This window comes from Calypte anna, chromosome 3, assembly GCF_003957555.1.
Source record: "Calypte anna isolate BGI_N300 chromosome 3, bCalAnn1_v1.p, whole genome shotgun sequence".
Taxonomy (NCBI): Eukaryota; Metazoa; Chordata; class Aves; order Apodiformes; family Trochilidae; genus Calypte; species Calypte anna.
The window spans coordinates 51,523,103-51,667,281 of record NC_044246.1 but is presented as its reverse complement, the minus strand read 5'-3'; the positions used below and the strand labels follow the sequence as shown (position 1 = coordinate 51,667,281).

The window sequence follows — 144,179 nt, the reverse complement described above, 5'->3', positions numbered from 1 at the left end:
TTCTTTCTTTTTTAAACTTGGCAGCCTTTGAAAAGAAATAATTATCACAGTGTAGTTTTATATTTCAAGTCATCCCGAAGCTCTTATTTTAAAAGCTGGAAAAAAACATACAGAACTTAAACATACTTAAATATAATTTCCTAGTAGTCTATGACTTTCTCAAATTCTAGACAGATTCAACGTTTCATCTTTAAAGCTATTCATTACAATCATGTTTTTTACATAGAAAAGTAATGAAATAATAAGCATAGAAAAGACTGTAGTAGTTAACCTTACAGTGTTACTAATATGTACAAACTTAACCACGGATTTTGAATACTTTTTATCAGATCTTGTTGTTGGATTTTGGGTGTTTTGTGGTGTTTTTTCAATGGCAAAAAAATAGAAAGTCTAGTAGTTTCACAGGAAGTTCATAACAGAATAATGCCACAGCCTTAAAGCACATGCTTTCAGTAAGATGTCACCACTCTGCATCTCCAATGGCTTTTGCAAAAACATGGTCTTTACCCTGGAAGGACATTACTCCATCTTTTAAGTAAAACTTCCATTTGTTCTTACTTCGATGTATCTGATGAAAAAAATAAATCAATCAATGCCCCCAAATACATATTAGACCAACAAATACTTGGTTCACAAAACTTGTTTTCCTTTTAAAATCCAAAACATGAGCAAAGAACAATTAAAAAGGAAAAAAAGGAAAAGAAAAAAAAAAGCCAAACTTAGCTGTGTGATAGTAGGTAGGAAAACAATAATGTTGCAAGACAATCAAGACAATAATATAGCAATTTCATTAGTGTATCAGTCCCAAAATATACTGCACCTGGCAAGCAGGTATGCAAACCACAGAAATGCAGTGGTTTCCTTTTCCCATGCATATTGCAAAGCAGTTTTGTGTGCAAAGGGGCATTAAGATAAGGCTACAAGCAGGAAAACTTTGCTCAAAAGCATATACTGTCATTCAAGCAATTGGAATTTGCATATTCTGTTTCTTTTTAAAGGCCTGCAAAATTACCTGTATTCCAGAAAGTTTTTGCTTAATACTAAAAGACAACATTTTAAGCATCTTTAGAAAATTCCTTGGATATCAAGCATCATACAGTCTAATTTCAAGACCAGAAAGAAAAGGGAGGGGAAAAGAAGTCAAAAGAAACAGCACAGTCATTTTTCATAGGTAACAAGCTAATTAAAAAGGTAACTATTTCCCTCTACTTTCTACGAGAGATACATATTTTATTAAAGGAAGCTATCAACAACTTCCACAAACTTCTGTCAGTGGTAATTTTTGACCTTAGATTTCTTATAGAGGTGTCCAATACTGAACTTCCCAGCAGTTTTTAAAAATTTTCAAAGATTTTCTCAGCTTATTATAGAAAAAATTTCTGTACAGAACAATATCCACTAACTATAGCACCTGTAACATCAAACTGAGTTACAAAGCTTCAAAACTTTGTGTACCTTTTCAATACAATACAGGCACAATAGTTAAATTTCAGATGGATTTTCTACACTCACCCATATAACTGCATTTTCTAAAATAACTAGTTTCAGAAACTCTTAATCAGTTACACTTTACTAAAGACAATTTTCTTAGCAGCTCACCATTTCCTAAAACACTGGCTGTTAAGTAAGGCCTAGTTGAACACACACATAAGAAAATGATCACTCATCACTTTGGGAAAACTAAAAGCTAAAGCACATTCTTAAACAAACTACCGACATATTTTTCCAGATTTGTTTTAAACTATGATATGCACTTTTATTTGTCAACTTTTAAACTATTCACATAGGTGTCCGAAGCTATACCAGGGCTAGAAGAACTTAATTTGATCTTTTATAGTTCAAAATAAGGTTGAATTTTAAACATTAAAATGAAGAAAGACAAAATGTCCCTTAACATCTGTTGTCCTTTGAAGACAAAACAGAATTCTGGTAGGAAAATGCACTTCAGGAAGCACTTCAAAGACAGCAAATATGAAAGTACAATAGACTCCTCTTTCTGTTACCGATTTCAAGAGTCTTATTTCATAGCTGAAAATGCACCCATACATCCATGGACCATTGATGTTAGTTACAAGTTATGGAAATGCATATGTTTTTGTAGCTTTATAACTCAATTTTGCAAGATTTGGTGCCCTTCCCTTTTCATTTAATAGGACATTGTGAACCACTGATTCTATTCATTTCAGAAAACAGCAGGTAATGCCTTCTGACTATTGTCAACTAAACACATAATTTTTAAATATTCAATTATTACAGCATCAGACTTTCTTTAAAAGACACTAACATTAGGCCAGACCCAGATTGACTGAAGATTATTTAGAATGATTAGGGGACAAAGATAAAACTATATACCGTACCTTGTCATACTGACAAACTATCACATTGTCAGTGTCAAACAAGTCTGGAGCATCCTGTTCACTGACATCATCACCAGAATTTAAGGGGTCCTAGAGATAAAAATTGTATTTTATACTTCTTTCAGGATAGCATCGAATATACTTCACATTAAACACACCTAGAACAATAAAGGTTACAAGGTCAAAAGGAAAGACTTCCAACTGACAAAGCTGACCCCAGTAACTGGAATACTAATCAACTGCTATTTATGTGAAGTCCAGGTGCTACAAGTTGATTCTGTCCTGAATCTCTGAGATAAAAAATTGCACATCCTTAAGAAAAGCTTGTCCTAGGAAACACGGGTACTTGTAACTTGTATTGTTTTCTTCTCTAATTCCTTGTCCTTCAGCAGGAAAAGAAACCTAACGTTGATTCCCAGTCTTACCTAAACAAAAAGCAGAACTCCAGTTCAGTGAGACCAGGCTTTTACTAGAGAAACTTAATTCTGGCGATTAAGGGTTTTAATTCATCCAATTATCAGATCACTTCTCAACATCTTTCATTTATCCATGCTCTTCATAATGAACTCTCAAATAATTTCTCAGTAATCTCTCCTGTGCCAAGGGGTATGTAACTGAACTATACATTCTCTGCAATAAACTTACCAAGAACTGTTCTCAGTCCAACAGTTCAACAGGCAAGATAAACTATCGTACTGTGCTTCACAAGGCTTAAAAGTAAATTACCTCCTCAACTATATCTATTTGGGGGTCTTCTTTAACACCACCACTGCTACTAGACTCTGTGTTTGAAATACTGTCACATTCTTCATCATCTTCCTCATCCTCCAGAACTTTTAGATCCTCTGATTCAATAATGCCAATGAATTCATTCTCTTCCTTATCTTCTTCTGTATGTGGTATTTCTTCCTTGGGAGAAACATCACCAGTTCCATCTAGCTGAATTATGTCTTCAATATCACGGCAGAAACCCTTCTCTGATTGTAAATTAGATTCCATCTGCTCAGTAGGTTCCATCTGACAGGAAATAAAAGAGACCAGAGACAGCTTGTGAATTAACACCATATCACTTTCATTGTTCAGTACAAATGCCTGAAATTTTTGTTTAATAAAACAACAAGATTGCAGCACTGAAATAAGTTGAGCTCTGCCCTACTTGTAAACCCTGAGTCCGTTTGCAAATCTTGTTCTTATATCTAACCTTAAATGGAATCCATGCCAAATATTCCTCAGCAACATAAAATGGCATCCTCCTAGACTTTTCTTTAACCACTACTGTATTCAAACAACTTAAGAAACAGACATTCTAAAGCCCAGCTTGATCTTCTATTGCAAAGAAATCTACAAAAACAAAAACACAAAAAAAGAAAAGGAAATTTACCTATTTCCTCACTCCCGTTTTTCATTTTTTAAATAAGACTCATGATTAACTCATCCCTTTCCTTCACGTCAATCAAAATGCTTTGTTGAAATAAGATCTAAAAGATAGTATATAAGATAATAAGTATATAAAAGATAAGACAGTATATATTCCAGTACTTCAAGTTACCATTTATGAAAGGGATAGAGCTCTTAGACTGAGCATTCACAGGAGCATAAAAGGGCTTTAAGCTTTCAGCCATCTTCAGCTTCTCATTAAAAATTTATTGTAGCACTTACTTCACATCCACATACACTTTCTAGTTCAAGAAAAGAACACTTTGTTTTGACCTTACATACTTACAAGACAGTCTTCACCATCCTGCCACCAAAGCTGTGATAAACAATATAACATGCTTTCTATTTACAGTAATTTGTCATTACTGTCATTAAATTTGCATTTGTTACATTTATCTCAATCACATAAAAGCAATACAACTCAAAGTCAGCAAGCCAGCCTGAACTTAAGACATCTGCAATTCATTTCTGGAGCAAAAATTAGATGAGGTCAAGAAAGTGGCTTGTTAATTAAAATCATTCAAATTTTCCACACAGCTCTAGCTGAATTCTAGTTTTTCCCAAGAAAATGCATTTCCTTCCAGCAGATTTTCACATATCTAATCTGACTTTTCATACTTAGCATGCATTCTCAATGCAAGTTAAATGCTCTTCACAAATTACAAGTTAAAACTAATCCCAGCCAACACTACAAAAGCAATTTGCCAACAACTGGCCAGTACCCACATGCAAATTCAGCCTCAGAATGACACTGAATTTGTCAATATGTCTAAGAATACATTGCAGCTATCCATTATGCTTCTAGCATTTTTAGACTGAGGTTTTTAGTCCAGGCATTTCAGCAACGTTTGTAACAAATTCTTACTGTAAAAATAAGCAGTTACTGCTATTCAAAACAAGCTCAAAAATGAACTAAAAATTATAATAATTCCTGTTATTATAAATTAGGTGTGCTATTTGTCACTTGGAGATGTGTTTGATCACACCTCTGGTGATACTTCAACCAACCACCTCCAACAGATGTGTTTTCACCAGCCGAGAAACAAATGGTCTTACTTTGTTAGAGGTAGCAGTGCTGTCCTGATCTTTGTGAACAGTGTTCTCCTCCATGCTCTTGCCCATGATAATCAGGTCAATGATATCATCAGACACCTGCTGTTGCACTGACTCCAGAGGCTCAATGTCTATCACCCCCTCCACATCCAGCAGTACACTGCTGGAGTTGCTTGCCAAGGATTCCGGAGGAGAAAACCCTTCAGGGGATTCTGGAGTAAACACAGCTGTGTGAAGATTGCCCTGATGGGGGGTTTCTGTTGAGTCTGCATGCTGATTAAACACTGTGCTAGTTGCAAGCTGCTGCTGACACACAGAAGGCTGCTGGACAAATGTAGTATTGACAGAGTTCTCATGGTGGTTTTTTTCCACGACATTTGGTTGATTTACTATGGTCTGTTGGGCAGCAGTCTCCTGGGCATGCAGTGTTTCAGCAGCTGCCTGGGCAGAAGATGCATTCACCTGGGCAACACTGGCTTGCAGAACTGGAGGTTGCCCAGCTGGGTGAAATATCTGCTGAACAGGCTGATGTAGAGTACTTGGATCACCTGAGGCCTGTGTAACCACAATAGGCACATTTACCTTATAAAGCTGCCCTGAAAACAAAAAAGAGTTTAAACTCCTTCAACAGGTTAAACGACAGGTTCATTCAAGCCACTGTCCCCTTACCACTAATAACCAATTCCAAATACTCAGGCAAACTATGACAAACAGGACATTTATAAAGCAGCACCTTCCCCAAGCACAGTATCAGCCTTTGAAAATTAAGCATTCAGAAGCTTTTTGAGTCAGAGCTTCTAGCTTGTTTAATACCCGTTTTGGGGACTAGATTAAAAAAAGAAAGAAAAAATAAAGAAAAATGAAAGTCTTGTTTAAATTTGTTTCCATGTAATTTCAAAATTAAGGAAAGCAAAATGAAACAGTAAACTATCCCATATCTATAGGGATAGTTCACTCCTTTAAGAACATTTAGGTATCCCTTCTAAAAAAATCCCCATGATTTAGTTTAAAAAAAAAAAAAAAAACAAACAACAACAAAAAAACCTGTTTATCTGTCCTCTCACTGTATGAAAACCACTTTAAATACTGAAACTTTGAATTTATTATTTTCACTATTAGAATTAAGATTCCAGAGCTAAGTTCCCAGTTTTATTTAGTAATTCTTTTCTCCACACACATGCTCCTCACAGAGCAGAGTCACTGATACCAGCCTATATGTCTCAAAAGCTTAGGTATACCTGAAGTGGGTGTCTCAAAGACGACAGCTGTTTTGAGAAAAGTCAAGGTATGACTAAAATAAGCCTTCCACTCATCATATCCTGAGCAGTACAAGTACAGTTTGGTACAAGCAGTATAGGCAGTTTTGTCAGCGAAAGAGTGTGAGTAAAAAGGTTTATGAATGGTTGGATTTTACTTGAATAGGAAATCAGTTTGATTCTGAAGCACCACAATGTCTTTGCCTTTTTAAAACATAGAAGACTGTCCCTCATAAACAAGGAGGAGATACCCATATGTCAACTGACAAACAAACATATTTGCAAAGAGTTGTAAAACAAAATGGCATCACCTGGCAGCCCATGTTAACTGATCTTGCAAATGTACACAGCTGACACACTAATCAATGTAATTACTTCCCCCATGCAGCAATTTTAAAGGAAGAGGAGGTTAGCTGGCTCTACCCATCTACACTTTAATTTCACATTTGTTTTATCTGCTGTACTTGGGACCATCTTTCAGTATCGACACACAGTTTATGCACTGTAACATTTTACATCTCCTCTTCAATCTTACCAGATGCTGTCTGTAGTGTCACTCCAGCTGGTACATGGACAGGATAAGTAATAGTTGAAGGAAGAGTAAGAGTTGCATCCACTGGCAAAGCACCCTAGATACACAAGAATTTTATTAAGAAAGAGTGCATGCTTTTTATCCTAGGTCCCTTAATGTCACACATAACAGATATAGGTGAAACATGAATGAAGGCCTTTTTGTCTTACTTGAAGCAGAGCTGCTTCAGACTTTAGAGATTCAGATAAAGAATATTCTGTATTGACAGGCTAATGACTTGCCCCAAGTGTTTCAGATTTTCCAGTTACCACATTCCCTTTTTCTTAACAGAACAATGACAATTAGTAACACCTCTCCTTGCCAAACAAATTCTGCCATGCCTAGAGTTCAGAACTCGTCAACTCCAGAAACGCTTTATTGGGGATTATTTCTATGCCTTGCAGATAACACTTCTCTCAGCTTCAGCAGTGCTAGCATTTCCCAGCCATGCATTATTTTAACACCCAGTAATAATAACAAAGAAGAAAAGATCCATGGATGTGCATTTCCCCTACATTTCCATCCTATGGGCTAAATACACACAGTCACGTCTCCCAACATTCTTCTGGCAGCACTGGTGACAAAACCAATCAGTAGGTTCCCATTCTTTTCCACTGCTCAACCAAAGCAGCAGTTACAGCTCCCCCTCTGCAGACTCTTAACTTGTGTAAAAAAAAAAAAAAAAAAAAAAAAGAGAGAGAGAAGTAACAAAACTTAATTAAAACCCATTACTGGAAAGTACTTAAGACTTGCATCCCTTTAAGCCTGTTAACAATTGATGAATGTAATCATTTAGAATTCACAATCATCAAAATTGAAATAAGATGTCATTAGACCTACATACCAGGTCTGGTGTCATGAAATGGGGAAAACCTCTGCCAGCTGGGATGACTAAAGAAGCTATTAGAAAAAGAAAAAAAAAGCCACTTTATGAACAACAATTTTTTGGACTGAAAGACAAACCAAAACAACACCCAAAAAATTCCCACTCTTCTGTTTGAGCAAGGGATTACATTTTAACAAGTGCAAAACCAGATTAAATGCTAGCATGACAGCTGAGCTGCATGGCACAAGCTTGCCATATAACTTCAGTGCACACCATGCTGCATATTAAAAGAAGTGAAAGCTTATCCGTAATGGTAAATTTGCAATTGAAGGGCTACACTTCTGGACTGCAGACAAAAAGGCTAAAACTCACTTCCCATTTTGCTAATGGAAACAAGCAGCAGATGAAGAGCACCCAAGCATGATTGTATTACTTTATAAAGTTTAATTTATTGGTCAAATAATTACATTCCCCATCATGCTAGGTATACTCATAAATATCACGAAGCAAGACTATTACAGCACTTTTAAATCTTCCAAAAAGATTCCTGAATCACTGAGCTATTCTTAAATTGAATCTGTTACGTTCAAAAACATCTGACCTGCTGAAGCCTGCAGAACGTGTTGAAAGTTGTGTGGCAGCTGCAGGGTAAGCTGTGGACAAGGGTGGCTATGTCTGAAGAAGCCTTCTGTAGCTTTAGACTGCATCACCTTGGTTTCCCAAAGCTGCAGAAAGATTATTATTACGGTCAACATATGTCAGCTTCAAAAATAAACCACAGCTAATATGATAATCAGGTCTTTCTTGGTTTTTTTCCTTGACTGATTCCACCCAACAAACACTGTAACAATCACTAATGAATTTTGACTTCCAGCAGCCAAATACCTCATTTGCAGGATATTTGTAAATCTAAGTTAGGGCAAACAGACATTTACGTCATCTCAAAAGAAAAAACATACACAACTTCTATTGATACAGAGGAATCCAACAAACCTGCTTCAAGTCTTTCAGAACCTGTTCCTCTACACCCTCTTCTGCAAAGAGTTCCCACAGACCTTCAATCACATCTTCAATAATAGACTTGTATAACTTATGCTATATTAAAAAAAAAAGAAAAAAACCAAAACCATCAAACAAAAAAACCACACACACAAAAAAACACACCCAAGCAATCACAAAATATTTTCAAGTTAAGATGAACATCAAGTAATTTCAAATGATAGCATAAAGCCTAATCTTGCTGCCTAAACTACTGTTACAAAATGAGCAGTGAATAAACTGAATACTGTGTCAGGTGCACTCATTCTTTTAAACTGACATCTCTGTGAACAGACATCACTGTAAAAATACTGGATTTGAGCCTAAAATTGTTGGATTCTGTGGACTACAGAAATGCTTAAGAAAATCATAAAAACATTACACAAAAAACCCTCTTGCAGCACTACACTAAAATATGTTGTCTAGGCTGTTAATCAGATGCTTTAACTGTTAATCCAGAAGAGAAACTGAGTTTCAGCCTTTCAACAGGCCTCTGCCTCTCCCCAAGATTACACAAAAACTGTACACAGCAACTGTAAAATTCAATACATATTGGCTTCCCAATAGGAGCCAAATGGTTACAGAGCAAACACCACAGTACTCCAGTTCCCTTCCTTTGCACCCTGGCAGTCCTTTGCCAGAACCAGGCCATCCATGTCAAAACCTCTGAGCCTCAGGAGCAAACGAACTTCAGTTTTCATTGCAGGTGGCAGGGATTATCAACACCCCATGGCACGGATTATCAACACCCCATGGCAGCGAAGCCCAAAGCGCGCCTTAAAACGCAGCCCCCGAGGCTTCCCTGGGATCCCTATCACCTGGAGGATCCGCTGCATTCCCGAGAAGGAGAGGCAGCAGAGGCAGCAGAAGATGAACGCCAGAGAGAAGGGGAGGCCGCCCCTCCCTCCCCGGCACCATTAAACCTGCACCCTGGAGCCACCCGGTGGCTCGCACCAATTCCGGCCGTAATGCTTTTACGCATAAAATGATTTTTTAAACAACCCTAGCCCTAAAATACACTCTTTTGAAGTCTCCCCTGGGCCTCCCGCGCCAGGGAAGGGCCAGCAGCTGTCTGTCAGACCCCGCTAAGGCCCGCGGAGTGGTCGGGAGCAGGCCTGGCGCCGCGGTCCCTCACCATGGGGCTGCCGTGCGCCATGGCGGCTGCCACCATCGGGCCGCTTCTCCCGCCTTAAGGCGCCGTTGCCATGGCGACCGGGCTTGCCCGCCGCCGGCACCGCCTGCGCCTCCCTCCGCCCCGCTGGTTGATTTCCTCTCTGAACCTGGAGAACTGCGGGTAACAGGTCTCTGGTTACTAACTACGGGCATTTTCAGCTTCCGAGACGAAAAAGAGGGACCGCAAAGCAGCCGAGGGGTCCGCGTTGCAGCTGGGACCCTGAGCTGTAGGTGGAAGCTTCTGTGCGTGAAGGAGAGGAGGCTTTGTCTGGTGGTCAGGGGGTACGAGAACCACTGTTAGTCTCCATTGCGAAAATACAGCTCGGAAAGCTGGCCATAAAAGCGTATTATTTTGCTCTAATAAACTCTGGAGTCATTATTGCTTCATAAACAGACATCTGAAACTACCACTTAGGTAGCAGCAATTAAAACTCCAGATAGAATTACTGAAACTGATTTACATTTGCAGCGATCTGTTTGTATGTTAATAACAAAATCTACCAGTTTAGCAGTTACTTGTCATAAAAATTGTTCATTGATCGAATATATGTAGGAGAATATATATTTTTGCCTTTATACACCTTCTGTTTGTAAATGGGGTAGTGTTAGCCTGATGATTGTGAGAACATAGAACATCCTTTTCCTTCTGCTTTACTATTCCTTCCCATTCCCTTTACAACATAGTTCCAGTGATATCTGGCTTGTAAAGAGAAGACTTGCCCGTTAAGCTTTAATTTTTAATTCTGTCTCACATATCCTGAAGAATTAAAAGATTGTTAATGAACTGACAAAATGGAATTGCATAGCAGACTAACATGATTTAAAAAAAAAAAGCAACATCTATAATAATATTGTAAGTTGCATTTTCACTAGTGAGACAAAAGTGATTTGCAATTGAAGTAATTTTGCTCTGCAGAAAAATATGTTCAATGATACTGTCTAGGTCCCAAAGAGCAACTGCAGATTAAACAGCAATTGCAGATTCACCTGTTCTGCATGCCCCACATTATCATGAGGAAAACCAAGACATGTTGCTCTGCTTACAGAATAATTTAAACAATAAAACACTTTCTTTAAAGCGCAGGTCATTCGAAACTGTCCGGGAGAGTGCATAACAAGAGCATCATTATTCTTCTGTCTGGTGGGACCTGTCATGGTTGTAGAGATATCAGGAATATCTCACCAGGCCCTGAATGAAGGTGGAGAATCTGCAGCTGGCTGGAATTTATGAGAGAGAAAAACTTTATGCTGAGCCATCTATCTGCCAGCATACTCCACAACTCCTTTTAGAAAGGTTCCACCTTTCTGTGCAGAAAGAAGTTTTATAAATGAGTTCACAGCTTTCTGCCATTGTTTGTCTAGAGATTACAAAGTGCCTTGAAACTGGAACAATTTGTATGCTTAACTTCAAAAAGAGAGGGAGGTTGGAGAGCTTGATAAAAACAAATTTCTCAGCTGTTTCAGATAGTGGTCAGGACATTTCCTATGTCCACATGAAAATTTGCAGATCAAAGCAAATGTTCTTCACCTGCACTTCTGGTATTTGCACATACTTAGCACATCCCACCAGCACAAGGCACTGTGGGCATACCATGTGTTGTAAAATGATAATGAATGTGTTGCCAGTGAATACCAAAACTCCATCAGCAAGGTCAGTGTGCCAGCTCCCTTCATGCAAGGAACAGCAGACTAAGCCTACTGATAACACACTGGGGAGAAAACTTTCCATGATGAACAGGGATGTGCAGAGGGTGCTTCTAGCTAACAATTTGATCTGAGGTCTAGCAACACACTTTAGATCATTTATTTTACAAATTATCTGTGAAGGTGTCTTTTCATCCAAGCACTGTGTAGTGTCAGGATGAGATAGCCTGGTATATACTGAATATATTCAACTTCATTTGAACAAGAAAAAGATATTAAAATATCTGTGGGCAGCATCACACATACTAACTGGCAAGCTTTGATACTGGTGATCTTAACCCAGTATCAGTGTCCCGCAGTATAAAGTGCAAGACTTTCATGTTTTTCATGCTTATGGATTTTCTAACATTTAACTCTTCTTTGAGGAGAAGAAAGCATAGGCACAGATGCACCAGAGATCTTGCTCAAGCTCACAAATGGCTGGCAGGAACAGCATCCAGATTTTGTCAGTCTTAGCTCAGCTTCTAAACCAGCTCTCCCTGATCTGGTGTCTTTAATAGCTTAAAAGATTTTTTAGAAATCTGGCTATCAAAAGGATTAGCATGCTGTTCAAACCCTCCTGGTTTTTCAGGGTTTTGTCAGCATTTGAGATAGAGCTGCTTAAGGGCATTTCAAATATTCGTTTGTGGGACAGGTTTTAATTTTCTAATTATTTATATTTCTCTTGGTACATGATGTTTAGAAAAGATTTATTTTTTTATTATGAACCTTTATTAATCAGTAAAAATTTCCATTTTCAAATGCCTTCCCTCTAGAAACAGAGGGCCCTCAGCAAGCTCAGATGCTTGGTAATGAATGCCCTCTTCTGTTTAAATCCAGCATTGCTGGTGTGGGTTGCAGAATTCTTTCTCAAGCCACATTTTACAAATACCATCTTGCCTTTCTTTACGAGGAAGAATAGTTATTCTTAGTTATTCTGGTTGCAGAATCTGGGCAGTCCTCATGGAGATGCCTTTACACAGGCAAAATTTCATTGTAAGAATATTCTCTAACAAGGTGCCTTTGTTTTCAGCTGTTGACTCCTGGAGATACAGCACTCTCATAATTAATTTTACTAACAGTGTGATTTTGTTATAGGTTACAGCATTTCTGTTGAAGCTCTGAAACAGATAACACTGGGGCCTCTGATTTGTTCCTCTTTATTCCTGTTTTTTCAAAGGCCTTTCTCCTTTTTTTTTTTCTTTTTTTTTTTAACTTGATCTAAACCATTTTATCAGAGCAGCCATAGAAAGAGCTGTCCCTTAATTCAATTTAATGACAATTCTTCAGGATACTGGGTAGCATAAGAAGAGCTCTGACCTGTACAAACTGCTTTATAAAAATGGTAACCCCCATTGATTGAATAGACTGAATTGTGCTGTATCTCTTAGCTCCTCTATAACCCCAGAGACTTGTGTGCTATGAGTAAGCCCAGTTAAGGATGAAATAAGCCTTGCCTCGCCTAAATACTCACCCTGATACATATGCCTTATATGAAGAGAAAGCCTGGAAGGAAACTAGGAGCAACCAGCTCCTTCACTATCCTTACTCTTGTCCCTGCTTTCTACCACCCTCCTGCAGGTGCCCAGCTCAGTGCTCATCTCCTGTTCCCTCACCTTATTTGCTGCCTGCCTTGTTTCCCCGTCTGTTCCCTGCCACAGTCCAGCTCCCTCCCTCCTTATCTACTGCCTTTGCCCTTATTACTTTCTTAAGACCTTTCCCTGCCATCTTGTTTTACCCCCCTTCCTCAGTGGTTGAAACCCCAGCCCCTTCCTTGCCTGTCTGTGATTGCCACTTACCTGCTCCTGTGGAGAGGGAATAGTACCAGGAGGATGCAGAACTGCACAGAAGTGGGGTGCAGCAGGGTGGTAAATGCCAGCATCATCCTTCCTCCTTAGCTGAATTAGCTGCTGGAAGCTCACAGCTGAGCACACAAATTGCCGAAGTCCAGCAGTTTTAGTGCAAAGTTAAATAAGAGTAAAGCTGCGTGTTCTGGTCAAGGCCCATTTGCCCTGTGTAGCTTTGCAGTGGTGATCTGGAGAGGACTCAAGCTGAGAAACCACAGCAGCCCCTTTCACCAGCAGTGGGTTTTGCAGCACCAGCCATACCACTAGCAAAGGACTCTCAGAGACGGGTTGAAGCACAGCTTTTCAGTAAGGTTCTCCTTTTTACTGCCTAATTGGTAACAGTTTACTAAAGAATAATTCAGACGTATGGGAACTAACAAGCATGGAAGACTAATCAGCATTGGAAGCATTTATGTGAGGAGCCAAATATGACCCCAATATTTGCTCAAGGTCATTTTTCTGAGCTTCCCTTCCTGAGCAAACATGATTGTGCTCCTACTGCCTTAAAGGGCTGAACACACCTTTTTTGTTTTTGTTTTTTTGTCTGTTTGTTGGTTGGTTTGGGGTTTTTTTTCAGCTATACCTGAAGCAGATCTTCTGCACACCCCTTTTGGCATTAAAGCCACACAAATAGCAAAGATAGTAATGGCTTTCCATGAAAGGGGCTAAAACATCCTTTTCTCTCCAGGCAGTGGATGGCTCCTTCCCTTTCAGACAAACTGTTTTCTAAATCCTGCTGTCAGCATTTACTTTTAGGCAGTAAAATCTACTTAACCTTACAGATGACTGGAGAGGTAAAGGTCCCTCCCTACAGAGAAGTCCAACAAGGTTACAGCAGCAGCATACCTGTGGGCACCATCAGACTAATGCCTATGTTCTTGGTCTAAAGCCTTCCTGTTTCACTGCTGGGGTTTATATAACTATTTCATTGCATCTCCTGTAGCACAACTGTGCCATTGGTTCCTTGCATGAGAAAGATCTTCCTGCCCAGTAAGGTAGGTTACTGACAGCTGCACAGATGTGATGCAGGGATGTTCAGGAGAGACTGAGAGAGTCCTTCTGCTTGGAATGTAATGGCACCTGTGTAAGCAGGGATAGCTGCCTGGCACATCACTGACCTGAGCTGCAGCATGCTGTGAGCAGGCATCATCTCAGCTTCTAAGGGCACCTCTCACTGTGCCCTCCAGTCCCACAGACAACTTGCTTGTGCCTGGTGGCTCTGCCCATGTACTCCCTTCAGCCGCTCCCAGCTCCTTCTGCACCTCAGGAGAGCATGCAGTTGGTTTCCCCCTGCAGCTACTTGCAACTTTGTTCTCAAAGCTTTCCTCAAAGATACTTAGAATCATAGAATGGCTAAAGGTTGGAGGGGACTTTAAAGATCTAGATCCACCAACCCTTCTGCCATGGGCAGGGACACAGCCTGCCTTTGAATACTGCCAGGGATGAGGCTTCCACTGCTTCCCTGAGCAACCTGTTCCAGTGTCTTGCCACCCTCATACTAAAGAATTTCCTTGTAATAGCTAATCTAAAATCTCCCCTCTTGAAGTTTTAAACTATTGCCCCTTATTGTCTTGCTACACATCCGTGCAATAAGTCCTATCCCAGCTTTCTTGTAGGGCCCCTTCAGGAAAGCTGCCATAAGGTCACCTTGAAGCCTCCTCTTCTCCAGGCTGAACAATCCCAATTTCCTCAGCCTGTCTTCATGGGGGAGGTGCTCCAGCCCTCTGATCATTTCTGTGTCCCTCCGGAACTGGACACATTACTCCAGATGGGGTCTCACAAGAGCAGAGCAGAGGGGGAGAATCACCTCCCTTGACCAGTGGTTGTCTGTGCTTCTTTTGATGCAGCCCAGGACACAGTTGGCTTTCTGAGCTGCAAGCACACATTGATGGTTCATGTTGAGCTTCTTGCCCAGCAGCATCCCCAAGTCCTTCTCCACAGAGCTGTCCTTCAGCCTTTCTCCTCCCAACCTGTACTTGGCCTTGTTGAACTCACGCACTTTGCATGAACCCACTTCTCCAGCCTGTTAGTGGGCCTCTGGGAAACAGCCCTTCCCTCCAGTATGCCAACCACACCACACAGCTTTGTGTTGTCAGCAAACTTGCTGAGGGTGCACTTGATGCCACTGTCCATGTTGCTGACAGAGATGTTAAATAGCACTGGCCTGAGTGTCAGCCCTGGAGGAACACCACTCATCACAGGTCTTCATTTCGACACTGAGCCACTGATCACAACTCTTTGGGTTTGAACATACAACCAGTTCCTTATCCAATGAGTGGTCCATCCATTGAATCCATATTGTTCCAGTTTAGAGTCCAGAAGGTTGCGCGTAAACTTCTCTGCATGAGTTCCTCACCACTTTTCTGTTTCAGTCTCTTTTATAAGTAAGCTTTCCCCCTTGACTTAAGCAGCTGCTCTTAGCACTTCCAGACAAGCTCTGCTCACTGCTCTTCTGCCAGCTCCCTACTCACTCCCTGCCCCCTACCTCTTTCTTCCACCACCAGCCCACACAGATGTGTGTCCCTTCCACTCTCAATGTCCCCACTTCAGATGTTTTCCCTTGGGCTTTTATTGTTGAATATGGGAATGGAAATGAAATTTATTCTACATTAAACTAAAAATGCCATCACACTGCAATGTAATCATAGAATCATAGAATCGGCTGGGTTGGAAGGGACCTCAGAGATCATCAAGTCCAACCCTTGATCCACTACCGCTGCAGTTACCAGACCATGGCACTGAGTGCCACATCCAGTCTCTTTTTAAATATCTCCAGGGATGGAGAATCCACTACTTCCCTGGGCAGCCCATTCCAATGTCTGACCACCCTCTCCGTAAAGAAATTCTTTCTAATGTCCAACCTAAACCTCCCCTGGCACAACTTAAGACCGTGCCCTCTTGTCTTGCTGAGAGTTGCCTGGCAAAAGAGACCAACCCCCACCTGGCTACACCCTCCTTTCAGGTAGTTGTAGACAGCGATGAGGTCTCCCCTGAGCCTCCTCTTCTCCAGGCTGAACACCCCCAGCTCCCTCAGCCTCTCCTCACAGGGTCTGTGCTCGAGTCCCTTCACCAGCTTGGGTGCCCTCCTCTGGACCCGGTCCAAGACTTCAATCTCCTTCCTGAACTGAGGGGCCCAGAACTGGACACAGTACTCGAGGTGTGGCCTCACCAGCGCTGAGTAATGTTAGACTGTACCTACCTACAACCAGAAACATCTAATCAATCACACTGGGTTTTGTGGGATGGAAAAGCAGAATTTGAGCTGCTGCTTTTTTTTAATTCTATCAGCTTCAGTTTGAACCTGACTTACAACGCATCATGATTGTTATTGTAAAAAAATACAGGTTGTTTTCACTAAGGAAATTGCATGGCTGTAAAATAGCACATGCTAGACATAGCACATACTAGGAAACTGCCCCCAAAATAAATGTTTTCATGTTTTCACTTCTGGTCTAGCAATTTACACCTCACTTTTTCATGAATCTGATTAGTATTTTTCACTGATACTTTTACAAATTGCTATCTGCTTACGCTTTGGAAAAGGACTATACTTCTGCTACACCTGCTCTCCATTTGCAGGTGCTCACTGAAGGACAGAACACCAGTGAGGAGAAAATGGATGCTAACTGTATTTCCCAGTGTTTCCAAAAAATACCGACTGGTTTGCTACAGAGACAGCAGCATAGGACAAGCTGAGTGGCTATTTTATACTTTATGCTGATTCTTTGAATGCTGCCCCACAAAGCTCTGCATTATTCTCACACTTCTCCACAGAGGCTTCACTGTTTTCCTAGCAGGAGTTCATTTCAAGAACAGACTTTGAAGTCTATGAAAGCCTTAAGCAGTTGTCGCTACATTATATTGAAATATTCCAGAGAGATGGGAGGTAGTACTCAATAGGAAAATCCACTGTATTCTTTCCCTTGCTATTGTTATGCAAATAAGGCAGGAAAAGGGCCTGCCAAAGTAACATTGATGTAATATAGGGCTCTGTTCAGCTTTCTGCAACCAGCTGTATCTAAGATGAGGAGTGATGTCCCCCGCTCACACACAGATTAGAACTGCCCTTTCTGGTGAGGCAAGACCAAAGTTAACTACAGTATGTGTAAAACAAGCTTGATAGATTTCTAGTGAGGGGATGAAAAAATGCTAGTTTGAAATACAACTTTATTTTTTAATCACTATGCAATCTACAAAATGTTATTACAAGATTATCAGCATGATCTGTTTATACTTACACTGACAAAAGACACAAATAACATTACATTTTCCATTAAGAATTACAGCTAGGAAATCTAACTGCAGCAGTCAGTTACTGTGTTTAGTCAACAAAAAGACAAATAAATGTAAAATAGAGGTGTGGGCATCAATACTGCACCTAAGAAGTTTGTCAAGTAAAATAAATGCAACGGAAAGCAACATGTGAAAACATGTTTTCAGATGTAAACTACTTTTGGACAATTATTATGGAATCAGGGGGTATAAAGTAAGCATAAAGACGACAGTGGCTTGGCATCATGTTCAATGGAATACAACATCATCCTCATTTCTTGAGAGCTGCTACACAGGGGCAGCCAGACCCATTGTCCCCAGTCACTGCAAACAGCTTTGACACTCAAAAACACATTTTCCTCTTTCGTGCTTTTTTTCTGGTTGGAATAAGCAAGCATTGCAGGTTGCTTACTTACTAACATCAAGAATCTTCTACGGTGTTGGTTTTTGTGGGTTTTGGGTTTTTTTCTGCCCGTTACCACTATTCCTTTTTTTTTTTTCCTTTATTCTTAGCTACCTTGATGCAGATCCCATTTTGTCAGTTAAAAAGACTTCCATTGACTTCAATGGGTGTTTGAATACAAAATTACATCAAGTACCATTTACCTACAGTAATACAATTAGTAAGAGAAAGATGAAGATAAACTTTGTCAGTTTCAAAAAATACAGCACTTTGTAAATAAGGCAAACACACTACAAAAATAGCTGTTCTCATTGATTTCCTGTTAAAATATAAAATATCCCTCCTTTGTGAAGGAAACATAGACAATATCTAAATACTGCCCTGTATTAAATGTTAGTGAAGGAAGTATCAGCATCTTATGTGACCCAATCAGTTGGAAGCATTTCAGGGACTGCAGGCATCAGCTCTGGGTAGGCAGAGGTGAGATGGAACCTGGTTTCTTGCACAATGCTGATGCCAACTCAGGGGTTATTTAAAGCTCACAGTCCTGCTAGCTGGACACTGAGCATCACAACAGCTTATACCAAGTGCTCCTCAGCTCCATTCCCCTCCACAATTACAGTTAGAATACTTACAGCCCTCATTTCTAAAGAATCAGAGCCAGTATGTTTCCTCACTACCACCTGCTGCATCCTTCACAGAAAACAGAGTATTTGCTCAGTAGGTTGTACTCAAAGGACACCAGAGATTGCAGAAGAAATACTAGAAAGGGAAAACCAGGGTGTTTCTGATTTAGCACACTGCAACAGACTAATGTGATAGGGAAAAAATAGTCAGACAACCTACGCTTTCTTTAATTAAACTTCAGTCTATTTTTAAATATTCTGAGACCAATGAATATATACATCAGTTTGAGACTGAATAGCCTTAGGCTGCACTAATTGTCGGGTCTAGTAACTTCCTGTCTGTATGGCAATATTTCTGTGGAATTAATTCCCTGTGATACGGATCCAATTCCAACTAAAGTTAATGGCAAATCTTGCAGGCCTCAGATGGAAATCCAAGAGTCTGCAACATAGATAAAGCTGTAGCTTGACCTTTTTAAGTTAACGAGTTCAGTAAGGCTGAATGATCATTTGCACCATACCATATATAACACAGATTCACTGGCAGGAAAGAAGACTTGTAATGTGGCTGTTCATCACTTAGGCCATTCCGAACAGTATCCTGTATCTTGAGCGGTCAGGATAAAACACTTTAACACTACATGGGCTTCTCAAACACATCCTGAGATACAGCAGATGCCTGACAGAAGAAAAGCTTCCTTTGCTTCTGCAGGACCTGTAACACCACCAGGTGCCAAATGCCCAAGACAAAAGAGTACCAACATGTTTCGCTTCCTCTACCTTACCAAGTAGAGAAGTTAATAGATACCATAGCTGTAACTATGGACTTCAGGAAAGTGCAGAGCTCTGCCATAATGCTGGGTATAAATACTTTGCCATAGCATACACTGCACCCCTTGGTTCAGCTGAAGTACATAAACCAAAATTAAATATGAATAAAATAAACCAAACATGGCTCGAAGGTGCTGAAGGCTTCTTCAAGTCAAAACGTCAATGGAGGATGCAACAGCTGAGACATACTTGGATCACTGCTATGCTCAAATGCTTCCATAGATTTATAATAATAAAATCCACTAATAAAAAGCAATATATAGAGAAGCCAAAATGCCATAATAGTCTTGCTGGGGCTTTGGCAATGCTATACGCATAAAAAAACCTGCCCTCAGGACTTATTATATAATCTATTACCCATTTCATTCTCAGCTTCCAAATGGAAGGAAAAGTTTATTGTGATGAAGTAGGTTCATTTTATGGCCTTCTGTTTCCTCAGAATAGTGACTTTCTCAGTGCATGTCCCCTATATTTCTACTTCCAGGGAATAACATTTATCTGTATTTTTACACAATGTTCACATAAACACAAGCTGTGACAAAATATAAAGTGAGGCAGTGCATTACTATATTTTCCTCCTCCACTAATTTCAGTTTGAATTAAGGATAATTTTAAGAAAACTGCAGAAAAAAAAATAATAACTAAGTATCAGAAGCATTTTTTTCAAATTTATCAGATTTTTTTCAGACCTGGAATTACAGCCTGCAGAAAATTACAGAGGGGATAATGGCTGAGGGGAAGCATTAAAACCTTTCCCTAAATGCCAGTAATTTCTTCAAAACACTGCTAACACATTAATAGAGACCTAGTAGCTTCAGCTGTCTGCTGAAGTGTCACTACTTCGCTTCTCTTGCAACAGCTAATTCCTGCATTGTTTCTCCACAGAGAACGCCCTCAGAGCCAGCAGCATAAAAATATCTCCCTTTGCATGCATGGAAAGACCATCTTAAAAGTTATTCAAAGCAACAGCTCCTGCAGTTTCCAAACTCACATCTGGAACTTGCATCCTAAAGGAAACACAGAGCAAATGGTAGCGACAAGCTATTTCTTCAGTTTCTGGGGAAAACACTCCATTGATGCAAACTCTCAAAGCTTTATTAAATGAAATGGGCCTGGACTGATTCATGCTTGCTGACAACCTGCCCTTTATCTCACTTGCTGCAGTACTGAAAAAGATTTGTCTAATGCTGGCACAGAAATTTCAGTCACATTTGCCATATGTTTTTTTGCTGAAGAGATTACCGTCAGTGAACCTATAAAGTGTTGGGGAGGGAACAGGAAGTTTACTTGAAGACAGGCCAGTCAAATCAGTACTGATCTGCAGAATCAAACCTAAAAGCACTAAAAAAGTTTATCCTAAAGTAGGTCACTGCTGTTCTTCTAAAAATAGAATTTCTTACGTAGATTGATTCCTACTAATACCCTATGAGAATGCCTCCTGTTCTCTTTTACTGCATTAAGCAGTTGCCAGCCTTATCTGGATCTTCTCCATCAAGTCTAATCCACTTCTTTTCAATTTCAACCTGTAGTCAGAAAACAAAACAAAAAACAAAACAGAACAGGTAGAATTAACAAATAATTGGGCACTGACAGTGTGAAATGCAGCAACAATCCAAATTAAAGCCTTGACACAGAATCAAAACATTTACAGACCAAACAGATCTCAAAACCACTACTCCCAAAAACAGCTCAGCTGAAGAAAAACAATGATGCATTTGCAGTTCTATTTTTCAGAACCATCTTCCATCAGAAAAGGAATTATTTTTTAATGATTCTTTTGCTCAAAGCCACTACCACAAGTGTATGCAAGTTATGGCAAGAATACAAAGCAAATTAGCTTTGCAAATACAGTATGGGGAGTGGAGAGGAAGAAAATGAAAACACTGAAAGAATAGCCCTAAAAATACCTGGCAATTGTAAAAAGCTTTCTGAACCACGTGTTTCTGGGGCTGCAGATCACTCTCTATGCCCAGTGACTTGACTTCTGTTCCTGAGGCACAGGTATCATGAACGACAAACTGGACAGTAGCAAATGGGTACCAATCAGATGGGATTTCCTGGTCTGATCCAAGTTCCAGTTTGTAAGAGAGGCTGTGTGGATGGTCTGAACCTTGGAAAACCAAAAGAAAAAAGAAGAAAACCACCATCAGTTAATTATATTTCCTTTGTTTACAGGGCAAGGTTAACATGCTAGCAAGAGAGCACAGCACTATCTTTTATTACTGTATTGCAGTTATTATGATAGATTATTCTATCTATAACATTTTACTACCTGGGCAGTAGGCAGCCCCTTACTCTCTGTTTCTCTGGTTCTACATACTTTTCACAATCACTGAATTGTTAATTTTGCAAATAAATTTGCAAAAGATTTACCAGATCCTCTCAGCTTCTGATTAAGAGAAGAGTATTACACACTTTGTGATTGGTTGTTAAATTTAGATTATTAGGGAAGAATATCAGTCTTCATTTAAAAATGCATTTCTAAATCTAGTAGGAAAATAAAAATTGGAAGACCCCACTGGAGCCAAGGCAGAGATGCTTCCCTGTGTCCAACAACCACTCTTTCCAGATCTCTGTCCTGCAGGAATTTTACTGTGTTTATTTCAAGTACTACAGCTATCTTGTGTAACATCTTTATTACTGTATGTCTATGGCAGGAAGATAATGATGCAGCTCAACCAACATATATCCCAGCTGCTAGCATAAGGGCTACCCCCAGTCCATTTCTGGATTGGTTTGTTATGGGAAAAGAATATACCCCATTTCTTCCAAACAAAAGTATTACTGAAATAACTGCCATGTTGTAAAGCAGTCATGAAAGGCTCCCATACAGTGCAGCATACTCTAAATTACTTCAATACAACCTTAAAAACTAGAAACCACTTGCTTAAGCATTTCTTCTGCGTGGCAGTGCTAAGGGAAAGCATTTGTCTTTCTCCTAGCACACAAGAACATGAGGGGGAAAGCCTGATTTACAAAGAAACCCAGGTCTGCAGGCTCACTAAATGCATGAAAGCAGGATATATATATACATGATACATATAACATGTGGCTTGTGATGTAATAGCATAATATAATGTAATATAATAAAACTAATCCATTATATTGCAGCCTCCTCCCCAAATTCTTTAGGGCAAAAAGTTGTAATTGCGTTCTTTTCCTCCTCTCTGGGATTTTAAGAATCACCACAGGCAACTAACTTCCATTAGGCTGCTGACAGAAAAAAAGCAGAAAAAGGATTGGCCATATTTTGTCAAAGACAAGCCTGGCAGTGTATATTTAGCTTTCATCCATTATACTGAACAGCACCTCAAAGTTCAAGCAAAAATGTCCCATTCTTTATGCACCCACTTCCTCTGGTGGCATGAATCAATTTTGTACTGAAATGAAGGAAATACTGAAGATGGAGTTGACATACACTGAGCTTTATACATCCCACAGGAAAAATGTATATACCTAAAACCCTCCACATCCACAGGCTCACAGGCATTTCATAAGGCAAAAATAAAAGAAACAAGCTAGGTCTCCATTGCTCTTGGAAGCCTTGGGCTGGGTCCATCCTCTGGTCTGTGCTGCAGGTTTTTCCTGCAACCTGCCTCACAGCCTGCCTGAGAAAGGTCTGACTTTAGGAGACAATTTATATTTGAGCAGTCTGATGGGCAGACTTGTGTCAAACACACTTCTCTGACTTCACAGGAAAAGTCTAGTACATTGAAAAGTCCTCCAGATTTTATTCCAAGATGAGCACAGTCAGTGGGTCTCCAAAACTCAATGCTTAAAGAGCACAAGTCATGCTTGTCTTAATCATACTCACTAAAACATTTCACAGTTTATTGTTTATTACTAATTATATTACTAAATTGTTTATTACTAAATTATTGTTTTACTAAATTATTGTGTTACTAAATTATTGTATTACTAAATAAATATTGTTTATTACTAAATATATTACTAATCAATTAGTAATTACTTCCCTTTTCCTTGCTGTTACACTCAGCAGTACAGTTAAAACTTGACTGTCTGGAATATGAGATGAGGGAAGGAAGATGAAGAGGAGAAAGAAAGTGTCCTTTGGATTATCACCACTAAACTTAAGACAGGCTAGGTCTCCTATCCTTTTTGTTACTCCTTTTTTCCATGTTTACAATGTAACAACAACAATCAGTAGCTTAAAAAGCTGATTGCTGACTGCAAGTGTTTTCTCTGTTTGGTTGACGCGAAAGGCGTGCAGACAAAAATACTGCAGCATTTACAGCCACTGCTTTGGACAAGGGGCATGTCACTGGACAAGTGCATTCCTTCACCATCTGGACTTTTCAAGTGGCTGATTAACCTGCCACCCTTGCAGGCTTGCTTCCAGCAGTACATTACATTCAATCCTTATCCCAAATGCTGCCTTTTCACATAGCTACTTGTAACGTTCAGCAAAAACTGAACTGGGTTTCTGACAAAAATCTTGTGAGCACAGCAACCAGAGTCCTGCACCATGGAAGAGTATTAGCCACAGGCCACAAAATCTACCAGAAGTCTTTAAATAAATGTGTATTGTGATGGAGAGCCAGCAACCATTCCCCAGATGGGACTAGCTGTTTCTGTCTACAAAAACACAACTCAAATACATGCTTATAAGGAACTGGTTACAGAAACTGTAGGAAGAGGTAATACAACTTGCACACTTACATGCAAAGGCAGAAACATGACAGTGATTGGTAGGGAACACTGCAACAAAATATGTGTAGGTCCTGGTCTGGGGAATGAAGCTCCCCTAAATAGATTGACTACGATAGCACCTCTAAGGTGAGTAGGGAGAACGGGGTGCCCAGAAATGGCCATCACCAAGACTTGCAGAAGGAAGGAAACCTAACCAAGCAGGACAGGACAAAGATCAGATAGAAAAACCTCTTTGAAAACCCTCACCCTTCTTGAAGACTTTGCAACCTACCTGCCTCTCCAGTAAAGCATAATGCTTTACAACCCACAAACAGTTAAAAAATTACAACCACCACCCAAATCATTCTGTGAAATCATGGCCCATGAGGAAAACAACAGTAACATCACCTCCTTTTTATGGAAAAGACTACCTCTTACTTCATTTGCACATGATTCAGCGTCAGAGTCAAGCTATACGGCAAAGCTGCCTACGGGGGTGGAGCAGGACATACTGACTGCAATTTGTGTTAAATCAGTGCTACCAGCATGTGCAAAACACCAATCACACCTTAAAACACACCACAGGGCACTACAGCACCAAGATACTCAGCCTGCAAACACATAAAGGTCTTAAGCAAAGCAGTGTAATTTCAGGGGCACACAGCATGTGACAAAAGTCTCAGGATGCATACAATACACAGAGAAAGGTACAACTATACCACTGGGCACTTTACTGAAAGAGGAGGGAACACAGTCAGAAACAAGTATTACAACCACCTGCCAGCTCTTTGAGAAGGAAGTTGGAGGAGATATCAATTTGACACGTACAGTGACAGGCAGATCTCTACAACTCTGTAAAAACCCTTGGGGTGTTCAGTCTGGAGAAGAGGAGGCTCAGGGGAGACCTCATCACTCTCTACAACTCCCTGAAAGGAGGGTGTAGCCAGGGGGGGGTCAGTCTCTTCTCCCAGGCAGCTATCAGTAGGACAAGAGGGCATGGACTTAAGCTCTGCCAGGGGAGGTTTAGGTGAGATATTAGGAAGAAATTCTTTACAGAGAGGGTGATCAGGCATTGGAATGGACTGCCCAGGGAGGTGGTGGATTCTCCATCCCTGGAGGTTTTTAAGAGACTGATGTGGCACTCAGTGCCATGGTCTGGTAACCACAGTGGCAGTGGATCAGGGGTTGGACTTGATGATCTCAGAGGTCCTTTCCAACATGGATGATTCTGTGATTCTGTGACACAGGACTGCTCCCCGATTTTCTGCTGGTCCAACCCCATTTCTCCTGCACTAATATTCTTTTGGTTCATGGTTCCTCTTCAAGACTTCCTGGACACAGTGGAACAAGCTCCCTGTTGGGATGGGCCTCTCCACACCCTTGAATCTGCCATCATTCCAGCAACGGTTGTGGTGACAGCAACACCAGTGGGTGAAGGGGACCAGAAGCAACACTTCATTCCACAGCCAAACTGTGAAATGTCACCCCCTCTGTGGTACCACAGCCCGCCCAAGCTGTGCTCCTCGTGGCTCCCAAGGCCTGCTCCGCATTCTAGTGGTGGTGCTTGGCAACACACATACTTGACTTGGTCTTTGTGCTGTTTGCTGGGCTGGGATGCAGAGACTGGACAATGTCAGACACAAGTGAAGGGTCCTTCATTGCAGAAGTTGAAATATTAAGATGGCACATGATGCCCTGGCCAGGAAACTGGCACGCTGTACCTCTGAGGCTGACCAAGGATCTGAGGTGAAAGGGTTTGTCCAAGTGCAGTAGCACTTTGTCTGGAGTCTGGAGGAAAAGGGTATTAATCTAAAGGTTTTAGAGATCAAATACAGCATCTTCCTGTTGTGGGAGAGAGGGTAGTGGAGAAACAAGTAGCAACGGGAATTGTCTGGAAAATTATTTTGTCTTCTGAGAAAGGGAAGCCAGGAATAACCACTGCTTGGATTTTTTCTGGAATGGTATGGTAAATGTTGCCTGGCAGATATCCACTTGAGCCCAGGTATAAATGGGCCATGTGCTTTGGCTAAAGGTTCCCGCATTAGACGTGGCAATGTTGTGGTTCAGAACGATACAACACTTGAAAAAAATCTGAGTTTATATTCCAGCTAACCCACTGATGTATATACGTGGAATTGAAAATACATGTCTCTTGAAAATATGTCTCTTGAATCACTTTTTTTCCCTTCTCTCTTCCTGCTTGCAATTAACGTATTTTTACCTCACCGTATGCCTGACAGACACCTAAAAGATAAGATTGCTTATCAGGTCGCCTCCTGGTGCATGGTGGAGACCAAAAACAATGAAAGTCGCAAGACATCAAAAGACAAAAAGATAAGGATGACTCAACTCCGGGAAGTCTGGAAATCTGTATGTATCAGGGACTTATGCAATAAAGGGATCCCTCTTTCTTTTTGGGGTATAAAAAACCCTAGGAAAAAAGGAAAAAGCAGCAGCTTTTCTTCTAGACGCCCCCTTCTCTCGATACTTCGACTTCAACTACGAGACACCTCCAGCTGAGGAACAGAAAAGCGACGGATCCTTCACAAACGAATACAGCCTGAGGCCAGGGCCGGCAGACGGTGATAACATCTTGATTACTCCCTTTGTCTCCTTTCTCTTCTTAACGACCCTTCTCTCCAAAGTAGCTAATCGTATAAATCTTAAAACAAATCCTTGTAACTTGTTTAAATACTAAAGCCTTGTTATTTTTGTTAATTCACACGTCGTCTATAAGTAGTGGCTGATTTTTTCTCACAATCAAAATACAAATAACTCGGATCGTAACACCCACACCCATGACGTGGTCTTCGTGTTGAGACCTGATGAGTTCTGGGGTCCTTTCTTTCTCCCAGGTGGTAACCTGCAAAGGCAGAGATTTTAGCTTTGGGATCTGGGTAAGACTAATGCACTGGGTCCTCTGGAGCAGCCTCCACCAGACCCTTTTGCTTACTCCAAAAACACAGGGTTCCCCCCAGCCCATCTGCCTGCTGTACCAACATCAATGTCAGAAGGAGGGACTCACCACTTGCAGAGAAGTTCCTCTGTCCACTCCTGGGCAGTGACAGAATCATGAAGCAACTTCCCGTTGGCTGTCAGATGCTGGAAGTGTTCATCCAGCTCTTTGGAAGACAATAAGCATTGCCTTAGTTTTCACCTAAAAACTTGCCAGTCCTTGACACCTCTGCAGTGTGAAACAGTTGTTCCCCAGGCCTTGTATTACACTGGATTTGGAAGAAAGAATGCATGTACAAGAGCCTTTTGCAAAAAAACCCCTACAATGCTGAATAAGCAAGATGTCAGCCAGAAAAGAGAAAAGGCAGTGTGGTGTGGGAAGACAAGAAGGATGAGGCAGGCATGGTCTGAGTCTGTGCTGGTGCACAGTAACACGACACAGTAACAAAATGACATATTCAGATGTGAGCCCAGCTGTCAAAAATGTGGCCCATCAGGCATCATGGAGACATGACAATCTGGCCTGATGGAACTGAATCCCACCTCGAGGGCAACCAGGTAATTCTGGGAGATAACTGAGCTTTTGCTAGCTAACATAGGAGACCTGGGGTTAAGGTATCTATGCAACTTGTTATGACTGTGAATTCAGAGACCTAAGCTTTTCCTGTTTTACATCTGAAAATTTGGCTCTCCTAAAAATGTTCCAAGTTCTTACTCTCTTTCTCTGAAAAATAACATCCAAAAAAGACAAAATAAAAAAGTAAAACTATGAAACTGGATTCAAAGTATCATTCAACATTCATATAGTACTTCACACACAGACATTAATAATCTAATTTTGCTGTGTTTTCTCACACTATTTATCCCTTATTCTCCTCCATGGGTAGCATGCAAGCAACCTTGATCTGAGAAAGACTCATGAAGCCAAGAAACTTAGGCCAAAAAAGTGTGCTAGTTATTTTAGTTAAGCAGTTAACTAGTAATCTATCTGTGTCAAAATAGGTTCAGTTTTGAAAGTCTTATTTTGAACATGAAAAAATCAGCAATCTCTAAGAATGGATTTATCCCTGCAGCTATGTTTAAATGGGAGTATTTTACCCTACCTTCTGGGAGAAATGCATAGGAAATAGGGGAGTGGGTACCACCATCAACAGGCAGCTTGCAGTGGTGCTGATGCCAGAAGGAGGGGGCTGGGCAGAGGTGAAGCCCACCTGACAAAGTGATGGCTTGGAGTTTCCACCTGGGCAGTTTAGAAAACAAAAAAAGAGGCTGCTGAAGAGGGGGGCTCGATCTCATAAATGTAGATTTGCAGAAATTTCATTGGATCAACCCTTCAAAGTCTACTTTTTTTTTTTTTTTTTTTTTTTTCTTTTTTTTTAATAATGCTAACACTCAGTCTACAAATTATCCACTTCTATATCTGAATTATACCAGGCACCTTTTAAAAATCTGGGATATCTTGCCACTCTCAGAGACTTTACTTGCTCAGCATTCTTCCAAGGAACCCTAAGCCGGACCCAGTGGATACTAACATATTTTGAGGTCTATAAATAGTCACAACATAACTCTTTTTGTTTAAAAAGCCTTGGACAAAGGCTTTTTGAAAGTAAAAGCCTTGGCATATTTTTCTCCCTGGGGTAAACATATTATGAAAGTTTACATATTTCTATTAGTTTGACTGCCTCCAGATTTTTGGCATACCTTGGGACAACTCTATTTTTAAACTCTTAACTGTGTACAGAAAATCTGATAGGCTTAAATTTGGCCAGGCAGTATTTCTACCAAACTGTTTTTAGAAGTGTATGAACATTTCAGGGATACAAATGATTTTTCAGATGTCAGCCAGAGGAATTATTCAAGTGACAAAAGCTTAAGGTCCTGGTAAAAAATAATGTAAAGCTCTAGAATGCTACAAAAAATGGTTCTTACTTTTAGATAACATAATCTGAAGTTAATTGTGCACATCAAATCTTCAAGGTGAACAAACTGCAGGGAATTAAAGACTCTGGAAGATTTATAATCTTTAAAATTGCCTGACTAAAATGCTAACTTAATTTTGCAGAAGTAAACAAACATTAAGTAGAAAAGACTATTAAAATCTACCCAAACACTCAGTCCTGTTAAGCACTGGGAAAACAAATGGGTCACAGCAGCACAGTGCAAATCCCTGAAGCCCAGAGTGCATGACACACATATTTACAGATGTTAGAATCACAGAATTATTTAGGTTGGAAAAGACCTTTAAGATCACAAAGTCCAACAATTAATCCAGCACTGGATTACAGAAACATTTAGGTTGGAAAAGATCTTTAAGATCATCAGGTCCAACCATTAACCCAGCACTGCCAAGTCCACCACTAAACCATGTCCCCAAGCACAACATCTACAGATTCTTTAAATATCTCTGAGGATGGTGACTGCACCAGTTCTGTGGACAGCCTGTTTCAGTGGCCTGACAACCCTTTCAGGGATTAATTTTTTCCTGATATCCAATCCTTGGCACACCTGACACAGCTGGAGAAGAGACCCACACCCCCCTCACAACAACCTTCTTTCAAGTAGTGGTAGAGACCCCTTTTTTCTTCAGTCTACACAATCTCAGTTTCCTCAACAGCTCTTTCTAAGACTTGTTCTCCAGACCCTTCACCAGCTTTGCTGCCCTTCTCTGGACTCACTCCAGTACTCCCACGTCCTTCTTGTAGTAATGGGTCCAGAAATTAACACTGAGGTGAGGAAGACCTCGATTTTGAAGATCTGAAGAATCTGAAGATTCTTCTGCTCGCTCATTCTCCCATGTCTACCCATGAACATCTCAGCCTGCCCTGTCCGTTTTCCAGTCACTTCTACCCTTCCCATACTCCCTTAATGCCTACCTTATCTTCCCTCTCTGTTGTCTCTCTGCCCTACCCATTAGTTCTAGCTTAGCTCCCTGTCTTGTGTCAATCTGGCAGCTAATGCTGCATCTCCTGCTGCCCATCGCTTGGCATCCTCTCCCAGCAGAGGGTGAGATACCCAGGTTACAAGCAGCAAGCAAAAGGGAGAGCTCAGCCAATTCAGGAGGAACCATATGGCATTAGCCATAGGTCCAAGCTGACCACAGCTTTTTTCCAAAGCAGAAAAAAAAGGGGGAATAACAGATACAGCACTCACGAAATGTCATTTCTGAATCTGACCACAGCAGTGTTTGTGCTGCTCCTCCCACAGTGTGCCATCAATAGAAACTGGAAAGCAAAACTGCTCAAGGGTTGAGAGACCTCAATGCCTAAGCAAGGCCCAGTCTGTGCAGAAAAGGGGACAGTATTTCCATGCACCATCATTAGTAAAAATACCAGCCCTAGGCTGCCAGTAGCCACACAATAATTCATACTTTTACAGCTGCCACAAAATGCTTTTGTGCAAAGGGATGCTTTTAAATCATAGAATCATAGAATCATAGAATAGGCTGGGTTGGAAGGGACCTCAGAGATCGAGTCCAACCCTTGATCAGCTACCGCCACAGTCACTAGACTATGGCACTGAGTGCCATATCGAGTCGCTTTTTAAATGTCTCCAGGGACGAAGAGTCCACCACCTCCCCAGGCAGCCCGTTCCAATGTCTGATCACCCTTTATGCTGTTTTAATACCAAAAGCAATCTATTCCACATACAGGCTCAGGATAATATACTCTTTTTCTTTTCTCCTGCCTCAATATTTCTGTCAATCTCTTACCGCTATCACTGAAATATCAATCAGAATTCACGTATCAAATACGAAAGTGTAAAAAAGAAAAAGTCACAATTATCTAAACAGCAGATCAGATTAAATATAATTTACAATCAGTTAAAAATTAGGAAAATATATCCTCAGGGGTCTTTTTTGCCTTTGCTCTTTTTTCTAATAGTTTTGAATGATAGTTTTGAATAGGTGTAAGCAGATAAGTCAACTTAGTACTAACATACCTGGAGTCAGGACTGAAGAAGATTAAATCTTTTCTGGGCTTTTTAAAGAGGGAAGTAGTTCAGACTTCTTAAAAGTACAGATTTTACAGATATTTTAGGCAAATTGCTTTAAAAGATCCCCTTATCTTACACAGATCCCTGAAGTCTCAAACATACATAATGCACAGCCAGCAAGAGAAATAGGAGACAACAACAGCCTTTGCAAAAGCACAGTCACCTTGCTACAGCAAGTTTGGCTGGAATACCATGTAGTTATGTACCCTGCCTACCAATTCTTAACTTACACTAAAAAGCCAATATGCAAAAGTTACACCACTACCTTTTCTACTAACTGCATGATACTGGGTGAGCAAAGCATTTTCCTTGCCAGTGTTTGCTTCCCATCCTACCACAGCTTGGTTGGTATACATGAAGCATATACCTTTCCCTCTTATTACAGATTTGAGGTTTACTCAGAATTATGAGATCCTCTCCCATGACACCACAGCCTTACAACTACTGCCAATAATACATCCGCTTCCATCAAATAAGTTAGGAAAACATGCTTTAAAAACAGATAAATAAGGCTGTATTATCTTTTTCCCAAAAGGTAAAATTCCACAGATAAAAATCCAAGCCACCGAAGTCGATGGAGCTACACAAGCATTAAATCAGTGAAAATGTGCACCCAAACCCATCATTTCATAGTGCAGATTATTTACTTGAGTTTTTATCTGGAAGCCTGTCTATCTTCCACACAACAGCCCTGTAAGCACTCTCATATTTTGCCGTTCCAACCGAGACTTGTATTATGGGATCAGATTCAACCTCATGTGAAGAGCCAAGGCAGGCTCTCCTGTTCATTTTTGCTTTTAGGGACTTCTGCCGTTGGAGGTTCATGGTCCAAAGTGCTTTGACCCACTGCGTGGGAACGGGAAAGTGTATCATTACATTTTCACAGTATTTCACAGGCAGCAAATGGGCTGGGACCAGAGCAGCTGAAGACATGTTTATAAATGCCTGAAGTTCAACGTATGCCCCCTGAACTACTACTGCAGCCTTCAAAGAAAAGGGAAGTTCTTGCCCATGATACTGTGTCCTGAAACGCATCAGTTCCAGCCTGTAGGCATCTGGGGGTGTAAACTTAATAATTCGCAATTTTTCAAACTCCTGCACTTTGACACAGTTGTGGAAATGGCAATCCAGAATATCGATCCATTTTTTCTCCTCCTCCTTCTCAAAGTAACGCTCATCCCTCCTCTGGAGCTCCAGGTCATTCAAGGTGAGAAAGCAGTCAGTACTTCCATTCACAAAACACAAGCAGTAAATGTGTGTGATGACAGCACTTTCTACCAGTTTTCCTTCTGCCTTAGTGACCTTCCCCCAAAAGTTATCCACTATTTCCAGAGTAATTTCTTGCTCTTCATAATTCCTCTTTTGTCTAGAAACAGTAGGAAGCTTCATAAGCTCTTCCTCAACTGTTACAAGGAAATCAGTGAAGTCATTATAATCTGTGGTGCCCAGCTTTAACATCTGCTCAACCTCCGGCTCATGGATCACTTCAACTTTGGGATGATACCTCCTTTTCTCTGTGTAAGACACGCATTCAATCTTCACGGTATGTATTTTTCCTGAGACATTATAGCTCTCTAATTTAGGTTCGGACAGCTTGCAGTGTGGCTGCAGCTGGAATTCCTTGAAAGGTTTCTCCAGGCCCTTTTCATAATACATCTGCAGCACACCTCCAGCTAGGACACTAAGGTAAATAGGGCCCCATTGCCGAGATGACATCATGTTCTTTTTTTCAGGAATCCTCAGCATGAACGGCCATCCATCTGCTTTCTGGCTCTTGAAGAGGCTGCGTGGGACAGCAGAGGAGACCTTGTGCCACGAGTGAGCATTGGAGGTGGGTGAGCTTCCCACAGCATTGCAGCCATCAGCTTGCAGGTGTTCAAGCCTCTCACAGATGTAGCTGTAGGAGCCCTGGTTAAGGCTTTTCTGATCATGGCAAGTCTCTTTGTCTTTAGGATGACAGATGCTCCTGTTAAGAGCTTTGTCCTTCCTATACATGCTAACATTAGCTGGTGATGTGCTGAGCGAGCATCCTTGTGTCCAAAAGGGACTGGAAAAAACACAGTCACTCTGGAAGTATGGGAAGCGCCCCAGTGCCGATGACAGCTCTCCTAACTCTTCACAGCTTCCTGGTGGATTAGGGCTTCCTTCCTCTCTTGATTCGGAGATTGCAACCTTAACCAGATGGTCATTAGGTGAGGTGTTCAAAGAAAGGCTGCTGGGTTTCTGAGCAGTCAGGGATGGACAAATCCCATGTGATGGAAGAAGGTTAATGTTAGATGGCCATTCAGGGATGGGACAAAGGATGTGAATCCCAGGCTTTGGGATGCATGGACTTACTGGGTAGTCTCTGGTAGGTGTAGTAAGTGGAGAGTTACTGGGGGGTCCAGGACTCAGGTAGAAGTCAACTACAGGAGAGGATAGTGGAGTGCTACCTGTAGAAGATGACCTACTTGAAGACTCATGCACACTAGAGAGGTTGAGTTTAAGGCCATTTGCTTTACAACTAGTCTGATTATCAACTGATTTCTGAGGTGACTGGAAGAGTGGCTCATCATCAAAGGTGACCCAATTTGCTGGATTTGTGGAACACATCTTGTAGGAGAAACTTGAGGCACTTTCACATGTATCGCCCACAAAACATCTACAAAGAAACAACAGACATGAGGAGAAATAAATTCTCTTGATAGTCAAAATGAAGAAACCCAACCCTTTTAACATTCAAACAATGAAAATTTTAAAATGTGCATGCAGTTCACAAATCCAGTGCACTTTTTGTTTTACCTATACAATCTGAGACAGCCATGTAGAAAGAGATGAACTGTCCATTAATCCCCACTGTTTGCCTGGACTGAGGATATAAGGGAGACCTAAGCTCTATGAGCTGTTCAGAGCATCTGATGTATGCAGCCCCTAGATGAGAGAAAGCAGTAAGTCCCACGGCCATACAGGATGGCTTACATAACACTTCAAACTATGCACCTCGTGTACCTTGTGATATGGGCAGAGATTTTCCTCATGTGAAGGCCCCTGCTTCAAATGAGGTTTCCCCTCCTTCCCCCTGCTGAAGAAAACACTATTTTACTGAGAGTTGTGCAGCTGTTTCCAAAAAGAAAAAAAAAAATAATTAGGAGGGTATAAGGGGATTATTTTATTTTGGCTGAAAAGCTTTGGCATCACAGTGCAGACGGCAAAGGTACATGTACTACAGCCATCAGCACAAAACCAGCCCTACAAGAGAACGTGTGCAATGAGTGGCCACATCCTGAGGTCTCTCCAAGACAGACATTCTCCTCCTCCAAGGGCCACAGGTGACATGGCAACTGCATGAACATCCCCAGGCGAGAGGCAGTGAGAAGTGTGTTGTAGACACCAGAACTGACCTGCAACTCATCGCCTGCTCCATGCTGCTATCTGAGATGCCTCCTGCCAGGAGCAGGATGCACAGATTAGTCACAGATGTTTTCCAGACCTTGGCAGGAATTGCTTCATTTCAGTTCCTTCAACCCTGATTTACACTCTTAGAGACTGCACATGTTAGAGATGGAGAAAAGAAGTAGGACTTATAAACAAGAAAGTTAGCCCTGAAGATGAACAGTGCATCCCTGAGGGAGAGACTGCAAGCATTTACCCAAGATAAAACACTGATGAAACAACAGTAAAGTTCTTTAAACCAATTAATAAGCTACACTTCATGAAAGTACCTTTGGTAAAGGGCTAAGTTAGATGTCCTCAGAGCAGGACTGCACTCAGTGAAGAATTAATCTTGCCTTGGTGGTTTTAAACCATGCACAGTAATGTAAATGCTCACTGTATCCTTATGCAGGGTATGTTGTCCACAAAGTTTTTCCCACCACTGCTCCTGACTGATGAAGTAGTCAGCAATAAGCTGCTAATGACTGAGGAGGAATCAGGTACAATGAAGCACCACACAACACATATAAGCATCATTCATTTGATAAAAATTTATTCCTGTTATGAACTCAGGTTTGCCTGAAAGCACAAGGAAGGCTGAGTTCATACAGAGAAAGCCACCTGTATGTATGGTACTCTGCTAATTAAGATTAGATAACAATGACTTGAAGCAGCCAGCCACAGTGAGACTGTTTATTAATTGCACAGCACTACAGTATATAATCATGTCACCCCAAAAGCCATTCTTTATCTATGTTTAGAGAACAGTTCATTTCTAGTGATGCCAGAGTTCAGTCAAGTGAAATCTTATGCTACAAATCATCATTTTTAACATGTCCCTATTATTTCTTGGCCAGTTTATAGCCATTAAGAAAGCACCATAAACCGTGGCATGGCACTCTGCAGCAGAACAAACAACAGCTTGCAATGGAGGAGGACTCTGGTCCTTCATTATTTTTTGAACTCTCAACCCTTTTGTTCAGTGAAAATATTTGGACTGAGCTAGTTATTTTATAAGGACCCTCCTCTCCACTTACAGACAGACAGAAAGGAACAAACAACTTCTAAATTACTGCCACAGCTCAGACACACACAGCTACCAGTGTGTGGTATACTACACAACTTCACCCACACAATCATTTCATCAAAACACTGTAGCAATGGAAAGGAAAATCACAGCTATTTGTCTCTGACTTGCTCATAATTTTTTCCTCCTGTTCCACACCCTTCTCCTCCTTTCCCTCTGGTTGCTGGCACCACTCTTTCAGCAATATATAATGAATATTTCTAGATTGGGAGTTGGGAGATTTTAGTTCTAGATTGGGAGGCTGCCATTAAGAACTCCTCAGGAGTTTACAAGAAATAAGCAACTGCCAGGGAGAGAGAAAACCAGGCTGAGAAAGGGGAGAGGATGCCCTCCTCTCCAGAGAGGTGCTGGGGTGGTGCAAGGGGATGGGCGAAGCTCAGCAGAAGTGACAGCAAATGCAGCAGCCTCCCACTGCACCTCTGCCCCGTGGGATGGGGCCAACCACAAAACACTGAGATGCATGAGTGAAGGAGAAAACACAAAATGCGAATATAAGTAAATGCCAATGTTGTTTACAGTAAAGAAGACTTTCTGAAACTTGCATGTATTCCTCATCAGCCATGAAGTTACTCAATGACCTTTATTTGATTTATTTCCCCCCAATGTCTGCTGCTATTCCCTTTTTAAAATGGGATCTTACAGATTACACCGCAGGGGTTTTTTTCTGGTTACAAACCCAAAAGATGTTTGAAATACACTTGCCAAATATTTAACTTCAGTACATAAATTAAGCTCTCCTCTGCAGTTATACAACCCTTCACATACCCATCAGCGACCATAGATTTCACCTTTCATTACTTTTTCAGAAATAGGTTTTGCAAAAAAAATAAAATAAAAAATGTATGCTGATGTTAACAAAAGCATACATGAAAAAAGTAAGTGTAGAAACATTTAGCAGTTAGCCTGCTATTGCTCACTGATCCCCAAAACCCACTACTAGGAATGGAGGGGAAAATCCAAATGGATTTTTAAAGCTGCTTTTATAATGTCAGGCTAATAAAAGGAAATGCAACGTCTCATGTGTCATGGGCAGAATCATTCATACAGTATTTAAAAGGAAAAAACATTTATAGCCTTATGCTACTTCATGTAGCTTTCTTTGATGCTTTTCTATTTGCACAACACCATAAATTAATCTTTTCTCTCAAGTTTTTTTTTCTAAAAAGTGTTCCAAATTCCTTCTGAAGAATGAGGATATTCTTCCTCCAAATGGCAGTAACCTCAGGCTTTAGGGGAGATGTGTTTTGACTCCCAAAAGCTCCCATGGGACCCACGTAAATGTAACCCAAATGCTTTGGGAAAGAAAAACGATACAAGATGCTATTGACATCTATTACTACATATGTTATGCAGCCCATAACATTTAAATTACAAACATGTGTGGTATCTCATTCAGATATGTGACAGGAAATACCCTTTTTAGAAAACGGAAACTGCAAACAAAATAGTTGGCTGAAATAAATGCATAATAAATGCATAAATATTCCAGTGAACCAAAAAACTGCAACTCAGTTTATCCTCTTCTGCCTGAAAACAATCTTCCTGTTTATCAGATTAACTCAGTCCCTCAGCTTTTAAATAATGGTACTTCTAGCTTAATTTCTTCATTTTAACACCTCAAGGATGTAAGGAAGAGAAATCCTATGCTATTATTGAGAGATTGTAGCTTTTACTGGGTCCTTTGTTCATCTGAAAATCACAGATCAAACCTGCAGCAAAAATACAGCTCAACTTTCATGCCTTGCTGTGGAATATTGTTAGCTCCTCCTACAGTCAAACAACTTCCTATTCACTCCAAGGTGCCATGCAAGCTATTGACTTCAGTACTTTTAATCCAGGTATGGCTTGGTCCTCTGCTAGCTGAGAGTGCTGGCTTGTCCTCCACCTATGTCCCCCAGTATCCTGATGGAGTTGCCTTGCATCACCTCCTATACAGCAGGGACAAAGCAGCATCCGCATCAGTACAGTCCATGAGTGAACCTCCTGAGCATCTATCTCACTCTCTGGATCTTCCCTGACATTTGGCAGCAGCTAAAGCCCCTAAAGCACATCCCCCTGTATTTCACAGAATCATATAGAATGGTTTGGGTAGGAAGGTACCTTTTAAAGCTCATCTACTTCCAAACCCCCTTCCACAGACAGGGACACCTCCCACTAGACCAAGTTCTCCAAGCCCCATCCAACCTGCCCTTGAAGGCTTCCAGGAATGGGACTCCACAGCTTCTGTGGGCAACCTGTTCCAGTGTCTTGCCACCCTCACAGTATAGAATCTCTTACACTGTCAAACCTAAATCTACTCTTTCACTTTTAAACTGTTTTCCTTCATCCTATCACTGCATGCCCTTGCAAAAAGTCCCTTCCCAGCTTTCCTGTAGCCTCTTTGGATACTGGAAGGCTGCTATGAGGTCTCCCTGGAACCTTTTCTTCTCCAAGCTCTCAGCCTGAATTCACAGGAGATGAGCTCCAGCCATTGGATTATCTTTATGGCCCTCCTCTGGACTCGCTCCAACACTTTTATGTCTTTCTTTAAATACTGGAGGAGGATGGGGCCATCCAAAGAGACACTGCAGGAAAACACCCCCCTTCTGCAAAGCATAGGGCAAGTAAATGAGATATTTAATAGACAGTACTGCATTCCAAAATACACAGAAAAGCGTAATTTTACAAGTATGTTCCTTACTGCTTCTAGCTCCAGATGCCACTGTGGCTTCAAGATATTAAACTATACATCCTCTAAATAAATTTCCCTTGTAACACCCACATAAAATCCACAATGGGGGCTTACTGGGCAAATAGCAACCTTGCAGATTGCTTCAAGCTCAAAAAACCCATATTTACCTACATGAAGTGTATCATAATAGTTAAGTAAAGCCTTCAAAATAAGCTGATCCCTTCATATGAGCTACTCCATTTGTGGACAATGTGTAGTCACCATAGTATTTCCACTCTTCCAGAAAAACTGTGGATCCCACACACAACTATCCATCAATTATATTTCCAGGAACAACATCATCTGTTGTACACACGCTATGGAGAAATTTAATGCAAAACTTTGCATACTGTGCACACTGTGGTGAAGCTGTCCCATAACTTTATCAGTTACTATTTCATGTACAAATATGTAGACAATTCTTCAAGCATTTTGTCATGAAGTGTAATAGTCTCACAAGAAAGTACAAATCCTTTGCAGTTTAAGCAATAAAGCACATATGGTATATAAAAACCCTAAACATTTATAAGCCCTCGAGATATCCAAGTAAAATATGACAGATTTATTTCTGTATATTTATTTCAGCCATATTGTTTGTACCCCTGGTTTATTACTTAACTATGAAAAAAACCTTGAAGAATACCTTCTCTACAAATTAGTGCTTGATATATGCTCATTTGCCTCAAATTTCTTTTCGAGTCTACATATGGCTGCACTTTTATTTAAGTCTGCTCAATGTCTCCTAGAAGAAAATAAAATTTCTCCAAGCTGCACCACTGAAATAAACATAAGCAAAAGGCACAACTGACAGGAAGTAGGAATGTCTTGGCTTTCACTTTAATTTGGGATATATACATGGCCGAAGTCTCCCACTGCATTATTCATTTCATTACTTTTGGAAAATAACTGGTGGTGTAAGAGTCAAAAATATACACTGACTTCAAAGTGTAATGTGAACTTGTATTTACATTGCTTGCTCTCTGGGGCACAGGCACAGCTGGGAGAAGTTTGGATCTCGCATCTAATCTGTTTAATTTGGAATTCTATACTCTTGGCCCCGAGGGCTGGAGGAATTCAAGATTTCAACTCTTGACAGCATGCACATCCCCAGACCAAAGTCAGGCGTAACTCATGCATATGCCTCTTGCCATTACTTGTTTCTGCTGGGAATCACAGGGGAGTTAACAAATAAAGTGATTGGTACTCACATGCACAAGCATGAAAACATTCCTATTTTTAAGGGTTATCAACACAGCACATCACACCATGTTCCCAAGCAGAGACAGTGCTTACTTTCCTCACTGGGGAAAAGGATAGGCAGAGGCTGAAACAGTCTCTAGAGAGGATGGTGTCACACAGTTTGGGACAGGGGGGGACCCACCACCACAAAGGTGGATACTGATGACTACATGAGAGCATCCAGCACTCAGAAAGGATGCTACCCAAAGGGACCTGACAAAAAAATCCTGAAGAAATGTCTGTCCTTTTGCCTCTCAGAGTCACATCTCATGCTTTAAAAGCTGCAGCACATATGAGACTCACACAGGAAAGAAAGCCTATGTGGAAGTCTCAAAAGATAATAAAAGCAGCAGTACTGCCAGGTTCGTACCCTTGATCACTATTCTAGCCTGGTGGACAGTTGTTGAAATGGTTCTTCCTCAACAAAGTAGCTCTTATTGCTCACAACAGATTTAGGTTACACAGTGAGGACCTTCCAGGTTATATGAAAATTCAGCGTGGCTCTTCTTAATTCCCATCTTTCCCATGGAATAATCACCCAGACCTCAGCAGCTACACACAGTAAAGAAACTCCATTTCATGTCTAGATCCATTCTAGGAGAGCTTCCCAAACACTCAGATGTGAAGTCATTTCAAAGCTGCCTCAAAAAAAAACCCAACAGAGCAGCATGCATGACCAGTCTTGTGTGTAACATGAGCGGGTTCAACTCATCTCCCATACAACTGTAAGCTCCAACTCCAACCTCTCCCTCACCCTGCTCCAGTGGTCACACCACCACAGGTAAGTCAGCCCAGCTTGTTCCTTCAGTATTTTCTTGGTTGGGAATACAGATCAAGGTAGGAAAACCCAGAGACAGCATTTCATGGGAAGTTCCTGTAGGTCTTATGGGCTAAAAATGCTTCCTATGGGAACTGAGAGATATTAATAAATTACTGCAACACAGTCGCCTGGGATCTGCACCACTATTCCTCTCCAGGCTTTTCCGCAGAGTTTATTATCACTAACCTAACTTTCAGAATGAGATAAAATAAACACATAGAAAGCTAATTAAAGTTTCATGGGGAAAGATACAAGAACAGAGACCTGAAGCCACGTGAGGAAGTTACAGAGGAGCCCCTCTCCCAGTGCACACAGCCAAGCACTGAGCAGCAAAAAGCAATGGAAGTCCTTGTACCTAGAGCCACCTCGCTCACCTGAAGGGAACCATGAAGTTACTATACTATAGGAATTCATATGCTGCTTGCTGTGCCTTAGCCAGTATGCAGACACACTACAAAATACATGAATCAATTAAAGCAACAGCACAGAGAAGTCAGTCAAAAACTAATCTCCAGCCACAGAACATTTCAGGATTGCAGGCTTGCAACGAGTATTTTCTAACATCTGAAAAAAATTAAACATTTTCTTAATCCACAAGTGCATGTAACTATTTTGCTTCATGAAGATGAAATCACATCCTGTCATCACACCACCAATTCTGGATAATAATGATGGTACCAGGTACTTGTAACCTGCTTTTTTTTTTTTTTTTTAATGTAAAAATGTGAAAATAGTGACAACAAAAGGCCCTTGCCTCTGGCATACCATCAGGTGTAACTACAAGAATGGTAAACAGCAATACTCAACGCAAGCACTTTTCTTGGGTCCATCAATTCTAACTTCTCAGTCAGTTCCTCCAGAAGAGACCCAGAAGACTCCCGTCTCAATGTCAACTACTTTTCTGCTCACTGGATGGACTTCCTCTCTGGGAAGGTGAAGGACCGTGCCATGTCTCAGTAAGATACATGTGGTAGCACGTGTTTCTGTCCTTCTTTGGATTCCAGGTTGGTAAATGAGATGGCAGGACAGGGTGTACCCATGCTCAGGCCTCATTTGCTGGCAGTGATCAGCCAGGAAGAACCTCAGGGGACAGAATTCAGTATCAAAGGCAGTAGGAGCATTTTTACTGACTTTAATGGACCACAAAAAAGTTCTCAATGTTGTACTCAACATCTTTAACAGAAGAAAAAGTCTCTTTTCCTAGAATTAATAATAATAAAGCCTGTTCAAGTCAATATAAACTATTCAGTGTTTTTTTTTCCTCTTCCTTCCTAGGTATCACAGTGCTTGCTAACACACTTGTGTGCAAGATGTGACTGGATCTTCTCAAAGCAGAACAGTTACATGTAGCTGCAGACTGGGAAAACTTTTTTTTTTCTTTTTTAATGTTAGAAAGTGCTCCTTACAAGCCTATGATCCTTAAATGCTTTATGGCTGGAGACTGGCTTTTGATTCAGTACTCTCTGCCATGACACTTAATTTCTTCCTATTATCTAGTTAGACAAGATATGTGAATAATTTTAAATTCAGTTCTGCATACACACCCCTATGTACACATGCATGTTTCTTTCATAAATACCACACATCTCTCCACAGGGCCTTTCTTCTTCCTACAAATGAAACCCTTCAGTTAGAAGATGGAGGAGGAAGAGGCAGAGGATGCTGGGCTGTTGATCTGCAGGGAGCAGGGCTGCCACTGCACCCCTGAATGGTGCTTATGTTCCCACTCCCATTCAGTTTACTCAGCCAGTCCTGCTTTATCCTCTCTGAATCACACTCCTCTTCAGTATCACCATAGTGACTGCATAACTCACACTCCGTAGGCAGATTTCAGAGAGCCAACAGACAGATGCAGAATAGTCTCATATAAAGCGTTCATGGACACTGGCTGACATTATACTGTTCAGAATGTTGGCTCGTTTCTGAAAAAAATTACAAACAAAACAAAACAAAAAAATAAGCCAACAAGCTTTTAGCATTGTGCTCTGACCTGGAAGAGACAAGAAGATAAATCTATTTTTATTTACAGTACTTCTGCAGGTCACTAAGTTAATGGAATGTTACTGCATCTTCTGAAGCAATTATTAACTGTGGTTAGGAAACGTTACTATTAGTAGGACACAAACATCATAGAAAAGTACTCTGGTCATGGCAGCACTGGAGAGGGCTCTGGCAACCAGTGTAACATCCCATACCCCTCCATCCTCCCTCCTCTGAGCACAGGCAGAGATTTATAGTATGACACCAAGCAGCAGAAATGCAGTCACGGGTGGCTGTCCTGCTTCTGTAAAATCAACAGGGGGTTTTTTGGTTTTGTTTTGTTTTTTTAAGGACTAAGCAGACCTCATGGAAAAAAAAACCCAACCAAACAAAAAAGGCCTGAATGCTTTGGCACACAGATCACATGTCAAAATACTAAACAAGTCACAGTCAGGAACAAATTTAAACCTGGTGGTGTTTGCAGTGTTCAAAGGAAGTGATGGATGAAATGCCATGAAGAACACATATTGCGAAAGTACACTTCAAAAACTCTTGCAAACTCTTGCCCACTCATCTCATCAGTGAACAATAAAAAGCAGGAAAGCTAATGAAGATGTTATATTTAGCATATTCACTGAGCAACATAATGCTCTCCTTAACATTTTATATTAGGTTCAGAGTCTGTTTTTAAATCCACATTTAAAACTACCTCATGCTTTATTGCCCAGTAAGCAGACACAGACACTCTTCTAAACCAAAAAGCACTGCCTGACAGCTAGCAATAACACTTTCTGACAGAATAATTCTCTCCTTAGCTGTGGGTTACTTTCCTTCTCACAGCCTTAAAGCCTTGTAAGAATACCAGCATTAATGAGAAGGATGGTCACAATTAAATCCTTCTTTTTTCTTTAGATAGAGGTATTTTTAATAGTAAATGATGACAGTTATGTCAGAAAGTATAATTCATAACGCAGTCACCCAAAAAAAAGCATCATTTGGGTTCCTCTCCAAAAGATAATGCGAGGGCAGCCTGGCTTTCTGAACCCAAAGACTTCAGCTTGTATTTATTACTGGTCAAAAACATAAACAGTAGACTAGAGGAATCCTGACTATCAAAACATGAAGTAAAACACTGTGCATCATAGTGTGTCACTATTGATGTAACCAGGATCGCTTGAGTTAGAGTTTACATCCACACACTAGAATACATAAAAGTTTACATTTGTTTTCTACTTGGAGATCTGGATTTGTGCAGCAGTATCAAAAAGTTAACAGAATCATAGGGGTTGGAAGGGACCTCTAGAGATCATGTAGTCCAACCCCTCTGCCAAAGCAGAATCACCTAGGGCAGGTCACACAAACACATCCAGGCAGGTTTGGAAAGTCTCCAAAGAAGGAGACTCCACGACCTCTCTGAGCAGCCTGTGCCAGCACTCCTTCACCCCCACAGTAAAGAAGTTTCTTCTCATGTTGAGGTGGAACTTCCTATGCTCTAGTTTAAACTCATGATTCCTTGTCCTGTTACTGAGCACCACCAAAAAGAGATTGACCCCTTCCTCGTGACACCCACCCCTCAGGTATTTATAAACATTAATAAGATCCCCTCCTAGCCTTCTTTTCTCAAGGCTAAACAGTTCTCTCAGTTCTCCATTGGACTCTCTCCAGTAGATCCCTGCCACCCTCAACTGGGGAGCCCAAAACTGGATACAGTATTCCAGGTGTGGTCTCCCCAGAGCAGAGGGAAACCTCCCTAGATCTGCTGAACACACTTTTCCTGATGCACCCTAGGGTACCACTGGCCCTGTATGACCACAAGGGCACATTGTTGATCCATGGAAAATTTACTGTCCACTAGGACTCCAAGATCTTTCTCCCTGGAGCTGCTTTTCAGCACGTCAGATTCTCTAATCTGTACTGGTGCCTGGTGTTATTCCTAGATGCAGGACTCTACATTGTCCTTATTGAACTTCATAAGGTTCACCTTTTCCCAGCTCTCCAGCCTGTTTGGATCTCATTGGATAGCAGCCTTCTGCTTGGGCCATTCAGCTTATAAATCCCAATAACTTTTAAAGTGACAGAATATAACATTATTTACCTGTGCAAAAGGAGATGGGGAGAAAGAGAATAATGAAATCTGAGCATGAAACAAGGACCTGTCTCTGAGCACAATTTCTCAGTGGTGCAATTTACAGCTCCAACATTAATGAAGTTTAATGCCCAGCCATGCTCTCTCTTGTATAAACTACTTCTGTGACCAACTGAAACTTGTTACCAAATGCAGCTCTAAGCTCTCCTCTGCTCATACAGAGTCAAGAAAGCAGCTAATCTCATCTTTTCTCCTAAAATTTACTCATGGCAGGTGTGCTTTCAGTGCACTAAACCAGGCAGCTCAGCGTTTTGCCTTCAGCTCTCTTTTTCTCCTCTTCTCTGACTGAGCCTCGAAGAGTTTCAGCCTCCAGATCCAGAAAAGTGAGTTAACAGCAAAACAAACACTTCACATTTAAGAGCTCCACAAGAGCTCAGGCTCCAGTACTTCTGTTCCCTCCCCCTTCCTTCCCAGAAAGTCGCTAGCACTCTCCCCCCCAAAAAAACCCACCAAAAAAAATTGTGAGCCCTATTTGCAGAGAAACTTGTGAGGGTTTCAAGAACGCTCCACCTCAGAGAAAAAAAAAAACAAAACATCCTTGTCAGGGAAGGTAAGTGCAGACTCATGTAACTTCTGCTGGGCTCCTACAAAATACCATAGTCAGCATTTTCCCTAGAGTATTTCAGAACTGCTCTTACTTGCCAGCAGTATCAGAAAACCTGCTTTTTGAAAAAAAAAAAAAAAAACAACCAAAAAACAACCACCAACTCGCTCAAAGTCACCCCTTCAGGGAGTACTTGTTTAAAAAAAAAAAAACCAACAACAAAAAACATAAAGCGAAAACTTTCAATATTCTTTCTCAGCTACAGCGCTGAAAATACTACCTCTAGAATTTGCACAAAGGGTATATATATGGTAAGTGCAGACTAAGAATTCCAGCCCTGGGGGGAGACATCTCTCGGCATCTACTCCGGTTGTTTTCCCAAAGCCCTGAGCCCCACCGCACGTACGGGAGGGGTTTCTGCAGCAATGACTGCAGACGCTGTGAGCCTACGTGCATACTTTAACACCACCAGCTGAACCACTAGAAAATACGAGAAAGGCTCCAGGACTTCATTTCACGACAAGTATTAAAAAACAACAACAAAAAAAAACCTTCTTGCTCTCTCCGGTCTCCTCCCTAACAGAGCAAAAGTCATGGGAACTTCATCTTAGGGGATGCTCGTCACCCAAATTCCACCGATTTCCGCAAGGGTTCAAAGCTGTGTCTACCCCGAGTAAAGCCATCCCTCTTTAACTATTTCGACTTTGGAAAAAAAAAAAAAAAAAAAAGGAAGAAAGGAAGAGGGAGAAAGCGAGAAGAAAGTAAAGAGGGAAAGGAACGAACAAAAGAGAATTTAAAAAAAAAAAAGGGGGGGGGGGAGAAAAATAAGAAATAAGAAGGAGCCAGGTATTTTTTTTTTTAAAAAATCACATTATCCATCGAAAACAAAGCAGTCCCATCCACCGGCCCCTTTCAAGCCGGGACTTGTGTTAAAGCCTCAACCATCTCAACTCCCCTTCTCTCCACTTCCCGCTCCATTCCGCACCCCAAAGACCCCGCTCCACCGCTCCGCTCCCCGGGAGCAGCCTCCCCAGGCGGGGGCAGAACCGCCCGAACTCCACTCCGGGCCCGCAGCTCCTTACCCGCCTGTCACCGTCCCGCCGCCGCCATCTGGGACCGCCAGAGGCAGCACCGGACACCGGCGGGGCGGGGCGCCCCGGCCCCCCTCCCTTCTCCGCCCCCTTCCTGGCCACCCGCCGGAGCCAGGCGCGGGGAGCATGCCCCTTCGAGAACTGGGAAAGAGAAGGAAAGGCTGTGGGGAAAAAAAAAAAAAAAAAGGAGACGAGGATTTCTTGGTGTCCAAATGTTCGTGTTCCAAGGAAAGGGACACGACAGAGAAAAAAAATAATAAAAAAACTAAGTGCTTTAATGAAGGCAAGACTCGCAGTGAATGACTCAAAACACTGTGTGTTCAGCCTGGAGAGAAGGGGAGACCGTATTACAGTCGTCCTGTACTTAAAGAGTGGTTACCAAGATGGAGAGTCCCAAATTACACAGAGTCACATGGAAAGACCGGGGTAAAATGGGCACAAGTCACCACTGAGAAGATCAAGACTGGGCACCAGAAGGAAATTGTTCTCTATGAGAAACAGCCAGAGACAGGAATAAGGTCCCTAGGAAAGTGGTGGATTCTCCAACAATGGGCCCTTTGAAGGATCAGCTTGACAAGGTGATGGGCTGTCTCATCTAAACTGTGTTCCTACCTAGAGGATGCACCGGATGATCCTTGAGGTCCCTTCCAACCTGGCATTCTGTGATTCTGTGAGGCTCAACTCTAGAGAAAAACATTTCTGACCAAGCCTTCTTAAAAACTAGAAGGGCTATGGAAAAAAAGAAGCTGCAGTTTTGGAAGACCAAGTCTACGCCAGGTCTTGCACCCTCTGTTCACCCAGAGTTCTGAAGAGTTCTCTCCCTCTCAGACAGTTCCCAGCTCCAAGAGAGGACAAGTTACCTTGCCCTTTAAAGTTCCTCTGGACAGACAAATTCCTTCGAAGAAACACAGCATGAGACTTGGCAAATGGCTCAATTACCAATAGCATAATGCCGTCGTGTTATCCAATTGCCTCTTATCCCTTTAAAGGGGTCTCTAAAGTGCACCTAACAAGGTACCATGTGGGAAGTCTGCTCCAAGAAGGCCACAACACATAAATAGAACAGGTAGGATGAAGAGGAAGACCTCTCTAAGTTTTCCCAGGAGCATGGAGCGAAGTTGCCAGAGACTGCAGATACTCCAATTGCCCATATGAGAAGCTATCAGTAACAGTGACAGCTCACTTAGAGCCATGAGCTCCTGTCTCCTGTTTAATACATCCAAAATTCTTTGTAAACACCATCTGTTCATTTCAGCTCCATTGCTTTTTGTGTTGTTAAACCTGTATTTTGAAGAGAACAAGAAAGGATGTGCTTTTGTAAATTGCTTTCATTTGTCCTACTTCTCTGAAAATTAAGCAATCCTACTAATTAAATGTTTTTCAGGCTCTGTCTCTCTGCATTTGCAATAGAAGTATTCAATACAGTTTGCCCAGAAATAAATTCCTCTGCAAGCTTAATGCCGTCACAAGAATTGCACTAGGAAAAGAAATGGCCATTCTTGGTTTAAAAAAAACCCAGATCTGTTTTTATTATCTTAATTTTTTAAAAAATCTCGTGCCCAATATAGTTAGCCAACACATAATTTCACCTGAGGCCTTGCTGCCAACCAGTTTCTGACAGAACATTGCTTTTGGTCACATTTTCATCTCTGTGTCATGTAAGGGACATCAACAGTTCACACAAGAAAGATTCGAGGATCTCCTATAAAGAGAAAACGGAGAGAAAGCACAGCAGGGTGGTATTCTGATAGCCTGGAATTTTTTCACCATAATTTAATCTGGAACTCAGATAGCAAGGCCCCAGCCCTGGCAGGCATGGCTGTTGGATGGCTTAGCGTGTCACCATCGTCCCAGCATCTAGCCCTGGAGGTACCAGAACCCAATCCCAACCTTTTCCCTATGGAATTCCATCCTAGTGAATCTTCTGCCTTCTCCAACGACACAACCAACTTCTTGGCAAAGAGAACAAGAGGGTTAATACCTGCTCTTCTGCCCAAAATCCAGGCAACTAGGAATACTTTCTAATACTGTCTACATACTCCAACATGTATGGCTTTTTTCAGGCTTTTGTGTACTGCTGCACTCAATAAATCTTTCTGCCTGTTAGCTTCCACATTATCCCTTTTTAATGGTTTTCAAGTTAAGTGGGAAGGCTATAAATTTCTCTTATCTCTTTATCAAAGTCAGCAGTTGTTTAAAAAAGATCAGGTATTTTACTTTGCTGAGAAAAGTGTTTGCAGTTTCAACTCAAGATTATTGTTCTCCAGTAAATTCTGCTATCATTTTCTCTCCCCCAAAATAATTCAGTACAATATTAACTCAAGTAGCAGGGGGAAATAAAAAAAAAATAAAATAACTAATTCAATCCTGAGATTTTCAATTCCTTAATATAATTTTGCTGTAATGAATAGCATTTGGAAAACAAATTACAACTATTATTTCTTCTGTAAATACAGTTTGAAGAGTTTTTCACATTAAGTATTACATATTGCTACAGGCAACTATTAAACAATATTTATAATGCTAACAAAGTCTGTTTACACTGCTGATTCTATTTATGCTGATCTTAACATGATTTGTAGTATATTACTCTTTTTATAAAAGGTTTAGTTTATTACTGTGTTGTCAAAAATGAAAACTGAGTTCACATCTTATCAAAACTAAATATTCTTAGTTGGAGACAGAAGAGAACTTATTTCTAGACTTATTTTGATACTTTGTCTTTTATTTTAGCCACAAATTTCTGCCAAAGTCCATCTTAACTGCGAATTCAAACCAAAAATTCAAAAGAACTCTTCCTCTCAGTTTTTCACTTAGTGCTATTGCTACTTAGAAAACCTCATAAGTTCAGTATATTCACTATTTCAGTGCTGCATATTCACTAAATGTCAATTGGTTATAAAAATTTAGCAGTCACATTCTATTGTTTGCGAGACTGCTTGTTGGCCTCAAATGATCTTCACCTTCTGAGCTAGATCAATAATCAAAGAAAAAATTACTCAATTGTTGCAACTGAAAATAAACCAGATTTTCGAGGTCTCAGAAGAAACTTTTCATAAAATGTATTCCCCTCTTCCCTAAGGTAAATAATTGCTATATGCAATTTGAAAGTCACCGAGCAGAAGGCAGGTAAGGGGTGAAGCACTAATTCTAGTATTAGAGTGGTTCCTTGTGCCAAAGGCTGGAGTTAATGAAACCGCACTGAAGCTCTCAGTTCAGACTTTTTCAGGCTTTTATCTTCATTAAAATGATCTCTCTTGAATAAAGTACTCTGCATTTACTACTCAAGCACACCTTAAGTCCAAGAGGAAGGAAATTAGAAGCTGTGCTGGGAGAGCAAAGATGAAGGCTCTTTTTGTAGTAAAAAGTGTGTTTGGAGAGTGAAGATTGCTGTAGTGAAATGAGGCAACCAGGTGCCACTAATTGCCAGGCAGTGAGCATGAGCTTGTGTCAAGCCCACCTGTGCCTGGTTAGGGTGGGCCCCCACTGCGCATGAGCAGGACCAGGGGCCCACCCTAATTAGGCACAGGTGGGCTTGACACAAGCTCATGCTCACTCCCTGGCAATTAGTGGCACCTGGTTGCCTCGTTTCACTACAGGTTGCCCCATACTCACTGCAGAAGCCATGAACTTGATAAAGTTTGCAAGAAACTACATGCCACCCCAGACTAGCTTCCAATTTAATTCATGAAAGAATCCATGGTGCTTAAACTTACTAAAAACTACCTGGACTCTTCAATTTTGTGGTTTTAATCCATCTCATGACTAAGCTGTGTTGTTTATGGGAGACTAGAAATACAATTTTGGCACCAGGCCTGGATTTCAAGGGCTACTTGAGTTAAGATCTCATCTCTGTATGAAGTTTTGGACTTAAAGGATACATTAGCCTTAAAACCAAGAGAAATCACGACTGCTGCTATAATCTTTGTAATTTTACCTCTAAAAAGTTTACAACTAAAATTCTTAAAGGCCTATTAGCGTGTTAGCTTGACCTGCAAATTGAGCCCAACAAGAATCATAGGATTCTACTTTAGCAGTTTAACTATACAGCCTCAGTGTTGCAGCAATGCAAGTATTTGCACTTGAGTGATTTTGAATTAGCCTTGACACGTCTAAAGCTGCCTACACAGAGCAGAGGCAGAGGATGAGAACTGCCCCCAGGCAAGTTTCCATTTGGTCGATTTCATAGCCCCAGTCAGACCTTGGTTTATATAGGTCCCTGAAAGCATTCTCTCTCACCATCGGCAACGAAGCTACCAGTTCTGCAGACACAATTATACTTAAACCAAGTTTGACTCTCTGATTTTAAAGGAATATTCAGGAATTGGTACAAACATGGCCTCTCCTAAACAAACACAGCTTTAATTCCCTGGTGAGTAACACTGCAAGTAGTAACAGCAACAACAAATGCAGAGTAAGGCAGAACAAGCACTCCCAATAGAAAGGCATCGAGCCTCTGTGGGAGGAAATAATCAGGTCTCTGGTAGCAATTACAATTTTTACTGTACCGAGCTTTATTTTTATTTTGACCCTGCTGTTGCTAAAATAGTGCTCTCAAATTACCTTACATACATATCGGATTAAAAAGCAACAGCTTTGCCCAGCCTAGATGGAGAACCTGGATGGTTCTCCAAAACTTAACATAGTGTTGGATTTAGGGGGAAGAAGGGGGAGATGGAAAAAGGGAGGGGAGAAAAAAAAAAAGGGGGGGGGAAAAAGTGAGGGGGGGGAAAAAGTGAGGGGGGGGGAAAAAAGTGAGGGGGGGGGAAAAAGTGAGGGGGGGGGGAAAAAGTGAGGGGGGGAAAAAAGTGAGGGGGGAGGGAAAAAAGTGAGGGGGGAGGGAAAAAAGTGAGGGGGGGGGAAAAGTGAGGGGGGGGAAGAAGGTGAGGGGGGGGGAAAAGTGAGGGGGGGGAAAAGTGAGGGGGGGAAAAGTGAGGGGGGGGAAAAGTGAGGGGGGGAAAAGTGAGGGGGGGAAAAGTGAGGGGGGGGAAAAGTGAGGGGGGGGAAAAGTGAGGGGGGGGAAAGGGAGGGGGGGGAAAGTGAGGGGGGGGAAAGTGAGGGGGGAGGGAAAAAAGTGAGGGGGGGGAAAAAGTGAGGGGGGGAGAAGGTGAGGGGGGGAAAAGTGAGGGGGGGGGGAAAAGTGAGGGGGGAAGAGTGGGGGGGGAAAAGTGAGGGGGGGGAAAAGTGAGGGGGGGGGAAAAGTGAGGGGGGGGAAAAGTGAGGGGGGGGAAAAGTGAGGGGGGGGAAAAAAGTGAGGGGGAGGGAAAGGTGAGGGGGGGGAAAAAGTGAGGGGGGGGAAAAAGTGAGGGGGGGGAAAAGTGAGGGGGGGGAAAAAGTGAGGGGGGGAAAAGTGAGGGGGGGGGAAAGTGAGGGGGGGAAAGTGAGTGGGCGGAAAGTGAAGCGGCGGAAAGTGAGGGGGGCGGAAAGTGAGGGGGCGGAAAGTGAGGGGGCGGAAAGTGAGGGGGGAAAAAAAGGGAGGGGGGGAAAAAGTGAGGGGGGAAAAAAAGGGAGGGGGGGGAAAAAGTGAGGGGGGGAAAAGTGAGGGGGGGAAAAGTGAGGGGGGGGAAAAAGGGAGGGGGGGGGAAAAAGGGAGGGGGGGGGGGAAAAAAGGGAAGGGAGGGAAAAAGGGAGGGGGGGAAAAAGTGAGGGGGGGAAAAAAGTGAGGGGGGGAAAAAAGTGAGGGGGGGAAAAAAGTGAGGGGGGGAAAAAGTGAGGGGGGGAAAAAAGTGAGGGGGGGAAAAGTGAGGGGGGGAAAAAGTGAGGGGGGGAAAAAGTGAGGGGGGGGAAAAAGGGAGCACTCACATTGCTCATACAAGTCAGTAAACAACTTCTCTAGTCTCATGATAGGTGACATGTGAATAAAAAGTTTATTTCCTTTCCTGTTTGCAGTTGATGCCTTGGATGTTGGAATAAATCTGTTATTTGGAGGTGTAGTGAGCACTGTTTATTTGACAGGCCCCTGCTGCTGTGCTGAAAGTTGGCATTCAACAAAACATGCTGGGCCAAAGACCCTTTGCCACCAAAACCTAAAATCATCTGTCAGTGATGGAAGCTAGAGCAGAAATAGCAACAGGTTTACAAGTTAAAAGTGAAGCTGGCTTGGTAAAAAAGAAAAATGACCTGTAAAAATAACATATTTCAAGAAAGACAGGAAAGCAAAGTTTTAGTCTTGATACTGATGCTGCTTGGAGTGTTACTAGATCATATGGAGTGTGAAGAGCCTCGCACCACTATTATTGAAATGTTGAGCTGGTTAAGACTTAATCTGAAGGAATTAGTAGAAGACACTACAAACGTGGCCATTTAAAAATCAACACTTAAGATTTTAAGTATTTAAATCTCAGAGGTATAGTTATGTATGTAACAGTAATCACATTATTTAAACACCAGTGAGATACCACCCTTGCACAGCTTATGACAATGTCAGTTTCAGATGCCTGTATCAGAAGTTAATCTTTCAGGCAGGGAAATGTCAGATCTGTAAGGGCTTAGGGCCTTATAAAAGAGCCAGAGTATTTCGTGCTTCTCCAGTACTTTCAAAACTTAGGAAGCAGTAATTCTTAAAAGGGCAGACTTGAAGTTCAGTTCATTTTTGGTTAAAGCTTATTTAAAATAAACAGAAAAGCTACTGGGGATGTATTTTCAGAAATCTAAGAAAGCTACACATTTTGAAATCTTTGACAGTGCTAATACTGTTTTAATGCAAAGTTCAGAAAGAACTTTTGAAGAACCAGTTACTAGAACCATCAACAGGAAATAGTGCTGTAATCTGAACTGGTCACTTGAGAGATTATTTATGAGGTGCTCAACATTATGATAAAATTAAGTATTCCTTTAAAGCATTTTAAAAATGCTTTAGTAACTTGTGCTACGACAAACTGTCCATTAAAAAAAATTAAATAACATTAGGATTTTACTTTAACCCTGATTTTACACTGCAAAAACACTTGTTCTAAGGATTTTCTTAATATACAACAAGTTTGTCATCAGTTTCCTGATTATAATCAACTAAGAAGTCAAGGATTCACACTGCAAATTTTTGTAAATTCCAGTATTAGTACAATTTATTTGCCCAAGTTTTATGCATTCCATAATAATCCGTACAGACTATTTTATATAGACAGAGCAGTTAAAATTCATACTTACGGAAGAGTTTCTCTCAAAGATTAATTTTTCACTGCAATCCTGAACACAGCTTTCAGCTTTATAATAGCACAGCATTGTTCAGTAACAATTTATCTATTTGAGATAGTTTGAGGCATTTAGAAACTGACTTGGAGCCACCTGGTCAGCAGATAAAACACAACCTAGTTGGGCATAACTACTTGTTCCAATTTCTATGACCACACAGTTAAATGTCATGTACTATGTCCATCTCACAGCATTACAGCATACAACAGTATGCAAAATACCATTTTAATTTTTTTTCAAGGATTCTACTTCTGTGTATCAATACTTTATAACTGTCTGGAACTTACTTGAAAGTACATCCTTGAAAAACTGAAGGCAGCAGGAGTGATTAAATTTTTCTCTTCCTGAACACGTCCACTGCTGACTGGTGAGGGGGACACCTAAATGCATTTCCATATAGATCTTGCAAGCAAGAAGTGCTGATAAACTAAGACATACTTGGAATTGTATCCAAGTGCCTATACATTCTATATTAATTCCAGTTTTGATGTTGAGGCTATACTCTGTTGTAACAATAATCTGAGATAAACAGATCCATTTAACTTCTTTAATGCACATTTTTAAGCAGTCTTCAAAGCACAAGCAAAACCATTTTATGAATGCAGCCACCTATGAGAAGTAGCACTAGTAAGAAGTTCAGCAACTTGATTGATAGAAGTAAAATAAATGAATTGATACCTTCACTGCAAAATGAAAGTTCTCAGAAAAGGCAGTTTCAAAAGAATTGGAAGAAAGCAATGAGCTTCCAACCCTAAAAGAAACAGAAGCTCTAGCTTCTCCAGTAACACTGTTACAAAGTAAATGCTTCCCAACTCTCATCAGTGCCACCTTGGAAAAAAAGAAATTAAGAATGTAGGCTCTCCCCATCTTCTCTCCAGTTTCATCATCACCTCCATTTTGTCACTAACAGGAAAAATGGTAACAGACCAGTGCCACAGTTATGATCAGTACAGATCAGATGCTTGTTTGCTTTTGAGCAGGCAAGAATGTGAGACATGCTAACGTGACTCTGTACTTTGCAACACTGCAGCATTAGGTACAGAAATGCAACCTGTCTCAAACAAAAAGCAGCACTACTAAATAAGTAACTAGACTGGTTTAATTACCAAAGCTCACCTCACCAGGATGTTAACATCTCACTGCAATACCACATCATGCAACTTGGATGTAACCAGAATCAAGAAGAAAGTCAAGCTGGTTTCATGTAGTTGATTTTATTATTACATACTAGTAATACATATCAACACAGATGTTATCAGAGTAAACCCTTAGGAGACAAGTAAGTGTCACAATTCAAATTATGGAACAGAGATCAGTGGAAAGTGTGGAGCAACACAGCATTGGATTAAGAAAAATTTAAAAATCAATGCTGTGAACTCATGGTATCAAACTTCACTTAAAAAAAATTCTCAGGAAAGGCCTTATGTTCAAAAACTTTCCAAAACATAGTAGAAGCCATGAGCATACTCTCGGTGAATGTCAGGACTTAATTCCATCAAGACTTTTTGCAAATTTAGTGTTGACATCTTCTAAATATTTCATATTCTCTTTAACCATAAGAGAGCACAGTAAGCTGATCTATTCTACCCACATATATATATAGCTTCACTCTTTTGGGGCAAACTACCATCACAATTTCCTCCAGTTTCAACCAACATACATACATATATGTGTAAACAAAATGCCTAAGTAAAGGCTTAAAGCAATTTCACAGAAGTATTGCAGTTCAGCTATTTGTGCTCTTTACTTGAAAATCCAAAGTGCCAAATACATTCAGCAAAAGTTTCCACTATTGCAATCTACAATGAAATAGTGATCCCATTTATTGTGTGAATTTATAGAAAAAATTTAAAGCCACAATTCCAATTAATTCAGAAGTTCGGAGAACAGGATAAAGATATTCACATTAACAGCACAACTTTCACAGCCAAAAAAGTCCCAAAATTAATTTTTAAGCTGTTACAAGTAAAGGAATGTAGACATGTTGACAGTTTAACAGGTAACTCAAACATAGACAACTACATCACTGATCCAAACTTGTTAATGCAGATCATATTTGAAAATATACAAAATCTGAAGTTATTACATGAAATTAAAACCTAGTTTTGAAAAGTGCACAGTAAAAACGGAAGGTAATTACTATATAAATTATCCACAGAGTGTGTATTTCCTGGTTTACAGACAACATTAAGTTCTGGTTTATCTGTTACAAGTTCTAAATATTTTAAAGCCATTTACAGCACCAAAGCAGTTTGTACTATACCAAATACCACCTCTCCTTCCTGTAACAAACAGGAATTGGACAATGTATGTTCATTAACTGCATCCTGTGCAGCAGCAGCTTCTGAAGACAGCTGATTAGCTGTAAGCTATCGATTTTTGTTCTTTTTAGAGTTTCCCTGCAACAAGAAACAAGTGAACAGAACATAATTCAGATGAGAAAGTCTATAAAAACAACAAAAATCCTGATGTCTGATAATTTCTGCCAGCAGCAAACAAAGAACAGTCAAACTGAAAATAAACTTTCCCTAAGTTTTTAATAATGGAAGCTTGTAGCTGCTTGCTCTGAAAACCCCTCTACCTTTGCAGCCATACCAGAGGAAACTAACAAATATTTCAAATAAGTACAACAGTACCTTTCTGCAAGCAAGCACAAAAGTACCTTACTGCAGTTGAAACTTGAGGAAAAAAAAGACATTTGAATTATGTTCCAAGACACCCAATTGTATTAACACTATTAATAGCATAAGCACAGTGAAGACAAAATCAAAATTCACCCCACCCCTCAAGTAGTATTTCAAATATAAATCTCATAGAATAATTGCCTCAAATTGAAATCAACCCCCTACTCTATCATTTTTTTCCAAAACAAATTTAACTTCCTCTATACAGAATATTCATAGTTTAGGTAACATTTGAAAATTGCTGTGAAAATGCCATTGTGAGATTCTGAACTACCTTCTTAGAGACAGCGGATCACTTCAAAACTTAGAAGTATGGCAACTGAAAAATACCACAGAATGTTTTCTAAAAAACACAAAGTGCTATGATCAGTATGCAGCCAACAGCTTCCCTCTAAAAACACAAGAGCTTATACTTCAGAAAGTAATTGTAAAGATTACAATGCCAAGTCAAAACATTCAGACAGCTGAAGAAAAACAGCTCGATACCTGGGAGGAGGAAAGCTAGCTCTAATGGAACCCTTAATCAAAATGTGGATTTTTTTTCTTTTTTAACCCTTCAGTGAAACCCACTTCCATATATTCCACAACTAAGGACAATAATGCTAGTTTATTAGTTTCACAGCCAGAAAAGTGAAGGGCAAAGGCCTCTGCAAGATCTCTTTCTCCCTATAACTGTCAGAGTAAGATATACAATGGTTTAATCACTGACTGCTCAAAATACTTCTGTAGTTTTAATAAATAAGATTATAAGTTAAAAACTTGTTTCTGGTAAATGAGTAGACTAATTTCTTGGCAAATAATTCAAGCTACCATTTTAGGTTGACAGAAAAATGTAAGCAGTAACTTTTTCATTCTTACATATGAAAGACATGAATGAATATGGAAATAGAGTAAATGTACAGATGCCAAAAACTAAGGAGCACAGTAAGGAGACTCTTACTAATAAGTTAATCATAAGTATGCAGCATCAGTAGCTGGATTTGCAAATAGTTCCATTTCCACCATATATAAAACAAAAAAAAAAAAGGTGCTTATCTTCCATTAGAGGGTACACTTTGAAAGCCCACTTTGAAGCAGTGACACTAAGTGTTCTTTCCCACACATATGTTTTGCAAGAATTTCTTCTTTACTGAAACATGCTGGTCTAGCTTCTTAAAATGGTTTTGATTGGAAGGGACCTTAAAGATCATTAAAGATCCAGCCCCCTGAATCAGCAGGGACACATTCCACTAGATCTGGATGCTCAAAGCCCCACCCATCCTGGTCAGGAGTCTTCTTTCCAGTTGTGCAAGGATAAGTACAACAGCTTGTGGACTGGTTTGTTAAAGAGTAGTACTGCAGCAGTACCAAATGCAACCCCACAGACCCCAGATTGCAAAGAATGCCTGATGTGAACACCCAGCAGCTTACCTTACTAGTCATCTTTAGTGTATCAATTTCTTCCCTTTGTTTAGTTAAAGTTTCATTCATACTGCAGAGATGGTCACTCATCATACTTAACTGATCCTCATAACTTCTCTTTGTAGTCATCAGCTCATCCTAAGGTAAGAAAAAAATGACCAGAAGCTTCTGTTCAATATTAGTGGCAACTGGCAAAGCAGCCAACTTCTTTCTCCACATACTAAGCTATACCTCTGATGAGGAATTAAGCTATTAAGCTTAAATTAAGATAAACCATTGAAAAAAACCAACTTTCTGAAACAAAGTAGATATTTTCTTTCACTTTAAGTTCCACACATGGTCTGTTCCTTTTTGCTGTTTCCTTTATAAACTTTTCCCTCCATTTCTACGGCTTACACAGAAGAGTAATGGGTAAGTATCCCAGCACTGCTTCCAGCCATGAACCAAGTAAATTTTATAGGGTTAAAGCATGGACTGAACATTACAATTAATGGCACACAGAGTTGAAGGAATCAGAAACCCACATGCAGTTGCAGAGCTACAATCTCCGTGGGATTAGAGAGATATGGTAGGATAATGTGTATGACTACAATGCAGCTATTAAGGGATACAGACACTTTAGGAACAACAGGATAAAGGGTGAGAAATTATGTTTTATGAGAAGGAGTGGTTTGAAGACAATTAAGAATTCATAGGTAGGGATCAGAGGAGAAAAAGGGCAGGCATCTGCTGTAAGTATCAATCACAGATGCTGATCCTGATGAATGATTTTAACTACTCAGACATCTCCCGGAGGGCAACAACATGGAATGCAAACAGTTCATGAGTTCTCTTTGACAAAGAACTTCTTAATACTGCTGAACAATAGGTCTAAGAGAGGCTTTCTGATGGACCCATTACTCACAAATAAGGAAAAGATGGTCAGGGATGTGAAAGCCAGTGATAGCCTTAGTTGAAGCTAGCATGAGTTAGTGGAATTTAAGATGCTGAGGGAAGCAAGCAAAAGGAACTGTACAATTACAACAACCCTATATTTAAGAAGAGTAGATTCAGGCTTTTTCAACATCTGCTTTGCAAGATCCCAAGTAAAAAGTGCCCTGGAATTTAAAGGGGCACAGGCAAGTTGAAGGATCAAGGACAGAGCAAAGAACAGTCCAATGTCTAGGATTACATAAGCAGTAAGTGATTGTGGCAGAGGGCCAGCATGGCTGGACAGGAAATTCCATATTCAACAGCTTGACCTGAAATCTTTGCTCTGACGTAAGGAGAGGACCAAATTACCCTAAAGGTACCCTAAAAGAGAGGACCCTAAAAAATTATATAACTCAATATTATGCAGACTACTAAACATATTAAAGGCATGACTGCTATCTTTTCTTAAGAAGTTTAATATGTAATTAGAGTTTAACATTAATAATGATTGTGAAATTTGTTAAACAAGGAACAAATCAAAAGAGCATTTTGTGTTTATAAACAATTCTTTGAAGTGTGCACCATTACATTCACTGCCCGTATGGAACATTTAAGGTATCTCAGACGGGTAAGGAATAAAGATATGAACTAATTATGAATAAAACACAAAGCCATTTAAGCACTGAATATTTCTATATACTTTATTTTACTATTGGTTCCTTCCTGAGGTGGACGTAGGAGAAGAACAAAGGGGCAGGACAGTCACTGGATGTCTAGCATAAGAGTTTATTATCTACTGTTAATCATAGAATCACAGAATCATAGAATTAGCCGGGTTGGAAGGGACCTCAGAGATCATCTAGTCCAACCCTTGACCCACCGGAGCAGTTGCTAGACCATGGCACTGAGTGCCACATCCAGTCTCTTTTTAAATGTCTCCAGGGACGGAGAATCTACCACCTCTCCGGGCAGTCCATTCCATAGCCTAATCACCCTCTCCATGAAGAAATTCTTACTAATATCTAACCTAAACCTCCCCTGGCACAACTTAAGACTGTGTCCTCTTGTCTTGTTGAAGGTCGTCTGTGAAAAGAGTCCAGTTCCCACCTCGCTACAGCCTCCTTTCAGGTAGTTGTAGACAGCAAAAAAAAAAAATTTTTTTTTTTAAAAAAAAACCATTTCAGTCTCATTGAAGGAGGATTATATATATATATATATATAATTATTATTATTATTATTTTGTTTTCAATTAATCAATCTAAATGCCAAATCCTCTGGCTGCAAAGGAGGGGGGGGGGAGGCACCTTCCCCCTGAGAAGCAGAGCCTGGGGAGGGGGTGGGGGGCACCCTGGGTCACCCCCATGGCTCTGCCCACCCCTTCCCCCCAAAAAAACCAAAAGTCCCTTTCTGCCCCAGCTCAGCCCTGGGGATAAGGACACCCCGGTTGCAGCATCCCCCCCCCCGTTTTCCAGATTAATTTCTCCCCCTCCCACCCCAAAAAAAAAAAAAAAATAGAATGAACTCTGAGGACCACGGGGGGGGAGGGGAGGGGACCCCATCTATCTAATGATGGATTTTAAAAGATTATTCCAACTTAATTTTGCTTAATATTAAGCTATCCATCACAAAAAAACCACCCTAGCATTTCTATGACTTTCAATCCCAGGTGCTCGAAAGGATTAAGAATTCAATGTACCACTTAGGAAACTATTTTCATCACTTTCCTAGTCCTGTTAAAAGTTCAATGGACTGATGAGTAGTCAGCCTTGCCAGTACCACACCTAACTTTGAGGAGCAAATGAAAGCACTGGCTGTACACAAAGCAATCCTTCCCTTGCAGAGGGAAATACGCCACACAGGAAAGCAGGAAAAGCTACACCTTTTGGCATAAAAAAAAAAAAAATAAAAAATAAAAAAATCATAAAATGCCTTGACATCAAGTGTGCTAAAACAAAGGCTTGACTGCTACAATCTTTTCCTTTCAAGCACATTCTGCTTCAATTTAATACCAAGAATATGAAGTGTACTGTTTAGATCTCTTCTCTACATACCAAAGTTTTTACATCACATAACTAAGGGATCACATACCCTTTACCTGTTAAAGGCATGACCACGCACGATGCTCATAATTTCTCTCCTCCAGCTTCCTCTTATACACAGTTACAAAATGCATGCATGTATTAAATTATCTAACATTATACTTGCCTGTAATCTGCTGATGTTTTGACTGGCTAGTTTCAGCTCTTCCGTAAGTGATTCCTTAGATTTTTCTGCTAAAGACAGTCTTTTGGCAAGTGCTCGACACTGACAACCAGAACAGGATAGGAAGGGCAGAAGGGAGGCAAGTTAGTTTCAGAATACTGCCTTGTGATACCTTTCTATACTTCAGTGAAAACTGATTGCTTTGTATCTTCCCATCTTTCTGCAATCCTTAGATTTCAAGAAACACAATGCTGTGCATACTTTTAAATGCAAAGTTCATGGAACAGTTAATTACATTTCATTTCATTTTACAACATTATCATATTACCAATCCTTTAAATCTTGTAAATCTTTATCATTACTGGTAGAAAATACTGATAAGTAAAAAGCAACACAAACAACTCACTTCACACATTGCCCAAATATCAGAAAAAGATGGTTCCTCCATACTATGTAATCTACTATTTAAGAAGTATTTAAGAGTATTAGCTCTGTCAGCCTGGAGCTCAGTATATTCCGTATCAGTTAACAGCACAAATCAAAATGGTCACTACTTTAAAGAAAAATTACCTCATCATTTGCAATGAAAACAGGAACTTATAGATACAATGAACTATTTTGTTATTGAAGTTAAGTATAGTTTACACCCAGGAATTAAATTCTTAGAGGGGAGCTGTTTTCCCCACTTCATGATACAAATTATAGCAGCATCACTTTAAGATGAAGTCAAAACTAGTTTGGCAACTAAAGTCAGCTGCCTGTGCTTATATGAGCAAATCTAAAAAAGGTTTGTTCAAACAAACATTGCACTTCTTGCTGCAGTCAGGAAAAGGCTACAAAACCACTCATTAAAAAAATAAAATAAATGCAGCCTTTATACATGATTCATTTTCATGTATACATAACCAAAAAAACATAATGCAGGAACTAATTTTTACAAAACAGTACATTCCATATATTTAAGCTTACTATCATACCAGTTGCCTGTGAGAAGTTCAAAAAGAGATTTACTGTTTGCAGTATAGACACTTCCTGCATGCTCACCTCAGCATGGAAGTGTACTGATTTGCTGTCAGCAAGCTGCAGGTGAGATGTAAGCTCTGCTATCCTCGCCATATAGTGATTTTTTATCAGATCTTCACGAGACTCACCATCTGGAGCCTAACAAAGCAAAAAATTAAGCAGACAGATATTTATGTTTAATAGACTTAATACCTGCTTCAGAGTACTGCCCTCTATACTTACTTACCTTCTTCCCTCCCAAGCTGCTCTACCCAAAAGCATTAAATTCCCCAAATACAACAAATTACAACACGTCACTGTGGTGGTGCAGATTCCCAATTCACTGAGCCACTTGGCAACATCAACATCAGCCAACATTGTTCTTGCTTTAGTTACCAGGGCAGTGGACCTGGTAACACTGCTCTTGTTTCAATAGCAAGTGCAGTATGGTGGTACCATCCAGCATGTTCTGATCTTGCCTGCTGAAGCACCAAATCTAGATGATTTGGTTCCTTTTTGTCCTAATGCAAACACAGCAACATGGAGCAATCAGGCACTCCCTAATCCTATCCTGAAAATGTTTTCTGAACATCTTTCTGCTCAGAACACGGGCCCACTCTGAAAGTTGCCAAAGATTACCAAATCATAGCTATCATGGAAAAGTACTAAACAAAGTCTTGGGATCTTGGGATCCTATAAATATTGGTCTTAAAGAAGAAGTCTCTTTGGAGTTCCCTAGCATTGCACCAAGATGTGGCCAGCATCACACGTCTCACAAAGGAAGCTGGGTCAGCTGACTGAAAGAGTAAGTAGCTGGCCACTTCTCCTAAGTATGGGGGGGAAAAAAATCCCTCTTTATAGGGCTGATATGATTTGACTCTACTGGACAATCAGGGGGAGGAATGCAATTTCTTCCATGAGATTAGATACCAAAATTTGACCTGTTAACACATTATCATAGAATGATAGAATTATAGAATTGGCTGGGTTGGAAGGGACCTCAGAGATCATCAAGTCCAACCCTTGATCCACTACCGCCGTGGTTTCTAGGCCATGGCACTGAGTGCCACATCCAGTCTCTTTTTAAATATCTCCAGGGACAGAGAATCCACTACTTCCCTGGGAAGCCCATTCCAATGCTTGATCACTCTCTCGGTAAAGAAATTTTTTCTAATGTCCAACCTAAACCTCCCCGGGCACAACTTAAGACCATGCCCTCTTGTCTTGTTGATCCTTTGTATCTGTATGTATGTGTTTGTATACAATTTAGTTTAGAAACTGTTAGATTTTTATTTGAACCTCTGTATTGATTGTAACTGATTCTTTAGTCAGGTGCTGGAACAGGCTGCCCAGGAAGGTGGTGAAGTCACCATCCCTGGAGGTGTTTAAAAATCATGCAGATGAGGCACTTCAGGACAGGCTCTAGAGGGATGGTGGGGTTTTTTTTGAGTTTTTTCCTGTTCTTTGGTTTTGGGGATTTTTTGTTGTTTTGGTTTGTTTTGGTTTGTTTTTGGTTTTTTGGGTTGACAGTTAGATGTGATGGTCTTGGAGGCCTTTCTCAACCATGACAATTTTGAGACTGATTATTGATTAAGCTATTAGAAATTCAAATAATTTAATTTGTGATTTCTTTATAATATTGTTGAGGAATCTTAATTTACTGCTATTCCAAATCACACAAGCCCCCTAAATTTGTACTACACACTACACTGAAATTCCTACACTTAAACTCCTTAGTTGTAAATCATTGACCAAGTCTTGTACTGGGAGTGGATTCAGCTGCACTCAGACTCCTGTGAGGGGTTTAGAAAGCAAGGCAGTCCACTCTGAACCTCATGATTCAATGAAAGGGCCTTCCTCATTTTTTTCCCTAATGCTTTGCAAATCACTCCAATCTGTCCTTGACTCAGTCTCTTGTATCCCTGTATTAATCATTTCCCTTGATACCTGTATAAATCACCCCCATCCATTTCCAACCCCTATATGCCCCTTCCAGATAGTAATACAGTGAACCTTGCCATCACATTCTGTTATGTCACTCTTTAACAAATTTTCCACTCATCTCCAACAGTCACTTTGCAATTCATCACCCTGATGGTGACTCTTAAGAGTCAGATGTCCTTAAAGGACAAAGAGGTGACTGAAGATGTAAGAACTTCACTTGATTTAACAAAGTCTCTGACAAAGAGCCACTGCAGGAACAGACTGCTACCACCTACATAAAAACTTACTGAATTTTCCCATCAAGGAAGAAATCCTTTGCGTAACTGAATTTCAGAAAATTACAACACTCAGTACTATTTATTTTATTGCATAAAAGAAACCAACTCACCGGTTTACTGCAAGTTACAGAGTAGCCTACTGGAGGCAGCTTTCCCCATCACTTTTCACTACCTTCAAGTTCAGCACTATGCAGTAGATTTTAAGAACATGTATCAGTTATTATCTGGCTCCCACTCTCTTTTTAATCATACTTTTAGAAGTAAAGAGGGAGTAAACTAAAGCATACATCAGTGCCACGCAGCAGCAGAAAAGAGAAAGCACTGATCTTATTTTGCTAAGTTCCTTCTGGGGCAAGTGTTGCACTATAGCAGTGCTACACGAGGAGCTGACATTTAGTCTGAGAGCTAGTCCCAAGTTTCTTTCAGGGTGACCTCTAGTTTGCAATAGCCTGTACTTAAATGCTAAACTGCAGTCACTACAGTCAGTGACTTTTTTGCATCTTGAGCTGTTCCTCAGAAATTAAGAATTGAGACGTGGAATGCAGTTAGGTTTACTTAAGTAAAAACAAACCAAGGTTCTCCTCAAATTGCAGCAAGCAGTCCTAAACCACAGCTCATACTGCTCCAAACTGCTTATGTAAATAAAACAGAACAGTTCACTAAACAGAAGAAAATTAAGAAATCCATGTATTTCTTGAAACTTTAAAACATGGTGTACAGACTGCACGGGTGACTCACTCCAAATTACCAAGACTACTATAGGATAATGGCATAAGTTTAACAGAATTAGAATTACCAGATGTACTTTGATAGTGTTTGAAACAGATTACCTTTTCATTATCAGTAGTTATACTCAACATTCCAACCTAGAACAAGGAAAAAAACACACTTAAGCAAATACTGCAAAAAATAAATACAACAGCTGCAAGTCATCTCTGCTTCAGTTATGGAAGGACTTCATTTAAAATATATTATATATATCTTGCAACAATTAACTCTAAAACCAAATTTAAGTATTTCCACTTCTAACATAAGCAATGGTAGTAATATATATGAATGATCTGAAAAGAATTAAAGTTGACACCATCTCTGCAAATATTAAATATCCTTTGCTTTATGATGTACACAGGGAAAAAGCCATAAAGGCAAAAAGATGCAGTGAGCTTCTACAATTATGCGACTTCTTGATTACATGAAGTTAATTCAGAAGCTAATTCAGAAGGATGTTAGTACACTGAAACACTATTCATGTTCAAGAATAAAGAAACCCATTTTGGATTTCATGAGTAACTTCCAAAATTGTTTCTTTCCAGTTTGACTAGTAAATTATATTGAGAGTTTAGTGAAGCACTAACACAACTCTAGCAGAGGGATGTGTGTCAATAACTAGCTTCACAGAAGAATATCTTCCTAGTGAATCAAGAGGTTTTTTGTGACCTCAGCAGGACTAGAGACTTAAGTTTATGGGAAATATTTACACAATGTGTTCACCTTTTAGTTAAATTTAGCACTATGGCTAGAAAAAGACACCCTCCTCAAACTCCTAGCAGACCACACACAGAGCCAAAATCTTAAGGTGCCAGTTTACTTCAAAACTGAGGATTTCAAAGTAATCCACATGTCATTTTATCTTGGAGCATGAAAGCAGGGAGGGGAAAGAGAAGAACTCTATTGAGTGCTGAGCTAAGAGGATTATTTCTTACATATGACATCCCTGTTAATACCACTTCAGAAGTGGCAATTAAGGGGAAAGGCCAACTTCATGTACATCAGCAATAAAAAGTAACAATATTTACCCAACAGAGAGTATGCATACCATATCCAAATAGAATTTTTGAGCCTAGAGTTGTACATGCCTATGAAGGTTGCGTAAAAATTGCTGCTACTGAGAGCACTGAGAATTTGAATGCATTCTTCAAGTTAAAATCAAGTTAATACTGCACTGATTTTACTAAGTTTTTAAGCCAAATTAAAAATGTTCATTACCTACTTCCATTTGCTTTAACATACCTACAGATGTCAAAAGTACTGGAAAGCCACAGTCAACCTGAAGTATGCACTTGCAAGCCTCCCTTACTACAGACTCAGAAAAATCTATTAGTTAAGCATCTGTTTGTTCCTCCTCAGTCATACAAGTACAGAACTATAACAATGTCTCAGTGATACCGAAGAAACCAAAGTCTACAGAGCCAAGATGGTTCCAGACTTTGCAGAACATATTTAGCAAGCAGCTTTGCAAATACAATTGTGAATGCATTTCAAAACAGTCAAAAGCTTTAATTATTACTATTCCACTGATCAAGCAGCACTGCTACTAAAGAAAGTGGATTTTTCTCTATTGGAGGAAAGAGGGTACTTACCAGACTAGTACTTTTAATAGGTTCCCTTGGACTCTTTTCTGTCGTTTCCTTCTTTTGTTCAGCTATATGTGGCAAAATAGAGTGCTCTTGTGTATTTTCAGTTAAATGTCCACTAAAAGAATTCTTTGGTTTTTGGTTTTCTTTCTCTAGCTTTATTTTAGCTAGCTGAGCCTCTAACATCCAGTGTTCTTTCTCTTGTTCAAGTTTTGCAATTTTCTCCAGACTTTGCTGGACCTTTAGAAGAGAAAGTTTATAATACAGTTATTGAACACAAGGACTGGGGGAGATCCACACAGAACAGTATCTGAAGATAGTATTATTTTAAACCATTAAAAATAGCTATGAATAATGCAGCAGGTTAACAACTATTGATTCAAACTGTATGTTTAATTGTGGTCGTGTCAAAAATAACCATGTTATTTAATTAATCTGAAACATACATCACAAATTTACAGCTCATACGCTATTGCATGAAAACCAAAGCAGGGAAGAATTTAATGAAAACCTGAAATGTGTGTGCCTGGAACTAGTTTTGTCTTGTTCTATGCTATCAAAAGAAACCATCAGTCCCTTCCCAGCTACCCTCCCCTCACACAGACAGAAGAGCCCACTCGTCCAGATAAGAAATCAACTAGGGAACAGTACACACCACATTTCTGTTGAAATTCATCTCATCCTTATTAATATAGTTGGAATATTGGCTGCTACCATTAAAAAAAAGGAATAAACCTATAATTAAGACTTTTTCTTCTACAGAATTTCAATGACTGTGACTAAAGCACAGTCAGAACATCCAAGCAACTGAAGTTTTAGCATAAGGCAGTCTTTTCATATGAGATGGGCATATGCTTTCTAAATACCACTTAATTCCCCTCTTCCTCACCTTCAGAAAAAAACTATATGCATACATCAATAATTATATATTGTAATCAATTAACTACCTTAAAAGACTATAACTGAAAAATTTTTCTTGGTCTTAACTATCCTAATAAATAGCGCAAAGTCCAAAAAAGCACTCAAAACAGTACATAACATTAGAAATTGGAATTAAAGATTGCCTGATTTCTGATATTTATAAATTAAGACATCAGTAGCATAATACTGTCTCTTATAACTACATGTACATTCTACAGATTCAGAAGAACAAGTCTAGCATAACCCAGCCTAACAAGGTTAAGTTTTAGCTTTCAAAACTCTACAAATAAAACACCTATAGTCTCATTTTAAGCTTCAGTATATGCATGCATATGTATAAATATTCACACACGCAAACGTGGAGACTATTTGCTACTGCTTTGCCTTTATAAAATACACTGTCATGTATGTTAGTAAAATTTATACCATACCTGTTGTGCAAGACCTTCTCTACTTTCTGTGGAACTCAGAAGAACTCTGCGATTGGCCAAAGCCTCTTCATAAGGCACAGAATCTGCACAAGGCTGCAGAAGGATACAAGAAACATCAAAATATGTCTACATTTATTTTCTTATTGCCCTCCTTCCATTATCTTTGAAGCATTTGCCACAGCAGAAAAAATGGTTTGAGTACGCAGAAAATAACAATCCAAAATGCTCATGATTAGAAAGTGCTCAGAAAACTCCAGGTGTCAAATGCTTTTTAAGGTCTTCCAGTGAATGCAAGTATAAAAATAAAATTCATTACATATTCCTAGTGAATAAGGGAGGAAATTTAAATGGCCAGCTACCTTCTCCTCCTTGGAGTCTTAGCACAGAAATAATTAGTGGAAATGGGTAATGGCAGAATTGGCTCAGCTGTGAAAGTGACTAAGCTCTCTGAATTTTTCAATAGCATTATCACTCTAAGGGTTCCATTTGCTCTGCCAAAGATTCTCATTCAAACTATCTCATCCATTCCAACTACTGAAAATCCTTAGTTTGTACTCTCTTTAGCATAACCAGCTATCAAACAGAACTGTGTTTGTTTCTCTGTGCAAGCATACTAAATGAACAAACCTTCTTTAAAGACTTCATGTAAGCAACTGCCTTTTTCTTGTACTGCAGCATACACTCAGCTGAAAGAGGGTTGATGAACTCTGCTCCTCCTTTAGGGCCATAGCTGAGGGAAGCAGTGAAGTGATCCAAGTTGTTGCTAAAGAAGGAGGCAATCTAGACACATCAAGAAAAGTAATTTTTAAAATTAAGTTGACCAGAAAGATTCATGAGAGCAATTACTCTTCTGAGACAAAACCAAGTATATAGTGCAACTGGACTTAACAAGAAATTCAAAAAAGCAGAGGTTCTTCCACATAACTTTGACCTCATTAATGCAAAGCATTCTCTTCACAGTATCTGCTTTTATCACCCGTGATACTATGAATTATCAGAGCCACACCTAGATTTTTCCAAAGAATTCAACTAAGATGTTCTTTTTTAAAATTTTTTTTTAGAAAAAGAAGAAAAGAAACCTGGACAAGTTAAGGCATTGTACTGAAACAAAAAGATCCATTACCTTGCCCACTCCATTTATTAAAGCCACAAGAGAGGATAAAATACAGTCATTTGTAGTTATGAGTTTCTGTGTGGCAGTTGGAAGGTCTTGTTCTAAAGTAGCTTTCTGACTGTAGTGCTTGGAAATCTCTAGAAATAAAAAACATACATCTTTGTCAAATTATTTTTTTGTCTAGTTAAGCAACCTTTTTCAAATTCACCTTATGACCTCAGGTTTCAAACATCCCCTTTTCAAGTTAGATCTATTAAAGTTCATTCTGGATACTCAACAGTTCTTTGATATAACTGCTTTAGACAACTGGTTGTGATCATCAGCACAGAATCATAAGGAACAGACATTGTCTGTCACACAAAGCAGAATAAACATATATATTTAAGAGTACTCTGTATCCCTGAAATCTTAGCTATATGTCATCCAAAGCTACATTGCATTACCACCTTATTTCATAAGTATACTTTCCATTTCTTCACATCAGGTTACTACAGGCAGAAATTTAAATGATGTTTAATACCCGAGTCTTAAGCTTACAAGACTCAGAAGGAAAAAATATTTTTAATTGTGAGTGCAAATCTAAAAGACAACCAGAATTTATAATGCCACTTCATATATTCTAAAATCCTCTCAGGCACATTTAACAGTCTTCAGTGACAAAAAAACCTACAAAACTTTTTAAAAGTAATTCCCCAAAATATCTTAGATTAAATACTCTAATTAATACTAGCAGCACCAAAATGTATTTGCATTTATCTCTGTACTTGTAGCTCAAGTATTATCACCTAAGAACAAATATGTCCACTTGGACTAGTTTAAAAAAATTATTTGACAAGTGAACCTTTTGCACATATTTTGCAATAAAGTACTAGTGCTACAGAAAAGAGACAACCCACACCATCACCACCAGAAATTGCAGGGTGGGAAGGAAGGGAGGGCAAAAGTTACATAGCGAACATTCTCAAGTATAGGAGTGCAAGGTGCTAAGTACAAGATTTCTTTTGCTGGCTAATGAATCATTGACAGTTTTCTTCAGTATTTTGCTTCTACTTATTTTTTTCATAAGTATATGTTGGGTTGGTTTTACATCATAGTATCTATATTAAGAGATAGAAGGTATTTATCAATAAACTTACCTATGTTACACAACACTTGATTTGGTGTCCCATTTTGTTTGTGATACAATAAGTTGGGTTTTTTTAAAGGGACACTGCAAAATAGGGCAGTGCTACTGATACTGCTAAAGTACTAGAAGAAATAAAAGCATTTAGCTTAAAATTACAGAAGTCTGACTAGTATCAAATTAATTTACCTATGTGGATGATATTCTCCCTGGAAACAGTAACATGTTACAGAAATTCTAGGCTATACAGAAATATCGAGGCTTGGGAAATATCTGTGCTCCCAAGTTTAAATCAAACAGCACTTCAGTGAAAATGTACCATATCCATGTCCTTTCAATAAAAGGAAGGTAATCTGTTTTCAAGGATGAAGTAAAGTTTCAAAAGGAAATCAGACTTCTATGTAAGCTTTGGCTATGTATTCAACCAACTTAAAAACTGTAAAGGAAAAGTCCACTTTAAAGGCAAATAGTAGGTCAACAGTACAGAAGTAGACAAAAATATGTGTCTTCAATAGTATTCCATTCTGTATGCTTGTTCCACTAGAGCAATGAAGTTCTGTAACTACGGTGGTATTGCTCAGGAATATTTAATGCCACAAATACATATTCCAGTAACTTCAAGAAACAGAAGTAACACAATGGAGGAACGCCAAAATATGCATGCGTGTCCAAAAGAAGTAGTTAGCAGTTTAGTTTCTTATTTTAGTTTGTAAAGGCAAAGCAAAGCAGATTTTTCACATAGTACACCTCTAGCACTGTTGCAGAGAGAGTGCATGCATGCTATGTTAAACAGAAAAAGCAGTGCTGAAACATACCACTGTACTCTCACCTTTTAAAATGTCATGAAATCCATGAAGACTCGTGGCAATGTTTGCAAACACCAAGTTGTAATTTGTCCTAAGAAGTCCTTCTGGTTTTGTACCTAAAAATAACATGAAGAAAGAAGAAAATTAAGATTTAACCATGAATTTAAAAAAATCTTTGAAAAAATCATCCCATTTCCACCTAGTAGAAATATTTGCATGGGACATAATCTTTAGAACTAGAGAATTGTATCATATTCATTTCCTTCAACTTCCCCCTCCTTTGATATTAGGTGTATATATACACACCAAATTTTGACAGAGTAGGCAAGTAAAGATTTCCAGGCTCCCTGAATTTTATTCTGTTTGTATGGATATCAGCTCTTTTGGACTCAAACAGCAATTAAGCATGCAGTTTTACAAGCTCATTGCTGCAGGAAGGACCATCTGAGTCGTTCTGAAAAGTGAAGTCTGAAATAACCTGAGCTATACAATTACCATTTCTTCTTATTATTTACAGTATGCATTTGGATATAATTTCCCCTCATACATACACAGTTTTACCAGATTTTATTTAGTCATTACCATGAGAGCCGTAGTTCAGGAGAATGAGAGGAGCTGAAAGTGATAATCAGTAATGAAATGTAGTTCATTAACAATTTCATTATTAATAGATGAATAAAGATGTAAATCATATTATAAAAATCTATAGTTAATTATGACTATCTCAAATGTGGTACATGTGACTGTTTGGCTACTTCCAGGCCTGAACCATGCCCATGCTTATCCAGAAGTCAGAGCAAAAAGCACTAAAGAAACACTCTATAGCACACTCAGTCTCGCAGCCTGGATGAAAGAGGGTCCAATACGAGAGAGCATATTGCAGAACTCCCCTGCCTCATAGTTTAGATTGTAGCTACAACGGGGCTTTAACCTTGTTTACCCTGTCATAAGATGGTATGTTTGTCTGTTTTTTCAGTGTAGTGGAGTTTTGGAGGGGTTGGTTTACTTCATTTTTTTTTTTAATTGGTCCAAAAGGAAAAACTACACCTTTTAGGTGCAATGTAACAAACTGAGCCAGAACTGGCACTTACTTGGTAATGCGAGAAGACTAATGTATGTGTGTAGCTTCTCAAAGACTGCAGTCAACCTTTTCATGTCTCTGTGTAGCTCCATATTCCTAGCTCTTAAAGCAGCTGTGCAAAGAGAAGACGCACACTCTTCTTCCAAACTAGGAATATATGAATTATTTTTTTTAAAAGAGAGCAATTACACTAAAAAAAAAATGTTCATGAGTTTTGGAGTAGGTAACCAGTGTTCTTTACATCCTCAGTCCAAAGCAACAATGGAATAGGCATTTATTTTAGAAAGGTTAATATACCAGAGTAATTCAGCAACACAAAAATTACTGCATGCATGTACTACCCACCCTCCTGATGAAGAGTTTCAGTTACAAGCCTGGAATAGTTTATACTCAGAGAAAGGAATTGATTAAATCATTTTAAAGACTTCTTCCTCTACTACAAATAGTTTATTTTTTGCTTCCTAAGAAGGTGGAGGTATAAAAGGTATAAAGGCAACATAAAACAAGTTTTTTCTTTTTCCTTAAAACAAAATTTCTTTTTAAGCAGTCTTTTATAGATACATTTGACCTCTCTTCAGCTCACTCAAACAAATATTTTCATTGCAGAAGGGATGTGCATTTGGTCAAGTTTTACTACATTCCTATATTTACTCCATGTCTCTGGACAGGCCCAAGAAATTAACAGTTTCAGTATATTATAAAATAACAGTGTCGATGCTACTGATGTACATTAAGAAAGACTAAAAATCTGTGCAGCTTTCATTGAAGTCTCATTTGTGATGGGGAGGGAAAATGCTGTAAGATACATGGTTTTAGCTCTAATGCCCAGATGAAAAAAAAGCATGCGTATTCTAAAGGCCCAAAAACCATCAGGCAACAACAATAAAAAAAGTTCTTCCTTTGAAGCAAGAGTATTTAAAGGACTTATCTAGTATTTAACTTGCAAGCACTGACAATGCTGTGTTCCCCTTTATTATTACATCATAAGTACCTTTTTAACTGGTAAGGAAGAATCTTTCTTTGAAAATATAAGTAGGAAGCTAAATGTTCTGAGAAGGCCTTCAATTTCACAGCTGTTTCCTGGAAAGAAAAACAACACATTGGTATTTTTGTTCTGTAAAAACCTTTTTCAATACTACAAATAAGACATCTTACCAGGACTGTCACAGTGTCTTCTGTAATACTCGCAAACAACTGAAGCATTCCTTCCTCTAGAGGGCGAACATACGAGGCATTTTCATGAAGATACTGTGAAAACTGAGTAAAGAGAGATGATAAAATGGTGTTTGCTGAAGGTTCTTGCAAAATATTTCAAGTTAACAAATAAAGTGTCCACTTTAGCACAGCACTTGGCCTTTTAAAGGACACTCAGGACGTCTGTAGCAAGATGCAGAAGTGATGTACAGCAACCTCTTCTACAGGACACAAATACACACCTTGAGGTAAAGTGAGCAACAGTGAAGCTTACAATGGGCATCCAGACAAAACCCCATTTAGGACTTTGCCACAGCACCCTCTCTCATTTTAACTGCCACGCACAGCATATGAACCCCCTGCTTTTTAAGCTTAAACATTCTTGCATTCCTTGCTCCATTCCACCAAATTAAGGGTAGATCCATGCACGATTAAGCTATCAGAATCTACCCAACCTTCCCCACAGCTTTGCTTGCCTATCAGCAAAAACATCTGCAAAGCTCTGCTGTGTGAAGTACTGAAGAACTGAGTTAAAACTGAGAGCAAGAGATTTTTATCTTCATCTGTACCCAGTCCAGTTTTCAACATGTTTAAAAGCATGCTTATGCCAACGCAAAGGAATTAATCAAAAAGAGAACTCTTGCTTTCAAAAACTATGACAGGTTTGGGCAATGATGAAACTTTGGTCTCACAGAACTAAAATTGCCTAATTAAACTCTAATTTCACTCTCAAAAAAACCATACCTGAAAACAAGTCTATATTCTTGGACACAAAACATAACAGTGCAGTCAGCTTTCAATTTTGATACCACAGTATTACAAAGTTTTTTCCACAGACTGGCATAGGTAGTCAAAAGTGATCTCGTATTTTATTTTACCCCACAGAAAGACACCTTCACCTTTGATTATTTATACCACAATAGTAGCTAAAGATTCCAGGCAAACAGGGTATGAGAAATTTTAAGTATTTCTTGTATTATTAGCAGCAACACAGTGTTAACAACAAAAGAGAGATGCCAAGCTCTCATTCATGCATGCACAAATCTGGCTGGAATTAGGGAAAATTCCTAAAACTAAGGAGGAAGAAATAACACATGCAGAATGCTCCTGAATGTGTTGCAAGAGAGAGGACTGGAGTTATCTGGCACAATGCTGAAGACCCAGCAGAACCCAGCAATCCAACACTTAAAGAGAAAAGGAATACTTGAACCTGGAAGGAAACTGTCCACATCTACTTTGAGTGTTTGGTGGGGAAAATAGCTTGAAAGCGCCAGACAAGACCTGGAGTTGGGGAAAAATAGATCAGTGGAAGTGTGCTAAGCTACTACCTGATGCTTGACTCATTTTCTCTACTGTACTAAGAGGAGGTTTTTGAACCACCCAGAGGAGAAGCTAAGATCACACTGAGAACACTTGCCAAGCAAATAGATAAATTAGTCAAATATACAGCAGCAACAGCAGCTTCAGACACTGATGAAAGATTTTTTGCTGCTGTAAAGTCACGGCAAAAGCCCTGAGAGATAGTGTGCACTGCAGTAATTGGGTCATGAATACACAACGGGGCAGACTACCAGAGACATAATTATGACAACAAAGGCTGAACAACTAAATCAAAGTCAATTATCAGAAAGGAGAATGAAGTTACAGCTCTGATGAAGTTGCATGCTTCAGCTGAGAAGGTATCTCTGCTGAAAAGCAACGAAGTGCTAACCAGACATTAAAAGATGCATGGGAAGTGTCAAGTAAGAAATCTGATTTTATTCCTTTAGTGTAAGCTGCAGTAGTGTCAGTAGAATCTAATCACCACAATGAGCCACATAAATAAGAAGACACAGTTCCTGCCCCAAAGAATTTGGAAGGTGACAAAGCCACACAGTTTTAACAAGAAGGATGTACCATTTTGAGTTTGCTTGGTGGCAGGAGCAAGAAAATGTTATTCCTAAACTAAGATCTATTCTGAATCTCTGTAAAAGTGTATTCTTAATTCTAATAGTTGCAACAACTGGAAAAGTAAATAGAGTGGGATTTCTCCAGTGGATAAACGTCTTCACAAGCATATTTGTTGCTTGCAATGAGATAAAAGGGGATCTTCTCAAGAATAGGAAAGTTTTGTGATAATTACAATTGACTAAACACACAGAGGTCATTTGATGTGCACAAGTCACACCTATTATTGTAGTTTAAGTCTGAGTCTGATAAACTACTAAACTGAAATTATAAACTCTATCAGAAAATACTGTCATCCAGCAACTAAAACAAACATAGGTCCACTTACAGTATGAAGTCAACAACTATGATGTTAAAGCAGTTGTATTGCAAAGCATACATATACACATTGTCACAAATTCTTGCACAAAAAGTTATTTTCTGTGCTTTGTGGCATGGAAGGAAAAATCAAAAAAATGCAGCTTAACTCTGAATGATATTCTCAGAAAGGTCTTCCCATAGAGATGCATGGGAAGAGACAGGTCAGGTTTCTCAATAATTTCAATGTGCTTTACATACCTGAAGCTTCAAGAACACTTAAAGGAAAGGTCTTTAAATCAATAGCCAAAATCAGACTATGAAGTTGTTTTTTGACAAGGGAACTAAGTCCAAGTTCTCTCCTTCTAAGCCTACCTTACATCCAGTTATTTTCAATACAATTAATGCACGACCTTCTTCTCAACATCTCACATCCCCTAGTACAATAACTAACAAGCATTTATGTAGCAGTGCAATATTTGTGTATTTTAAAACAAGTTAGCTGAACTTTTGAAAAATGCACTTTGCTGTTTAAGTGCTTAATTAAAGCTTTGATTTGACTATTATAGTGCTCTTGCAGCAAAGGCAGAATGGAAAAGTATTCTTGGCAGGTATACCTTTGCCCACTTTCAGAGAATTCACACAATGGAAAAGACTTCACATGCAGGAAAGGCTGCCTCACAGAAAACACTCATAGCATTCCAGTCAAGGTGGTAAAGAAAACTGCATGACAAAGATCATTCACCCACTTAAATCTGCACAATTGAATATACTTGTAGCTGAAATCTGTAAGATTTACCTTCTGATTTAATGGTGATATAGTATCTGTTGCAGAATCAATGGGAAAAATCTGTACCTTCTGCTCAGTGTATGTATGGAAGTTTAAGAGAGCGGTTACGAATTCCTGAACAAAAGCCAGGGCCTGGCCAGCAAGGTCTCGCAACTTCAGCTGTAAAGACAGTTATAAAATTATTATATTTGACATGTAGCTATTTAAAACAGAAAAGAATTCCATGACTGAACGAAAAAATACTATCCATGATTTAGCAGTAATTAACTTAATTTTAACATTTTATTCAATGAACAATTACAATGCCACTCAGCTGTTTTTCTGGGATGACAAAATAAATTTTTATTTCATACATCAGATTATGCTTTGTCTTTGATTCATTTCTTAAGCTACAGGCCACAGGAACACGTATAGAAACCATCTTTGAAATTAGGATTTCTAAAGACCAGTGAGACTAATTGCTGGCAATAGCTCAGTTCTTCCACTGTGATGACAGTGAAAACTTTAACACCTGGCTGCAAAGAAACTTAATTTAACTAGTAAAAGCCAATGAGGTTTTCTTCCAGAATAAAAAGTGTCTGCTTCTCTAACCAGTAACACTCAAAACTTATTTTCCCACCTGTTCTATATTCACCTGTTCAGATATTTCCATATCTGTTTCTATAGCTTGAGTGCAGTAGGAAGTTATTCAAGAAATTAAACCAAAATATAACATTCTGAAAAAAGCAAAGGCAACAGGAAAGAAAAACATACTCTGCTGTGATTTACTCTATCATAAGAGAATTAGGTTAGTGACATTTCAGCCAAGGATGACTTGTCATTCAGAGATGTATTCCCATTGCTTCAATGAAGTGTTCCATTGAATGAATGTTGATTATGGATCAGGAATGGTATGCATTCCTGATCAATAAATGCAGTCTTTGTAGTCAGTCTGTGTATGTTAATTAGCTATGCAAGGAAGGAAAACAGACAATATTACTGTTTTGCTGTCCCTTACACTGCATTGCCTCCACTGGCAAAACCAGTCAAAAATATGTCCTGGAACATTTTCAAGACTGCAGGATTTTAAGTGTAAGACTCACTGACGTAGTGCTAGCAGAAAACTGTCAAGGGAGAAACTCTCTCAGCAGTTATTCAGATTTTCCTAGTACTTGGCACCAGGCTAATTTAAGGCTACTTCCATAATAAAACTGGTGACAGACCACCTGTTTCCACAGTATACATATAAGAATCAAGGTCTCCTTGAAGCACTGTTGAAGAAAGGAGAAAGCAGCTATTTGACATCACTAACCTGAAGATTCAAGATATACTATACAAGCAAAGAGTAAAAGCACTGAGTGCTACAGAACCCATCTTCAGCGGTAGCATAACAGGAAAATCTCGACTGCACCAAGGTATCTGATTTACTAGTGTAAAGAGTGTTACTAAATGTAGCTATTCACAGAAAAACTGATATTCACTTTTTAATACTAAGTAAACCAGATTTCCAAGGAAATTGGTAAAATTACAGTAAAACAAAAACAGTAACAATATTAACTAATATAGTATTCAAGCATACACACCAATGTATAGCTTGATGTAAACATTCTTTGGGGCTCAAGTTATGTGACTGACAAAGCTCAAGAAGCTTAAGATACCAAAACTACCTTTTTTCAACAAAAAGCTTAAAATATCTAAATGAATGTGGCATTAGCCAGCTTTAGGAAAGCTCTAGCTTACATTCTCTTACTATGCTAAGCAACTCAGTTACCTGCAGTACCTGAGAGACAAATATTAAACCTTTTTGCCCTTATTTTTAGAAAGGCATACATGATCATCAGCCACTCATCAATCAATGAACTCTGGTGAAGTGCAGTGAGCAGACAGCTTGAATCCTTGCTGAACAGCATACATTACCTCTGATATTTTCCTGGAAATATCATGTAGTAGCAAGACGGGCTATCTTCTGCAATTTCAGGTCACTAAACTGGTTTTAATCACTACCTGTGTAGAAAGTTGTATCTTTATATGTGAAGCCACAAAAAGTGCTTACCTGGTATCTTCTGTTGTGTAATGGTACATTCAGAGCATTGTATCGATTAGATCCTACAGAACAAAATTAAGTTAAATGCAGTTAAATAATTTTAAGATGCATTTATTGGTAAACAGTGATTTATTTCATTGCAGTAATATCACAATTCATATAAGTAATGTTAACTAAAATGTTAAAAGCCAGTTAAGTAACTGGCTTCAATAAAGCAGGCTTAAACATCCTCACTTAAGAACTGTTACTGTGAGCAGACAGAAAAAAAACCCCTACCTGCCTCAGATTGTAAATCAGATTAAACCATTTGAACACCCTGAATTTTATAAGTTAGAACCGAATCCTCTTGCAAAAATAGAGCAGTATTCATCACTAGCAAGACTGAAAATCTTGAAAACAAAGATTCTTAAGATTGAAATTTTAAGATTATATGGAAATTTTATTGCAGGGACTGTCAAATAACAAATGTATTTTAATGGCTTGCACGTTTAAAGAAAAAGCTGCTGCATGTACTTGATTTGTTGATAATGTAAAATAAGATGTGCTCTCCATGTATTTCAGCATTCCGTTAGTTACAAAGCAACAAGACTGTTCACTGAATTACAAACAGGCACAATTTTTAAAGAGGTAGAAGAATATTTGTACCTAGAGAACAGCTTAAGAGTCTGTCAGGTTTAAAAAGTATCACACCCATCCTCAGTTAAATGGAATACTAACCACGTCTGTTTAAAACTTGCACACAAAGGAAAGCTACAGTCTCTTACTTCTTCAGTACCATTCACATTTAGCAGCTAACACATGGGAAGAGGTGGTTGCATTTGGAACAAAAAACATTGTCCAAAAATTAACAAATCCTACTCATACATAAATATTCAAAAAACCTTTTTTGCTATCTTTCCAGTCTCAAAATTATGTTTAGCAGTCAACAACTAATTTGAATGTTACTGAAACTGGAGCCAGGTGTTACTTGCACAATTAAAAACATCTACAGAGCCTATAGCAAGACATCTGGAATCCCCAGCAAGCATCTCCTGTGTTTATCTCATCCTTCTGTTATTAAAGAGCTGTTCACTATTTGCAGTGTTTTCTTAGCAAAAACATTATGCTATGGCAGCTGAGTGAGAAGATAAATTATTTGCATCAAAGTTCTCACTAAAATAACCATCTGTAAAAAACAAAAAAAATCAACTAAAGAAGCTAAAGAAGTAGAAACAGGCAGCATATGCCAGGAAAAGTGATCTTTGTGACAGGAACAAATGCAAAGGATATCAACTCAGGGCCCTAACACCTAAGCATAGCATGCTGAGATAGTCAGCATTTCCCAAAGAGAACATGACCTTGTGTTTCCAAGACAAGACTTACTGAATTGCCAACCCAGTATAGAACTTGGAAGGCTCACCCCTGCAGGACCCCATCAGATCAGTTTTTAGAGAATCTAAGGCTATTAAAAGTTTTTTGTCATCAAGTTCTAAACTGAATGAAAAATGCAAAGCTTACAATGAAACCTACCAGGAATTCAAGTCTCTGTCTGTTTTCACTTCTCTGCTCCTTCTCACTCTTTTCAGCTATCACAGATCCTCTTAGTCTCATTGCCACAGAGGAACAAGAGTGCTGCCTGCCAAGTACAACCCCACGTTCAAACTATTTACAACACTACTGATGTACTAACTGGTTCTGGTACCAAAGCAATGCAACAACTAGCACTCCAAAGTTCACGGTATGCTCTGTACTCCCATTTATTTAGTAGCAGTTGAAAAGGAAGCAGGAAAAAAAAATTTAAAAACAAGTTGCTTCAGGTAAAATTCTTCAAATTCAAAAGGTTTCCTGAAAAGACAAATGATCCCCATCATAACTTACTGATTTTGAATATACGTGGCACAAGAATAATACTCTGAGGTGAGTAACTAAAGAAATTTTTGTGAAGAAACAAGTAAATTGACAGTATTCCTCAATCTTTCACAATATTCTCTCAACACAAAGCAAGACAAGAGGCAAATTACTCAAAAGTCTTCAGAAGTTCTAATTTTCATTTGACAGATATATAAGGCCTTGATATTTTAAATTACTAAACAAGGTAATAACTAGTATCATATTATCATAATTATCTCCAAGTGTCTGTTCAGATGTCCATCATGTCTTACAGTGAATTTATTTTAATTTATAGAGTACTTTCGCCAGACAGATACCCAAAATTAAACAAGAAACCCAGAGCAAGGCAATACGTACTTGTATCATTAAAAGGTACTTTTTCATTGATTATGCATAGAGATTCTTCCAGTCTACTGCCCAAAGCTGCTTGAAGATTCTTTAACTGTTGCTGGCTAAATAATAAAAAGACAAACGAAAAACCACACACACACACACATATTGTAAACCTTTAAAATTTAATCTATTTCATCACCACTGAAGCTCACCATTCCTTGAGTGGAACAGGTATCTGTCTCTTTTCTAGAACTCGGGTATAAGACAGTAGGAATACTTTCCATTCTTTGTGCAATATTTCATGTATGACATTGTATTTTAATCCCTAACAAATGCAATTAACATCTTTATATTGTTTTCCAATTCTACAGCTGTTGTATAAGCTATAGGAAGATACTATTTTCTACTGGAATTTGAACAAGAATGCAAAAGGGCCTTTTAGTTACTACAAATCCAGTGTGGTGTTATCATAGGCAAGTAGCAAATAGTTGATAATGTCACATCATTATAAAAAATACCTCACAAGCTTTTCAAAGCCCCATATTTAAACATTGCTGTGATATGACCCATTCTCACAAGACTTGGCAATTATGTTTCTGATGCATTCTCAAGTGATTTTTCTGTAGATCTGCTTCACATGCATTTGATTGTGTATACAGATGTGAACCAAAGTTATTTGGGTTACCAATAATTAGTACAGATTCTTGAGATGAACAGTAACATATTCCACCATCAGATACAAATGTCAACAAAGACCACTGCATATTGATTCAGACCAAATTACACATGCTGCCCAAATTAGGACCCAAAATTCTACTTCCAGTTTGAAGTCTAAAACTTCTGCACATACACCAGAGGGTAGGGGGAAAGTGCCAAATTTTTTCCTTTTTTACAAAAACATTTGATATAGAGAAATTTATCAGAACTAACAGGGAAAAATAATCCAAAGAAGATAAGCAAGATATGAAAAAAATGGTTGAAAAAGATCTGAGATCATCAAGTCCAACCATTAATGGGTCCCTTCCCCTGAAAGAGTGGGAAAAACAGGAGAGTAAATACTCCTGAAGATGCTGGTGAGACACTGGAACAGGTTGCCCAGAGAAGCTGTGGATGTGTAGGGAACATAGGCTTTGAGCAACCTGGTCTAGTGGGAGGTGTCATTGCCCATGGCAGGGGGGGTTGGAACTGGATGATCTTTAAGGTCCTTTCCAAACCAAACCATTCTAGGAGTCTATGAAGAAGTTTTGTCTCATGTGCTCATTGGATAGTTATTTCTTTGTTCAAAATAAAGAAGTGTCAGGCTTTATTATTTTTTAAAAGCAAGCCTTCCTAACTGTTAGGGACAATTTCTCACAATGCTGCTAGTCATCCAGTCATCATAGAACAGGACAGGGAGCCCTGAACTGAATAGTAGCAGATTAACACTACACTGTATCTCAAACACCACAAAAAAGCAAACATCAGCAGAACACAACTTTGATCTTTTTTTCAAGTCAGTCTTAGTAAAAACCTGGCCTGCATTAGAGGAGTCACTGGAGTTTGAGTATCTCTGCATCTATCAAAATAATTAAAATATATACTTCAAGGTGTGTATACATATATATATACATATACACACACACACACACACACAGAGGCATTTCAGGTTACCATTTCAAAGAACAGACTTTTCATCTCATTATTCATTCTGTATTTTATCCAGTACACTAGAGATATATACTGCATACTCATCTTTTAAAAATGTACCTTAATCATGAACTTAAGGCAAGCACACTGATTTGTCCCGAAGTCCTCAACTCATTCCTTTTTTCTACAACATTTCTTCAAATACAATGAAGGTATACCAAAACTAACAATAAAATTCTTCAACAAAAACTTTCAGTATTCTGAGAGTGTTATACCTGAAGCAAAAGCAATTGTTCAAGATGTTTTTTGGGGTCGAGAGGTAAATTTTGAAACCCCCTTCAGTCTGCTGTCCCTGCATACTTCACCCAAGCTTTGTTTTTAGAAGCCGTTTTTAAAAACTTTACTTTCCACAGCATTACAAATAAATTCTTGAAGCTTTCATCGATTTCACAGCTACTTAAAATAGCTTGGCAATTGAAACACTCTTGCTAAAATTTGAACGTGAGGAACTGATTGTCTAGCTACATACTCAGAAGAAAAGGGGTTTGCATGCAGAGTCTTGGTGTAATGTGCTGTCGCCCAGCAAAATAGTATTTTGAACTACATCGAAATTATCTTTCAAGGTATTATTCTCTTAATTAATGCAGTAGCTTTTTTACAGCAGTTATTTCTTAAAATCAGCTTTTCAGTATATTAAATAAAAACACTTACCATTCTTCGGTTCGAAGCCTACAGTCCTTAGCTTCTCTTTCTAGTGTCTGAGACTTGATCTTTATGCAAGAAGATAATCTCACAATGTAAGTACTGAACCAGCAAAACATTTCATTTCAAAATTTTTCATACTTGCAAGTAAGATAACTCCTTACTTCTAATTTGGCTTTATCATTCTGCAGCTTTTCTATGGTATCCATGTATTTCCTTGTTAAACTGTCCACCACAGCCTGATGCTGAGCAGCATCAGTTTCCAGAACCTCAAGTCTAGTCCGCAGCTCCGCTTCTAAACGCTTGTGCTGCTCATCTGCTTCAAAGAACTAAAAGAAATTGAGAACTCAGATGAAAGCTTCATTTTACTACAAAATCTAGTCCTAAGATTTACAACAACTTAATTAGCAAGTCCAGGCTAATAACAAGTACTAGTTCTCAGAAAAAGAGAAATTTCATGATGGTATTTACAGAGAAAACATTCAGGAACTAAGAACTTTGTGTTTATTAAAGTTTTGTAGCATCAAGCATACTTTAAATACACTGCTGACTAACAGCACGTACCTGAAAAATTATACTTGACCTGTAAGTTTTTTCTTCAAGCTTTCTAAAGCAACATAATGTAATTTCTAAAGTAACTCCTGATTTAATTACAGTGACTTGAAGAAAATATTTTAAGCTTTAAGGCAATTCTGAAACTAAAAATAAGTTTGCAGCGAGTATCAACTATGTGGCTATTTTCAGCAGAGTACCTCGGTGTCACCAAAAGTAAAATATCTAAAATACAAAAACATACATATTATGCAAGTTATCCTACATATTGTTTTAACCTAAAGTGAAAATACTTCTCATTTGCCCAGTGAACTTTTTTATAAACAAGCCATCCAATCTAATCTACTGGTTTTCATACAACTAAGCTTCTAGACTAAATGGCTTCTGAAAACTAGTGAGTCTTCTCTCCCTTTGTTCATTTGACCAGTTTTCTGAACTAAATGGAAAGGCTGAAAAAGTTTCACTCACAAGTATATGTAATCGTTCATTCTCTTCTATCTTCTTCTGAAGATCTTCACTGAAGACACTTTTCTGCTCTTGACTCAACTGAGATGAAGATTCCGCACTTTTCTAAAACAAAGAAAATTCAACCATTATCTCCAAGTCTCTGAGGGTATCCCAAAGACCATTGCCAAGTATCTGAAAATACCACACATTGCTAATTCCCAGTAAAGGCATGCAAGTATACACCTTACATTGACTAACACATCAAAAGATATGCATACTGCATACAGCTTGAGCCTAAAGGCAGCACTTTTCCTTCACACCAGTTACAGTAAAGCAGCAGAACGCTCATTCACTAAGGACTCAGGAAAGCCTCTACTCCAGCACCACTTTCACACACACATGAAATTTCTTTATGTGCAGGTGCCTATTTGGCTACACAGCCAGTAATGTGAATCCCTATGCACACAGGCTGATTTGGTTTGGGAGCTGTGTGCAAGGCACATCTCCCAACAAGTGTACAGGTGTAAGCTGTTCTGGTGTAAACAGGGACCAGGAATAATTACTGAAAGTGCACTATCCTATGGCAAGCTGTAGCACAAAGCAGCACTGGAAAACATGGTATCTTTAACGCCCACAAACTTCCTTGAGTGTACAGGTATGTCTCTGCAAATTGTTTCCTCATTTTTCACCTATTTCATCCAAAAGACTCGAGACAACCAGTGAATCCCACACAGCTTCTCTACTTTTCCAAAACAAAGGTAGTACCATCACCAGATAAAAGGGAGACTGTTGATGTTTACACTTAACACTGAACTTCAAGTCTTTGGGACAGCAGGAGAGCTAAGCCACCTCTGCATTTTATGTCAGCCTATGAACAACACCTGAGATACAGGCATATGCAGTCCTCCTTCTAAAAGGATTGCAGTCTGACACAGATCACCTACCTGAGCCTTAATCTAAATGGCTTTAGATGTGATTAACATGGTCTCCCAATTGCAAGTCTCCAAAGTAAAGGTAGCATGCAGTTTCCTAGGGGTATGTTCAATGCAATGTATGTAGTCAGTAAGGATCTATACGTAAAATTAAAAGGAGCATATTCACAGCTAGTACAAACTTCATAAAAGAAATACAGAGCTGCATTCCAACAGCTGAACAAGAAAGAAACTCAGTGGCAACAGTCTGCAAAGACACCCAAGCAAGGCTTCAACCCTTCAAAATTTGGAAACATGTCTAGTGAAGCAGTCAGTTAGATAACATGAAATAAAAGAACAGAAGGAGCAATGTGAATTTGGAAAAACGAATTATTTGTACATTGTAGTAAATTAAGTCAGAGCCACTATGCTTGTCAAGGAAATGGATAGCAAGAAAACACACAAGGGAGAAAAAGTAAAGATGACCATATTACTCATCAGTTGAATTAATTTGTTAATGTCAGTCTTGATAGCTACAGCAGTTTGAAAGCTAACAAAAAAAGAAAAGATTAACAGTAATTATGAGGGGTTTCCTCATAAGATGAAGGTAGCAAAGGATGTTTGAGAATTATTTAAGTCTAGACATACCACCCCTAAAATTCTGCCATTATCCTCAGAAGACATGGCTGCCCCAGACAGATCATGGAATAAGCAGGTTTCAGGACCAAAATTATTCTGTCATTTTAAAATAACATTAGAAACATGAAGCACTTTACAAGAGTTACATAAGGGCCTAGTAAAAAAACCACAATCGTAGGCTGAAGAGTTAACCATTGACATGAAAACTACAAAACAAGGAGGTGGGGATAGGAAATGAATAGTGATCAGTTTTCTTCATAACACCAGGCTCATCACAGAGCCCCAAGGTCTTTCCTAGCTGTTTGAACACCTAATAAATACCTAGGACATATCAATTCAGCATCAGTTAGCTGATGCACTAGAAAGAAGAGTACAAAACTACTTAGCATATATTTTATGTATCAATATCTGCTTTGTGGGAGTTTTCATTAACATCGGTTAATAACACAAGCTCTGATAAAAACATTGAGCTCACCCCTTGGCACCAAGTAACTACTACTAGAAATGAGGATGAGACACTGACAGGTGAGAAGCAGATATCCACTAAGCACAGTTTTTTGCCTTCAGCACATACCTTGTTCTTCTTGCCTCTAGCTTCACTTAGTGCAAGTTCATCTTGAAGTAACTCCACCCGTTTGGCAAGCTGTTGATTTCGAAAGGTCAAGCTGTCCATTTCTTGTTGGAGTTTTCTCAGCGACTGATCCTTCATTTTTAGTTGCTCCTGAATGACCAAAGAATTTTAAAACTTTCACACTTACTTTTACACATGCATTTAACAAGCAGTATCATAAGAACACATTAAAAATTGCTTTTTTCACTATCTGAAGAGACAAAGTATTGCTTTGAAACTAAAAACTAAATATCACTTCCTTGAGCTGCCCACAGATCACACTCAAATAGGTACTTCATTCTATAAATTTACCATCAAGAAGCAATCTTCCACTTTTACAAAGTCAGCACCTACAGAGGACAATGAAGTCTAATTGCAGAACAGAAATCTTACTCAAGTTTCTTCTTCATTCTTTTAATCACAATATTAAGTAAAATATTCCCAGTTACCTATTTTGTCACATATTAACACATCTGACACAGCTCTTAGAGTTTACCTTCAAAGAAGCAGAGTTTGCTTGCTCATCTACGACTCCTTTTTTCAATACTTGGTTTTGAGCTCGAAGCTGAAAAATAAGACAACCCAGTAAGTATGCAAAACAAAAGAAAAAATAAAAGCCATTTTTTGGAATGTGCATACCACATCCTGTCCTCTTATGAGAGCACCAGATTCACACACATTGTGAAAGATGTGTGTTTAGGTAGACAGTAGTGGTATCACATTGAAAAATATATCTGGTTCATATTGTGAGTTACCAAGAAACTAGAAGTTTTTCCAACATCTGGAAATATTGGTCAAATAGAACATAACTTGTAATAAATATCATGGAAGCTCAGTTACTTAAATATAGTTAAAGTTTGAAGAACAGTGAACAAATACTGATAAGGTGCAACTTCTTCCTTTACTTATCAAGTTCTTGCTTATTTTCAGCACTATTTCTGGTCTCTCCCCTCTCCTCCACAGAATTGTTCATAACTGACTGTGTAACTTAGGCAGAGTTCAAAATACAGTCAAAATCTGTCTCAGTTCAAGTAAAGCTTAACTATATTCTAATGCAAAAATATTATTGGTAGTAGCAGACGATCCAGAGAGAGCAGCTTGATAATTATGTCAGGAAAACAGATTTTAAAAACAGAAAAAAAAAGTCCTCTAAGACTTACTTATAAGCCCACAAATCTTAGCTAAAAATCACTGTGGTGAAAGGTGATCTCAAGAAATTTATTTCTCACTCTCGTCTCAGAATTCCTCTGCCCTGCAGTAATGAGGATACCAACAATTCCATCTTCCAATTCCTTGATAGTGGCTCAAATCCTGGTTTCTTTACTGGTAGTTTGTATTCATTTGATATGTCTGAGTCCAGCTGTTGCAGATATAAATTAAAAGGGTTTGTATAGTGTTGGGAATACTTCTGGCATAATCCAGTTCCAAACAGCAATGGCTAACCTTTTCAGTCTGACGACTGACTACATTTGAAAGGTCAAAAGTCAGTTGACATTTCTAAGCACAGGTTTTTGCCTTGCAGTATTCCCACTGTGCTGCTCAGGCATCACAGTGGCAAGAGAAGAGACTTGCAAGAGCACCACAGAAAGACACTGCAGCACAGGGCATCCCTAGCAAGAGAAAGCAATGCAGTACTTTTCTTCCCCTTTTTTCCTGCCACAGCTACTAATGCAGGAACATATCTGGTGCAACAATGGAACACAGTAGCTCAGTCATACTGCACTGAGATACCTAAGCTAAATGTGACCCACCAAAGGCTGCCACAAGTTGAAAGAGCTTTTTGACTACTACATTAAGGTTGTGTGAGAGCCAGACACTGCAATTCCAGGGGATTAAGAAACTCTGAAAACACTCAACCTTTTTCTGGACTGCTCTGAGAACAGACAGGGAAAGCAACCCTTTGACAAGCACTTCTTGAGTCTACCAAGCTCTTGTCTATTTCTCTCCTTGGCTTTATGTAAGCAGGCAAATAGCCTTCCACCACTACTCTGATTCCACCTGCACACAATAAACAGCCAGTGGAAGAAACTGATCATTCACACAAAAAAGGACAACAAAAGTTAACTGCAAATGGGGTCCCCACAGTGCCCTGAGGCTGCTGCACAAGAAAGCAGATGAGACCAAAAAAATAGATCCCACAAGAACCAACAAAACATCACAGGCTGTAAGCTGCAAGATGAAGTTCAAAGAAAGCTTTTGAGCGCCACGATACTGAAAGAAAGAGGATCCAGCATCTGGAACTTTCAGAAGGTATAGTTTAAAGATCCACATTGCAATGTTTCATTCACAAATCAAGCAGCAAATCGGGTAACTTTACATGGTCTCCCAATTGCAAGTCTCCAAAGTAAAGGTAGCAAGCAGTTTAGTAGGGGTATGTTCAATGCAATGTATGTACTCAGTAAGGATCTATAGGTAAAATTAAAGGGAGCATATCCAACAGCTACTACAAACTTCATAAAAGAAATACAGAACTGAACCTGAGCCATTTTTGATCTGTAAAATACAGCAGAGCCTCTGTAGAAAGCAACAAGAAACACGAACTCTGTAACCTATAGTTTTCTTAATACAATCTTGGGGAAGCGTTAAAAAAATATAAATCTGTATCTGTGAAAAAATTTTATGCTTTATGTTTTTTTTCTAGAGCAGTTTCAAGGAGAGTAGTATTTAAAGATACATTGTTCTGTAATCCAAGGATAAGTATCAAAAACAGTCAAGTGCCTTGTGCCAAACACTCTTAACTACAAATTAAGGGCTACAAAACCCCCCAGCTTTCTTGGCTTTCTTTCCCAAAATTACTTAAGAACTATGTCATTTAAGACCAACAGTTTCCTCTTCCTTTTAGTAAAAGGACAAGAATGCAAAGTTCTGTATTAACCAAGACTCCACCATCTAAGAAATTATCTCAAGCACTTTGAAAAGGAAAAGCAATCTTTATGGGCCAAAAGTCTTTAAATACTACTAAATATAGCAGGAGAAACGGGAAGAACCGTCTCTCAGGGCAACGGCAGAAGAACGGGAACAGCCAGAAGGCAAATGTGGACTCAAGTGTCCTCACTTCCAACATCACTGCAAGCACTACTGACACCACTGAACCCACACATCCACGAGTCAAAGCAGACTCAAGAGTCTAGGTGTAAGAGACAAATCAATGCTCACTCAGAAATAACTTAGCCTCACGCCTGACTGAGGAGTGAAGAAGCCAGGGAAAGCACAGCGACTTTCACCCCCTTGGTGCAGCTGAAACCATTATCTGTCCCGGTGTGTACTTTGCAGACGAGGTCACTCTGCACCTCAGGCCGGCGAGCCGAGCCTGCACCCGGCCATACCGCAGGATTTAGGCACCTGCAAACTCGCACCTGCCGCGTCTGCCCAAGTTTAACTTCACCTCAAATAAGAGGCGGCCTTCGGGCCCCAAATACTTCAGGCCGCCACGAAGACCAACGTTTCAGCTCTGACCAGCCCCGCTCAGCTGGAGCCCAAGCGCCGAAGGCAAGGGGAGAGCTCCGGACCCCGCCGCCCCACAGCAGCCCCGGGCACAGCAGGGCAGGGACAGCCCCGCGGACAGAGGTGGGGGGAACGCCTCGTCCCCTCAGAGCGCCGGACGGTAGGGAGGCGGCGGCGGCCGCCGCTGGCGGAGCACGGGGGGCCGGGCACTGGCGCCTGATACCTTGGAGTACTCCTGCGCCAGCTTCTGGTACTTCGCCTGCAGCTCCGCGGCGGCCGCCATCCCCGCGCCGCCGGAACGCCCGGCGGTAACGCAGCCGCCGGCCCCGCGCGCCTGCCAAGGGAAGACGCACTTCCGGGTTCAGGCGTCAGCACGCCGCCCCGACGCCATGGGGCGGAGGGAGGGGCGGGGATTAAGCAGCCGGCGCCACCATCTTGACGCAACTTCCAAGATGGCGGCGCGGAGGTAAGGCGGGGCATAAAGGGGGCGGAAAAAGGGGCGGGAACGGGAAAAGGGGCGAGGGCGGAAAAAGGGGCGGGGGGAGGCTGGGCCATCCGACACCAGCGGGACTGTCGAGGCCGCCTCTGTTGCCATAGTGACGGCTGCCGGGCCCTGTGCAGCCTCGAGGCTACGGCGCCCTGCCCCACCCAAAAAGCATCGGCCACGCGCGGAAGCCGTCTCCTCCGCGGGAGGCGGCTGGCGCGGGCAGCAGTACCCCGGCGTCGGATCGCGGTGTCCCGGCTGCGGATCATAGTGTCCCGGCGCCATCCCCGCCCTGGGCAGCGTATCCGGGCGGCCCAGCCGCTCCCGGCCGTGGCTGGGCTGTCGCTAGAGGGAGTCCCGGCCCCGAGCCTACGCGTGTGGTTTGCGCAGCGGCCGCCGGGCAGCCCGGGCGGCGGAGGTTCGGGCGCTACCGCCGCCGTTGTGTGTGGGTGCTGGGGTTAGAGCCCCGAGGCTGGGGCTGTTTCGCCCGGAGAGGGGGTGAGGCCTGGGTCCTGTCAGCTGCCCGCGGGGGAAGGCGGCTACGTGCGTGACGCTGTCAGAGGGCACTGCGGCCGCTGCCCAAGGTCAGACACGTCGTACCCACCGAGCCTGAAGTGAGTGCGGATTTTGCAGCTCCGCGCAAGGTGGATAAATGAAACAAAAGGCGGCTAAATGCTCTCCCACAGCTCGTGAGTGGGAGGGATGGGATGAGTCAGTGCCAGCGCTTGTCCCTTCCTCCTGCCGTAGGTGCCATTCCCTCCTAAGGAAGGAGCACACGGATGTCCCTGCGGTGCCGCCCGCTTGCTCACAACCTGCGGAAAAGAATTCCAGGGTCTTGGGAGTCGTTTCGAGTGTGTGAGCCCTGTGGTTCCCGGGGGGAAGGCCTGCTCTGATGTCTCCACCCTGTCGGTATCTTTGTTTCAAGAACTGCCTTTCAGCTTCTCCAGCATTCAGCCATCCTCCTCTAGAGATCACTTAGGCTGTGCTAATTATCTCCTATTTTCTTTTTCTTTATCCTCAGATTTGCCTGACATTTAAATGTGTATACACCATCAGCACTCTTTAAGCAGAATCTAAAGACATCGTAATAGATGGCATTTGGTCCCGTAGGATATCCAGCCAATGCAGGCTTTTGTTTCTGAAAATGACTGGAAACAGATGTGTAAGAAAAAGTATCATACGGCAAAAATGTGATGATACTTCACCAGTGTAGGCTAGGCATCTGGTTAAGGGCTACCAGGGATGGGATAAAGATGTAACACCAAATTATTATTTTTGTTCAGTTTCCATGGTATCTTTTTTTTTTCTACTTGATTGTATCATGGTGTCTTCATAGCCTTTCCTCAGTAGTGGGTAGTGCTAGAGGTGCTAAATCATAATTTTCTTACCTCCATTTCTCATTGTTCCCTTTCAGAAGGAGTAGATAGTAGGTGCCTGGATGTAAGCTCATCGTTTTCCTTAGTCTTGAGGCTTTGATGGTGGATGCTATTATTTTGCTCATCCCACTAGTGTAGTTGGCAAGAACTAAATGGGATATGGTGGCCATTTTGCTGCCTATGTTTGTATCTCCGCAGGAAGTCTTAATGTTGAAGGAGATGTCGCTGATCCATATTGCCAAGAACACACACTGCACATTTTTAAATGTAAAAGGGGGGAAAAAGCAAAGCTTGTATTGTCACTATCCATCCAAGTAATCTTGTTGCTGCTCTGCATGAGCAGAAAGGTTTAAATAGCAATACTGGAATAAGAAATAAGGAAGCTCTATGGCTTTTTTACATTAGAGCCACGTTAGACTACTCCTTCCACTCCATTTTCTATTCCCTAAGGAAGTTCTTAATGAAGTAAATGGAGTTTGCAATTTCTGTTCAGCACACCAGAGCTAACAGCAGCATACCCTGCATGGTATATCTCCGTATCAGTGCAGTAAATTTTATACTGGAAAATTATTAGAAAAATACACAATTGATTCTGTATTTTTGGGTTTGCATTTTCTAGGATATGTCTTTCAATAACCATTAGATTGAAATTGTTTTAAAATATTTTGCAAAGTATAGTAGTACTGTTTTTTCCTATGGTTAAAGATGCTTTTGTGATAAAATTTTCTCTTTGTATCTGGTGCAGCAGATCCTGTCAGAGGGGTTTCACAGCTGAGAGCTGGGAAAGGGAGCTGGGGGAATTACAGTACCTAGTTGTATCAGATGAATTGTTTTCCCAATGATAACAAGAGTGTTTCTAGCTGGGCAGCCAGCTTTTAGGCTAGAGGAATAAAGAATTTGTTTGCTTCCATTCATCTAAAACGGCAAGACCCAAATGTACACTATACAGGGCATTTATCATAAAATGTAATGCCAGTTTCCTTAAAATACAAGTGGATGGGGTGAATCAGAAGATGAGTGCTTTCACTGCTTAAAGGCCATAGGGATAAGAGCTGACTGCAGGGTTTTTAGGCTCATCAGCTTTACTTCAGTGTCTTTGGAAGCTTCAGCCCAGCCTGTATTTTAAAGTGGTCCTGTCTCTTGCCCAGTTTCACATGGACCTGGAATCCCTATAATGTCAGGGCCATAAAATGTTGTAATTTATCACCATTCCATGAAAATGTTTGATAAGAGGCTGGAGTCAAAGTTCCCCAAATTACGTGACTTGTTTTGTTATAAAACTTTCTCATAGGAAATTCTCAGATCCTTTTAATTTGGCATTGCAGCTGCAGTGCTATTTTCCTTCTTTCAACTGTCTTTGTTGGGCTGTTTCCTCTCAAGTGCTTTCTTACTACTCTTCTCTTCCTAGAGAGCAAGGTTGTCCAGCCAGTGCAGATGGGAGGTGCACGATGCTGGTTGCTTCTCCATGGTGTTGTAATGCTTGCTTGTCAGTGACCAAGCCTGTCAGTGGAAAGGGCTGATCTTGTCATCAGAAGTTCGGAGTCAGAGAAGTTAAGTGAGTGGAATTGCAACTGTGGGGTGGTTGCTACAGGGTCCCCAAAATACTACCTGCTGCATACCCACCCACATGAATATCAGTACACATTGGAGCAGTAGGACTTAATGCAAGCTGAAACATGATGTGTTGAGCAATGAAACTCCCTAAAAGGGTCATGGCATTTTTGCTTCTCTTGTGGGCTTTCTCTGGGGAGAATGGAGAGCAAAGGATATGCAGTGGAACAGAAGCTGCTCTTATGTCTGTGCTCAGCAGCTAACGGGTGTTAAATTTTAGATACTCTCTCAAGGCAAACTATTTAAGAATTACAGTGGTTGTTTCAGTATGTTCTATTTTCAAGCTCATTTATTCTCCATTCCCTCCTCAAACAGTGATTTCCCCTCTGGCCATTTAGTCAGAATTTGTACTCGATTGCCCTGTGAAATAGGTGCAGTTAGAGAAATAAACAAAGGATATACTTTTAATCATCCAGGATGTTTTCTGTGTTTTGGGAAAATAAACTTCGTTGTCATTACTTACATGCTTACACTTATTCACAATAAAAGGGTTTCTAAGGCCCAGAAAATATCCAAAAATTATTGGAAGGGAGCCATCTTCAGTCATCAGACTATCATAGGCAATGCATAAACCACATCCTTGGAAGCTACAAACACCCTAACCTGGTGGTTTGTTTCTGCTGTCTTAGCAACAGCAAGTATGAACAGCAGGATACAACGTGATTCAGGATATGCACTCATTATTTCTCATGGTGACCTTGTAACAAACACTTTGTGACATAACCTTTCACCTCTTTCAAAACCTGATTGTTCTGATAAAATAAAACCAAGTAGTCAAGAGAAAATACGATACAGGTATAGATATGCACTTCACAGAACAATTTATTTCCATTATTTGTAGTCTTCATCATCATATCAGTGTTTCTGTAGCATTTAAAAATAGAAATGTAAACATGTTTCCTTCCCAGCCCATAGGATAAATAGCTTGAGTCATCTATATGGTGTGTGTGTTTGGCCAAAGGAGTGGTGCCTTTGTGTAAAAACAAATTGCTGAGAATGAGAAGATGAAAATACTGAGCAGGCAGCTAGTTGCCTGTGATCATTCAGGGTTTATTTTGCAGCTCATGTTCCACTCAGGTGCAACACATACCTGCCCTTGATGCAACAGCAGCAACTTCTGTACCTTCACAGCAAATCCTTACCAATATTTGCTCCATAAAACAGCAGAACTCAGTACCAGCTGAAAAAGTTTGTTTCTTCCTGTGTGAAGAAAGTGAGAGACATCTGGCAGATTTACCTGTAGTTGAGGAAATATTTTAATCAGAACTATTTCTGCTCATAAGCATTTGTAATTTTTATTTTTTAAAATATTGTGGCACCTTTAGAAATAATTTGGACTTTAGTATGAGCTAAAGCCAGGTCTTTGGTGTGTAAAGACTGTCATGGAAAAAAAGAAGAGGGATGGAGGAGATGTGGGGCAGAGCTCCTCACCAACAGAGCACAAGGAGAAGGCACACCATGCAATGTGGAAGGAAAAGGTGATAAACAGTTCATGGTAGATCACCATCCTAGTGATGGGAAATGTGAACCTGAAGCAGTGGAAGGGGGGGTTGCCCCAGGAGGATCAAAAGACAGCAGGGGGTATTATGATCAAACTGACTGCCTGGAAAAGTGTCTTGACAGAGACAGGTTTGTCTTGCAGATTAGTGTGAACTGAAAAGGAGAAACAGCATGAGGGGCAACACGGTGTCAGTTTTGAAACTTACTCGTGGAAGGGGAAGGAGGAATCTTAGGAGGGATTATGAAGCTGAGACAGACTTTTTTTTTTTTTTTTTTTTAGGTATGTGATCATGATATTCAGCATTATTTCAGCTGAGTGAAATACCACCTACCTGTAAGAAGCTAGCAGTGTAGCAATGAACTTGAGTGCACTTACAGGGACATCTATGATAATTATTCAAGCAATGGCACAGCTAGTCAGAAATATTTAATATTTTTTCTTTTTTTTTGTAAAATATGGGAGCAGGCTTCCAGGCCTCTACACTTTAGAAATAAAGAAAATGCAGAAAACTATTTTAAAACCCCCAAACAAAACACAACAACAAACAAACCACCTAATAACTCTCTATAGAACTTAATCACGATTTGTAAATATTATACGTACGGAATCAAAATAGTTGAAGTTTTCCAGTATTAAAAAAACCCTAAATTTCAAAACTACAGTAGTTTACTTTATTTAATGGGTTTAGATAACACAACAAGCTGTTTAACTTAGATGGAATTCAGCTAGAAGAGGACACTTAATAAAAATTAAAGCTTCATTGTTACTGCCAGCTACCCACCCATAAGCATTCATTCATCTGAAACCCAGCATTCCGTAGAGGGAAAGCAGGTGCAAGCCACTTGTGCAATCCAGCAAAGAAAGCAAGATTCACAGAATGACAATGCACTGTTTTCCACTTTGAATTGCATCACGTATTTCTGTATCTAAATCACACTAAAATGAAATTTGGTAACAAGATCTACCAGCAATACTTATGCTCCTCATTATGAGCCATCATGTATGCTAAATAAACCAGCAATGCTACTATAACCAGGATATTGATGAAGCTGGATACCAAAATGTGGGGATTAACATCTGAAATAATGAGCCGTGACAGATCTAGGGTTAAATACTTTACCATTAGATCCTGCTGAAAGCCAAATCTTGTTGCTTAGCAACAGCTGCATGGGATGCTGCCGTCACTCAGTGGATGCTTCTCTGGGGAGTTAACTCTATGCTCACAGAAAATGGGTTATGATTGGGTCAAGGTGACATCATGCATCACAGTCATATTAATTTTTTAAGGTAGTATGCACCACAATCACACTTGAGTTAATAACCAGATTTTGGTAGCCACTTGGAGATTTAAGGAGACATCTTTTCTTTTGAAATGGCTCAGCTGTGGGTATACCTTACTGGCCCTATGGGAGGTATTGCAGAGACTATGTGAAGCATTCAGACATTTCAGCCAGCACACCATAGCCCAAATCAACACATGGATTTCTGATCAGATTACTGAGCCAAAAGAAAAGCCTTTAATTTGGGTGGTCCAACTGTGTATTCAGAGCATAGAAAACTCTAGCAGCTGTTCAGACTAAACACACAAAAATTATGAGAGAATAAAACATACCCCTAACTGAAAATAACTGAAAATCTAGTTTGTTAATTTTAGCATTTTAAAGATCTGAGAACCCACAGGATCTTAGTAAGAAACCAAGACACAAAGTTATTTAAATAATAATAATAATAAAAAAAGCCTGTGAGGCACAAAATCTATTTTTGAAAGCGATGCTGTGTAAAGGTTGATACAGGCACTTACACACATCTTTCTAAACTTTTTCCTGCCAACTGCAAAGCACATCAGTGCTTCTGGGATAGTGCTTCAGTCTGGTAAGGACCAACCTGCCTATCTAGACAAGAAAATATCCAAATGTTTAACTGCTGCCAATGTCTTTGGAATGGATACATTAGCTAGGTATTGAGTCCAAGCTAGTATGCTGCCCATTTAAGGCTTGGAAAGTCAAGATACCATGGAAATGGAGATTATGGCAAGCAGTATATGAGCAACACTCAGATAGACATACCTGGTGTGAGGAAACTGGATGTCCTTCTCTGAAGACTGAAAGAACCCAGGCAAGTACTTGGTTGAGGGTAGCCACTCCGATGACTCAAATGAAATATGATGGCAGAGGCAGTATGTCCTTCTGAGGCATGAGGCAAAGACACCTTTGACCTGTCTCCACTTTTTTTTTAAAAAAAGAAACATTCAGTAAAATGAATGGAACAGCAACATGCATTGATGAAGTCTCATGGCTTACAAATCTTGCCCTTCTTCTTCCTTTATTTGGAGAGGCTATGCCAAAAGAGTTCTTGGTGAGCAGGAGAGCTACTATAAGAAATTATGAAGAGTCAGGATCAGGACAAATGTCACGAAATCAAGTTTCAGGTCACAAAATTTTTCTGCCAACTGGGGCCTCACTGGCAGAAGTAAAAAGAGAACCAAGAGATGGACATATTAGTTGATAATAAGGTTTGTTGACTGTATGCAACTCTGATAAAGGCCATGACAAGCCTAGGACACACCAAGCAAGAATGGTGTTGCAAAACCCAGGTAAGGCCAGGTTCCAAAAAGCACCAGCACTCTACAAGAGCATCTGCAGCTCTTGTCATTCACATGCCAGCAGGCTGAATTGAATCTGGAATTGATGTAGAGAGAAGTGATTAAGAGGAATGAAGATCATATCTTCCAAATGGAAACCAATTAGTCTTGGCTTGTTTAGTAAGTCAAGAACCTAAGGAGGGAAATTATTGCTTTTGTACTGTTGCAATAGGAAAACACTCTGATGTTTAACAAAGAGCTGTTTAAACTAAGAGTGGCAGAAGGTAGTTAATAATCTTACATGAAGTGTAAGTAGTTTTTCGTTGTAAGAGCAGGAAGGTTTCCACAGAGCCTTCTGGAAAAAAAGGGATAACAAGAAACACAGCTGAAGTTTCAAAAATTGAGCAGAGGCAATAGTGCTTTGCTGTCTTAGGTGCAGGAATGAGTCTCACAGGTAGGAACAGGGAAGAAAGTTTCTGTGTCCAAACACCTTGGGAAAGTTCATAGCAATGTTGCTGGACTAACACTGCTATGTGATTACCTGAAAGCATGCCAGATAGTGTATTTTCTCAGACTACTAGAACTAGGAACATTTACAGGCATGTAGACACTCAAGATCTTGTGAAGGTATATCCATATTCTGTGTCTAATTTAGACAGCCAGTTTTGCAAAATAAATCTACCTATTACGTATTTCCTCAACAAATGCCCTTAAAATACAGCTGGTGTAAGTGGTAATTGCTTCAGTTAATGCTTTATTTTCAGAGTTGTGGCTCCATACATAGGGTAATTTCCAGCAAAGTAGTAACAGAGGAAAACACCCCTGGGAAATTTAACAATTAACTTGAAGGTGTCTTAGCACAATATATTAACAATTAGAAAGATATTAACATATGATACATAGCTGTGATTTTGTTCAAACTAATGAGAGCAGTTGTTCTCTTATCCATATACTAAGGTGAATGCTAAATCAAAGGGGTTTTATAGTGCATTCTGTAATTTCTGATTTCAGTATTATTCGATATAGTGATGAAGTCTTTATTGACATATATCATATTGCTTTAAGTATTGCAAAAGAAGCTGTATTCCCATTATCCTTCAGAGGAAACTTATCTCAGTCATACTATTAGGTTAAAAAAAAAATGGAAGAAATGGAACAATGTCTGCTTCAAAGAGAGATAAGCATCATGTCGTATCTTGTTTCCCTCCTCTGGTTCTGTCTCTCAGGCACTGGCAGGGCTTATGTATGTGCATGCACTCAAGGGGAAAGCTGGCCTGAGGCAAGCTGGAAAGTGAAAGCTGAGGCAAGTGGAAAGTGGGGTGGGGAGTATTTAATTCCCCCTAAACTAAGAGGGGGCTGTTCCCACCTATGTGTTTTAGTTCTATCCAGCAACACATTTTTAAAATCACCTGTCTTGTATTATGCTGTTAATCCCTGAGTATCATACAAGCAATTTAGCCATAGTGATACAAATATAGAGCTGTAAACAAGCACATCAGGAAAAGATTCAAGGTATTTCTGTTTAAACAAATGCTTTAGACAAGACAAAAGACTTGCAGTAGTATTTCACCAGTTCCCAAGATGTCAAAACATACCTCAACTTCCAAATTAAAGTGGTGACATCATGGCCTTGATAAGATACTCTTCAAATATTACAGGCCAGCTATGGGTGAACCTGACTGTAAGCAAATCTTGGTGGGAATTGGCTGTTCTCTTATTGTACAGATGACATGCACATGGATGCAACAGTCTTAACCAAGCTGAAAGCTACCATGAATTACATATTTGGCTTTTTACACTAGCCCAGTCTCATGGAAGAGATTTAAATGGCATGGGAGGGGACTTGGAGCACTGTCTGACACCAAGTCTGTAAATAAAAAAAGAGAACACAGTGCTTTCTGTTTGCAATGCTGTTTATTTTAGAAAAGCCCCTTTGATCATCTGAATGAAAAATGTGGGCAGAAAAATCACAAATGTTATAAAACAAAGTTTATTCTGCAATATTTTGTCATAATGAATTGCATCTCTTTGGTAAAAATAAACTTTATAAACATTTTTAATTAACAGATTAGCATACAAAAAACTAAATTTCTGTAAATCGTCTTTAAAAGGGGTAGAGGATTAAACTGGAGGAAAAAGGGTTAGAGCTGGTCACCTACTGGCAAAATTATTCTAAACAAACCCAAGGACGTTGCTTATGCTACATTAGAAACGAGCTAACAGGAACAGTTTAAAAACAACTCTGTGTTTCATTTGATCAGAAAGCATTCTTACAATTAACTTTTAAATAAATAATAGTTAAAAATGAATTGGTAATTATAAAATGTTTTATATCACTATATGGCAGTAACATAATACTTTCAATTATGCACTTTTTAGTTTGAAGAAATGTACATTTATAAAACAGACTTGGTAATGGCACTGGCAGTTAGGTGTGAAGAATGTGCTTTAAAATATAATGGCAGGTGCAACATTTAAAATATTTTACCTTTTCTTTCAATAAATATTTTGACTACACCATTATTAACATGTATCAGTGTAAACTGCTTTAACCAAAGCTTGTACTTTTCAGGTTGATGAAAAGTTGCAAACCATACAACTTCCGTTTGACAGCTGATTTTAAAACATTTGATGTGACTTCTGCAGAAGCAGTAGTGTAGTATCAGAATCTGAAAGGCCAGTATAGGTTTGTACAGTGTTCACATCTGATGTGATCAAGCAGCCTCCCTTGCACACAAGTCTCATACACTTCTTCACTGTACTTAAGAGAATTGAATGTGGTTCATTAATACTTTTCTTGCTAATATATATCTGAGTCAACCATTGGCATGAACATTTTACATATATCACTAAAAAAAAAAACCAACAAACCCAAAACCAATCAATCAAAATAACTTTTAATTATACTCCATTTATACTATATACACCACGGTCTCTAGCTGAGGTGGCAAGCCAACCCAAACTGAATGCTAGGTATGGACATGGAAGAAAGGGCAGCTCTTCTCCCACTGCCAAGAGGGATGCTCTTCAACTGAGCTGTCAGCCTTTGCCTGCCAAAACGTGCAGGCACAGGTGGGGGACAATGTGGTGGAGTATGGCAGGGGCACAGATAGGCTGCCTTCTTCTGGAGGGATGAGATGGAAGATGGCAAAGCATGGAGACTGTGGCCTCTCTTCCACAATTCCAGTTCTCCCAGGCTAAAAGCTGTAAGGATAGATGCAACTTTCACCACCAACTTTTTATTACTATGGTTTTATTGCTTGTTGCATGTGGTAATTAAATGCACTGTTAGCATCCCATTCTCATCCCTTCAGATATGCTGAAGTCATGATGACCAACTTCAGGATTAACAGCACAACAGCCACACTTCTAGTAAGTATTAACATTCTCAAATTTTATCTGAGGCAAAAAGAAAAAAAAATTTAGAACCAAACCAAGGAGCAGACTGGGATCACAGTTTCCAGAGTCCTTGGACCTTGATCTGGCTTTCACTGTAAGCTACAGAAAAGCTGCAACCACCTCCAGCAGGAGCCAGGCAGCACCCCTCTTCAACAGTGGGTACTGAGCAAAATCCCAGACTGCTAACAAGATATTTCTGTGGAGCTGTATCCTTGGTTTTGCACTGACACAAACTCTGCCCTTTGCAGTTTTCCATCAAGGTACAAGAGCAACCCATGAGCCAAAAGGAGTTCCACTAAGCCTTCACATCTCCACATCCCAAAATCCTAAGAACCACTGCACTAGTACTTAGTTTTCCTTTAAATAGCAAGTTTCACCCCTGCTATCCATCAGTAACACATCCAATATCAGATCTAATTGTCTAATGCACCACTTGTGATATCCAGAAGACATACACATCTGCACACACTGCCCTGTCATGGCTGAAAGCCAACAGGTGCTCACACAAAGCAGGAGTGCAGCAAAGTATTTATCTTCCCTTTCTAAAATAAACTAAATCATTCTTAAAACTGAAGTACTTGGGAAAAAAAACCCAAGCAAACCAGGACTTATTTTTTATAATGTTTGTGCTTTAAAAAAATAATATTGGCTTTAAATCCCAAAGCAGAAACTCAAATAATTAAGTCTTGAGTCAACAGCCATTGAGTAAGGAGGAGCACCACCACTGTTCAAGAGGGAATGGAACAGGCCCTCAGAGCAACACATCTTCAGCAGGATGGCTGTGTTCATATTTAATGTAGACAGTTTATGGCAGTATTCATGAAGAGACTAACAAGAAGAAAAAAAAACCAAAAAACAAAAAAATCAGAACAACACACTGGCCTAGGAAAGGCTCCAAATAGCCAGAAAAATACCCTGTTAGGGAAAGGTTAAACTTTTGGCTGATCCAGAACTGTTTTCAAGGACCAAAACAGTGGACACTGGTTTCCTAGGTGGCTCTGCTTTTAAATTTCAACCAGCTTGCCCAACACCTGCTGAAAGCAATAGTTTTACACATTAGGGAGAACATTTATGGCACATATGCTATCTTTTGGAAAGAGGAGAGACAGCTTTTGATAGCTGTATACGGTTCTGCAACATGCTTAAGGCATACTTATGCTTACAGTACTGTTAAAGCCCACTCCAACAGAAATGCTTACCCATTTGTGAACAGAAAACTTTTAAAAAAGCAGGATCATCTACAAGATGTAAGCATTCATCACTGATTTTAAAAGAATAATAAAAAAGGAAAAACAGGAAAAAAAGCTTAGCATAACACAAAAACATTTTTGGCCAAAAGATGTCTGGAAACTATAAGAGATTCTTTTTACTATTAAGAATGAATTGTGAAGGAGTATATTCCCATAACAGAGAGGTCCTCCTGAGCTACAATGTTCCATCTAAAACTGAAGGCTTGCCTTGCTCAAGAGATGCCCTGGATGCAGCAGGAGGCTGACAGCACTCACACAGTGCAAGGCACAGTGATCTGGGAAACAAAAGGTATGGACAGCCCACGGGCCAAAACAAGCAAGCATTGAGGGAAAAGGGGTAAAACCCCCTGCAAAGCAATTCAGGGTTCACAAATCAAAAAGGAAGCTATTCTATTTTCTGTAAGATTAGGGGGCAAGATGTTTGCTTTTCAGCAGCCCTTTACCACCAAGGCCACCTGAAGCCTCCACCTTGTCCATATGGCCACCACCACCAACTCTTGGGCTCTTTTCACCCGCTGAATTGGTGTCAGGGAGCAGAAGTGTTGCAGGACTGCACAGCTATTCTGCATCAACAGTGGTGGGAACACAAGGACAACATCAAGCTTGGCAAGTGACAGCTTTCACTGTTGGCTGCATCCAAGGTGCGTGTGTGCACGTGTTGCATCTGCATGAAAAGGACACCCTCTTCCCTTTCAAAAAAAAGGACAATTTGTCTTAAGATGAAAAAAAAACACCCACCCATGACTGTTGTCCTCTAGGAATCTGACCGGCAGACTTGGGGAAAGCAGGGGGAAAAAAAAGAAAACTGTGAGTGGTACCCACTTCTGCTACCCCTTGCCCCCTGTTTTCTGGGAGTACTTTACATCTTGCTGAAAGCAGCTCCTAGAGTGCTACAAGTTTCAGCCACTTTGGCAGATAGACCACTGTGTTTGATAGGCAGCTACTTGGAACTACTTCAAAAGCATTTCCATGGGACCTGCCTCAGAAGAGCAAAGAGAGGGAGGAGGCAACCAAGGCCAAGGTTTTTTTTTCCCCCCTTTCTTTCTTTTTTCTCCTCCTTTTTAATTCCTTTACATGGCCCTCAGACTGTGCAAAATTCAATTCTGCAGATGGGGCCAGCAGAAATGTAAATATGAACCACAATGTACATCTGAAAGAGCGTATCTCTGGGAAAAAATGAATCAACTATTAAAAAGGAAAGAAAAAAAAAAGTGATAATTAAGAAGTATGCTTTCGGGTTTTCACAAGTCATGCAACTCTTCTAGTTTGAGAAGATTAAATATTTTTTTATCTTTAGGCAGTGATTTAAAAATAAATGGCTAAATTGTAGGTAGCGCCAAAAATAAAAAAGCAATGAGTCCTCTTATGGCTTTGATCTCCCTTGTGAAGGGTAAGAGTAGAAGAGTATTGCCACAATTAAAAAAAATATATGTATATATTCAACACTGAGAAACATACTATTTTTTTCTTTGCTTGTGACAGTGGGTCTTTGCAGTACTTATTAAGGAACTCAAGCACGTTTGGATTCCAGCAAGGTGGAGCAGAGACCCTGCTGCTTCTTTCAACTCCTCATCAATTTCTTGACACAACTCCTTGAACACTTTGTCGCTAGGCTGACTTTCCTCAGAGGTATCTACACAAGGTTGTGATGCATAGCCACTGTCTCCAAGAGGATCATCTTCATAGTCAACGTCTGTATCCACTTCGCTGTGGAAGCCTTCGCTGCCATCGCTGCCATCGTGGCTGGTCTTGGAGATAAATTCATACACCTCGTCAAGGGAGGACAAGGAAGACATGCTGGACCTTGATGCACAGCGCTGGGAACCCATGCTGCTGGCACTGTAGTTGTGATCCTCCTTCGGATCAATACTGGTGGCCACAGAATCTTTTTCTTGTAGACTGATGGAACTGGGAGGATTGAAGGCGCTGCCGTAACTCCTCTTCTTAGATGTCGTCTTCAGAGGTTGAGGTTTCTCACCTGTTTAAAACAAAATCCTTCAGTAAGAAAATATTCCAGTCAGATCACCTACAAAATGAGCACACTACAGCTGGCTGACTGCAAAGTAAGCTGAATATTAGCATTTAAGAGTCAGAATATCCTGTGGACAAAATCAGCTGGGGAAAAAGAAAAGAAGGTGGTTCTGTAAAACTCTGTGATGCTAGCAGAAAGAATTATTGAGTCAGAATTGCTTCTTGACTTCATTTACTATTTGGAAACTAGACCATACTTGTTTCCTGAAACTTTATATTAAAAAAAACATTTAGCTACTGAGCAGAGAAGAAAAACAAAAGTAAAACGGCTTATGCTTACAGTCCAACATTCCTTGTTGAATGGAAGTATTTAACAGCATCATTGCAGTAGCAGCATCAATATCAGATTCTGTGAAAGAGGAGATTCAAAACATTAGATTTCAGGCAAGCCTGACAAAATGAGGTCCTTAGATCATATAAAAAAATATATCTGCATATATTTGCCTACAATGAAGAAGGGGGGAGGGAAGTGTACGAATTTAAACAGAGCCTGACTCTTACACAGTGCTGTATGGTTACAGAATTGTCTCACATCATAACTGTGATATTCAAAAGCTGAATTCTCACATTACACTTCCCAAAGCTGAAGCCAAGAATCAGCAACATTAGACATTTGTATAACAATGCTGTTCCTTTACTTATCAACAAGTGACTTTTGCTTGTATGGGTTGAGAAAGATTACACATATGGCACGTCAAAGTATCTCAGCAGCTTCTTACCCTGGTGATGTGAAAAAGGAAGCCTGAGGAACTAATGCACTCATTAATGCAGCAGTAATTCAGCACACCTCTATCCTCCAGCAGTGTTTTTCACACACTAACAGCAAATCAAATGGAAAAAAATCAAGAAGACCAGGGGGAAGGGCACTGAACTTCTTTATCTAGAAAGCATGGGGAGCTAAATAATAAATAGTCACCTTAAAGGTTTAGGTGAGCTGAGCTGCTTTTAGCTACAGTCACAAGTGCTGATGTTAAATGCCATCCTTTGCTGCATGGAATAGATTGATTACATCTCAAAAGGGCACCATGAGGACATTTTGGCAAAGAGTGACAATTCTAACCAAGATCATGAGAAAAGGAAAGGAAACAAGCACCTCTTTCCCACTCATTTCAGGACACACTCATGCACTCTTAGAAAAGAGGATGTCCAAGGTCACTCTCTGCTCACTTCATCTCTGGATGATGGAAAGACAAGCTATATATTTCTCTACTTATACAGGAGAGAAATATTTAAGACTATGTATACATATACAGTGGACTAACCAGGCAAAAGGGGAGCAAAGAGATGGCAAGCGCTCTCCAAAACCTTAGTGTGTTAGCACGAAACACCACATTCAAGGTGTATGTACACACATATGTACATGGAAGACAACACATGGAAGATTCCAGCAGCAACTAGTATCCTAGTTCATAGCTGGAAAATAAAAGCACCTTCTCACCCCAAAGCCTGCTGCACTAGCAAAATCAGAGATCTGGATGTCTGCTGAAATCTCAGTTTGTTGGTGGCCTTCTATTCCCCTTTTCATAGACCTCTAACAACAATTCTCTACAACAAATTAACACATGCTCACGTTTTCTTAGAACCAGTCCTTTAAAAATTTAGCACAACTCACTTTTCAGCCTTAAAAAAAAAAATTACTATTCTTGACAAGGACAAACCTTTGGTGGACTAAGCTTAATTACTGAGGTACAAGACCTGTGCACAACAGGCTTCTTCTACAGAAATGCTCCAATATCCCAGCATGCTGCCTAGCTCCCTCCTGGTACCAAGACCAACCAAAATGTTTTAAAATGAAGAAAATTTTTTAGAAAGTACATATGGAAAAATAAAGCAACCCATCTTGTATCCAACAGCTGTCACTGCTTCCTTTTGCATTTGACTGCCAATGAAAAACAGACTTCCAAAACAGATGTCCATCTTAAACTGTTTTTTTCTAGTTTTGTTGGGGTTTTTTGTTTGGTTGTTTTTTTGTTGGTTGGTTGTTTTTTTTAAATCTGAATCTGGCTGGCTGGTTTTTGTGGTTTTTTTCATGGAAAACAAAAGCAGAAATCTCTAGGATAAAATTCAGGCCAAGTCTTTATTATTACTCTCATGCTCATTCAAACATGCAAGAACAGGTATATCCCAGTGGGCTGAGGAAGGGGACACGAGAAGAAGACAGCAACACTGCACTTCAGCAGCGATTCCCTGAAAAGAAAACAACAAATAAACCCCAAACCTTTCTCAGCAGCAATACCACTCTGGGTTTGTCCTTGTCAACATCCCCTCTCAGCTTGCACACTGCTGCTGGTGATTATCTGACCCCTCAAGCAGGTTTCCAAGTGCTGAACAGCTGCCCTAACAGCAGTGCCAGCCACTGCAGGGACACCCAGGAGGGATGGGCAGTTTCTGAAACATCATCTACAGACAACTACATTTAACTTGCTAGATGGGGAAATGTGTCAGGATACCAAGTTCCTGCCATGGCTTCACTCATTCACAGTAATATTTTAATGACTTGGTCCAATCCAATCCAATCCCCAACTTTTGATGACTAGGGTTACAATAGCATCTATATAGTAGAGAAGCTTCGGGTTGTTGGTAGGACTTGGGGTTTTTCTGTGCCTGCTTCATTACTTGCACAGCAAACACTGAGGGATACAAATTTGGTTGAGGAGCAGCACTGCAGCCTACAGTATCAAGACCTGTATTCAGAGTGCATATATTAAACTCATCCTGCTCCTCTCTCCCAGAGTTAAAATATACATTTTTGCAATTTTTAAGGTGATACCCCAAGCTAAATAGACATAATGAGGCTACTCTTAACCCAGGATAACTGGGTTAATATCCCATACTTAGGACTGCCCAACTGCATTGACAACAATAGCTTGAGCCAAAATTTTTGGCAAATAAGTGAAGAGTACCACACTGCCCTGAATTTTCCGAATTCCCCTGCAAATTCTGTCATGCTGTCCCAGCCACCTGTATCAAACAACCAACTTTAAGGCATTTCTATAGCCACATTCCACAAGTTTTACACATTTACACTTTCCTGTCCTCTGTTCTGAGTTCTTGGTAATGAATAAAACTAGTGCAGAGTTTCAGATTGGCTTTCTGTTAATTCTTTAAGTATTAAAGAACTATTTATTCTTTAAGTAGGTCAAATTTGAGAGTGATGTGTCTGCTAAATACCTTGCTGCCAGAGCAAGATGACTCCTTTTACACCTTGATTCATCTATGGATTTAAATTTAATACACAAGTGACTAACATAATGAGCATTTGTCCTACTGCATCAAGGTTTCTATGTTATCTAGAGGACTCTCCAGAGCAGGTCTGTACACATCACTTGGGCTTCAGTGCATGGATGTGACTAAAACCAGGGAGCAGAGCAAAAGAAACTTAAGTATTTACCTTTGAGAGATCGGCCATGGGTCTGCTGAAGAACTGAAGTCAGGTAGTGAGGTGATGCTGATCTACTGGAAAAGATATTGAAAAGGTCAAAACCAAGCCCTGATTAGCCAAATTACTTGTACAAAGTACAGTAGACACCCCACCATGATCATAGAAAGGTAAGAACAAAGTTAACTCAATCACTACAGTTTGGTGTGCAATTTCTACTGCCCTCAGTAAATGGCTTGACACATCAGCTGATGGTTTACGTAGCAATTATCAGCATTTGGAAAACATTCCCAAACACACACACTCTAAGCACAAGTCTTGTTAGACTAGGCAAAAATCTTGCTGGCAAGAGATAATAATTTCTACAGATCATATGTACTTTAGACTGGATTTGGACAAAGATACGTGTTTTTCAGTAATCAAAACCTACATGTAAACAAAACATTAGCTTATGTAGTAATGCTTAAGAGCTCAGGAGCAAAAGAATAGGCAAGGACCAGTTGCAGAGCACATCTGCTCTTCCAAATGGTGGTGAGAGATCAACAATAAACCCAAACAAAAACCAAAAAACAAACAAAACCCCCCCAAACCACCACCACCAACAAAAAAGCAGTGTCCTGCAAAAAAGCAGGGAAGAACTGAGCCCAAGCCAAGATATCTGATTGTTTTAAAGTAGTTACCTGAAGATGGGCTATTCAAGTTAAAAGCTTCACATTATTTTCTACTACACACCCAGCCCTAATTAGTTCATGATAAAGTTACCAGCAAAAAGTAACAAATACAACAGACACAATACATGACTATTAAAACTGCATGAAACATAGCAATGTCCCACCTTTTATTGTACTGCTAGAAAAAAATCAAAGGGTGCTGAGCATAATTTTCAAACCAAACCTGTACAGCAACCACACAGGATTAATGGTGTGTCTTCTAGCATTAAGATGTGTTAACCTTCTATGTTCTCTATAATTACAGGCATCTCTGTTTTCCAAAATGAGACATAGCCACATATGCCACCCCAAAATCACACAGCGAAGTGGGTTTTTTTTGTTTATTTATTGAATAAAACTACTAGCCTAGATCATTAATTAATCCCCAATTACCTCAGTTTTTAACACATCTTTTAAAAACTGAAATCTTCATGCTTTTAGTTAAATTTTGAAAAAAACATTTCTCACTGACCGGTGCTGTGGCTGCACACATCTTAACAACCCTGAGATCAGCTATTTATGAGGGATGCCGCTTTAATACTCCAGCTGCTCCAACCTGACATCTTATTATCCAAATGTAGTTGGTAACACTTCCAAAGGTTAGTACAGTGTAGGAGGGGAAAAAAATAAAAGAAAAATCAAGGCAAGGTGGCTTGAAATGCATTATTTGAGCTGTGTAAGGAGCTCTTGCAGCACTGCAGCCTCTCTGGCACTGGTAAAAAAAGCTACTGAAAAGAAGAATATTTAAGTATTTTCCTGTGTAGTAAATGATGGGGAAAAAAGATTTAGTGCACTTGAAAACAAACATCTGCAAAACTCACATTAATTCTGGTATGTTTTCCTATGGGGGGGAGAGGGGTGGGTGATGGAGTATAAAGGGAACAGATCGAAAAATGGAGGAAAAAAATAAAAATCACTAAAAAAAAAAAAAAAACACAAAAAAACAAAACAACCACAAACAAAACAAACAAACAAAAAAAACACGTCACAAGGAGAGCAGTGGATTTGCTGGTTCTACAGCCTGCAGGTAGATTGTACAGAGATGCTAAACACCTTCATCCTTTTGTCTGAGGTCAGAACCCTCCAGAATCATACCCACACAGAGCTTTCCTACAGCAAATTAATGCTTAGTATATTAAGACAAGAGATGAATATGCATAAGGTATTTGCAAGATGAAGACCCTGGCTGTCCCCACTGCACAGGGATATAACAGCAGTACTAGAAAGAGAACACAGCTAGGGGCCTTGCACCAACTTGTTGAACAAGACGTGCAGAAATAAAATGCATCAGTGGTGCCAATCATCCATGATAATGCACGCTTATCTAGACACAGATTACAGATTTGGAAAGCTTCTGCTAAAAGTAACTCCTTAAATTTCATTTTCAAATGCTGCTGAATGATGGGTATATTCCCTGTGAACACACTGTAAGAACACAAGCCCTCCCACAGAACAATTCAGGGACTCTCACAGCCAAATTCTAGCATCATCCTGTAGATAAACTTAGTCCTTCCAGTCTCTCTCCAGCTGTGTCTGGGCTTTCTCTTTCTATCCACGCACAAGGCGTCCTTGGGGACCCTCCCCTAAAATGAAGCCAGAACTGAAATTCTAATCCAAGAATTTTTAAATGTGGAAAGGGAAAAAATAATCTGTTTTCCCATGTATGACCAAAAGTTATACGAATTATGTTTATTAGTAAAGGAAAATAAGCCAGCTTCCATTAGTGAGAAATCAAGTATCTTAAAATGTTGTTTTTATTGTCACCCTTAAATACAAGCACTGCAAAATACTTCACATATTGAAGATGGTGGGAATTTTACTGTGTGCCTTCACCAGACCAGACCAGAATTTCCTTGGAACTGTGACTGCTGGCAAGTGTGACTGGTCCTTCAGTGAAGGAAAAAAAGTTACAGAAAACAACAGCTTCAAACTGAAATCCTGATCTTGCAAGTTCTTTGGTGTTCAGCTAAAATTTCTCCTTCCCTACACCTAAATTCATTATGCTCTATTTATCCAAGCTAGGTAAACCATACTTCAATGCTTGTATTGTTAGACTAATCTTGAAGACCTTGGAGATATTAAAAGCTTAACTGGTAAAGGCTCTGAACAAGCTGCTCTAGGCTGAGTTTGTCCTGACCCTCTCCACCTCTAGCTGCACAGACAAAATTCAGATACCTTGCTATCCATATTAATCTCTAAATTTAAAAATTTGACCATGTTGACATAGACACAGTGTTAACAAAGCTTTCAAGGCCCAAACTTTCACTCAACTCATACTCTGAAACAGAAGTCCTTATGCAGAAACAATAACGCCTATAAAAAAAATTACCATTGAAAGTGTAATTACTGTAGTTTCAACAATCTTTGTTCCCATAAAACAAATCTGACAATATCACCAGTCATCTCATACTCAATTTAATAACACTCCTGGCTCCACCAGAAACCTGGAAAACAAAACATTTCTTCCTGGCTCACTCAAGCCCATGATGAACCTTAACAGAGCAGGAGAGCTGGAAGGTAATAGACAGCTTTTACATCTTGTAGGTGACAAGCCCACCTGGAAGAGTCCACTCCATGCATTCAGCAGCTGCCAGACAGCTCAGGCTAGCATGGGGTGCCAGCTGCCAGGGTCAATGTTCACTGGACCCTAAGAAAGGTCTCCTCAATGTTATCAGTTTTACATCCTGTTCATTATGACAATAAGGTTAAGGCAGAGGGCAATGTACAGAGACCTTAATTATCTCCTACCTCATCCAAATTCTTTGCTGAACAAGATAAAGCAGCCATGTGCCTATCTAACAACCAAGCTCCCCAACAGCCATGTATTCTACTCTGCTTTTTGTCTCCATCCTCTCTGTCCTACCTCTTCAGGTCGACCCAGATGCCGTTCTTCTTCCTCTATTAAGAGCATATGATGCTGACTTCAAATTCTCCAAAATCTACTGCCTAATCTTAAAATGTGTTGGATGCCTTGATTGCTGAAATCTTCCATGCTCCACCTCAGAGTAGGTTTTTGGTCAAGATTGTTCTTCCCATCCCCACTGCATAATGCTTAGAGAAAAACACCCCGCTTCATCCAGCCTCTCTAAGCACTTCAGGTTGTAGAAAAGTTGATTGTTTTTGACAACACTGCCAAATATATACATTTGATATATATGATGAGTGACTTACAGGAGAAGACACACTTCCTTCCAAGCTAACAGCACCAGGATTTTGTTCCAATTCCCATGACTACCCTCCAGAGAAATAGGGCTCACCAGGAAGCACCCAGCACAGCCCCAACCTCTTCTTTTAAACTCTACCATAGCCATGAAGACAACTGGGACACAAACTCCAGATTTGGGGCACCTGGGAAGCCTGAGCCTATTACATCTTCCTGCCACATAGAGCTGGTCCCACCTAAGCCTGGCTTGAATTCTTTCAGGTGGCAGCCAGTAACACATCAACAACCACACATTAATTTCCTCTGCCAGGTGGAGTAAGGGAACTGCACGCCCTACTCAGATAAGATAATTCACCTACCTTGGTGGTGATGCTGGTGGAGTATAAAATGCAAGTGCTGAGGGAAAAGGCTGCTTTTTCAGTGCTTGGACAAGATTAGGTTTATACTCTGGATCAACACACCATAATGAACCTTTTCCATTCACCTGCAAGAAAAATGAGAAAGTTGAAAATCAGAGAGGGGCAAAGGTAAATTAGAAAAATTTTGGGGCCGGGCTGTTAGAGTCATTCCTAATTTCATATTCCCAAGACACAACACAATGCAATGATGTTGGCATCCCCTGCTTTTGAGCTGATGTACATCATCCTCAGGTAGCTCCACTGCCTGTATGGAAAGCAGATACTCCCAAACTGAGTGTGTGGTCCCAAGACCCTGTTATTATAGTACAGAAGCACCAGTCTTGCAGCTTGGGATAGGATCTCCATGGTCCCTCCTCTAAAGGCCCATTTCCATTCATATTCATCCACTGAAAGCTGTAAACCTTATTTAAACATTTTTTTAACATATATGGAAACGTGTCTTTCCAGATATCAGTGAAGAGATCAGCAGTCTTCTGATTAACAGGTTTCTAAGTAAAAAAACAAAGTGCTTTCCCCTTTGCTTAGATACGGCTACATGCTCATTTAACTTTACACCACCCTGTCAAATAATTTTGCTACAAAATGGGTTATTCCCACATTTTCAAAATCTAAAAACCTAATTTTTGGGTTCTTGATGCCCCTAATAATATAAACACCATTGTACTGGTACATCTTGATATGAAATTTTGTATGTCAAAAGTTAAGCAAGGCAAAGCACCTCCTCCTCTCAAGGATTTCTTCACATACTTACTATATAAAGAAAAAAGCTGGTTTTCAAGCCTACTACTTCTTGCACCATAAAGAAAAAAATTAAATAGGAAAAGCTAAAACAATTCTATAATCTTTGATCTGATAGATCAGCTAACAGCTCTACAGGTAGCAGTGTCAGGTTTTTTTGGTGACTCAAATGCTACAGGTGTGGTCATGCACACAGCAGAAGGCTGGGGCAGCTGTACACCTGCATGGAGAATCTCTCTCTATAGGAAGACCCACGTGGGTCAGCTGGCCTCCTCTAGCCACTATCAAGGGGGGTTTTAACCCCATTTCATGGATGTCTTATTTAAGACTGAAAAGCACCTACAAAGGATGCAATTCTATGGTCCTGTTTAAATCATGGTACTTTTCTTGAAAAGAGGAAATTTTTGCTCTCAGTAGAGACAAATCAAATCAAGGAGAGCTCCAGCTGAGAAACAGAGATGCTGTTGAAGCCACTGCATTTCAAAAAGATCTCTGAACTGCAGCATCTCTTGGTTTGGGGTTTACGTTTTTTTTTCTGTAACTTCAGTCTTTCTTATCCTAATCTTTTAATGCTAAAAGTGAGCACAGCCTGGAAGATATATATCAAGAAGCTTACCTTTAATTAAACAGCAAACTCCTTCACTGTGGTGACAGGCAGGACGATTTAGCCTAGCCTGATCTAGTTAGGTACTAAAAGGGAGTCTCTTCTCAACTGGCTCCATCCCTCATCTCCGTGACAGAATAATGCACTGATCCCTTCCCTATACCTCTCCAGGAGCCAGACCCTCTCCCTGGCCAGACAGCTGACTACTTTTCCTCTGTAAAAGCCCCTGTATAACTGGCTTTTTCTTCCTCCCTCTTGGTAGCTTTGAGGCTCTTGGCCTCAGAAACTCCCTGGATCAGCACACCTCTGCTTTACGCTATTTTATCTGCTACTTTAGGTGAGCACTCCATTGACACTTGACATTCAATCCAGTTCTGCTGTGGGCTACATTTGGTTAGTCAGTTACCCTGAAAATATAATACAGTGATTTTGTGTGGGCACTGTAACAGTCAGGGGACATCCTGAAGTCATACAGGCACTCAATCCAATGCAAGAGGTGATAAACAGGGTGACTTCTTTTGATAGTAAGATTGGACTAAGTGAAACCATGCACTTTCATACACCATTATTTGTACTAAAGAGATAATGCTCATGGGGCTGCTCGTGTGTACACTTCTGCTCACACCTAATGCTTAGCAAAGACACACAGTGGAGAGCCAACACAGGTCTGAAATTAGTGACACACTTTAAGAGAAAGTTGTGCACAAACAGAGCTGAAAACTCCATAAAACTGATACATCCAGCTTTAAAACAACCACAGCAACAGACAGTGCCACTTCTCCTAGCAAAGGCAAAGCCAAGGTGATCCGAAATACTAAACCACTTATGGAAGTTAACTATTTCACATCAGCTGTTGATGTGCAAGCTGAAACATAGGTGTAATTTTCATTTACCATCTACTGAAACATCCCTCCAGAGTCAGGGCAGAGGACTAGACCATTTTGACCCTCCACCTCAAAATGAAGGGGGGCAGCTAAACTGTTCTGAGATCATTTTTTGGTCTGTCATCTCTTCTGCATCTTTCTAACATTACTTATCTGAGTTGCAGATTTTACCTAGCCAAATAAAGATAATTGGGAAAATAATCCCTGCCTTTTGAAGTGCTAGAGTATTTCACAGCAACAGTAAGTTTCCAGTCTCTAGCATTCCAGAGCTTGATCACAGCAACATGTGTTGGGAACAGGATGCCCCCCCAGGGTGCAGTCTTGTCCTTTACCAACAACCACCATAGTCCCTCCTCTGCTGGCAGTGAAGCATGACCACTGAGTACCACCAGACCAGAGAGGAGATCCCAAGGAGTGCCCAAACCAAAGCAACTCAGCTGGCAGAGGTGGTTCAGGCTCACTGCTCAGGCAGACACACATTCCCACTGCAGAAAGCCCCAGATCCATTTGGTATGGGCAGTTCTCACCAGCTGCTTCCTCTTGAGCTAGGTGAACCTCTGGAAAATACTGTGTGTGTGCATGGAGATATATTGTATCTTCACCAAAAACTTTATAACAGACTCTCTCCAATTTCTACAGGTTTATGGATGGGACTTGGCCTTTGCATGAATATTTAAATAGCCACACAGATTGTTCACCACCACCTCCTGCTCCCTCCCCACCCCATCCCCCCCAGAAAAAAGGAAAAAAAAAAAAAAAAGTGAACACTAAAAGAAGAAAATAAAACCCTAAAACACATAGCTATGATGATGAAGAAAAGGAAATCTGTTGGAAGATATTCAATTCCTGTTACCCCTAACCTGATTCTCCAGAGGTGGCAGTAGCAGGGCCAAACTGATGCTTGATGCAGATGCCACTTGCAACTCTTTGCACATTTTCTCTCCAGTGGTATTAATTAATAAAAAAATCCCCACCCCTACAACTGTAGAAACAAATCTAGCAAAGAGCAGGAAGACTCTTCAGGGCTTCCAACTCCAAAGCTCTGTTCACTTCAATTCCTCCCATGCTGTGTGTCAGGCTCCCTTAAATAAACACCCCACACTCTTGCCCTCACCCCAAGGCTGTGTGACAATACTTAAGATGCAAAGAGCATAAGCCATGTCTTCTAAGGATCACTAACCTGCAATCACACCTCCACATCTTCAGGGGCATCAGGGCCACAGCAGGTACACTGGAAGACAGGCAGATGTCCCAGGGACCAGCTCAAGCAATGTCTCGTTGCTCTCTTCCAGCTCCTAACCACCTTTACCAGAGAACCACTAAAGTCTCATCTGTCTGGTGACTGCAGACATGAGCTCAACTACAACTCTAATAAGAAAGGGTATTTCAGCTCATAAGTGTAACACCAGGGGTACACCTTGACAAACCACTTAGATACAGCAGTATCACAGTATATGAATAAAAAAGGGTAATGTACATTTTAGCACAGATTTGACATACATCCATCCAGTTTCCATGGCATGAGTTCTTCCTCTCAACTACAGTGCTGGCTCATAAGACACATCCAAGCAGTTACTTTCCCCTCAGTACCCTTCAACTCATTAAAAACCTACCATAACACACAGCATTTTTCAGCCTTCCCTCAACCTCTGCTGAATGCCCTGCTAGACTCCAGAACACCAACAGCCTGCTACAACTGGAAAGGTAAAGGTAATCAGATTTAGCAATCTGCTACAATTATATGTGCAAACAGAAGGACCATTCACAGCTATGGCTACAGCACAATGTGGTGCAGCTTGGTGGAAACAGCTCTGAAGAATGAGAGTTGGTGCTGGGAGATCACCTGCATGTGCCTTGGGTTTTTTTTTAACTTCTGATCTGCTACAGCAGGGTCTTCAGAACAACATCTGGAAGCAGTCAGGGCACAGCAAGCATACTGCTGCACCACCTCTGCCAGGTTAGCATAAGATCAACCCAGTCTGTGTGTTCCAAAACTGCCCTGCAGTGCCAGTTCATGTGAGTAAGTAGGGGGGAAAACCAGGAGATTCATTTCAAAATGCCAAGACCAAAGGAAAACACTAGTGTTATGGCAAACATGAGGAAGGTTTCTTCCTGCTCTTGCTGCCAGACCTCCAAGTTCTGATGGCTGACAGGAAAACCCAGAGAGGTGTCAGAAAGCAGCTTGCCCCAGGATGGTTTGGTACTGACCTTCCTCTTCTGTCAGGTATTCACACTTTTCCAATATGAGAGCACAGATTAATCTGAAATGCTTTAAAACCCTTCTTACTCTGATGTTACAAAATAAAACATGCTCCTCTCATGCAACACACCATAGTCACTTCTGCTTTCAAGTGCACCTGGGATAGAAGAAAGCTGACTACGTGTTCCTTTCAAGACACAATTAAGATACTATTAACAAAGAAAAAATGAACAAAAATGGAAAATTATCTTAGCCTCTCAGAGAAGCACCCCAAGGCATTGGTAGTCCGTGCTTACAAGCTTACTTGCTGCAAGAAGTGACACCTGAGGAGCTCATCCAAAGGGGTGAGCATTCAGAGCAATATCCCTCACGTGGTCCTTTTTCTTAAGCAGAGCAGAGGGTAAAGATTTAACTACTGTGTGTTGAAAAGAGGGAAGCTTTGGCAAAATGTCAAGAAGGACTTTTTTTGGGGTGTGACATTTTGGTTTTTTGGTTTTTTTATTTGTGTTTTTTTGTGAATGCAGTTTGTGTTCTTAAGAATTAGAGAGTTGTACAGCCTCTAGAGTCTTGAGAATATGCTGACAGAGCACAACACCATCACCTTACTGGTAGTGGCTGTACCTACTTGAGTTTGATTTTCTTGCTAGAGGTGGTGAATCTAGCCACAAGCCATACTTTGGCTTTTCTTCAGCAGCTTGGAGCCCAGCAATACTGGCAGAGTCAGTACTGCACCAGGCAGCCTCAAGCTCCTGCCACCCACATGTCAAGACACAAGTTTTGACTGCTAACTCCTAAACGGTGAGGGTTTACAGAATGGAAAGAAGCTTGAGGGGGAGATACAGAGACAGCAGGAACCTGAACACAGTTTAAGGAGATTTCCTGATTTCAGTTCTCTGAAACTCATGTCTCCCTCCCCAGAGCCACCCTGTCCCTTAAGGGCACCCATGCCACCTGTGACAGCCTGCAGTTGCTGTTCAGGTCGTTCAGCAGTCACAGCTCTCAGCAACTCAGTTACTCCACTGCAGCCCCTGGAGCGACATTAAAAGCCCACCCCAAAACTCAACAAGACTCCACTATGGGGGAGTTACTGGACTTGCCATTGAACAGTAAATTTTTTTGTTTTCAGGGCAAGGCTGCTGCTTGGGAAAGTAACACCTTTACAATTTTATGTAAAAGCTAGGATACTGAGAAGTGGTGATGCACACTCAGCTCCAGGACCTCCATCTGCAGTGGGGGCTGACACACACACCAGGCATTGCATGCATTTCTGATAACAAGCCTGTCAGCACTTGGGCTGACCTCACAGGGGGCCAAGACCTGTTTGTTGACTTTTGGTATGTGGTTTGTTGGTTTCTTTAGGTCAGAGCTGGCTTTCAGAAATGGATGGGAAATGAGAGAGGGAGAAAGGAAGTCACTAGTAAAATTATACAAATCTGAAGAAATAATTTGTACAGAAAAGGAGTAACCTTGGCTTTTAAGTAGTGAAGCTCATGTCTGCACCACACAGAGATGCACACGTGTTGTGACAGATATTAAAGAAATATTAAATGTAGGAATTAAGATGATTATTCAAAAGCTGGAGCTATGCTAAGCACAAGAGAAGATCACAGGTTAAAATGCCAGTTTAATATTCAAGACAGTTTTGAGACTGAGGAAGACTCAGCCACATAGAAACAGCATGCCTACAAGCAATGGCACCCTGTAGAGCACTGCACCTGCACCCAAACAGGCAACACCCATGCCAGGCCAGCAGGGAAGCTGCTTGGCAACTCTGGGATCTCTTCTACTGCCCTGTGCAATCATGGCTGTGTCTGTGCTGGAAAAACTGGGATGGAGAAACACACTCTGAAATTTCAGCATAGGAAAACAGAGACAGCACAAATTTAAGCAGCACAAAGACTTCCTCGGATAGATGAATTTTCAGCCTGTTTATTGAAGGCCAAAAAAATTATGTGGAAGCAGAGTCCTTTGCAAACAGCATGTTAGCCAGCTTTCTGAAAGATGCATTACAGCTAGGGCTACCCAGGTCAGTATTAAATTACAAAACCAAAAGGCTTTTATCATCCTGTGATTTCTCAGAAGAGGCATTTCCAAACCATCTCTGCACATAAAGCATTAGAAGATGTGGAGGGCAAACAAAATGAAACAGAGAACTCCTTGAGAACAACAGAGCCTTCCCCCTGAATTTCAGACTTGAAGCACTCCCTCCCACCAGGTCTCACCTTGCCATGGCTCCTCTCCACCTTTCGGAAACACTTGTTCAAGGAGAGGTTGTGTCGGACCGAGTTCTTCCAGCCAGTGGGTGCTGTGGCAAAGTATGGGAAGCGCTCCAGGATCCAGCTGTAGATTTCTTTGACTGGCAGGCTCTTGTTGGGGGAATGCTCGATGGCCATGTAGATGAGAAGGCTGAAAGAGTAAGGGGGTTTGGATGTGGAGGATTTTTTTTCAGGGTTCTGGTAGCAGGATGGTGAGAAGGATGGCACACTGTCGCCCTCAATGTCATACAAGGGGCTAACAATGGGAAGACCCTCACTTCCAAGGCTGAAGTTTGTTAGCAGATTAGTACTTTCATGTAGCCAGTTCAAATTTGTGAGCTCGTCGTCTGCTGAATCTCTGTCAACCACAGTGGCCTTAGGCCTGCTGGCATTGCCTGCATTGGGCAAGCTTCCCATCCCATGACACTGATGCAGTCCTGCAGCTTTTTCTGCTCCTGGTGTTTCAGCTTTCTTATCCGGAGTCATTCCAGTGACTGGACCCATTTAGCTTTATTGGTCTGCAACAAAGGAGATGGTCAAAAATTACAGAATCACTGAGGCTGGAAAGGACCTCTGAGATCATCAAGTTCAGCCTGTGACCTAACACCACCACATCAGCTAGTCAATGCAAGCCTTCAAAATAATGTTCAGAGGCAGCCCACCAAGCCCAAATGGAGAGCACTACCATCCTAACACCACGACAGAATACTGCAGTCACTGATGACAGACCCCCAGTAATCTCATGAGCATGTTTTAACTCCTCCTGACTTATAACTAGAACTTACAGTAAGCACTTGGAAACTGCTGTACCTATCCTGAAACACCAGCTTCAGTACAGAAATAAAGGATATTTTGATGTCAATATCTGAAATCTGAAGACCTTAGCAAGCTCAGTTATACTCACATTGTAAATTGACCCTCTTGATAAGATTTTGGCACTGGTGCCCAAAGAGTAAAAAAAATAAATTCCAAAACTGAAATCAATGTAAAGTAAAACTGTGGTCTCAGCACAAAGCCTTTACAACCCCCTACAAGTCACAGTCATTCCCAAGTACTGCCTCTCCTCTTTCCACCAGGGAAGGATCTGGCCAACCCATCAGTTCATCAGCTGGGCTCCATGGAGCTTCCCAGGTCCAAAAGACCTTCTTTTCCCTCCTGCAAGGGCTTCTTGCTGCTCTAACACAGGCTCCCTTGCAGAGCAGAGTGTGGTGGGACCAGCTTTTGGTGAGAAGGGACCATCCACTGGGGTGGCACCTCAGACCTGTTGCAGCAATAATAGTTTGAACGTTGCTTTGAACCTTTATCTAAATGAAAAAATAGATATAAAATATAAATATCTATATATTAAAAACTGCCACCCAAAATGCACGGTCTAAAAGACTGCCCATGGTGTAGAGGCATTACACAAACAAACAGCACCTTCTGGCTCACAGAGTTTTAAAAGGAGTCATATCTAGCAAATTATGTTATGCTAAGAGCTGTTTTGACTGCTGGTGTGACCATGTTAGAGCTTCACTGCACCTACAGCTTTGGCCAACACAACTGTACCAGAAATACAGGCCAAAAAAACCACTCAAGATACACATTTACACACACACACACACACATACATACAGATAAGGCTATACCTATCGTACCTACATAGCCCACTATAAAAGGCACCCCAAATATGGATGCAGCTCACCAGTAAATCTGCAGTTTGTATCAACTGTAAAAATATAAATAAATAAACCCATCACAAAAAACCCCACCAAATAAAATAAACCCAAACCAGCCCAGTTCCCTGTCCCAGTACATGTGCTATCCATCTATCATTCTGGTTTTATCTAGAGGCTTCTCCTGCAAGAGCTCCATTGCAAGAGCAGGACAGGCTCCATATCATACTTCACCAGACAGCTCCATGCAGTTACTGGACACTTCCGTGCAACACTTTTAGGTACACAAACTTCACACACCTGCATCTTTCCTACAAAGTAGAGGCAAGTAGTTGGCCAGCTTGTGTACAGAGAGAGCCTGGCTGTCCCACCTACAAACCCAGGCTGTCAGCTGGCTCCATCCTGACCACCTCACAGTGTCCATGCAATTCCACTGCCCAACCTTCCTGGAGATGCATCTGCCCAGCCTCCTTATTTTGGAGGAGGGGAGCAAAGTGCAAGATGGAGGCATGATGTATTGACACAGAAAGGCCCCAGGAAACATCCATTTTATGCTCCTGAACAGGAGATAGAGCCCTGCCAGCCCCTTCCTGGTGCCAGGCAGGTGTGGAGTACTGAATCTGTGCCTCCTCCAGAAAACACACTGGGTGTCCCACCAGCCTTTTCTTTTCTCTTCATCTGCTCATATACTTGCACCAGCTATTGCAAAGCTGTTTTGACAGCAACACCTGCACCTTTGCTTACAAGTTCTAGTGCTGGAAATCATCTCCAAATTTTCTATTTAATTACAGATATGGGCATGATTAGCTACCAGTTCAGTCATTTAAAAATAAAAAAAAAAATAAAGCAAAGTGAACTGCTCAAATAACTGGTCAAAAATAGCTTTTCCTTCCATACAATTTATTTCTCCTTCAAGTCATCAAAGCAGACTTATATTGGCAGTCAGTAATTTCTGGCTTTAAACACAGCAATATATCCATATGCTTAGGTTACTTTTTCAGCCCTTAAAAAAACCCAAGCAAACAAAGAGCTAGTGATAAAATTCATACAGTGAGACAAACCCCAATTCTACGACAACACGAGTAGCACCATTTTCCTCATAACGATTAACTTTACCTCCTTCTTCAGAGCCTTTTTAGCCAGCTAAGTACTAGCTTACACCTCTCAGCAATGTATTAGTAATATTAGTGCTGGGTTGATGTTGCATTAAATATCCCTTTGCAAATCTTTTCAGTCATCACTGCAGATCAAGAATACATGCACGCATGCAAGTTTTAGGTCACTGTAGTTATTCCTTTGGTGAAATGGGGTAAATAGTCTGTTTTACAACAAAAATATGGTCTGGGTACACTCACAGTTTTCTCAAAATACAGAGGGAAGAGAAACATATTAACTTATTTAATTGGCACTTAGAATCACAGGATAATTTGGGTTGGAAGGAACCTCTAAAGCTCATCTAGTCCATCCCCCTGCATTAAGCAGGGACATCCTCAAAAAGATCAGGTTGCTCAGAGCCTTGTCGAGCCTCACCTTGAATATCTCCAGGGATGAGGCCTCAACTACCTCCCTGGGCAATCTGTTCCTTTTGTCCACTACTCTCATGATAAAGAACTTGTTCCTGAGATGCAGTCTAAATCTACTCTAATTTAAAACCATTGCCCCTCATCCTATCACTACAAGCCCTTGCAAACAGTCCCTCTCCAACCTTCCTGTGGGTGCCCTTCAGGTACTGGAAGGTGACTTTGGGTCTCTTCAGAGCCTTCTCTTCTCCAGGCTGAACAACCCCTGCTCCCTCTTGCTTTGTTTTATCTCAGAATACTGTAACCTCTAATTCTGACCATTTTGCTCTGCCCTGCTCCTACATCAGTCTGAAGAAGTAACCAACAGTGGCAGCTTTCCTATTGCAAAGGCCTGCAAAGGCATCAGAAGGTCACCCTTCCCCCTGACAAGGGACAGCCACAACTTCCAGGCATATCCCACAGATGGGGCCCATCAACAGATGTGTTGATGTCTGTCTCACTGCTCAAGCACCCAAGGGCTATGTGGACCTCTGGATCTGAACCCCTCTCAACCACCCAAGGGCCATGCAGCCCATAGGACCTCACCTCTCAAATGCTCAAGGGCCATGAAGCCATAGGATGGTCTCTGTAACTACTCATCTGAGACAGCACAGCTTTCTGCCTGTGGAAACCTGGTGGGGAGCAACAGCAGTGCCACGGGAGCATATCTGAAAGCACACAAGTGGGCAGCCTGAATGCTGTCCAAAGCCCCTTCTTCATTCAGATTTTTTCCTAATGTTTCTCACTGTTACCAGGTGGAAGGATTGATGCAAACAAGGTCAGAGGTGGCCACTATGACTACCTCTTCACAATTCTCCCAGCCAAGCTGAATTAGTAGCACTTATATGGAACAGGCAGGGAGGGGACAGGGAAACCTAGCAGAAAAGCAAGGCTGAGTGTACATGAGCACTGCAGTGAAATTTATTTTCCACTCTTTATTCCCTTACTGCCATCTTCCCTGCCTCTCCAGCTACTCCAGGGGTAGGAAAATCTTTGCAAGGAATCAATTTCCAAATGGCACACACCTGCTCAGCTGCTGAGACAGGCTCCCTGTGGCATCTACAAGCCACTTCTTCTAGAAGGAAGATGGCAGATGGCAACCATTTAACCTGGCATGTTGAATGCCCAGATACTCAATGAATTTCCTCTGAGGACAACCCACAAGCAGAGTAGGAAGGCAATTTCCAGACATGCAAATGCAGAAATGACATGCTTTAAGCACACCTGAAAAATGGTCAACAATTTACACTCTAAAACCTGTGCTTTGCCCTGCCAGTAGGTACACAGTAACACATTACACTGCTGTTAATTATTATTAACACTTGCAACTGAAAGCCAAAGTATTCAAAGCCTAAGACCATCATGCATCCAAATCAAGGAACTGAAGCATCCATATCCTACAAGTACCTTCAGAAGAAAAGCAAATCAACACATCCACTCCTCAAGTACTGCAGCAGAGGTGCCTGTTATTTTGCATGGTAATAATAGACAGAGGACTATGATTCCAGGGTAAGAAGATTAAAAGGCTGAACACTCAATAAAGGTTGCTTAAATAAAAGTTAGGGCACATCACAAACAAGGTGAGAGAGACAACCTCCTTTCTAGGAGTCTTTGGATTTTTGGCATCACTCGAGAGATCAAGGAAAAGCCAGGAGAGGACTTCCCCTCCCAAAAACACGGGTCCAGTACCCAAGGCCCAGTGAAGTCCTGCTCTCCCAGGCTGCTTGCTACCATGACAGCACAGCCCAGGTCCAAAGAGGATGATTAAGGCTGCACATATATTCAAATGGCAGTCAGGTTCAGAAAAGCCCTAAGAGTACAAAAGGAATCTTCTTCCCAATACACTGAAGAGCCATGTTTGGGAATGATTATGGAGGCTGGAAGGTCCTCAACCTAGCAGAGTGTATCTGGGGTTAAACCAGGTTTGCACACTCCATAGACATCCGCAGCTATGACTTAATTTTGAGAGAAGAACTTGAGCTGCTACAGAAGCAAATGCTTTGATGAATGTGCATTTTTTGAAGACAAAGCTGCTTTAACATAGGCCAACTGTTCAACAACACCAGAAGGCCACCAAGGCATAGCAGGGGGGCATGCTTTTTTGCAGCCAGCTCTTCTTGAAGAATTTTACACTCTAGTAGAATCCAGGCCCAGGGAACAAAGCTGTAGCAGATACCTCAATCCCACCAAAAGTGACTTTACCCAAAACCAAGTGGTACTGCAGGTAACAGTACACAGTTGTCATTTTAGTACTATGGTCACCATACCTGGACTCACCAACCTGGTAGGAAAGAATTCAGACTTTTTGTTAAAAGATGCCATAGCCTCTTCTGTTCCAAGTTACTGCATGAACAGAGTTGCTTCTTGACCCTTCTTCACTCTCTAGTGGCAACAGATGAAAGATGCCATTTGGCATCTGCACCACCTCAGTGACCCAGGTTAGGACAACCTCCTCTACAACTGAACACACAGCTATTTATGTCTGTAGGACCAGCCAGTAGGTCACCTATGCTAGTAATGGGAAGACCTGAAACCTGATTTAAAAAATAAAAATTAACAACAACAGAAAAATAAAACCATGCACTGTATAAATATGAGAGGTAGAATATGTTTTTAATAGCTAAAAATTGCCTCTTTTGCATATCATACATTAATGAGAGCAGCTTTGCAGCTGCACTCTCTGCAGCAAAGTTAGGCCACGAAGCCTTAGTAACAGAACTGGGGCATTTGCTCCACACACACAACTTAACTACTAACATAACATATACAGGCTCTGAGAGAGTATTTTAAAAGAGAGGCACATGTTTTTTGCATGCAGTAGCTAAATCTTCTACTATTTTTTATATTCCCTTGCATTTACAGGAAGCATATTGACACCAGGGACTTAAAATACCATCCATGTAGCTATTGTGTTAAAACAACACAAGAATTACAGCAATAAATGTCACTCCACCCCTAGCCCACAGAAGTTCAGGACAGACTTCCAAGCCAGCTCGAACACAGCACAGGACCACCTAGAAGGTTTTGTGCATCAGAGGAAAGAGCAACAAAAATATCCAGGCACAACTAGTGAAAACTCATTGATAAAAAGGACCACATCTGCTTGACCAGAAAGCTTTGACACCAGACCATTTCCTCCCCCCACCTCCATTAACTTAACATTTTCCCCTGCCCCTCATCTCCTTTGTCTGGAGCTGCCTTGCTCCATCCCCTGCCCACCTCCCACAGAGGTCAGTCTGAAACCCCTGCCACCCAGCCCTGCAAAAGGCCTATATTTGATTACAGCAGTATATGATGTCACGTATCCAAGACAACTAAATGCATTACAATCTCCTGGGGACAAAACTGCCTCCCGGCCATAGATTTCAGCAAGCTGGGACCTGTCCTCTGGGGAGGAGACAAGAGGGCAGCTGTACCCCTGGTGACAAAAGGCACCCAGAGATCCACCTCCCACAGCTGGGGAGGACTGGCCCATCCCACTCCTCTTGGCTTGTAAAGATGGTGGAAATAATTCCTTAAAAAACACCCAAACATTAAAAAGGCTATTATTGACTTCTCAAAGCCAGCCTTAAAAAAAAAACAAACCAAAACTAAAAAACACCCAAACAACCAAGGACAAGACAGCCTGTCCATAGCTCAGGGGTTTCTTTTTAACCTTGCCATTGGTAGGCTCAAAAGAGAAGTGAAGGTTTCCATGTATTCACTGAAATACTTCCAAGCCTCTCTGTCAAAGGTTTAAGGCTGGGCTGGCTACTGACAATGCTCTCTCTTCAAACAGCTTTAATAAACCAGTAAGAACAAACAAAAAGTACAAAAATATTAATGGGAAAACAATGAAATATAAACGAATAAATACAAAACCAACATCTATCTCCCCAATGACGATCATGTCATCATGTCACCACTACCACTGCAGCACAGACACCAGGAAAGTCCCAGACTGGACTCAGCAGCAGACTAATGAATCCACTGACTGGACTCAGTAACATATGGATCAAGATTGAAGGCAAAAGAACAGAGTCCTCCTTGGACACCAGCCATGGAAGAAGAGCACTTGACCCTCATGATGCCTTAGCTTTACACTAAGCATGACACATACAGGATGGGATCCACTGCTGATTAGTTTTGGGTCACCTGTCCTTTCCACTCCTCCCTCCAGATTCAACCCTTTTACACCCTTTCACTTATGATACATAAAAAATTTAGCAGTGACCTTGGCTTCTATTGGAGTATGTATAAGCAGGAGCCTTTCTGCATACCACTCATACTGTTACCTCTGCAAAAACCACAAACCTTGAGCATTACCAATTTTTGAAGAAGACACTGCCTGAAAAATGTCATAAATGTCAGAAAGCACAGTCACTAAGAAGAGACTTAACTGAAAAGTAAAATTACTGAAAGGAGAATTGGTTCTTCTCTGGTTCAAACATCTGAGATCTAAGGAATACACATACAAACACACAGAAGAGGGTTTCATAATGTAAATAAATACCCAAAACAAAAATTATATGTCAGCTCATGGACAGGCCCAGACCCCAACCCACATGCTGTGCATGGCCTTTGGGACATTTATTCCAGCGCTGTCTGGGGGAAATTAGCAACTGTGAAGCCTTTCCAAAGGCTGCAATTGCTGATGGGCTGGGTTCCCGATGCCTCAGATTTAAAACATGCACATGAAAACAGTCTAAGAAACTGGTAAGTGAAAAAAGAAAACAAAACAAACACAGCAGTGAAATCTAAACTATTAGGAAAATCCCTCTTGTCAGAGAAACGGGGTGGGGGAGGGTGATGGGGAAAGTAATTTTTAGAAAAATGCTTTACTGCCAATACTATCCTTCAAGATGCCTCCATGTCATGTTCCTTAAACTCAGAACATCGCTTGCTAAATGGACTAAAATGTGAAGAAAAAAAGAAAAATGTAAGTCATAGCTATGTTCACAAATGAGCCATGAGCAAATGCCTTCATGAACAAATGCTTTGCAAAATAATTCTGATAACAATTCTCTTTCCAGGGTAATCCTTCCACGTATTTCTCAACCTCCCTCTTATATTATAGCTACATTTTCAGTTGGTGTCAGTATCAATTTACCAACGTAATGTTCTCTTTTCCACCCTGCTTTTCTTCCTTCTTTAGCCTTAAAACGACAAAACTCCTGATCTTCAGCTGAGAAACCAGTAATTTAAAGCTTCTCCCCAAGTGCCCCTTCTTCAAGATCTAATTTGGAAACGGAGTCAGAGCTGTAGCACAAAGCCACTGCCACTTTTCCAGTACAATTTTGCAATTGCAAAACTGACACCAACTGCTGTTCCCCAGCTCCTGCACCCAAATAAAATTTTCCTCCAGAGTCTTGAGCACAGCAAAGCAATGCTCTTCACAGCACTGACCTCCTGGCCAACTTCATCTTGGTTTTAGTCTACAACTGTTGAACTTTCTGTTGGCTTTCTGTTTCAAAATTACTTTGTATCAGAATTGTCCCCCGGCTCATAATGGTCATAGCATAAAATTGTATTTTCCTGTGTCATAAACCCACCTGGAACAACTGGACAAAGTAGGTTTATTGTAGAGAAAAATGGCCCAATTTAATCATACAGGGTCTGTGTGTTGTACACTTCAGATGGAAGGTAACAGAACATACAAGTTTCTCTAAACACAGAAGAAACACCTGTGCGAGCAAAACTAGACTGTAGAAATTCATGATGCCATTTGACACCTCTCATATTGCAAGGTCTAAATCCCCAAAGCATACTAGTTTATACTTTGATGACTCAGCATTTCTATAGAAAACCAAGCTGGCCTATAACTGGTCTGGTGATGGTCCTCACAGACCAGAGGATAAGGGATGAGCAATTGCTGCTGCTACTTGACAGGAAGCTTCCCAGATCTTACTCACTCAGCTTTACTTTGTGAAACTTTTCCAGTCACTGATCTCTCTCTGCATCCTATAATTATCTTATAGACAACCATATACTTGCCCCAAATCTAAGCACAACACTATTCAGTGAGAGTGTTAAAAAGAAAGCAAGTAGGGGACCATACATGAACCAGGATTTAAAAGCAGCTACACACTGCAAAATACAGATGCACTGAAAATAATCAGGAGAAGCAGCAAAGCCTGTGTGAGGTAGCAAGACAAGCTTCTCCAGGAGAAGGTCTTGGGGAATACACCTAGTCACACACATCACAAAGTCCACAAGAAAATCATGATGATGACTCTCATGATGCACACTGGTGGGATACCCAAATGCACAAGCTACAGAACTCGAGGGCTGAGCAACATCACCAGTGTACCACTTAACCAGCTCACAACAGACAGAAAACACAGCTTATGCTGATGAAGTCAAAGGTACCTGATGCTGCTATTCAAAGGCACATTGAGGGGGGTGTGTGTGTTTGTGGCTGTAAGGCAGGGAGGCCAGGTTTGTCACAGACCACAGAGGAAGGTCTGCACATGAGGCTACAGACCTGCTCTCAGCCCTGCCCTGCCTTTCAAACCCACCTCATCAGCAAGTTCAGGCACCTTAGACCACAACTGCCACCCTGTGAGGCAGCCCACATACATGGGTGTTGCTGACCCAGGTATAGCTTATTTGGATTTTCTGTCAGCAGGAACAGGGTGAAAACATTCCCAACTTAGAATCTAATCCTCACTGACGGTGTGGAAAAGCTGGGGTGGAGGGTGATTTCTGCAGCAGCGATAGCCCATTTAATAGCATCCCTAACAAACTCAGATCTTGGAAGAAAAAGTAGGGAGAGTCTGAACATAGCAGGAAAAAATTTGAACACATTAGGGGAAAGAAAGAGAAAAAAATCAAAATCATATCATTGACTTGTGGTATATATCTTATCTGTACAAATTCCAGACTTCTCAAAATAGTCCTGGTATGTCAGCAATCAGTCACGCAGGTGTTACTACCCCAGCTACAACATCTCGTTTTCCTGACTCCTGACCATGGAAACTCCCAGGAGTTCATTACTGAGGAGCACCCCACTCTCCAAAAGTGACTGTGACCCAACCCTTGTGCTTCTACAGCCAGAGGGTTTCACAGGGAGGAGTCAGAGTAAACAGGATCATAAGGATGCTGGCTGACATCAGATAGCACTTCTTCCATATAACATAATTTATTATCAAAGCATAAGTGAACTGTGTCCCACTTGACTGAAAATTTTATTTTGCAAGTACCTCAGAGCATCGCTGGGTGCTTCTCCTCAGCACAGCAAAGGTAAGGTGGAGATTTCATCACCATACAGAGCGCACTAAGTTAGAAGGCACACACAATATGACAGCGAACAAACATAGCAGCATCTCCAGATTTTCTGGAAGACACCCTTCATCTCAGGGTTGTCTTTTCTGGGAGTTGAGGGAGCTGTTGGATGTGGGGAGAGACACACCACACCCTGAATGAGACCCTTTCAGTTGCTGTGCTGGGACACGGATGAGGTTTGCAGACTGCAAGCGTGCACTTGTCAAGAGACGAGCTGGGCGCTGGTATGAGTCACCAAGTGCTGCTGACAGCAGCATCTCAGAGCAGGAAGTTGCCCAACACCAGTTGTCAAGTGAGTGTCAAGGCACACGAGCAAGGATGAGACACTCACTGCCCCCGTCCACTTCCCTCAAAAAGGTTACAGTCAATGCAGTGACATCCTGTGCACAAGCTTATACACAATGTGCCTCACTTAAAGGTGGGGAGGCACAGCAACAGCCATTAAAAGAAAATGCAATAAAATGGGCAAAGTTTATACCTGTTCAAAAAGGTACTGAGTATGCAACTGTACTGCTCAGTCCCTTTTACTTATGGGGAGTAAAGGCTGCTCTTCATTCCTTTACAGCCAGGAAAGTAAAGCTGTATTTCACACAGCTCCTTCTGCAGAGTAGCAGTGCAGTAAGACTGCCCTGTTGAAGGGAAAGGTATAAGAGATGCATAGCAATGGTGGCTGTAGGTACACATCTCTCCTGCCAACATTCCTACCTTCTGTCACTCCAACTGCTATAATCCCATTGTCTGCCTCATCCTGATAAGGTAACACAAACTTGTATTTAGAAAAAAAAAAAAATCATCTGAGTGCCTGGGATATTTCCTCCCACAAATACCATCTCCTTTGAACTCCAACAAAGAGAATTCAAGGAATGACGATAGGGAAGGAAGGCAGAATTACAATCCTAGAGAAAACAGCACCAGAAATTCCACTGTTTGTATGGGAACCAATGTTTCTGTGTAAGAACTGCATCGCTTTCTGATCACTTCAAACTAAATCTATATGCAGCATGTTCAGGTGCCAAACTAACTCATTCTCCAAAAGTTTGGCTTTGCTTCACATGTCAGGTTTTCAAGCCACATGCTTTGAAGGTACAGAGCCTATGGTTAACATAGATGGTAAAAAGGAGTTTGATTTGGTCCTAAGACCATCTTCTTTATCAAACACTAAAGTCACTTGCCAGGCAGTCTGACAGGACCATTGCATACCCCTCTGTCTTCTCCATTACACACTGCACTGGCACATTCTGACACTGAGACAGTCAACACCAATGCTGGCATCCTCCAGCCTGAGCTCCCCAGAGGACAAAGGAAGGCTCCTCAAGCAGGCTCCTCCAAGTGTAAAACAACTTACTTCTAGGCCCAGCAATCCCTGTGGAACTCCTGCAGTACAACCTTGGCCACAGCACCCAAAGGGCTCAACTAACTTCATACTCTGGGCAAGACATCAGCCATGTTCTGTTCCAGCAAGGTCCTCAAGAGCCCTCAGGGCTGCACAACTGAAGTGACATGGGGGGGGCAGAGCAGCATCCAGAGACAACGCAGCATCATCTCGACCACACTTACCAAGTGTAAACACTGTGTACGGTGGCACTGCTCAGCTTATGGGGCATCTGGGGAAAGAAGAAATACTAAGAGTACAGAAAAGTCCTGTGCATATTTTAGGCAGCTCAGACATACAAAGTGAGAATAACCTTCTCCTCCCTATTTCTACACAACTCAAGTCACCCAGCTGGACACAGTGAGCCTTGACAGCAATTGCACTGCTGCAGCAGAGCTCAGAAATAACATGACCTGGCACTCAGCTCAGTTCATCAGCTGGAGCTTTGTGTCACATTAACTGCTCTACTATACAGCTTTCAGTTCAGAGCTGATGTGTCCAGCTATCTTCTGCAGACCTTAGAAAATGTGAGTGGGCACCTGCTAAGAAAAAAAAAGACAACATCGAACTAGTCCAAGTCTTCTGACCTAACACCAGCTTAATTAATCTTGCATGGATGTAATACGACAACAAACTTCTAGGACGTAAAAAAGACCCCAAACCAAGAAACACAACAGTAGTGATTTGCACACTGATATATTTCAACTCGCCCGTAACCTAAGTCCATCCAAACACAAGTCCACCAATAATAAGATTTGGAGTGTGTGTATACATCTAGTGTATTCTATACATAATTCTCTTGATTTCACAGGTTAGTGACAAACCTAATCAAGCACTTGAGTCCAGCATAATTCAGCATTTTTAACTCCTCATCTGGCATATGTCCACCCTTAGGCAGGCACCAAGGCAGAGAGGCGAGTTTCCTGGGCCCTGGTCAAGGTTACTCCTTATTTTCTGGTTTTACTCTTTGTCCTCTTTACTCTTCAGGCCTTGTCAGAATCCACATCTTTACGAACAAAAAGCCAGCTTCCGCTCCCACATAAGCTGGGAAAGCAGGACTATTTGTGTGTCTGAGCAGGAGTAAGCCAGGCGGTCAGTCGGATGCTGTCGCTCAGCAGCTGCTTCCTTGCCCGACTCCACACAAAAGAAAAAAACACCAAAAAAGCCAAGAAACTCCGAAGGACCACGTGCAGGTTCCAGCTTTCCCTCCATCACCTCAGGAGCTGTTTCCAGCGTCTCACCCCAAAACGTGGGACGCCTGTAAGGCGCCTTCCCATTCCCCCCTCACCTCAGACCCTTCGCACGCGCCTGTGGGGGCTCCCCAACTATCTGGGGAGCACGGGGCACGCCGGAATGACCCCCTCCAAGGGTGTTTATTGAGTTAAATACAGCACTGGAGGGCTGACGGGGAGGAGGTAAGGGGCACGGCGAGGCCCCGGGGCAGACCCCAACCCCGTCACCTCAGTAGGGAGCGCGTCAAGCGCTGCCCGGGATGGTCATTCTGGGGAAAACCCGCGGACTGACGGACAGACGAAAGCTCCGCCGGGAGGTGGAGCTGCGGGGGAAGAGGGTGGTGGGAGGGGGTGGCCCAGCTCGATATCCCGTGGGGGGGGGAGGGGGGGTCCCCACGCAGCGCGTTCAACCCCCTCCCCACGCATGGTCTTCCAGACGGGTTGAAGAGGAGGAGCCGCCGCGGTGCGTTGTTCCCTGGAGGGAGGCGGCGGGAAGGAGGTGGTCGCTTCCCCACCTCCACGCCTGAGGAGCATCGGCCACCCCCTCAGCATCAGAGGGACCCGCCACCCCGCTCCCCCCTTACTCCCCCACCACGCAACCCTTAAACAACAAAAAAAACCACCCAACCCCCAAAACCCTCAAAAACTAAGGTAAAAAAAAAGGGAGGGAAAGCAACAAAAGCAGGCGTGAGGAGGAGGGAATGACGGGGGGTCGGGGAGGGGGAGGAGAAGCGCCAGGTCCACTCACCGCGGTCATGAATCCGTGCGGCCGGCAGCGCGGACACAATATGGCAGCGGGGGGATGTGTCAGGGAGCAGCTGCTCCCTGCGCAGTGGCGGCGGCACCGCCCTCCCCTCCTCCCCATGGCAACCGGGAACACCCCCCCCCCCTCCTCCCGTCGCCGGTACCGCCTACCCGCACAGCCGCTTCGGCCCCGGGGGGCGGACGTGCCTGGTACCGCCGCACCACCCTCTTCCGGAGCCGACGGGGCGGTGCGGGCTACGATCGGTTTCCAGGCTGCGCATCTCACCCCGAGCATCCTCTCCGGCTGGGAAAAGTTGCCATGCTACACACCCCCCAAAAAACCCCGAATCAAAACGAAAAAAACAACACCCTACAAAAAACAAGCAAGCAAACAAAAAACCCACCCAACCAAACAAAAAACCACAAACAAACCACAACAAATCAATTTAAAATATAAACCTGCTTCTTAGTTTGATTTCCCGTGCACTGCCACGTTTTTATAATTTTTCCCATGAAATTAAGCCTTATTGCCTTTTTTTTTTTTTTTTTTTCTTTTTGGGGGGGGGGGAGTGGGGCATCATCTTCACAAAGATGAAGCCACCACCGTGTTTGCTCTGCCTTGTAACACATTGTACTCTACTCGTGCCTTTGGCTCTAAGCTTTTCAGGGCGAGAACTTTGCTATTTGCTTAGTGGGGTTTTACAGTCTCGCATACATTTGCAGTTTTACAGTGTAATTAAGAGGACCTCTGGAAGTCACTTGGAGGAAGAAATTCTCTTTTGTGGCCGATCTGCCACTGCAAAACTTTATTTGCCCTTCCAAGGCTTCCTTGCCTTCTGAAGAACATGGCTTTTGAGTGCCTCGTGATGCGTTGCAGTAATTTTATTTATAAGTGACGATGGGGACATGTTTCCAGGAAATTCCCCAACTCCACATTAGCAGGAACAAGTTGTGTTGTTTTTTTTTTTTTAATCTGGAAATAATTTCAGTCCAGAGAAAAACTTCTTGGATTTTTTAAGACAAGGAAGAATTGGGCCCAGGTCAAGCAGAATATTCTCTCAAGGGTGCAGGATCAAATCCAGTGGTGGAGAGGCTCAGCCTAGCATACACAGGCTCCTTTAGCTATGCCATGAAGCACAACCAGCTTCAGAGAGTCCAGCCACACTGTGTTAGCCAGAATAAAATTTTCTCAGCAATTTTCCTGCCTAATTTCCACTGATTGAATACATTATTATTCGCTCACCTTTCTGTTTTTAATTCCTGCAGCTTCAGAAGCCATCCAGGCCCTTCCTACCCTCTCGGTGAACAATGGAAGTGCACTTATATTAATTATATTATCACTAAAGCCATCTAATGCTGAAAGAACCCTCCATTCCTAAACCATTAAAACCAGACCTAGCACTGTTGGTACCAGCAATGCTTTGCCCCTAAGAGGCTCTTTTGCCTCAATTGCCATTCCGTTGCCTCCCAGGAAGCGTGCACTGCAGCTTGCCTTGCTAGCTATTGCACCTCAGCTGCTTCAGAGGGTCTCCCCTCATCAGCTGGGGCTCAAACTGATGGATGTTTGCCTGTTGGAATCAGGGTGTGCTGCTTTACCTTTTGCCTAACCAGAAGACTGAGAGAGCAATATTTGAATCCTTAATCCATTCAGCTTCAATGCATTGTATGAAACGTTCACTGTAGGCTGCCGAGGGTTGTATCCACTTTTGCTCCTTGATTGCATTTACACCCTGGCCTTTAAAGTGGAGCTGCTCATAGATTTTTTTTTTTTTCATTTATGCTTTAAAGATGCAATCTGCAATCTCTCACCCTTTATATTTTAGTGGAAGAAAAAAACCCAAACCAAACAAGGCCTAAAAAGATAAAAGCTGTAAGTGCCCTGAAGTTGCCACCCCCTCAAGGAAACAAAAAATAAAACTTGGCCTTTGAATGGGCGTTGTATTTAAACCAGGGTGTAGCATAACACTTCAAATAAAATAAAATGTTTCTACACCTACTGAAAAATGTTGCCACCTTCATCTTCCTTGGTGCTCTCTACTGATGAACATACCCACAGCAGGCTCTTTTGGCTTTAAACCTGTCTTAATTTAATTAGTTGTTTTATTACCCAATAACCCCTCCCCACTCAAGAAGGGAAATTAGAAAAAACCTGTGGATTGAAATGGAAACATTTAATGAAATAGCAATAAAAAGTAATACCAATACTAATATAAACCAAACAAAGTTATACTCCAGAAAAAGCAAGATGATCACAGCAATTGAGAGAGTAGACCTCAGGAGCAGAAGGACAGGCAAGACTCTCCAAGGGTGGTGACTTGAGGAAAGGGACCTGTCCCCTGCAAACTTTCCAGTTTATAGTGAACATGATGTTTATAGTATGGAATACTTCTGTTGACCAGTTTGGGGTTAGCTGCTCTGATTTTTGCTCCTCCTAGCTTTAGCACCTGGCTAACTCAAAGCTGCTAAAGACCTTGGGCACTATGGAAACACACATACCATGGCTGGCCACCAAATAAGACAGAATACCTTATCAACTTTGTTCCCACTGAATCTACAGTCTTCTCAGAAATGTTGCTTTCACAAATAGGAAATTGGTTCTCTGATTCTGTCCCAGAAAAAACAGGACACCACCTTATATCATACTCATCTGAATAATGTGCTAAAGGTAGAATTTACATCTTCTAGAGGAACACATGTAGTTGGAGTTTTGCAACAACTGGTCTGTGAGATGTTGAAGGACATGGAGCTGACCCAGCTCAGCTGGAGCACAGAGCACTTTGAGTGGGCACTGCCAGGTCAGGTAGCACATAAAGGACAGACAAGTGCCACAGGTGGTGGGTCCCTCCTCAAGGTTTTTCACTTTCCTGCCAGACACCACTCAAGGAACAGCCATGCAAAAGCCACTGCATTCCTGCCAGGGCTGCTGTCTGCACCCTGGGGCACTGCTTCATTTCCATCCTGTCTTCAGCATCATCCAGGATCTGCACCTGCAGCTCTCACAGGAGCTGGGACACTGGACTCCAGGCTCTCCCAGTCCCCACTAAATACACAGAGAGACAGAAGGGTATGCAACCTTTGTTAAGAGGCAGGCCTTTTTAGGTCTTCAAGGGGGCAGTCACACCACTCCTGAGGTTTGCCTGTTCTCCCTGACCTTGCCTGTACTGGCTCCTGACTGGCAACATCCACCAGCATCAAAATGCCTTCATTTAATGCCCAGGCAGCTGCTGGATAATTGAGGAATTCAGTCAGTGCCCACACCAAGTTTCATCCCTGCTTCCTCACCACGATCCATTTCATGTACTACATCCTGCACATGATTTGTGAGAGCAAGAGGAGGCAAGTGGTGGAGAGCTGTGAACAACAGCATCAGATGGAGAGCCAAGGCTACAGTTTTCATGTTGCAGAACATCTCACCTCTGAGAAAGTACGGTATGGAGAAAGCCCTGACAGGCTGCTTTGTGCAAAATCCCTGGAAGCTGCTTGTTCCCACATTTCTGGTTGAAGGGAAGAAACTGTTACTTTCTGCAATTTACCCTGTTCCACAATGGAGGCCTGCAGTCCGCATGCCAGCCTTGGTCTCCTTCTCACTCCATCTCAGCTTTCTACTGCTGGTAGGACAAGCACCAGAGCTAAAGAAGGAAACCTACAGCAAAACAGCAGCCAAGCAAAGCAGAACTCATCCAATAAATCTGACAAGGACACAGTGCTATTTCCCAACACAGACCTTTAAAATACATGGGACAGATCTGAGGCAGGATGCTACAGCACAGGTCTCCATGTGGCTCCCCAGGATGTTCTGGCAGCTCCTCCTGAGGTCCTCCAAGGCAGGAGGGGAGGGGAAGATGGGCTGCAGAACTTGGGGCAGGTGCTGAGGAGGTGGCAGGAAATGCCCTCCACCCTCCCCTTGTCAGAGCCAAGCCAGACTCAGCAGAGGCTGCTGGTTCCTCCTGGCCTGGCTCCAGGGCTGTCCTTGAAGGTACTGCCCAATCAAGGACACTCTGTGCCTGCTTTGCCAAGGCTGCTCTCATCCCTGCAGCTGTCCTCCCCATCTCCTGCCTTGTTTCTGCCAGAGGCTGGCTGTCCTCTCCCCTTCAGGGCACACCACAGAACCCCTTGTCTTGCGTTCACCACAGGTGGTGAAATGCAAGGAAAATAAATAAAAAAGAAGCATTTTGAAGTTGTGATTTTTTGCTGGTCTGAGCAGAAAATAGGCCTTTCCACCTCTCCCACATCAAAGTCAACATCCTGAGACATTTCTTTCTTTTTCTGATACTAGATATTGATGGCAGATGGCATTTATACACACATAAGGCTTTCCCTAGGCAGTAAGGGGGGGTCATACAGACCTGGTATGTGGCAAACAGTCCCACTAGGCAGATGAAACTCACCTCCCAGCAGCTGAAACAAGCCTTCCCTGAGTGGAGAGGGCACAGCAGGGACTCTCCATGGGCTCTATCAGCCTGACCCTGTGCCACCTCACACTATGTAAGTACCTCCTCACCTGAGCCAGCCACCCATCTTGTCATCTAAAGCACTGAGCATGGTCAGTGCTCCTAGGTGTGACCTAAGAGTGTGGAGAGCGGGGAAGGCCAAGGATTAAAAAGCAGAAGGGCAAGTGCTCAGGATTCCGTGACATGAACATGTGATATGAGATCCAGTGAGCCCCAGTTACCATGCTGGGATTTCTGCCACATGTGAGCTGTCAGGAGGGCTTTTACAGACTCAGTGCTTTGCACCATGAAACCACAGGCACTTTTATTCCAATGACCTACAACTGGTGTATCACCCTGCAGAAAGCTGGCATAAGAAGCATTTGTCAGGCTAAGCCAGCCAGGAATGGTGTTGTCTCCTCCAGAGGAGCAAAACAGCATGCTGACCTTTATTTCTGCCCAGGGTTGCTGTGAAAGAAATGCTGGTCCAGCACTGGTTGGACACCTGCTTCTTCTTGGACTTCTTGTTGCAAGCAGCATCTCTGATTTGCATTGGCATGTTCTTTGAAGTGATAGTTCAGATCTGGTTGTAGCATTCTACAGACTGGTCCAAAGTCCCTCATTTTAGGGACTGAATATGCTGTCTGCTTTGCCCCCTCTGCCTCCTTAATAGTTCCTCCTAAGTCTGAGGGCCAGTGGACATCTCTTGAGACCCATTCCTCTCTGCTGGATATCTCTGCAGAGCAGATACAGAGCTCAGACAAGCATGTAAACACGAAGGAAGTCTTAGGGGCAATATTATTCAGCCAATAATTTGGTGTTTTTTCAACCATGCAACCAGATTCATTGCACTGAATGGAAAGGTGTTAGGGGCTGATTCCAATAGCCCTCCCACACTGCATGCCGTGTGTCCAAGAACTCAAATAAAAGTGTCGAAGAACTCAAATAAAGGTGTTGAATCACCATCAAAATATTAAGACTATATGATATTGGCTATCAAAAACCATTTACAAAGCTCAGAAGGCATCTGTATTAGAAAGAGTGTGAGATTATTTCTGTGCTGGGAAACACTTTATTGGGAATATCAATCATACTTGCATCTGGTTGTTTTGGTGTAGCTTATGCCAGCTCAGTAAATGATACAAGCCTAGACCTTTGTGAGGTGGTTCTGACAAAAACTTTTTAGCAGTTTAGCTCTGACATTTTTTTTTTCAGACTTCTAAATAATACAGCTTGAAAATTGCCACCAAGTGTGATCCTGATCACCTGATGGCTGAAGAATGTTTTGAAAGCTCATGCAGAAGTACCTACTCAAGAACAAAAAAATCATCCATAGAATAAACCAAAACAAATCTTCCCTAACAATGCATTTGGGTTATTATTTAGCACCATCATCTATTTACTCTTAAGCAGGAGGAAGTTCTATCCTCAACAATGTCTGAGGAATAAACTCAGCATTTTTACAATTGGAAAGAATCTTGCTGTTTTAAGAGATAACTTACCTCCATCTCTTCACAAGTTATACAGAATACCTTATAAAAACTCAGCCATTTCCTAAATAACCCCAAGTAATTGTTTCCATTGTGCAGAAACAAAAAGATTTATGTCTTTTATTAGATAGCCCACTATGTAACCTGCTAGGCTGAATTACCCAGAGATATTTTGTTCTGAAAGAGTGCAGAAATCCTGCAGGTTTAATTGCTGATAAATCAGCATGACCTCCACTCCCTGACACTTTTTTTTTTCCACAATGATCTTTTCAAGCAGAAAATTAAGAAACTGATTTTTACAATATGTGCATACTGCCTTTGGAGAGATAAGAACAATGACACACTCAGGTTTCTCCATTAAAAGCTATCTTGGATAATAAAGAACTCTGTTTGCTTTCTTGTTATTTTCACCTTGTGTTGTGGAGCTCTCTTTTTGTTATGATTAGGAGAGTACTTGCTTGTTTAACAGTTGACTTTCAAACTGTGACCATGTACTATGCAGTGCTTGAAATTATTTGCACCTGGGAACACATAACCCAAGAGTGCAGTTCATACTGGGAGCCACTGGGCTAGAGAGCAGCCTTGTGGAAAGGGACTTGGGGGTCCTGGTGGAGAACAGGCTCAACATGAGCAAAGAGTGTGCTGCAGCTGCAAAGAAAGCCAAGAGGATGCTGGGCTGCATCAACAAGGGCATCACCAGCAGAGACAAAGAAGTCACCATCCCACTCTACTTGATACATGTCAGACCACAATTGGAGTATTGCATCCAGCTTTGGTCCTTGCTCTACAAAAAGGATGCAGACAGGCTGGAGAGGGTCCAGAGAAAGGTCATGAGGATGATCAGAGAACTGGAGAACCTGCCATATGAGGAGAGGCTGAGAAGACTGGGTTTGTTCAGCCTTGAGAAGAGAAGGCTTAGGGGAGTTCTTATTACAGTGTTCCAGCACTTAAAGGGCAGCTACAAAGAAGATGGAGACTCCCTGTTTACAAGGAGTCACATGGACTGGGAAGATTCCATTTGAGCACAGGAGGAAACTTTTTCATTATGAGGACACTCAGACATTGGAATGGTCTCCCAGAGGAAGTGGTGGATTCCCCCACTTTGGGAAGTTTTAAGCCTCAGCTTGATGGGGTGCTGGGACAATAATATTAGAATGGTTGGACCAGATGATACTTGAGGTCCCTTCCAACCTAACATTCTATGATTTAGAGCCCAATGAAAAAGCTGAAATCTAGCCTCTCATCTTACTGTATGTTATAGCTTTACTTCTCATATAAAGCTTTAATTTAGCCTATTTTTAATCCAAAGACCTTCAAGCATTAATTTCAAAACACTGTCTGAGGTAGTTGGTTATTATAATCTCTTCTAATAAATACAGTGAGTGATGCGGGGAGGGACTGAGAGAAGAACAGCATCTCATCAATTCACAGTGGAGGGCTGGTGTTCAGCAGCTCTGAAATAATTCCTGAGAAGGACTTTGCTTCCATCCTGCCATCTTGTTTTGGACTTAATTAGGAGCAGCGCAGAAGAGCTGTGGCTCTGCTTTCAGATGTTTTTTTGACTCACCTCACACAGGCCAGTGAGCCTGAAGTGATGCCATCCTAATGTCCAGCCCAAAAGCAAGAGGAATGCACACTCCCTCCAATTATCTTGCTGGGAGGATGGCTTTAGGAGGTGATCTCTGAATGTCCCATTTTTGAACAGAATATTTACAAACCAAAGACTGCTGTGCACAAGCCAAAGGGTGACAATGATCAGCTTATCAGCTGCTGTAGTTTACCTCTGTACTTCAAAGGCAGGTAAACAGATGCTCCTCAGATTTGAGGAAAGGACCACCTGTCTCCATATGCAGCTTTTGGTGTTGAATGCATTGTTTTTTGGACAAGAAACAGAGAGAATAGGAATAGCAGTGATGGGGATTCTGATGGCAGTAAGGGGATGGCTCAAACAAGCATGCGTAGCTCCTTGGCTCTCCTTCCTCTCCTGCCTCTTCTCCTTCATTGCCCATAATCCATAATTCAAGGGAACTCAGATAGGATGGGAAGATTGCACATGGAACTGGCACTTTCTTCTTATGATGCTACAAGTGTTTGCAAAAATATATAAAGGGGAGAGAAATCAAGACAAAAAGTGGAATTATGAATGGGGCAAGCAGGTGTGAATGGTTCTTAGATATTTCTTATATATGATACACATGAGGGTCTTTGTGCAATGCTTTTATGTCAAGACACTGTCACAGAATTCAGCCACCACAAGTATCAATTGACCCATGGAGTCCAAGTTATCAGTTCCAGTGACTTCATGATATGATAAGAGCCCATAGGGAGAGCAGTGTTGATTTCCTTATCCTCTTTGTCAAGGGCCCACATGGTCTGAGACTCCAGCTACCTTGATAATTGTGGGTTTCCAGCCTGATTCTGCAGGTAAATTACCCTTTGTCTGAATCTTCCTCCATTCCTGAAAGAAGTTTCTTGATAATCTCTTGATACAAAGAAAACTCAAGATATGTGGTCTTTGTACAAGACAAAGACCTTGTACATTTGTACAAGAAATGGTTTGGTGTCCGCAAACCAATTCCCAACCAACTGTTCAAGCAAGCTAAGAAGAGACACCCTCATGTGGATGATATTCCAGAACCAAACTGAAAAACTCAAAGCCTGTTCCAGTCAAGGATTTCAAAGAGGCGCCCTGGCTAAAAATATGAGGAAGATAATGGTCAAAGACCTTGTGTCTGGTTGCTGCACTATCTCCAATAGCCAAAACCCCACTTTTGCTAAACTTTCTTTTTCAGCTAATGAACTCTGAAAGCCTCATCACCAGGTGTCTGGGGGCTAGCAGTTTCTGAGTGGCTGCTGTGTAGAAATGAAATAAAGGCATACCAAGTAGATGAAAGTATCAACCTGTGACCTTGCCGTCACTCAGAGGATAAAAAGGCGTGGGAGAGAAGGGTGATTGAAATGGTCTTTATGCTGTAGACAAAAAATACTCTTTCATCCTTTCATTGCCTGGGCAGGATGTGCTGGGCTGAAGGATCAGCTGTGAAACTCACAGCTCTGGAACAAAACTTGTCCTTTTCAGTGCACTGACGCTGGATATAATCTCATGAGTCAGAGCGGGAGATGGATGAGGCCCTGGAAACAAACGTGGACTCAGATGTCCTGTTGATTATGGTCTCATTTGGAGTTAAGAAAGACTCTTCAACACCAGCTGGTGTATTTCTCTGTGGCATTCAGGAAGGTGTCTTCCAGATGATAAAGGGCACCATGATGGTCAAGCAGCATTTTGTTTGGTTGATATATTCATATACTTACTGCAGTCAGCAAATGCCACAAATGGTCCTGGTTGAGTACAGGAAACTTTTTCTCTTAAAACCAGTCCTTTCAGGTACATTCACAATACCCACTGCTCATGGATTATCGAGGTTTTAATGTACCAACAGCTGGATTGCTGGGATGCGGTGGATGATTTTGGTCTGTAGAGGACAGGTGGGTTTTTTTGTGAAGTTGGGAGCTTAACACCAGGTTTGAATTACACACACACACACACACACAAACACACACACACAGACCCTCCCTTCCCCCCCCCCCCCCCCCCCGATGTTCAGGTGGGCACACACCAGGGGTTAATGGATAGGGTGGGGTTTGCTTGCTTCCTGCCCCACCTCCTGGGTGAGCAGGTCCCACAGGGCAGTGGTCCTGGGCTTAAAAGGGGGAGAAAGACTTCTGTAGGAGTTAGTGTTGTTTGGCTTTTTGTTTTATTGCTATTTGTTATTGTTTCCTCGTGTTAAACTTTAGCTTTTCAACTACTCTGATTGGGATGTTAGGGGGAGTTTAATTTGTGAGTTGTGCTGTTTATAAATTAATGTTTGTAAGTTACTTGTATCTGTACATCTATAGCTGGGATGGTGTAATTCACTGTTTGTGTATAAGGAGCTTGTATTTGTAATTACTTGCTGAATCTTGGGCCTAACAGAAAGACTTGCCAACATCAAATATATTGGTCATGGATGTGCTGGGTATCTGAGGTGACCATGCTAATAATGGCATCCTTTGGGACTAGTGGTATAGATCTCTCCACACAGCCTAATGCAACCTGCTAGAATATGGCTCTTGTGATGCTTGAGCGGCATCTCCAGCTCTTCAGATGAGTAGTTTTGGCACCTGACACAGCTCAGTCTTGGCTAGCAGGTCCCCATGAAGCACAGCAGCGTGCAGCACAGTGTCCCTTACACATACATCACCATGGAATTCAGGTGTGAATGGTGTGGAGGAGATCCCTAGGGATGCTTCCAGGTGCTAGTGGGAATTTTCAAACTGTTAAAAAGGACCTAAAATGGTGGATGGGCTAAACATGGAGTGGACAGAAAATAATTCAGTGCAGCATTGCATGTGCCTGTGTACATACATCTAGAAAATGTCCTGATCCCCATCTAAGGCTGGTTTTATTAAAGAACCAGAGAATAGGAGCAAAATAATGTTACCAAATGTCACTACTCTGCACATTTGTTTCAACTCAAAACCCTGGTAACAAAAGAGTGACTTCAAAGTTTGAACCACAGCAAAGCAACACTTCAAAAGAGAGGCTCTTTGGACCCCCAAGTGTCAAAGCCTGGCTGTGGCTCCAGCTGTGCCTTGCACCGTGCTCCTGTGCATCTCACACCCTCTTCTGTAGGTCTATACTCCTCCATATGCCCCTGCTGCTTTTATGGCTCTATCTGTCATTTTTTCCTCCATCAGTCTTCTCTCATGCAGCTGCTTCTTCAGCCTTATTTCCCATTCAGTCACTGGTGGACAGATGTCACATAGTGCCTCTCACTCTCCTTCCCAAGGTTATTATTGTTGGCTCTCTTTTGGGGTAGATAAAAAAAAATGTTGGTGAGTTGTCAAAGACAGTCCTTAGACCCTCTACTTTGTTCAGTGCACACAGGCTGTGTCAAACATGCAATGGACAAAATTCATAGAAAAATTTCTGAGAGATTCAGTTATGATCCTGGGATTACCTTAAGATGGCTACTTTCTAGATGCTAAATTGGAGCTTCTGAGTCCACAGAGTTCACTAAAACACCAGGAATTAACATATGCTCCTCACATTCTACTACTTTCTTTCATTTCATCAAACTTTTTCAATTTTTACTTTTAAGAAATAAAGTGGTTTTTTCTTGTATGAATCTGTGGGGAGGAAAAAAAACCAAAACCAAAACCAAAACAACAAGAAACTTGGATTAGAGATCATTACTGTAAATACATCTGATAATTGGCATATGCTGGGGCAGGGGTCCCCAAGCCCTTACCAGGGCATGGGAGAGGAGATAGGGTGGGAAGAGACAGAGGCTCCCCCAGGGCATAATTTGCAAGCAAAGCCCTTCTTAAGAGGCTAATTTTCATGGAGCTGGTGCCAAGAATGAAGACCCAATGCAGTGCCCCAGCCCTGAGCTGTGCATATCTGCCCCTTGTCAGAAGACATTTATTTCCATCTGTTATCCAGTGTCGTAAAAAAAATTACTTTCATCAGCAACGTCACATCTACATGCTTGAGAAAAAGTAATTTTTAACAACCAGAATTTAATTTCCTTTTTCTGGTGTAAGAAGAGATTTCAGCCGATGAAATGAAGCTGCCTGCTGAGCTGAGAGCTGGTGGTGGTGGGTCCTATGTGAGTGCCCCTACTGGAGGAGGGGTGGTTCTGCACTCTGGTTTCGCAGGCTCTAATAATCTAATAATCTAACAATCTAATCAGAGCCTTTAAGCCCTGATCTTTCATTCACCTGTAAAAATCCAAGTAATTCAGAACTGTCTAAATCTCAAAGCTATCTGGGAGAGAAAGGTTTTCTCTGTCTTCCACTAGAGCGAACATTTGAAGTGATCGAAGGTGTAATTAATGTTTCTTTGACTTTGCTGCTGCCAGACATCAGAGTTCCTAAAATGACTGTTTTCAAAACACTTATCACTGAATGTTACACTTAACAAGCAATTTCCACATTTACATGTAGCATCAGCAGCAGCAGTTTACAAGTCTTTAATCATTGCAATAAGTTTTTTCTGTATGCCACTCAAAATATCAAAAGTGATGTTCCTGAGCTGGACTATCCTACATAATCAGGGATACCCTTATATGAGGTTTCCAGAAACACTGTGAGTTACTGATTGTATTCTACCTCTAAATATTTTCCCCACCTTGAAGTACAGATTATTGAATGTCTGTGAATATATATATATCCATGCACAATGTATACAGACTTGTATTTTATATGTAAATATATATGCATATACACATATTTTTCATATATATAATTTAACTGTAGGAGGATATTTAAATATTGAAAATCTAGTTTGTTTTATATGTGCATGAAGTCCAGCAAAAGGGGGGGCTACATTCAAGTTAAATTATCTGGACACACAAGACAGTGAGGAAGAGTAGTTAGAAATGGCTGGGCTCAATCATGGTAATCCTCATATGAGTAAACTTTCCAGGATTTTGCTGGGCATCTTCCTCAGTTTAGGATGACAGAGTCTGCCCTTTCTGGAGTTTGTGAGAACATCTCCAGGTGGGCCCATAAAGTCAAAAGTGTCTTCTGCACATCTGTTTCCTATGTGTGATAGGGACTGCCACTGCAAGGACAACATCAGGGGATTTCTCTCCAAGGATGTAAATGGGACCAGAGCGGAGTTCAGATTTCAGCATCTTTTCTCTCTGTCACCCTGAGCTTGCACTCCTAGCACTGTTAGTTATTGGTGAATTTTTCAGAGGTCTTCCTTCCCTGGCACAGAAGCAGTTGTTACAAAACCCATTGTAACTTATCTTCAGAGAAGTCATCACCAACACAGCCCTCCTCTGCAAAGCACCTGCATTTTTGCTAGCAATTGTGGTGGCACTCTGCCTGTTCAATGTGTTGCTTCCTGTGTCCTTCCTCTGTTGTATCTCTTTTAGTCTTTTCAAAATCACTCCAGATTATCAGCAGCATAATTTAGATCAAAATCAGGCTCTAAGGCACGTACCAGAATCATAGAATCTTAGAATGGACTG

At 41.0% G+C, this 144,179-nt stretch overlaps 4 protein-coding genes across 9 annotated transcripts; all 4 read right to left on the bottom strand.

Annotated features, from left to right (window-relative positions):
* Positions 1–460: 460 nt before the first annotated feature.
* Positions 461–9,694, bottom strand: GTF2A1L (general transcription factor IIA subunit 1 like). Its single transcript, XM_030448497.1, has 9 exons — positions 9,674–9,694; positions 8,494–8,595; positions 8,102–8,225; positions 7,519–7,574; positions 6,639–6,732; positions 4,851–5,443; positions 3,084–3,374; positions 2,358–2,447; positions 461–568 (listed from the first exon to the last, which is right to left on the bottom strand). Exons 1-9 carry the CDS (start codon positions 9,692–9,694, stop codon positions 461–463), a joined length of 1,479 nt encoding a protein of 492 aa, XP_030304357.1.
* Positions 9,695–18,012: 8,318 nt separating this feature from the next.
* Positions 18,013–46,057, bottom strand: STON1 (stonin 1). Of its 3 annotated transcripts, none has more exons than XM_030448493.1 (5): positions 34,352–34,389; positions 33,960–34,032; positions 31,619–33,612; positions 21,281–21,483; positions 18,013–20,896 (listed from the first exon to the last, which is right to left on the bottom strand). In XM_030448493.1, the coding sequence occupies exons 2-5, from the start codon at positions 33,986–33,988 to the stop codon at positions 20,822–20,824; spliced, it is 2,301 nt and encodes a 766-aa protein (XP_030304353.1). In that variant the 5' UTR covers positions 33,989–34,032; positions 34,352–34,389; the 3' UTR covers positions 18,013–20,821. The 3 variants fall into 3 exon arrangements, with proteins under 3 accessions (XP_030304353.1, XP_030304356.1, XP_030304354.1); XM_030448496.1 differs by lacking the exon at positions 34,352–34,389 and adding an exon at positions 33,753–33,881 and having other exon boundaries at positions 33,960–34,022; XM_030448494.1 differs by lacking the exons at positions 33,960–34,032; positions 34,352–34,389 and adding an exon at positions 45,991–46,057.
* Positions 46,058–54,982: 8,925 nt separating this feature from the next.
* PPP1R21 (protein phosphatase 1 regulatory subunit 21) lies at positions 54,983–89,201 on the bottom strand. 2 transcript variants are annotated; one of them, XM_030448322.1, is made up of 22 exons: positions 89,051–89,201; positions 85,880–85,948; positions 85,348–85,494; positions 83,245–83,346; positions 82,389–82,553; positions 82,234–82,292; positions 79,921–80,015; positions 77,704–77,756; positions 75,681–75,830; positions 72,599–72,700; positions 72,435–72,523; positions 71,454–71,590; positions 70,386–70,478; positions 68,443–68,570; positions 67,947–68,099; positions 67,320–67,412; positions 65,974–66,207; positions 64,444–64,479; positions 61,434–61,550; positions 60,393–60,491; positions 57,285–57,413; positions 54,983–55,589 (listed from the first exon to the last, which is right to left on the bottom strand). In XM_030448322.1, the coding sequence occupies exons 1-22, from the start codon at positions 89,108–89,110 to the stop codon at positions 55,560–55,562; spliced, it is 2,340 nt and encodes a 779-aa protein (XP_030304182.1). In that variant the 5' UTR covers positions 89,111–89,201; the 3' UTR covers positions 54,983–55,559. The 2 variants fall into 2 exon arrangements, with proteins under 2 accessions (XP_030304182.1, XP_030304183.1); XM_030448323.1 differs by lacking the exon at positions 89,051–89,201 and adding an exon at positions 88,740–88,799.
* Positions 89,202–98,275: 9,074 nt separating this feature from the next.
* Positions 98,276–131,371, bottom strand: FOXN2 (forkhead box N2). 3 transcript variants are annotated; one of them, XM_030448219.1, is made up of 6 exons: positions 131,242–131,371; positions 117,380–117,930; positions 110,672–110,796; positions 106,452–106,513; positions 103,341–103,409; positions 98,276–103,007 (listed from the first exon to the last, which is right to left on the bottom strand). In XM_030448219.1, the coding sequence occupies exons 2-6, from the start codon at positions 117,914–117,916 to the stop codon at positions 102,487–102,489; spliced, it is 1,314 nt and encodes a 437-aa protein (XP_030304079.1). In that variant the 5' UTR covers positions 117,917–117,930; positions 131,242–131,371; the 3' UTR covers positions 98,276–102,486. The 3 variants fall into 3 exon arrangements, with proteins under 3 accessions (XP_030304079.1, XP_008499371.1, XP_030304078.1); XM_008501149.2 differs by having other exon boundaries at positions 106,452–106,516; positions 131,242–131,317; XM_030448218.1 differs by lacking the exon at positions 131,242–131,371 and adding an exon at positions 129,447–129,491 and having other exon boundaries at positions 106,452–106,516.
* Between the last annotated feature and the right edge of the window lie 12,808 nt (positions 131,372–144,179).

What these genes read in the sequence shown, in the direction of transcription:
- GTF2A1L (XM_030448497.1), bottom strand. Translation starts at nt 9,694, where the DNA reads ATGGCGCACGGCAGCCCCATG. An exon ending in TTCTGAAAGACTTGAAGCAG is followed by an intron (nt 8,226 to 8,493) that starts GTTTGTTGGATT and finishes ATCTTTCTGCAG; the next exon opens with CTTTGGGAAACCAAGGTGAT. An exon ending in ATTTCATGACACCAGACCTG is followed by an intron (nt 6,733 to 7,518) that starts GTATGTAGGTCT and finishes TTGTGTATCTAG; the next exon opens with GGTGCTTTGCCAGTGGATGC.
- STON1 (XM_030448493.1), bottom strand. Translation starts at nt 33,988, where the DNA reads ATGAGGAAAATCTCTGCCCATATCACAAG. An exon ending in GCTTCCAGATAAAAACTCAA is followed by an intron (nt 21,484 to 31,618) that starts GTAAATAATCTG and finishes TGGTTTTCCAAG; the next exon opens with GTTCAGACCATCCACACAGC. An exon ending in AAGCTTTTTACAATTGCCAG is followed by an intron (nt 20,897 to 21,280) that starts GTATTTTTAGGG and finishes TTCTGACTACAG; the next exon opens with GTTGAAATTGAAAAGAAGTG.
- PPP1R21 (XM_030448322.1), bottom strand. Translation starts at nt 89,110, where the DNA reads ATGGCGGCCGCCGCGGAGCTGCAGGCGAAGTACCAGAAGCTGGCGCAG. An exon ending in TATCACCATTAAATCAGAAG is followed by an intron (nt 72,701 to 75,680) that starts GTAAATCTTACA and finishes CTCTTTACTCAG; the next exon opens with TTTTCACAGTATCTTCATGA. An exon ending in TAACTACTGATAATGAAAAG is followed by an intron (nt 61,551 to 64,443) that starts GTAATCTGTTTC and finishes TTGCTTTGTTAG; the next exon opens with GCTCCAGATGGTGAGTCTCG.
- FOXN2 (XM_008501149.2), bottom strand. Translation starts at nt 117,916, where the DNA reads ATGGGTCCAGTCACTGGAATGACTCCGGATAAGAAAGCTGAAACACCA. An exon ending in CCACCAGCATCACCACCAAG is followed by an intron (nt 106,517 to 110,671) that starts GTAGGTGAATTA and finishes TATCTTTTCCAG; the next exon opens with TAGATCAGCATCACCTCACT. An exon ending in TCAACAAGGAATGTTGGACT is followed by an intron (nt 103,008 to 103,340) that starts GTAAGCATAAGC and finishes TGTTTTAAACAG; the next exon opens with GTGAGAAACCTCAACCTCTG.